The 144,179-nt window shown below is 43.4% G+C and overlaps 4 protein-coding genes across 8 annotated transcripts in view; 1 reads left to right on the top strand and 3 right to left on the bottom strand.

Moving 5' to 3' along the window:
• The window catches only part of LOC121846538 (growth arrest-specific protein 2-like), a 50,594-nt gene extending 44,481 nt beyond the window's left edge, over positions 1-6,113 (bottom strand). The window contains exons 1-2 of one of the 2 annotated variants that reach the window (XM_042322252.1): positions 5,853-6,113; positions 5,391-5,481 (exon numbers count right to left, since the gene is read on the bottom strand). In XM_042322252.1, coding sequence (XP_042178186.1) covers positions 5,391-5,480 — 90 coding nt within the window. In that variant the 5' untranslated portion in view covers position 5,481; positions 5,853-6,113. The remainder of the gene's footprint in view (positions 1-5,390; positions 5,482-5,852) is intronic. The other variant, XM_042322267.1, reaches the window with a different exon arrangement.
• A 237-nt stretch (positions 6,114-6,350) lies between these two features.
• On the top strand, positions 6,351-8,208 carry fancf (FA complementation group F). The gene has a single exon (XM_024440229.2). It carries the CDS (start codon positions 6,565-6,567, stop codon positions 7,630-7,632), a length of 1,068 nt encoding a protein of 355 aa, XP_024295997.1. The 5' UTR covers positions 6,351-6,564; the 3' UTR covers positions 7,633-8,208.
• Positions 8,209-31,569: 23,361 nt separating this feature from the next.
• Positions 31,570-53,440, bottom strand: LOC112263615 (vesicular glutamate transporter 2.1). The gene is made up of 11 exons (XM_024440107.2): positions 52,756-53,440; positions 50,605-50,860; positions 49,855-49,973; positions 48,005-48,119; positions 38,817-38,991; positions 38,340-38,482; positions 38,097-38,246; positions 36,432-36,564; positions 34,351-34,461; positions 33,279-33,406; positions 31,570-32,946 (listed from the first exon to the last, which is right to left on the bottom strand). Exons 1-11 carry the CDS (start codon positions 52,851-52,853, stop codon positions 32,620-32,622), a joined length of 1,755 nt encoding a protein of 584 aa, XP_024295875.1. The 5' UTR covers positions 52,854-53,440; the 3' UTR covers positions 31,570-32,619.
• A 12,490-nt stretch (positions 53,441-65,930) lies between these two features.
• ano5a (anoctamin 5a) lies at positions 65,931-139,231 on the bottom strand. Of its 4 annotated transcripts, XM_042322105.1 has the most exons (24): positions 138,986-139,230; positions 125,343-125,401; positions 124,295-124,615; positions 121,239-121,280; positions 109,804-109,911; positions 105,706-105,774; positions 102,511-102,633; positions 101,380-101,541; positions 100,165-100,284; positions 93,156-93,271; positions 90,614-90,748; positions 89,843-89,948; positions 89,241-89,301; positions 88,602-88,753; positions 84,426-84,500; positions 82,783-83,011; positions 81,564-81,739; positions 78,905-79,002; positions 78,161-78,291; positions 74,343-74,548; positions 72,183-72,385; positions 69,306-69,411; positions 66,850-66,969; positions 65,931-66,444 (listed from the first exon to the last, which is right to left on the bottom strand). In XM_042322105.1, exons 1-24 carry the CDS (start codon positions 139,062-139,064, stop codon positions 66,337-66,339), a joined length of 3,105 nt encoding a protein of 1,034 aa, XP_042178039.1. In that variant the 5' UTR covers positions 139,065-139,230; the 3' UTR covers positions 65,931-66,336. The 4 variants fall into 4 exon arrangements, with proteins under 4 accessions (XP_042178039.1, XP_042178058.1, XP_042178123.1 ...); XM_042322124.1 differs by lacking the exon at positions 121,239-121,280; XM_042322189.1 differs by lacking the exons at positions 121,239-121,280; positions 124,295-124,615 and having other exon boundaries at positions 138,986-139,228.
• Positions 139,232-144,179: the final 4,948 nt, after the last annotated feature.

Below are 144,179 nucleotides of genomic sequence, written 5' to 3'. Positions count from 1 at the left end.
TCCTCCTCTACTGGTCCCTTTCCATCCTCCTCTACTGGTCCCTTTCCATCCTCCTCTACTGGTCCCTTTCCATCCTCCTCTACCGGTCCCTTTCCATCCTCCTCTACCGGTCCTTTTCCATCCTCCTCTACCGGTCCCTTTCCATCCTCCTCTACCGGTCCTTTTCCGTCCTCCTCTACCGGTCCTTTCTGTCCTCCTCTACCGGTCCCTTTTCTGTCCTCCTCTACCGGTCCTTTCCATCCTCCCTACCCTCTACCGGTCCCTTTCCATCCTCCTCTACCGGTCCCTTTCCATCCTCCTCTACCCTCTACCGGTCCCTTTCCATCCTCCTCTACCCTCTACCGGTCCCTTTCCATCCTCCTCTACCGGTCCCTTTCCATCCTCCTCTACCCTCTACCGGTCCCTTTCCATCCTCCTCTACCGGTCCCTTTCCATCCTCCTCTACCGGTCCCTTTCCATCCTCTCTCTCTACCGGTCCCTTTCCATCCTCCTCTACCGGTCCCTTTCCATCCTCCTCTACCGGTCCCTTTCCATCCTCCTCTACCGGTCCCTTTCCATCCTCCTCTACCGGTCCCTTTCCATCCTCCTCTACCGGTCCCTTTCCATCCTCTTCTACCGGTCCCTTTCCATCCTCCTCTACCGGTCCCTTTCCATCCTCCTCTACCGGTCCCTTTCTATCCTCCTCTACCGGTCCCTTTCCATCCTCCTCTACCGGTCCCTTTCCATCCTCCTCTACCGGTCCCTTTCCATCCTCCTCTACCCTCAACCAGGTCTCCTTCCGTCCTCCTCTACTGGTCCCTTTCCGTCCTCCTCTACTGGTCGTTCCCACGGAGGCCTGTAGATGACCCTGGATAGTGCAGCCATAACACATAACCCAGTTTGGGGAATAGTAGAATGCTGCTGAGTCACTCAATTAGGAAAACTATACATGCCAGTCTGTCTCGGTTGGCCCCTCACTGCGCCCTGGCCCAAATAACAGGTTCACCAGGGTCATCGCCAAACAACGTTTTCACACAAAAACAGAGCTGGAATAAAGCTTGAATCCTTAGTTGAAACAATAAAACGTCACCCCACTTCTGTTTTGGTAAAAAGCTGAGGGATGGAGGCCTGGAGAAATGCAACCACTCTCAAATTAATTGACAGAGCTATGGATGCAAGGACTGAACATTTACAATGTTTACAAACATTAGAGTAAAACAAGCTTATATTTTGTTTCTGATGAGGTGATACCAATGAACTAAGCTCATGAGGCATTTATAAAAGTAATATTTCTAAGTAATATTATCACTTAGAAATGTCCTTGTTTTTGAAAGGAAAGCAAACATTTTTGTCCATTAAAATGACATCAAATAGATCAGAAACACAGTGTGGACGTTGTTAATGTTGTAAATGACTATTGTAGCTGGAAACAAATATTATTTTCTATGTAATATCTACATAGACGTACAGAGGCCCATTAAATCACCTCAGGACCTCAGGAGGCTGAAGAAATTCGGCTTGTCACCAAAAGCACTCACAAACTTCTACAGATGCACAATCGAGAGCATCCTGGCGGGCTGTATCACCGCCTGGTATGGCAACTGCACCGCCCTCAACCGTAAGGCTCTCCAGAGGGTAGTGAGGTCTGCACAACGCATCACCGGGGCAAACTACCTGCCCTCCAGGACACCTACACCACCCGATGCTACAGGAAGGCCACAAAGATCATCAAGGACATCAACCACCCGAGCCACTGCCTGTTCACCCCGCTGCCATCCAGAAGGCGAGGTCAGTACAGGTGCATCAAAGCTGGGACCGAGAGACTGAAAAACAGCTTCTATCTCAAGGCCATCAGACTGTTAAACAGCCACCACTAACATTGAGTGGCTACTGCCAACACACTGTCAATGACACTGACTCTACTCCAGCCACTTTAATCATGGGAATCGATGGGAAATGATGTAAATATATCACTAGCCACTTTAAACAATGCTACCTTATATAATGTTACTTACCCTACATTGTTCATCTCATATGCATACGTTGATACTGTACTCTATATCATCGACTGCATCCTTATGTAATACATGTATCACTAGCCACTTTAACTATGCCACTTGGTTTACATACTTATCTCATATGTATATACTGTACTCGATATCATCTACTGTATCTTGCCTATGCTGCTCTGTACCATCACTCATTCATATATCCTTATGTACATATTCTTTATCCCCTTACACTGTGTATGACAGTAGTTTTTTTGGAATTGTTAGTTAGATTACTTGCTCGTTATTACTGCATTGTCGGAACTAGAAGCACAAGCATTTCGCTACACTCGCATTAACATCTGCTAACCATGTGTATGTGACAAATAAAATGTGATTTGATGTGATTTGATTTGATGATTTATCAGAAACATATTTTCTATGGAATATCTACATAGACGTACAGAGGCCCATTATCAGAAACATATTTTCTATGGAATATCTACATAGACGTACAGAGGCCCATTATCAGCAGCCATCACTCCTGTGTTCCAATGGCACGTTGTGTTAGCTAATCCAAGTTTATCATTTTAAAAAGGCTAATTGATCATTAGAAAACACTTTTGCAATTTTGCTAGCACAGCTGAAAACTGGTGTACTGATTAAAGAAGCAATAAAACTGGCCTTCTTTCATTTTTTATTTTTGAAATTTTACCCCTTTTTCTCCCCAATTTCGTGGTATCCAATTGTTTTAGTAGCTACTATCTTGTGTCATCGCTACAACTCCCGTACGGGCTCGGGAGAGATGAAGGTTGAAGGTCATGCGTCCTCCGATACACAACCCAACCAAGCCGCACTGCTTCTTAACACAGCGCGCATCCAACCCGGAAGCCAGCCGCACCAATGTGTCGGAGGAAACACCGTGCACCTGGCAACCTTGGTTAACGCGCACTGCGCCCGACTGGCCTTTTTTAGACTAGTTGAGTCTCTGGAGCATCAGCCTTTGTGGGTTCGATTACAGGCTCAAAATGGCCAGAAACAATTAACTTTCTTCTGAAACTTGTCAGTCTGTTCTTGTTCTGAGAAATTAAGGCTATTCCATGAGAGAAATTGCCAAGAAACTGAAGATCTTATACAACGCTGTGTACTACTCTCTTCACAGAACAGTGCAAACTGGCTCTAACCAGGAAAAAAAGAGTGGAAGGCCCCGGTGCACAACTGAGCAAGAGGACAAGTACATTAGAGTGTCTAGTTTGAGAATCAAACGACTCACAAGTCCTCAACTGGCAGCTTAATTAAATAGTACCTGCAAAACACCAATCTCAATGTCAACAGTGAAGAGGCGACTCTGGGATGCTGGCCTTCTAGGCAGAGTTCCTCTGTCCAGTCTCAACGTCAACAGTGAAGAGGTGACTCTGGGATGCTGGCCTTCTAGGCAGAGTGGCAAAGAAAAAGCCACATCTCAGACTGGCCAATAAACAGAAAAGATTAAGACGGCAAAATAACACAGAAACTGGATAGAGGAACTCTGCCTAGAAGGCCAGCATCCCGGAGTCACCTCTTCACTGTTGACGTTGAGACTGGACAGAGGAACTCTGCCTAGAAGGCCAGCATCCCGGAGTCACCTCTTCACTGTTGATGTTGAGACTGGACAGAGGAACTCTGCCTAGAAGGCCAGCATCCCGGAGTCACCTCTTCACTGTTGACGTTGAGACTGGACAGAGGAACTCTGCCTAGAAGGCCAGCATCCCGGAGTCTCCTCTTCACTGTTGACGTTGAGACTGGACAGAGGAACTCTGCCTAGAAGGCCAGCATCCCGGAGTCACCTCTTCACTGTTGACGTTGAGACTGGACAGAGAAACTCTGCCTAGAAGGCCAGCATCCCGGAGTCACCTCTTCACTGTTGACGTTGAGACTGGACAGAGGAACTCTGCCTAGAAGGCCAGCATCCCGGAGTCACCTCTTCACTGTTGACGTTGAGACTGGACAGAGGAACTCTGCCTAGAAGGCCAGCATCCCTGAGTCGCCTCTTCACTGTTGACATTGAGACTAGTGTTTTGCGGGTACTATTTAATGAAGCTGCCAGTTGAGGACTTGTGAGGCAAAAAAAAAATATATGTAGCAACTAAGGATTCTAGTTTTAATAATAGAAATTGTTTACAACCTGATAAAATATTTGGTTTCAATGTGTCCAAAATTGATAAATACATTAGGCATATATAAATAAATCAATTACAAGTTCAAATATATTTTCCTTCTGTTAACCTCCAGGGCCTGTATTACTGAGGTATGCCCAGTTAGTTCACAGTAGCATAAAAGGTAGGTTTGTGATTTGTGAGCTTATGTAAATGCATTTTAAGGGGTGTTTTGTCTCTTTTATGCCAGTGCATGTGTTCATGTCATTACCCACTGGGTACACACTGGTTGTATCAATGTTGTTTCCACGTCGTTTCAATGAAATGACGTTGAACCAACGTGGAATAGACGTTGAATTGACATCTGTGCCCAGTGGGTATGCATTTTCATTATTACAACTGATTAAAAATTTTTTTTAAAAACGGTTTCTATTCTTGTCAATCATAAAATGAACCCGACCACAACAGTTTACACGTCCATGTTCAGCCAATTTAAAATGACATTAAAACACACACACAAAAATAAGAAATGTCTGAAAACAGTTAGATGGAAATATGACCACCCACGATAAACCAATGAAATGAAACAGCTATTCAGCATAATAAAATACAACTTTTGAAGTTATTCATATGAACTTTATTAAAAAGGTTTGGCTGCAGTTAAAGAATAGATTATCCTCTAAAACAAGTCAACTGACTAACTGACTAACTAACTGACTGACTGACTGACTAACTAACTAACTAACTAACTGACTGACTAACTGACTGACTAACTAACTGACCAACTAACTAACTGACTAACTAATTAACTAACTAACTGACTGACTGACTGACTGACTGACTGACTAACTGACTAACTAACTAACTGACGAACTAACTAACTGACCAACTAACTAACTAACTAACTGACTAACAGACTGACTAACTGACTAACAGACTGACTAACTGACTAACTGACTGACTAACTAACTAACTAACTGACTAACTGACTAACTAACTGACTAACTAACTAACTAACTGACTAACTGACTGACTAACTAACTAACTGACTGACTAACTAACTGACTGACTGACTAACTGACTAACTAACTGACTGACTAACTGACTGACTGACTAACTGACTGACTGACTGACTGACTAACTAACTAACTAACTGACTCCACACAGGCAGCTTTGTTTGGTAGATGCATTTTATTCGATCAACAGTTAATTTATCCAAACATTTGATATTGAGTATATTGTTTGAGTTTTACTTTAAGCTATACAGAAGAATATCTCTCATACCAACCATGGAAATAAGACGACAGTTGTGTATAGCCGTCTGCCCAGGGCTACAGGCCAGGGATGGACAACTCCTTGGGGCACTGGAGTGTTGCATTCTAAACAGAATATCATGATTAGTTGATTATTGGAGTCAGGTGTGTTAACTTCGGCTGGGGGAGAAGTGTGACCTCACCAATCAGGTCCCTGAGGACTGGAGTTGCCCATCCCTGCTATAATCAAGCTTTTTCCCTAAAACTCTGTTTAATTTTTTTTTTAATCTACAGAAATAACAATAGAAGTATTGTTGAATAAGTGACTGAAATCTTATCATTTGATTCTGATTTATTCTAAATATGTAACAACTTCACAACAAATGCAATAATATATTTGCGGATAAAGCATAAAGTATAAATCCTACAAAAAACAAACAAACTACTAGACCAATCAGAGGCATGCAATCAACAGTCCCGGTGCATCTTCCACTCACCCTCTGCAAAGCAACTCTTCTAACCGGATAGATTCGGGCAATGCATAGCATATCTCTGTCTCTCAACCTGTCGATGATCTTTTTGTGGAGCCGAGTGCTGCACTGCCGATAGGAGGGGAGTTTTTGATCAGTCACACTGGACTGACTGACTGGGAATGTTATGCCGCGTTCCCTCCTCCTCTCATTCTCTCTCTCTAATCTGACATTTGAGAAACTCGTCCGTGCTCACGATTGTAATTAGAAAAATGCTGAAGCAGAAGTGCATTAATTGGCCCAGCCACTGTGCAATTTTATGTATTGCAATTGTTCGATTATAAATGACTACAAAATTCGATGGACTTGCTTGTTATTCTTCTACAATCAATCTACACATATTCGCCAATTCAGAAAAAAAAAGAATGTGAAACTCAAACGGGAGAAATATTTTCTCGGAGGACAATACATTTGTTCTATTCGCCAGATTTGATGATTTATACAACTTTTATCTTGAGAACTTTTATTTTGAAGTGACTGGGACGCGCTCGCATACCCGGAAGTTCACTTCACAACATCAACTGGCGGGGGGGGAAAGAGGAGAGGACACGGAGAAAAGAAGTAGCTTTAATTAAAACACCAAAGTGACTTTTCCAAACAACCTTTTGGAGTAATTTCAGGCGTCCTTTTAACATTTTCAAACTCACTTGCAAATGTTCTGAGAGCAGATAGTGTCAACATGGAGGCTATTGTAAAGAACGTGGAGCGGACCACGGAGCTACTCGCTGTGTCGCAGACAGAGACGGTGCAGCGGTGGGACAAACAGACCCTGGACAGAGCCTTCCAATGGACTCAGTACTGCCAACACGTCTACACAAGGTTCCATGCAAATCCAACCGTCAGGGACATCTTGGAAAAACAACTACAGGTGACAAACGAAAGTTTACGAACAACTTTTCATGGGTATACGGACATCACGTTTTCTGACCTGTCGCAGTGTCAACACTTGCTGCTTGTGGGTTTACTAAACAACGCCGCTGTACCGAGCTCAGTCGTCAAACTCCTTTTCGACACTATAACTGTTGGAGGTAAATATAAAGACGCCACCGGTCATTGCACTGAACTCATAGAAGTGAAATCAGCATGTAAAGTCTTAAGCGCCATTCATTTGAAACGCAGTACGTCCTTTCCCGGTTCTGATGCTGACGTGTTAGGCATGACACTGATGGAGATGTTGGATATCCTGCTCTCTCCAGCTACTGGCGCGTCCAAGGTGGGCCTAGCAGAGAAGTTATTGGACAACCTCTTACAAACCTGTGGTGAAAATGAAAACTTCTCAGGAGTCGTTGCTGCTGCTCTTCTGTCAAGGAAAAACAACAACACGGCAGCAGCAACAACAACAACAAAAATGGCTTCAGAAGGAGTTTCATTCCACTTTATCCTGGATTGGCTGCAGCAACACCACAGTTTACTCCATAATATGTGTTCCACGTTGCCTATTGGTCTTTTGATGGACCTCCACCAGCAGTCGTTGAGGTTTAGAGTGACCTACGGTGACATGTTGAAGCAATGGGGGTCACAGTTGGAGTATGACGTGGGAGAAGGAGAGTGGGTTCAAATGTATACCACCGACGGGGTGTCGTTCAAGACACTGTCTGACCATTATAGGTCGTTGCTAGGGGCTTGTCCGTCAACAAAGGAGGACGTTGAGAGAGAGCTGACAGAACTGAAGGTTGCAGATGGGGACTTTGATGTTAGAGGTCTGAGTATTTGGGGTGACCTCCTCTCTGAGCTGAACACGGTCTGAGTGTTTGGGATGGTCTTTTTTAAATTTATTTAAATTTATTTATGTATTTTTTTTTACCTGAAACGTTAATTATCTAAAAACGTGTAAAACATCATCAGTTGCCATCAGTTGAGACACAACATAAAAATAAACTATAAACAGTTTGACAACTCTGTTTGTAAGCTTCTAAATTAAATCAAACTCCAACCTTTTATATTTTCCAGTAATGAAGACATTACTGGAAAAGTAATGGGGTATGCAGAATAGGTCAACTTTGATCACTTTTTATCTCCTGAATGTTTTGGTAACTTTATGACCACTTCCCTCCATGTATGGTAAGTTTAAAAAAAACTTTTTTATGAAAGCTGTCAAAAAGTGAATTGAAATGGATTTACCCCCTCTCTTGAGCAGAACAAAGCCATGTGTAGCCTCATCAGTATCCTGTCATTGGGCAGTCAGTGTTCGTTGGACCAAATGTGGACGTTTGGCCTCGTTAGATACAATTTATTTAAATTTATTTGTTAAAGGATACATGTTTTTGTGCTAATACATTCATATATGTTTGTATCAATAACAGAATAAAGAGGACTTTCATTAAGCAAATGTTTGTTTTTATTTTCAAGTGTGCAATAATACTGTCACCCCCCTTTTTGTTTTCTTTGTGCACACCGAGCTACTGAAACGTTTGTATTTATTATGGATCCACATTAGTTCCTGCCAAGGCAGCAGCTACTCTTCCTGGGGTTTATTATGGATCCCCATTAGTTCCTGCCAAGGCAGCAGCTACTCTTCCTGGGCCCCAAACACATTAAGATGCTTAAATTACATATTAAACAAAAGATAAAACAGTACGCAATATAACATTATTACACAACTACTTATCAACAATACAAAATGTATAATACCACCGAACAACAATATTACAATGTACGTGTGTGCTAGCGTCTGTGTGCTAGCGTCTGTGTGCTAGCGTCTGTGTGCTAGCGTCTGTGTGCTAGCGTCTGTGTGCTAGCGTCTGTGTGCTAGCGTCTGTGTGCATATGTGTGTCTCTTCACAGTCCCCGCTCTTCCATAAGGTGTATTTTAATCTGATTCTACTGCTTGGCAATATGTCCGACATCAGAATGAGCCAGTTAATGAAATCCAAATCTCAATGAGCAGGAGTGACAGATGGTAGCGTCACACGTTGCCCAGGCAACCACTGCTTGAACTCTGAAAGCCAGGGAGAGGATGTTGTGCGCCTTCCAAATGAGTCCCCAGGGACACAAGGACCCGTGCCTCTCATTCACTATCAGAGCAGTTTGGAGAGGAAGAGAGCTAAGATGAGGTTCTAAGGTCGTCCTGTCTTTTATGATTCTAGAGGTTCTGATGTGCGAAAATATACTGCGCAAAAATATAAACGCAACATGCAAAGTGTTGGTCCCATGTTTCATGAGCTGAAATTAAAGATCCCAGAAATGTTCCATACGCACAAAAAGCTTATTTCTCTCAAATTTTGTGCAGAAATTTGTTTATATCCCTGTTAGTGAGCATTTCTCCTTTGCCAAGATAATCCATCCACCTGACTGGTGTGGCATATCAATAAACTGATTAAATAGCATGATCATTACACAGGTGCACCTTGTGCTGGGGACAATAAAGGGCCATGCTAAAATGTGCAGTTTTGTCACATAACACAATGCCACTGATGTCTCAAGTTTTGTGGGAGTGTGCAATTGACATGCTGACTGGCAGGAATGTCCACCAGAGATGTTGCCAGCTAATTGAATGTTAATTTATCGACCATAAACCACAAACAACATTGTTTTAGAGAATTTGGCAGTATGTCCAACCGGCCTCACAACCGCAGACTATGTGTGGAGAAGAGATGAATCCCAGTTTCAACTCTACCGGGCAGACAGTGTGCCTACCATCGTGTAGATGTGGTTTGTTGATGTCAATGTTGTGCCCCATGGTGGTGGTGGGGTTATGGTATGGACAGGCGTAAGCTATGGACAATGAACACAATTGCATTTTATTGATGGTAATTTGACTGCACAGAGATATTGTGACGAGATCCTGAGGCCCGTTGTCGTGCCATTCATTCGCCGCCATCACCTCATGTTTCAGCGTGATAATGTATGGCCCCATGTCGCAAGGACCTGTACACAATTCCTGGAAGCTGAAAATGTGCCAGTTCTTCCATGGCCTGCATACACACCAGACATGTCACGACCCATTGAGCATGTTTGGGATGCTCTGGATCGACGTGTACGACACCGTGTTCCAGTTCCCGACAATATCTCGCAACTTCGCACAGCCATTAAAGAAGAGTGTGACAACATTCCACAGGCCACAATCAACAGCCTGATCAACTCTATGCAAAGGAGATGTGTCTCGCTGCATGAGACAAATTGTGGCCACAGCAGATACTGACTGGTTTTCTGATCCACACCCCGTATCTGTGACCAACAGATGCACATCTGTATTCCCAGTCATGTGAAATCCATAGATTAGGTCCTAATTTATTTATTTCAATAGACTGATTTCCTTATATGAACTGTAACTCAGTAAAATATTTTTAATTGTTGCAATGTGGCGTTTATATTTTTGTTCAGTGAACATCTGTTTTATAGCCTGAGTTCCCGACTAGTAAACTCCTTTTGAAAATCTAATTACGAACCCTTAACATTTTGTGGGAATCTAAAATCTAAATTTATTGTGCAATATTTATTTATATATATGTATGTTTCTGTTGTTATATTTGGTCTTGTAGCTGAATCAATACGGGAAAAAAACACAATATAAAGGAAATTGTCGGTGAATTTAGGATTATGTATTTCCATAACTGATAGTACGAGTAGAAAGACAGGTTTGTCCACTCGAGTGACACTGAATAACAATTAGACTGTCTCACAGGCTGGCCCTCATAGGTCCTCATAGCCACCGGTGGAGGCTCCTCAGAGGAGGCAGGGCAGGACCATCCTACTTAGTGAATTTCATAAAAATAAACATTGTGAAACATAAATATGTTTAGTATAAAACTATACTACATGTGTTCACGTCACCAAAAAAACACACTGTTTTGCAATGAAGGTCTACAGTAGCCTCAACAGCACTCTGTAGGGTAGCACCATGGTGTAGCCGGAAGACAGCTGGTTTCTGTCCTCCTCTGGGCACATTCAATACAAAACCTAGGAGGCTCATGGTTCTCACCCCCTTCCATAGACTTACATAGTAATCATGACAACTTCCAGAGGACATCCTCCAACCTATCAGAGCTCTTGCAGCATGCACTGACATGTTGTCCACCCAATCAAAGGATCAGAGAATTAATCTAGTACTGAAAGCATAAGCTACCGCTATTTAGCACTGCAGCATAAAATGTGGGAAGTAGTTGACTCAAAGAGAAAGACAATATTTGAAAAGTTTTGAACAAATTCATTTGTTCAAAAATGAAGGAGAAGCTAGAGACCGAGAGAAAGCAAATTATATTCCATTGTATTTTTTTAAAATTACACATTCACTTACTTAGCTAATGAATGCAACTAGCTAGTTTAGCCTACTCAAACACCCTGCTCAAACAGAGAGAGATGCTTTGTGGCTACGGCTATCCAAAACTGGAACTCTAACAAGCTTTTGGTTTTATTAATTCATTGCCACAGGTGTAACTGCTAAACTGCTTGCTGACTGTACTGCATGATTGTATCAGGTTTACTAACGCGTTCGCTGTGTTGACTATGGCGTTAGCTAATATCGTGACAACGATGTAGGCTGTGTGTAGCCGTTAGTGGTTATGGTATGAAGGTTTGGCTTGGAAAGGTTTTTTCGCCTGATGTGTCCACAAGGGAACGGAAAAGGTGCGAGGAAGAGGAGGAGAGTGCATAGATACGAGAAGGAATTATACAATGATCAAAGTGATAGTGCTTTTTTTGTATGTGGCAGCTATGAAAGTGAAGTGTTTACACGTGATCATGGGTGTATTCATTCTGCTGATTCTGTTGAAAAATGTTTCTTAAACGGAAGCAAATGGAACAAAACGAGGATAAACGTACCTGGATTAATCCAATAGAAACTCTTGTACTCCCTGACGAAGGCCATGCAGCCGAAACGCGTCAGATTTTTAAAACCTTGTTTCTATTGAACATGCCATACAAATAAAGGCATTTTAATTAATTTTATGAAGAGTGCCTTGGTCCTCCTTTCTTTTTGATTACCAATTCCCCCCTTTTACCAAAGAGCACCTTCTGTCTACCAAAATGTACTATTGTGTACCTTAGTAGCTCTTCCCTTCCTCCTCTTTCTACTAGAAACTCTTGTTTAATTAATTAACTCATTGTATTGTTTATTTAACCTTTATTTAACAAGGCAAGTCAGTTAAGAAATTCTTATTTACAATGACGTCCTACCCCGGCAAAACCTGGACGACGCAGGGCCAATTGTGTGCCGCCTTATGGGACTCCCAATCACGTCCGGATGTGATACAGCCTGGATTCAAACCCGGGACTGTAGTGACGCCTATTGGACTGAGATGCAATGCCTTTAGACCACTGCGCCACTCGGGAGCCAAACTGTTGTTTGCAACTTTTGGACTAGTGATTCCACCCCAGATCAGCTAGATGCAGGCAAGAGGAGCGTGCAAAAGCGATATTGAATGTGTCAATGTCTGTCACATTGATTACTCAAATTTCTCTCGACCTGTGTGCACCTACATTGTAAACTTTCATTCACAGGCTAGGTTGTAGCAACTTCATGATGAAGGGAAAATTATAGTATCAACTAGTATCCTTAACCTATTGATGTTACATTGAGCTGGGTGAATGGAATATGAATGACAGTCATCCAATATGGGGTGGCAGGGTAGCCTAGTGGTTAGAGCGTTGGACTAGTAACCGGAAGGTTGCAAGTTCAATCTCCCAAGCTGACAAGGTACAAATCTGTCGTTCTGCCCCTGAACAGGAAGTTAACCCACTGTTCCTAGGCTGTCATTGAAAATAAGAATTTGTTCTTAACTGACTTGCCTAGTTAAATAAAGGTAAAAAAAATAAAAAATTGCTGTAATAAAAATAAGGCCATGTTCATAAAATGATTTTTTTTTTAAATGTCCTCCCTCATCTTAAACGGCACCAACCGTCACTGGCCAGGTTTATAGCGCCGAACAAGATCACATAGGCTTGTGATGTCAATATGCAGTCATGCCTTGTTTCATATTTATTCATGTAGTTTATTACACATGTTGTCTAAGTTTAGTGTATATATCTGTCCGTCTTGTTTCCCGGATCGTAACACTGGTTTTGTCTCCATGGAAACCATGTACAGTATATCAGTCTGTTTCACGAGACACTGAGAAAGACAGAAACAGAAAGGTCCAACATTCTTCTGATATGTGCCTTTAATTATGTAGAAAATGTGAAATCCGCATATTAGCAAATTCTTTATGGAAAATAATCTTCAAATAATCTCACTGTCTCTCTCCCCCTTGGCCTGCCTTCTCTCTCTCCCTCCCTCTTACACACACACACACACACACACACACACACACACACACACACACACACACACACACACACACACACGATATGTCAACAGTGTACCTTCTCTTCCTCACCAGTAGGCTAAACTGGGCCCCCACCCTCGATTCTACACAGCTGGTTGGCTGGCCTTCGTGACACCCCCCCCTCCCCTCACACACACAAACCCCACCTCCCATGTGTGTGCCAGATCACCCCTGCTGCTCTGGGATCAATTAGTCAAATCAGGCCTCTTCAATCAAACCCAGAACAATGTCTGGTGTGGGACATAACAGCCAGCGGATTACTGACGGGCACGGACGGGGTGTGGAGGGGAACGCCAACATGGCCATGGCTCGTTGAACACGCCACTGGAAAAGCAAGAGACGAGACGGAAGAGACAAGGGTCAGCGAGTCTGGAGCAGCGGCTACACAAGCTATTTATTAACACCTTTATGAGGAACATATGTACGGAGCTGGTCACAGAAACCCATTGTGTTTCCTACAGCGTTTTCACCTGCTCCTCACTTTACAGGTCATTTATGAGCAATCAATTGGACAGGCTTATCATTTATGAACAATCAATTGGACAGGCTTATCATTTATGAACAATCAATTGGACAGGCTTATCATTTATGAACAATCAATTGGACAGGCTTATCATTTATGAGCAATCAATAGGACAGGCTTATCATTTATGAGCAATCAATTGGACAGGCTGATTTTTTTCAATCTCAATGTTATGTTGGGAATATCCGTATATTTCGTCTTTGAGTTCAGTGCAATATTTTGTTACGTTCCCCAGCAAGAAAGCCAAAACAAATGTCACTCAAACTGAAGGGGGTAACTAACAAAGAGTCACTGGCAACAATCAAAATGAAACAGGTGGGTTTTTAGGAAAGGTTCCCAAAAGCCACTCAATGGGTGTCCATTGCAACAACAACTGGGACCTGAAAGACACCTAGCATGAGCGCCCACTAAATTTGCCCACTAAGACGCAAACAAAAGAAAAACCCACACCAAACTTAAAGACAGGAAGCAAACCAAAAAGGTGACGTAAAATTAAATCAGATAAAGGATTGTTTGTCTCGAAATCAAAATAAGGAGATGTGTTAACAAGCTGCATCTATCACGACAACCGGAGCACTGGGCCAGCACAGGTGAAACACCTTCCCACTAACGAGACGGCAACCAGCACAGGTGAAACACCTTCCCACTGACGAGACGGCAACCAGCACAGGTGTAACACACACTGACTAATGAGGTGCCACCAACCCCTTAAGACAACAAATTTATCCTATATTTTTGTTGGACAAGTTTGCTCACCACTAACAGAAAACAACTTCCATCTTACAACATAATTAACTTAAATGCATCGCTACTTAAATGCGTCACTTTCTCCATTATAAAATGGTTGTCAATCATAAATCACCAGACAAAGACATCCACTTATCTTTTGTATATATATATATATATATATATATATATATATATATATATATATATACAGGCTTATCATTCCTTTTTGTAAATATATATATCCCTTTTTTTTGTAAATATACAGTATATATCCCTTTTTTGTAAATATATATCCCTTTTTTGTAAATATATATCAATTTTTTGTAAATATATATCCATTTTTTGGAAATATATATATCTATTTTTTGTAAATATATATCCCTTTTTTTGTAAATATATATCCCTTTTTGTAAATATATATCCATTTTTTGTAAATATATATATCCCTTTTTTTGTAAATATACAGTATATATCCCTTTTTTGTAAATATATATCCATTTTTTGTAAATATATATATCCCTTTTTTGTAAATATACAGTATATATCCCTTTTTTTGTAAATATATATCCCTTTTTGTAAATATATATCCATTTTTTGTAAATATATATCCATTTTTTTGGAAATATATATATCTATTTTTTTGTAAATATATATCCCTTTTTTTGTAAATATATATCCCTTTTTTTGTAAATATATATCTCTTTTTTTGTAAATATATATCCCTTTTTTTGTTAATATATATCTCTTTTTGTAAATATATATCCCTTTTTTGTAAATATATATCTCTTTTTTTGTAAATATATATCCATTTTTTGTAAATATATATCTCTTTTTTTGTAAATATATATCCATTTTTTTGTAAATATATATATTGCTTTTTTTTCTTTTTTCTTTTTTTATATAGCTGCCGAAAACTCGGACATTTTGAAAAACAGGGGTAAAATAATGTACGTTTCTAAAACTGGAACGAGCGCAACCAAAACAATACTCATCTCCAACACAGAAAAATGTGCTGTCAAAATAAATTGAGCCAGGCTGGCTCAATTTACACACTGGCTGAAACTTATTGACTACCAACCCTTGTTATACACATGAATGTTAATGGCTGTGTTTACATAGACAGACACATTTTGATATTGTGCCCAATAATTGGCAAAAGAGCTGAACTGATCAGTCATAAGACCAATTAGTGGGGGAAAAAACAGAATTGAGCTGCCTGTATAAGTGCAGCCAATGTGTGGCAGTGACTCTGTGATGTTTGGCCTTGGCTTACACACTTTCATTGGTGTGTGTCCTGGTGTGAATCAGAGAGAGACAGCTCCTCTTCAACACACTAATCATCACCATGGCTTCTACCTTGTTCTGTCAGCTATGTGCTATACTGAAGAGATGGAGAGAGAGAGGGAGAGAGAGAGAGAGAGAGAGAGAGAGAGAGAGAGAGAGAGAGAGAGAGAGAGAGAGAGAGAGGGAGAGAGAGATGAGAGAGGGGAGAGATATGAGAGAGAGAGAGAGAGAGAGAGAGAGAGAGAGAGAGAGAGAGAGAGAGAGAGAGAGAGAGAGAGAGAGAGAGAGAGAGAGAGAGAGAGAGAGAGAGGGGGAGATGAGAGGGAGAGAGAAAGATAGAGATGGGGAGAGAGGGAGGGAGAGAGATGGGAAGAAACAGAGAGAGGAAGAGAGAGGGATAGAGAAAGAGACAGATGGGGAGAGAGGGAGAGAGAGATGGGAAGAAAGAGAGAGAGGAGAGAGGGATAGAGAAAGAGACAGATGGGGAGAGAGGGAGAGGGAGAGATATGAGAGAGAGAGAGAGAGAGAGAGAGAGAGAGAGAGAGGGGGGAGGGTGAGAGAGGGAGCAAGATAGGGAGAGAGAGAGAAATAGAGAGATGGGGAGAGAGGGAGATAGAGAGAGAGAGATGGGAAGAAAGAGAGAGAGGAGAGGGATAGAGAAAGAGACAGATGGGGAGAGAGGGAGAGGGAGAGAGAGAGAGAGAGAGAGAGAGAGAGAGAGAGAGAGAGAGAGAGAGAGAGAGAGATGAATACTGTGAAGAAAAGAAAAAGAGAGGTGAGAAGGAGAACCTGCAAGCGTCAGCCCCTTACATAGCTGTGGTGATAATGAAGTTGTGGCCACATGGCATTCTGAGGTAGAGTGAGTCATATTATACTGTAGTTCTACTTTAATAGAGGCTGGCATTACTTCTTCTGGGAGTGACAATAATCTCACGTTAAACATAATCTGTTATCTCCATTCCTGGTGTGCAATTGTGATGCGTTAGGCTAGCCCTCCTTTCTCCCTCAATTCCTGAGTTTCAACACAAAGGTATTATTGTGAGTAATATGTGCTATTATGCTGTGAACACAATCACTGTGTTAACCATGATGCCGACTGTCAAGTATTTTCAATAGACAGGAGAAGTTTGACGATGATGTCATTGTTTTCTCACACCAATCCGATTTAAACAGTTGATTCCTCCTCACAGAGAGATGGGACCACGCCTGGTGGAGATTGTTGTTGTTCTAACCCTGATACCTGCGGTGTATAAAATACACAGAGGTTGCAGATGCATTCTGGGGAGTCAGTGTAGACTTAGTGTATCTATTTTATATATCAGCCCTTAGAGTCTATCATGTTTTCATATATTCTATTCTTATGTATTATCAATGAAGGCAATGTTTCTCTCGGTCAGATTTCAATTTGGAAAACAAATTGCTGCGAGAGATGCTTTGGGGCGTCTGTGAGGAGGGGTGGGGGTTGAGGGGTGTGAGAGGGGTGTACGGTGGGGGTTGAAGTATAGTATTCATTAAAACTAAACCCCAGTCCCCATCTGGTGGTTTGAATAGAGAGCAGGGTGTAGGGACGTCCCTGGGCCCCTTGACAGGCACGTGCCTAAGCTGCTCCAGACGGTCCTCTCTTTGTGTGTGTATGTGTGTGCTCAGTGTTAGATTGGACGGGCATAGAGGACCCACAACACACCTGTGTCCCTCCATAGTCTCAACCAATCTGCAGACTGAACTTAAGACATGGTCTAGCATGAATACAGAGGTGTATCATCCCAAATGGCACCCTATTCCCTATTTAGTGGACTACTTTTAACCAAGGCCCATAGGGTGCAGTGTTGTACGCAGCCATATAAATGAGGAGGTAGTAGTCTATCTAATAATGTATAATATCCACTGCAGCGTTATGTTCTACACCAGAGTCAGACTTGGTGAGCTGCTGCTGCCTGTAGTTGCAGAAATACTATTTTGGGAAATCGTGAAGATGAACAGGGGGACTGAGGACTGTAAATCCTTGGATAAAATGATTATTTCGGAAGTGTGTGAATAATTTACGCCCGATCTGTGGATTGGTTTCTGTGGTAACTGAAAATCAAACAGATCAAACAGCCTCTCCCCTTTCTGTCTGCTGAAAAACAAGCCTATTGTGATGTCATAAGGCCTTACTGCATCGGTGATGCATGGAATGCATCATGATATTATGACGTCATAAATATATGACTTTGTAACGCTCGTCTGAAGAAGTGGACCAAGGTGCAGCGCGGCAAGTGTTCATGATTCTTTAATTACTCAGAACACCAAACAAAAGCAACAAAAATAATAACGAACGTCACGTTCTGCCGGCTTCACAGAGATAACAAAAAAAAACAAGATCCCACAACTTAGGTGGGAAAAAAGGCTACCTAAGTATGATTCCCAATCAGAGACAACGATAGACAGCTGCCTCTGATTGGGAACCTCACTCGGCCAAACATAAAGAAATACAAAACATAGAATGCCAACCCCACATCACACCCTGACCTAACTAAATAGAGAAATAAAACGTCTCTCTAAGGTCAGGGCGTGACAGACTTGTACTCCATCACTGGTTTCTATGGAGACCTAATGAATAATATTGCTTGCATCCTTATATTTGGCAAAACCTTTCAATGCTTCGCTCACATTGCTTTCAGAGTGTAAGAATGAGTTTTTGTCTATAGCTTTATCCTTGTACAAAATCTCAAGACAGAGACAAATCTGCTCAGATGGGTCAAAGCTCAGAGCCCAATTTCCCCTAAAGAACAACGTGAGCATATAAAAGAAGAAGAAGAAGAAGATGCATCCAATAGTGGCTGTCTTCCGGTTTGCTCTCATGTTGTCAGCTGCTCTCATGTTGTCAGCTGATCTCATGTTGTCAGCTACTCTCATATTGTCAGCTGCTCTCATGTTGTCAGCTGCTCTCATGTTGTCAGCTGATCTCATATTGTCAGCTGCTCTCATGTTGTCAGCTGCTCTCATGTTGTCAGCTGATCTCATGTTGTCAGCTGATCTCATGTTGTCAGCTACTCTCATGTTGTCAGCTGATCTCATGTTGTCAGCTACTCTCTTGTTGTCAGCTGCTCTCATGTTGTCAGCTACTCTCATGTTGTCAGCTGATCTCATATTGTCAGCTGCTCTCATGTTGTCAGCTGATCTCATGTTGTCAGCTGATCTCATGTTGTCAGCTACTCTCATGTTGTCAGCTGATCTCATGTTGTCAGCTACTCTCATGTTGTCAGCTACTCTCATGTTGTCAGCTGCTCTCATGTTGTCAGCTGCTCTCATGTTGTCAGCTGATCTCATATTGTCAGCTACTCTCATATTGTCAGCTACTCTCATGTTGTCAGCTACTCTCATATTGTCAGCTGATCTCATACTGTGAGCTACTCTCATGTTGTCAGCTACTCTCATATTGTCAGCTGAACTCATACTGTGAGCAACTCTCATGTTGTCAGCTACTCTCATATTGTCAGCTACTCTCATGTTGTCAGCTGATCTCTTATTGTCAGCTACTCTCATGTTGTCAGCTGCTCTCATGTTGTCAGCTGATCTCATGTTGTCAGCTGATCTCATGTTGTCAGCTACTCTCATATTGTCAGCTACTCTCATGTTGTCAGCTGCTCTCATACTGTGAGCTACTCTCATATTGTCAGCTACTCTCATGTTGTCAGCTGCTCTCATACTGTGAGCTACTCTCATATTGTCAGCTGCTCTCATGTTGTCAGCTGATCTCATGTTGTCAGCTGATCTCATGTTGTCAGCTGATCTCATGTTGTCAGCTGATCTCATGTTGTCAGCTGATCTCATGTTGTCAGCTGATCTCATATTGTCAGCTGCTCTCATGTTGTCAGCTGATCTCATGTTGTCAGCTACTCTCATGTTGTCAGCTACTCTCATGTTGTCAGCTGCTCTCATGTTGTCAGCTGCTCTCATGTTGTCAGCTGATCTCATATTGTCAGCTACTCTCATATTGTCAGCTGCTCTCATGTTGTCAGCTACTCTCATATTGTCAGCTACTCTCATATTGTCAGCTACTCTCATGTTGTCAGCTGCTCTCATGTTGTCAGCTACTCTCTTATTGTCAGCTACTCTCATATTGTCAGCTACTCTCATGTTGTCAGCTACTCTCATATTGTCAGCTACTCTCATATTGTCAGCTACTCTCATGTTGTCAGCTGCTCTCATGTTGTCAGCTACTCTCTTATTGTCAGCTACTCTCATATTGTCAGCTACTCTCATATTGTCAGCTACTCTCATATTGTCAGCTGCTCTCATGTTGTCAGCTACTCTCATGTTGTCAGCTGATCTCATATTGTCAGCTGCTCTCATGTTGTCAGCTGATCTCATGTTGTCAGCTGATCTCATGTTGTCAGCTACTCTCATGTTGTCAGCTGATCTCATGTTGTCAGCTACTCTCATGTTGTCAGCTACTCTCATGTTGTCAGCTGCTCTCATGTTGTCAGCTGCTCTCATGTTGTCAGCTGATCTCATATTGTCAGCTACTCTCATATTGTCAGCTACTCTCATCATGTTGTCAGCTACTCTCATATTGTCAGCTGATCTCATACTGTGAGCTACTCTCATGTTGTCAGCTACTCTCATATTGTCAGCTGAACTCATACTGTGAGCAACTCTCATGTTGTCAGCTACTCTCATATTGTCAGCTACTCTCATGTTGTCAGCTGATCTCTTATTGTCAGCTACTCTCATGTTGTCAGCTGCTCTCATGTTGTCAGCTGATCTCATGTTGTCAGCTGATCTCATGTTGTCAGCTACTCTCATATTGTCAGCTACTCTCATGTTGTCAGCTGCTCTCATACTGTGAGCTACTCTCATATTGTCAGCTACTCTCATGTTGTCAGCTGCTCTCATACTGTGAGCTACTCTCATATTGTCAGCTGCTCTCATGTTGTCAGCTGATCTCATGTTGTCAGCTGATCTCATGTTGTCAGCTGATCTCATGTTGTCAGCTGATCTCATGTTGTCAGCTGATCTCATATTGTCAGCTGCTCTCATGTTGTCAGCTGATCTCATGTTGTCAGCTGATCTCATGTTGTCAGCTACTCTCATGTTGTCAGCTGCTCTCATGTTGTCAGCTGCTCTCATGTTGTCAGCTGCTCTCATGTTGTCAGCTGATCTCATGTTGTCAGCTACTCTCATATTGTCAGCTGCTCTCATGTTGTCAGCTACTCTCATATTGTCAGCTACTCTCATATTGTCAGCTACTCTCATGTTGTCAGCTGCTCTCATGTTGTCAGCTACTCTCTTATTGTCAGCTACTCTCATATTGTCAGCTACTCTCATGTTGTCAGCTACTCTCATATTGTCAGCTACTCTCATATTGTCAGCTACTCTCATGTTGTCAGCTGCTCTCATGTTGTCAGCTACTCTCTTATTGTCAGCTACTCTCATATTGTCAGCTACTCTCATATTGTCAGCTACTCTCATATTGTCAGCTGCTCTCATGTTGTCAGCTGCTCTCATATTGTCAGCTGCTCTCATGTCGTCAGCTACTCTCTTATTGTCAGCTACTCTCATATTGTTAGCTACTCTCATACTTTGAGCTGCTCTCATATTGTCAGCTGATCTCATGTTGTCAGCTGCTCTCATGTTGTCGTGCTGTGGGGTCTGCTTTCAGTGGGGTCGGCTACTCAGGCAGGAAGGAAACACCACCAGGTCCAAACCCCTCTCAACATGACAATCGCAACAACAGCAGACCGACCTTGTCTGTTTCAACCGGTTGGCCTAGATCTGCATCAGGCAGATGAAACAGAAAAATGCCACCAGACCACCAAATTCTGCCTGCTCAGAACATAACTACATTGGTTCAGTTTAGGACAGAGTGTGCAGTGCTTCTGTGTGCAAGCGGGTGGGAGCCTAGATCCAAGATGGAGATTGATTATTGGAGGTTGGGAGCCTAGATCCAAGATGGAGATAGATCCAAGATGGAGATTGATTATTGGAGGTTGGGAGCCTAGATCCAAGATGGAGATCGATTATTGGAGGTTGGGAGCCTAGATCCAAGATGGAGATCGATTATTGGAGGTTGGGAGCCTAGATCCAAGATGGAGATCGATTATTGGAGGTTGGGAGCCTAGATCCAAGATGGAGATCGATTATTGGAGGTAAGGGAAATGGTTATTAAGCATTTGTTCAAATCTTAGCCCATCTGAAAAAAAACATACCCCACTCAGTGATTGTTAACAAACCTAATACAACAACAACAACAAAAATAATTTATTTCAAATTATAAAATGATTTGATTTCAATTTGAGGCGCTCTCAACTATAGTAAAGGGGTGGATGAGATATGTGACAGACAGACTGATGTTACAAATCTCTTGTTAACAAGACAATGACTGTGGGAGTGGTAGGGGGTAGGGGGTAGGGTGTAGGGGGTAGGGGACATTGTGCAACTCTAATACGCCTGAGGTGGTGTAATAACATAATAATTACAGCATTAGTTTCTCTGAAGGCCTGGGTCGTCATTAAAAACCACTGGCTGGATCTTTACAAATGGATTTTAATTTACGGGAAGGCATGAAACCATGACAAACATAAAATATGCACTAAAATGAATTAGAAGTATTTTGTTGTATGATGTGACAGATAAACATACCAACAAAATAAGCAACCAATTCATTCAATTGACTGTATTTATAATGTTCCAAAAAGAAAGTATGGTTTCATTATGGTTTGGACCTATTCTGCCGTGCTTCCACTCCTAGCTTATGGTCTGAAGACATCCGTGTGTTTCGCAACAAATATTATGATAGATTTTTTTTCATATGTTGGGAGAAGTATATGGTTCGTGTTAGGACCAAAAACCATTCTACAGTTTTGCCAGTCCAAACCTATGTTATGTATGAGTTCTGATCTGGAGAGTTTTGTGTGCGTGTGTGTGTGTGTGTGTGTGTGTGTGTGTGTGTGTGTGAGATCAGGATGACAGGAGGATAATTACAGTCAGGCAGGGTCCCAGGGGTGTAGTGGAGACCCCTTGGCATCAAATAGTCACTCTAGACCTTCTCCCTTTGGCGTCCCAGAGGACCCAAACTAGCACCTGCTGTCCACATAGATGTACACAGGCTGTTGTCTGTCCAAACAGACAGTCACTGGCTGTACTCAGCTCATTTCTAGTGATACACACACACCCCACCACACACACAGTACTAGACGTATGAGTTAAAGAATAAACACGTTTCCTCACATACTTTGACCATATTTAAAGTATTCAAACCCATAGACACACACACAATACTGAACATCTAATCAAATGGCTTCCCAGACTATATGCATTGCCCCCCCACCCCCCCCAGCCTCCCCCTTTTTACACCGCTGCTACTCTGATGTTATCATCTCTGCGTTGTCACTTGATAACTCTACCTACATGTACATATTACCTCAACTAACCGGTGCCCCCGCACATTGACTCTGTACCGGTACCCCCTGTATATAGCCTCCACATTGACTCTGTACCAGTACCCCCTGTATATAGCCTCCACATTGACTCTGTACCGGTACCCCCCTGTATATAGCCTCCACATTGACTCTGTACCGGTACCCCCTGTATATAGCCTCCACATTGACTCTGTACCCTGTATATAGCCTCCACATTGACTCTGTACTGGTACCCCCTGTATATAGCCTCCACATTGACTCTGTACCGTAATACCCTGTATATAGCCTCCACATTGACTCTGTACCCTGTATATAGCCTCCACATTGACTCTGTACCGGTACCCCCTGTATATAGCCTCCACATTGACTCAGTACCTGTACCCCCTGTATATACCCTCCACATTGACTCTGTACTGGTACCCCCTGTATATAGCCTCCACATTGACTCTGTACCGGTACCCCCTGTATATAGTCTCCACATTGACTCTGTACCGGTACCCCCTGTATATAGCCTCCACATTGACTCTGTACCGGTACCCCCTGTATATAGCCTCCACATTGACTCTGTACCGGTACCCCCTGTATATAGCCTCCACATTGACTCTGTACCGGTACCCTCTGTATATAGCCTCCACATTGACTCTGTACCAGTACCCCCTGTATATAGCCTCCACATGGACTCTGTACCAGTACCCCCTGTATATAGCCTCCACATTGACTCTGTACCAGTACCCCTGTATATAGCCTCCACATTGACTCTGTACCAGTACCCCCTGTATATAGCCTCCACATTGACTCTGTACCAGTACCCCCTGTATATAGCCTCCACATGGACTCTGTACCGGTACCCCCTGTATATAGCCTCCACATTGACTCTGTACCAGTACCCCTGTATATAGCCTCCACATTGACTCTGTACCGGTACCCCCTGTATATAGCCTCCACATTGACTCTGTACTGGTACCCCCTGTATATAGCCTCCACATTGACTCTGTACCGGTACCCCCTGTATATAGCCTCCACATTGACTCTGTACCGGTACCCCCTGTATATAGCCTCCACATTGACTCTGTACAGGTACCCCCTGTATATATCCTCCACATTGACTCTGTACCGGTACCCCCTGTATATAGCCTCCACATTGACTCTGTATCGGTACCCCCTGTATATAGCCTCCACATTGACTCTGTACCGGTACCCCCTGTATATAGCCTCCACATTGACTCTGTACCGGTACCCCCTGTATATAGCCTCCACATTGACTCTGTACCGGTACCCCCTGTATATAGCCTCCACATTGACTCTGTACCGGTACCCCCTGTATATAGCCTCCACATTGACTCTGTATCGGTACCCCCTGTATATAGCCTCCACATTGACTCTGTACCGGTACCCCTGTATATAGCCTCCACATTGACTCTGTACCGGTACCCCCTGTATATAGCCTCCACATTGACTCTGTACAGGTACCTCCTGTATATAGCCTCCACATTGACTCTGTACCGGTACCCCCGTTATATAGCCTCCACATTGACTCTGTATCGGTACCCCCTGTATATAGCCTCCACATTGACTCTGTACCGGTACCCCCCTGAATATAGCCTCCACATTGACTCTGTACCAGTACCCCTGTATATATACTCACTATTGTTATTTTACTGCTAATCTTTAAATATTTGTTACTTTCATTTCTTTATTTTTTGAGGTATTTTTCCTAAAACTGCATTGTTGGTTAAGGGCTTGTAAGTAAGCATTTCACTGTAAGGTCTACTACACCTGTTGTATTCAGCATTTCACTGTAAGGTCTACTACACCTGTTGTGTTCAGCATTTCACTGTAAGGTCTACTACACCTGTTGTATTCAGCATTTCACTGTAAGGTCTACTACACCTGTTGTATTCAGCATTTCACTGTAAGGTCTACTACACCTGTTGTATTCAGCATTTCACTGTAAGGTCTACTACACCTGTTGTATTCAACATTTCACTCTAAGGTCTACTACACCTGTTGTATTCAGCATTTCACTGTGAGGTCTACTACACCTGTTGTATTCAGCATTTCACTGTGAGGTCTACTACACCTGTTGTATTCAGCATTTCACTGTGAGGTCTACTACACCTGTTGTATTCAGCATTTCACTGTAAGGTCTACTACACCTGTTGTATTCAGCATTTCACTGTAAGGTCTACTACACCTGTTGTATTCAGCATTTCACTGTAAGGTCTACTACACCTGTTGTATTCAGCATTTCACTGTAAGGTCTACTACACCTGTTGTATTTGGCGCATGTGACAAATAAAATGTGACTTGATTTGATACTACATGTATGAGTTATACAATAAACACTATGCTAACACTCGTATTCAAACCCATAGCCACACAGATGTCCAATACATGTGTATTGTCCAATTACAGCCTTAACAGGCATTGTCTCCAGGGTAACAGCCATGACCCCGGGCTGGTTAGCCGTGAGAGAAAACATGTGTTTCCTGTCAAACGAACAAACCCAGTGAGAAGCAGACTGTGCTCAGTGTCTGGTAGATAGGTGGAAAGGTTTCACAGTGTCAGGTGGATAGGTGGAAAGGTTTCACAGTGTCAGGTGGAAAGGTTTCACAGTGTCAGGTGGATAGGTGGAAAGGTTTCACAGTGTCAGGTGGATAGGTGGAAAGGTTTCACAGTGTCAGGTGGATAGGTTTCACAGTGTCAGGTGGATAGGTGGAAAGGTTTCACAGTGTCAGGTGGATAGGTTTCACAGTGTCAGGTGGATAGGTGGAAAGGTTTCACAGTGTCAGGTGGACAGGTTTCACAGTGTCAGGTGGATAGGTTTCACAGTGTCAGGTAGACAGGTTTCACAGTGTCAGGTGGATAGGTTTCACAGTGTCAGGTAGACAGGTTTCACAGTGTCAGGTGGATAGGTTTCACAGTGTCAGGTAGACAGGTTTCACAGTGTCAGGTGGATAGGTTTCACAGTGTCAGGTGGATAGGTGGATAGGTTTCACAGTGTCAGGTAGACAGGTTTCACAGTGTCAGGTGGATAGGTTTCACAGTGTCAGGTAGACAGGTTTCACAGTGTCAGGTAGACAGGTTTCACAGTATCAGGTAGACAGGTTTCACAGTGTCAGGTAGACAGGTTTCACAGTGTCAGGTAGACAGGTTTCACAGTGTCAGGTAGACAGGTTTCACAGTGTCAGGTAGACAGGTTTCACAGTGTCAGGTAGACAGGTTTCACAGCGTGTATTGTGGTGGGATTTATCTCTTCTCCTTATTGGAAAAAGGTTTGTGTCTTGTCGCATAGTCCTAGGCCAAATCATTCTGTGCAGAGATATGGTCCATGAGACATGGTCCATTGTCATTGAAACGTTTCGATGATATCTAAGCGATATACAAATTGAGAACCCCAGAGTTATCTTTACGTATATCATACAATCTATGCCTTACAGTCTCACAGAGCCGGGCAACCATGTAGACATTGTTGTTGAGTAGCAATCAATCCGACCTTATGTTGTTACAGGTGAATAGAGGAGAAAAAACTCAACGTTTGAAAAAAAAAGATCTATTGATCTGTAATTAATTTAGATTTGATTAGCACGAGGTCTTTTGTTCAGGTCAAACGGTTCAGTCTGTTACAGAGGTGTTACATGATAGATTTATCGACCTCTGGCCAGTCTCAGAAATGCTGTTTGAGGTCGGAGACATTAAGCATTATTTTGTACCTCTAGCATTATTTATTCATTGTTTTCATGCAGCAGTCTAAGGTACATGACAGGTTTGTAATCTCCTGATAGCTATCAGATTGCTGTCCAGTGTCCACCACTCCCTGAGTCAATAGTCTCCCCTGTCCACTCTACACTCTGAAGAATCCCCCATTGGTGCCAGCTCCAGCAGTCAATAGTCTCCCCTGTCCACTCTACACTCTGAAGAATCCCCCATTGGTGCCAGCTCCAGCAGTCAATAGTCTCCCTGTCCACTCTACACTCTGAAGAATCCCCCATTGGTGCCAGCTCCAGCAGTCAATAGTCTCCCCTGTCCACTCTACACTCTGAAGAATCCCCCATTGGTGCCAGCTCCAGCAGTCAATAGTCTCCCCTGTCCACTCTACACTCTGAAGAATCCCCCATTGATATACTAACAAGCAACAAGAGGAACTGGAGAAGGAGGAGACCGATTTATTAAATAAAATACAATCCAATTGTATTCGTCTCATGCTTTGTAAACAACAGGTGTAGACTAACAGTGAAATGCTTACTCACGGGCCCTTCCCAACAATGCAGAGAGAAAGAAAATAGAGAAATAATAGAAAAGTAAAAACAAGTAATAATAAAAGTAATAATTGATACACAATGAGTAAAGATAACTTGGCTATATACAAGGGGATCCAGTACGGAGTCGATTTGCAGGGGTACGAGGTCATTGAGGTAGATATGTATATATAACTAAGAATAAAGTGCCAGATAAAGAATAGCAGCAGTGTGATGAGTTAAAGAAAATTTTGTGCGAAAAGGGCCAATGCAGATATTCCAGGTATCTATTTGGTTAACTATTTAGCTAATTATTGAGCAGTCTTATGGCTTGGGGTAGAAGCTGTTCAGTGCCCTGTTGGTTCCAGACTGCATCGGTACTGCTTGCAGTGCATTAGCAGAGAGAACAGTCTATGACTTGGGAGTCTGGAGTCTTTGACAGGGACCTAGGCTTTCTTGGGCACAGAGACTATGGTGGTCTGCTGGAAACATGTAGGCATTACAGACTGAGTCAGAGAGAGGTTGAAAATATCAGCAAAGATACTTGCCAGCTGGTCAGCGCATGCTCTGAGTGCGTGTCCTGGTAATCCGTCTGGCCCTCCGGCCTTGTGAATGTTAACCTGTTTAAAGGTCTTACTCACATCGGCTTTGAAAAGCGTGTTCCCACAGTCGTCTGTAACAGCTGGTGCTCTCATGCATGGTTCAGTGTTGCTTGCCTCGAAGCGAGCGCAGAAGGCATTTAGCTTGTCTGTCAGGCTCACGTCACTGGGCAGCTCCTGGTTGGGTATCTCTATGTAATCTGTGATATTTTACAAGCCCTGCCACATCCGACAAGCGTCAGAGCCGGTGTAGTAGGATTCAATCTTAGTCTTGTATTCACTGTTTAATGGTTCATCGAAGGGCATAGTGGGATTTCTTATAAGCGTCAGGATTAGTGTCCCACTCCTTGAAAGTAGGAGCTCTAGCCTTTAGCTCGGTGCAGATGTTGCCTGTAATTTATGGCTTCTGGTTGGGATATGTACGTACGGTCACTATGGGGATGACGTCATCGATGCACTAACTAATGAAGCCGGTGACTGATGTGGTAAACTCCTCAATGCCATCGGATGAATCCCGGAACATATTCCAGTCTGCGCTAGCGAAATATTCCTGTAGCTTAGTAACATCCGCTTCATCTGACCGATTCCGTATTGACCTATTCCGTATTGTCACTGGTACTTCCTGTTTGAGTTTTTGCTTGTCAGGAGGAATCAGGAGGATAGAGTTATGATCAGATTTTCCAAATGGAGGGCGACAGAGAGCTTTGTACGCATCTCTGTGTGTGGAGTTAAGGCAATCTAAAGCTTTTTCAGCTGTCGTTGCACACTGGTAGAAATGTGGTAAGACAGATTTCAGTTTTCCTGCATTAAAATCCCCGGCCATTAGGAAAGCCACCTCTACATGAGCGTTTCTTGTTTGCTTATACAGCTTGTTGAGTGTGGTCTTAGTGCCAGAATTGGTTTGTGGTGAAGATTAGAAAACATTTTTTTTAAAGATTATAACAGGTGGTTAACCAGAAACAGTTCAGCTTTTCCTCAGACTAATGTGTCTTTCCGTCAGACTAATGTGTCTTTCCTCAGACTAATGTGTCTTAACGTCAGACTAATGTGTCTTAACGTCAGACTAATGTGTCTTTCCCTCAGACTAATGTGTCTTAACGTCAGACTAATATGTATTTCCCTCAGACGAATGTGTCTTTCCCTCAGACTAATGTGTCTTTCCCTCAGACTAATGTGTCTTGCCTCAGACTAATGTGTTTTGCCTCAGACTAATGTGTCTTAACGTCAGACTAATGTGTCTTTCCCTCAGACTAATGTGTCTTGCCTCAGACTAATGTGTCTTTCCCTCAGACTAATGTGTTTTTCCCTCAGACTAATGTGTCTTAACATCAGACTAATGTGTCTTAACGTCAGACTAATGTGTCTTTCCCTCAGACTAATGTGTCTTTCCCTCAGACTAATGTGTCTTAACGTCAGACTAATGTGTCTTAACGTCAGACTAATGTGTCTTTCCGTCAGACTAATGTGTCTTTCCTCAGACTAATGTGTCTTAACGTCAGACTAATGTGTCTTAACGTCAGACTAATGTGTCTTAACGTCAGACTAATGTGTCTTTCCCTCAGACTAATGTGTCTTAACGTCAGACTAATATGTCTTTCCCTCAGACGAATGTGTCTTTCCCTCAGACTAATGTGTCTTTCCCTCAGACTAATGTGTCTTGCCTCAGACTAATGTGTCTTTCCCTCAGACTAATGTGTTTTTCCCTCAGACTAATGTGTCTTAACATCAGACTAATGTGTCTTAACGTCAGACTAATGTGTCTTTCCCTCAGACTAATGTGTCTTTCCCTCAGACTAATGTGTCTTAACGTCAGACTAATGTGTCTTTCCCTCAGACTAATGTGTCTTAACGTCAGACTAATGTGTCTTTCCCTCAGACTAATGTGTCTTTCCCTCAGACTAATGTGTTTTTCCCTCAGACTAATGTGTCTTAACATCAGACTAATGTGTCTTAACGTCAGACTAATGTGTCTTTCCCTCAGACTAATGTGTCTTTCCCTCAGACTAATGTGTCTTAACGTCAGACTAATGTGTCTTTCCTCAGACTAATGTGTCTTAACGTCAGACTAATGTGTCTTTCCCTCAGACTAATGTGTCTTTCCCTCAGACTAATGTGTCTTAACGTCAGACTAATGTGTCTTTCCCTCAGACTAATGTGTCTTAACGTCAGACTAATGTGTCTTAACGTCAGACTAATGTGTCTTGCCTCAGACTAATATGTCTTAGACAGTCAGCGGCTCTGTGGGATGAGCTATTGAGAAGGTTCCGAAGCTTCATTCAGTGCTTTAACCCAGTTGTGCAAAGCTGGTTGAAGTGATGTCATTACATCCAGTTTAAAACCATTTCAACCAATTAAGATTCATCTGATTATAATGATGTAATTTCAAACAGTTTTTTGCCCCGCGCTGGGAAAAATACAGGAAGTAATGGACGGAAAGAAAAATAAAGGATAAAGCCACTGTTTAGGTAGTTATTTCTTTATAAAATGATTTCAGCATTTATATATATATAACACTTTTTTGACATCAGCAAACCTCTCCAATAAACACCATATTATTAGAAGCCATACAAACACATTTATAATTTATACATAAAACGTCGGACTCAAAGCCCAAATATAGCAACATTCGTCAGTACTTTTTCAGTATTTGTATATATTTTTCTAAACACCTTTGCAGAGAATTCATTATTATTACTTTTTTTTAGCAAACAATAAGAAAAGAAAGGACATCCCATCGATGAAGATTCATTCAAGCCAATGAACATTCATGATAATTCAGTGGGTTATTACACAAATACCATATACATTAAAAATGGACCACTACTGTAGGTTGGCAACGAAAGAAATGAAGACACATCTAGATCAACACGAACATTCAATTGTTTCCGATTTTTAGATCTTCTCGTCTGGCAAAAATGTCATAATCATTCTCTGTATTATAAAGCAGTGTTGTAATTTGTATTTTTTTTTTTCTCCCTAAGAACAGCAGCGATTTATTTCATATAAACATACACTTTATATTCTCTTTTAATCTTTATGACAACTCCCCCACAAAAAATAACTAGTTTGATACAGCAAGCCAGTGTTACACTAGTTTATAGAACAGAAACTGGATGGATAGTAGCAACCGTTACAATGGGGGAATTATTGCAATGCACATCAAACACAGTTGCTCAATCAATGATGCCCTTGAGAGAAAAATTATCCTTCACACGTAGAAATACAATAGCAGTCAAAGATGGCCACCCTGTTGTCATGATGCCAGGGTGCCAATGTTCATTCTAGTGTAATTCTGTGCTTATAGTGCAATCATTATATGTATATATATTTTTTTAAATCTCTCATGAATACCATATATGAACATATATATGAACATATGAACATAAAAGTCCATGTTATCACTGGTATGGTACTAGACACATTATTTCAAAATATAGCAGTGAAAGGGATGAGGACTTCCAGTGGCTATGAAAAAGCTGTATCAGAAACATCTATTTGAGCAAATTCATGCAACAACGCACATATAAATATTACACTGAGTCTTACACACACACGCACGCATGCACACACACACACACACACACACACACACACACACACACACACACACACACGCTCACACGCACACACGCACACACGCACACACGCACACACACACGCACACACACACACACACACACACACACACACACACACACACACACACACACACACTAGTTTAAGTCTTTTCCTTAGTTGTTTAGGCCTTGCTCAAGAACAAGACTTTGTTTTGTAAGCGGATCATACAACTCCCTGAAAAGATTATGTCCGTGAAAAATATGGCCTTTTTACATCAATTTGTCACACAGATCGACGACCCAAATCCACAATAGTCTCACAGAAACAGTATATCTATAAAGTACATAAAACGCCATTGATAAGAAATATAATAATATCTATTTTTTTTTTTTTTTTAAGTTTTTTTTTTTTTAATACTTACAGTATCAGTGCAATCAGAAAGTGATATTTCAGACAAGGGTTTTATAGACCTATGAAGTTCACAATATCTGGCTCGTTTGTTGTTTCAAGTACATTTTTTATGAGGTTAGGGAGCCTTGAAGGTATAATAACTAGGCCTACCGTTGCCCTTAAACTGCTAGGATCGAAGGCTCTAGATGTGCGACATGGGGATTATATAACTGGAAATATATTTTACACTGATATTTTAACCTGCTTGTGTGGAACCAACGCGTGATTTTATTATTTTACATTTTCTTTCTCAATATACGTAAATATTTTACATACAGTATCTAATTTTTTTATGCTAATTTGTGCAAACCACAATGGCATTTCTCTCTCTCTCTCTCTCTCTCTCTCTCTCTCTCTCTCTCTCTCTCTCTCTCTCTTTTAGTGGGTGAACTACCCTAGCCTGGTCCCAGATCTGTTTGTGCCGTGGTCATTGTAGCAGTGGTCTATGGTCATTGTAGGCGTTGGCAAGACAGCACAAACAGATCAGAAACCAGGCTAGAACACCCCCACCGCTGCCATAACATGATTATATCTGGGGCCATATGTATCAAGCATCTCAGAGTAGGATAGCTGATCTAGGATCAGCCACCTAATATTATTTATTATGATATAAAAGGCAAAACACGATCCAAAATCTGCACTTCTGCGCTGATACACTCGATACATACGGCCCTGTTCTATGAGTAGTCTCAATCTGCCCAGGTCTGCCCAGCTGGTTCCTCCTCTACATTCTCCCAGCTGTCTGGTGCCACCCAGCCCCCGTTGAGCCCAGTTGTAGTGGCCCCGTAACTCTTCCCTGCGCCTACTGCCGCCATGCCACCACTATAGCCCTGTGTGATGTCACCCGTCTCCTCTGCCAGCTCGTCCTCGTCGATGAAGCCACACTTCTCGTCGCTGGTCAGCTCCGGGTCGGCCCATGGCTGCTTCTCGCCCGACGCAAAGATCCCGTAGAAGATGACCCCTCCGTAGTGAACCAGGGCAGCGATGAGGAACACCCATTGCCACTCCTCTCGAGTCTAGAGACAGGAAGTGATGCCAGAACACAGGAAATGGGAGCTCTGGTGAGTAAGATTTCAAAAGTGTTTATAACACTTCTGTTGGCGTGAAGGAACATACTTTGTCTATATATGGTAAACCATAACAATTATAGTGGTATATTGTAGTTAACTAGTTAACTTGGAACTAGTAGAACATTTAACCGTTAACCACATACACCCCCTCCCCCAGCCCCCAAAAATAGCTTCCTGAAACAGAATGTGTACCTAGTTATTATCCTTGGTGACCTACAGTCTAGTTATTATCCTTTATTATCTACAGTCTAGTTATTATCCTGAAACAGAATGTGTACCTTGTTTTTGGTCATGGCCCCCACGATGAGTGGGCACACCATCCCTGACAGGGTTCCCACACCGTTAGATATACCCATCAGGATACTGGCATAGCGAGGGGCGATATCCAGGTGGTTCACATTGAAACCTACAAAATACATCATTTTATGAAAATGGTCAAGAAGATCAACAGTCAGTATATGTGTGATTTAAAAATCTGAATTTTAGGTTGAGTCAACACACCATTCAACCAGATAATATATTCGACCTTATTTGCATATTTCCCAGTGTGCCTTTAGAGCAAATTGTAGTTACTACAGGTTGAATGTGTTTGTTAAGTGACAGAGACATGGTTGTTGTATTCAGTGCCTTTCAGTCCTGTAGCGTTCACCAAGCGAGCGTCCAAGTGAATATGTAACATTGTTATCTTTCCATTTAAAACGTTTATGACACAACATTATATACCGTACAGTATATCAGAAGACCTTTATTTGAGGGTTCAGTTACACCCTAACACAGTGGTCTGAAACTCCTGGTTTACAGGCCATATCATACCGGCATGAAACATTATGCTGGCTTGCAAAGTTGTGTGTAATTCCAACAATTTAAACTTTTAATCATCCGCAACCTGCATTGAGAATGACTGCTGGAGTAGGGAAGATTGACTATTGAGACTACCTAAATCATATAAACTGGAAAAGCTATTTACTGAAACAAGCAATTATGAAAATGAACCTGCAATAGACCATGCTGGGAAATAGAATAATGAAGTGAGTTGTTTGGAGCAAACATGAATTTGTAATTCTACTCAACAAGCTTGTTCAAATTTAGCTCACTTCGAGCAGAGTTTGTTGAGTAAACAAACTAACCACATTAATGCAAATTCTTGTCCACTCAACTCACAGAATAACACTGATTAGGCAATTGTTTAAGTTGGCTTTTGTTTATTTAGTACAGTGAACGCCGAAATATTAGCTTTAAGAGGTGCACAGCCGACAAAAGCTCGGAACAGAATTAAATCCCGGGCCTAAAAGAGAGTGTTTAACTTTAATTTAATTGTTTACAAAATCTTTAAAATGTTCGACTACTCACCTGATATAGCGAAGCCACTGAAGCCCACAGCCATAACCAGGAAAGAGATGGCCACACCCTTGGTGTGAGAGAAACCAACCACGAGAAGCAGAGTGGCCTCCATTCCAAACCCTACACACCAGGCAACAACAATACATTGTAATCATTTAGCAGATACTCTTTTATCCAAAGTGACTTTCAATCAGTGCATTTAACTACAATAGGTGTAGTAAAACAACCTCATATCACAACCTTTGCAAGTGAAAAAGCCTCTTAAAAACAAGTCACTATCTGCCAACTCAGTGCAAGCAAGAGTAAAGGAAAACCCTATTATAGTTAGTATGCATCTTGGTGACCTACAGCCTAGTTATTATCCTTGATGACCTACAGCCTAGTTATTATCCTTGGTGACCTACAGTGTAGTTATTATCCTTTATTACCTACAGCCTAGTTATTATCCTTTATTATCTACAGTCTAGTTATTATCCTTGGTGACCTACAGTCTAGTTATTATCCTTGGTGACCTACAGTCTAGTTATTATCCTTGGTGACCTACATTCTAGTTATTATCCTTGGTTACCTACAGCCTAGTTATTATCCTTGGTGACCTACAGTCTAGTTATTATCCTTTATTATCTACAGTCTAGTTATTATCCTTGGTGACCTACAGCCTAGTTATTATCCTTGGTGACCTACAGTCTAGTTATTATCCCAGGTGACCTACAGTCTAGTTATTATCCTTTATTATCTACAGTCTAGTTATTACCCTTGGTGACCTACAGTCTAGTTATTATCCTTGGTGACCTACAGTCTAGTTATTATCCTTTATTATCTACAGTCTAGTTATTACCCTTGGTGACCTACAGTCTAGTTATTATCCTTGGTGACCTACAGCCTAGATATTATCCTTTATTATCTACAGTCTAGATATTATCCGTTATTATCTACAGTCTAGTTATCATCCTTGGTGACCTACAGTCTAGTTATTATCCCAGGTGACCTACAGTCTAGTTATTATCCTTGGTGACCTACAGTCTAGTTATTATCCTTTATTATCTACAGTCTAGTTATCATCCTTGGTGACCTACAGTCTAGTTATTATCCCAGGTGACCTACAGTCTAGTTATTATCCTTGGTGACCTACAGTCTAGTTATTATCCTTGGTGACCTACAGCCTAGTTATTATCCTTGGTGACCTACAGCCTAGATATTATCCTTTATTATCTACAGTCTAGTTATTATCCTTTATTATCTACAGTCTAGTTATTATCCTTTATTATCTACAGTCTAGTTATTATCCTTGGTGACCTACAGTCTAGTTATGATCCTTTACTATCTACAGTCTAGTTATTATCCTTGGTGACCTACAGTCTAGTTATTATCCTTTATTATCTACAGTCTAGTTATTATCCTTGGTGACCTACAGTCTAGTTATTATCCTTTATTATCTACAGTCTAGTTATTATACTTTATTATCTACAGTCTAGTTATTATCCTTGGTGACCTACAGTCTAGTTATTATCCTTTACTATCTACAGTCTAGTTATTATCCTTGGTGACCTACAGTCTAGTTAATATCATTTATTATCTACAGTCTAGTTATCATCCTTTATTATCTACCGTCTAGTTATTATCCTTGGTGACCTACAGTCTAGTTATTATCCTTCATTATCTACAGTCTAGTTATTATCCTTGGTGACCTACCGTCTAGTTATTATCCTTGGTGACCTACAGCCTAGATATTATCCTTTATTATCTACAGTCTAGTTATTATCCTTTATTATCTACAGTCTAGTTATTATCCTTGGTGACCTACAGTCTAGTTATTATCCTTGGTGACCTACAGTCTAGTTATTATCCTTGGTGACATACAGTCTACAATGTGATATGAACAGGTTAGGAATGTGTTATGTATAGGTTATGCATGTGTTATAAAGTCCTTATGTAGCTAATCTTTATCTCCGCAGTTCATGATCTTCCAGACCATGACGATGGAAGTTGACAGGATGAACTGTATAGATTATGAATGTGTTACACAGTTTTCTATGTAGCCCTTATGAAATCTCTATGTAGCCCTTATGAAGTCCTTATGTAGCCCTCACCTCCACAGTTCATGATCTTCCTGACGGTGGTAGTAGACAGGATGTTTCTGGTGCGTAGCCAGTCAGCCAGCTGTCCTCCGATGGGTACGATGATGGTCATCACCAAGTGAGGCAGGGCCGACACCATGCCCACCTGACAACGTAAACATCAACATCAACATTGAATATACACAATAACAATAAAGGGCTTTATGATGGTCCTCAGTAAGTGTGGAGGTGCCTACAGCATTAACACCTGACAACACATACAGTGAACCATAAACATTTCAACTTTCAAGTTGCCTGCAATTAAACATCAACATGGCAGTCAATGCCAAAACTGACAACCCATTGAAATGGTCTATCCAGATACATATTTATTATGTGTCAAAGTTCATTTCAGAAGTCTGTTTCCAACATGTGCGCAAATTCTCCTTGTATGTTGTTCTGTGTTGAGATCTTTCAAACGCAGATTAGTTTGTCATTCATGGCCTTGACGTGTTCCCATGTATCATGATGTCACGATGTCATGATGTCATGATGTCATGATGTATCATAATGTCATGATGTATCATAATGTCATGATGTATCATGATGTCACGATGCCATGCTGTCATGATGTCATTAGGTGTCATGATGTCATGCTGTCATGATGTATCATGATGTCACGATGCCATACTGTCATGATGTCATGATGTATCATGATGTCATGCTGTCATTATGTGTCATGATGTCATGATGTATCATGATGTCACGATGCCATACTGTCATGATATCATGATGTCACGATGTCATGATGTCATGATGTATCATAATGTCATGATGTATCATGTTGTCACAATGCCATACTGTCATGATATCATGATGTCACGATGTCATGATGTCATGATGTCATGATGTATCATAATGTCATGATGTATCATGATGTCACGATGCCATGCTGTCATGATGTCATTAGGTGTCATGATGTCATGATGTCATGCTGTCATGATGTATCATGATGTCACGATGCCATACTGTCATGATATCATGATGTCACGATGTCATGCTGTCATGATGTCACGATGTATCATGGTGTCATGACGTATCATGTTGTCATGACGTATCAGGATAACAGTAATGGTGCAGGGTGCAGAGGGAGTAGAAAAGAGAGATATCATCTTTCAAGCTACACCTCTTAAATCAAAACAGTGATTGTCCCAGAACACGTCTTCCTACTCCCCTTTAACCACCACTGACTCCAAATATCACACCGAGGCTATAATTCACACCCTGATCCACAAGAGAGCCAGAGATCCACCCAGCATCTGAATTATTACACTTGTCAGACCAGCCTGAGTTATATCGCTTGCGTCCCAAAATGAAATGCTATTTACTACGTAGTGCACTACTTTTGATCAGAGCCCTGGTTAAATGTAGCCGGGCCAATAGGATACCATTTAGGACGCGGACCAGGATGTGTCTGTGTTTGGTGTCTAGAGGACATTTTACCCTCAACGTTACGAAACGGAAATGAAATCCAACACTGGTACTCAGTAAAGCAATTGATATGCCCCGTACAAGTGATGTACATATGACACAACGGATATGTCTGATGAGTTTTGTCTGCCCCGGTTACGTCTATCACAAATCAAGCCAACTATTCACACCTGGCTGGTATTGTGAGTGAACGGCTCATCCTTTTACCTTGCTGATCTCAAAGCCGAACACCTCCTCGAAGTAGGCCGGCTGGCTGATGAGGAGCAGGTAGAAAGTCCAGCTCCTGCAGAAGTTGGCCACGATGATAGCATAGACGGGCATTGAGGTGAAGAACTTCCTCCATGGAGTCTTGTATTTCTGCAGAGCCATAGTTGTGTATAGCAGAACACGTGTCAGTTAGTTGGATAGGTGGAGAAGTGGAGGAGAAGGAGGAGAAGGAGGAGAACTCACGCTAGCAGGACCGAATAGTTCTTGACCCTCTCCGATGCTCTCCTCGATGTAACGTCTCTCCTCGGCGGTGATGGTGGGGTGAACCTCTGGGCTCTCATAGGACACCAGGATCCAGAACATGTACCAGAACATCCCAAAGCAGCCTAGAGCGAGAGACCGAGACAGAGACAGAGAGACAGAGCGAGAGAGAGAGAGCGAGAGAGAGAGAGAGAGAGAGAGAGAGAGAGAGAGAGAGAATGATAGAGAGAGTTATATTACTGTTAATCTGATTCATAAAATATGAGGTATATGGATATTTCTGGTTTATTCCTGATTTTTTTAGTCAATAGACACAAATAAAGTCAAATAGACAATCTTGTCTCAAAAAGCATCCCCCTAGGACAGATGTAGCTACTCTAAGAATAACTATGGACAGTGATTTAGCCAGGATAGTCCACTCAGTAACAAGTGCCACTGTTTTCCAGGTGATGAACCTACCGTACAGATAGAAGACGGAGGACCAGCCAGAGTACTGGACCAAGATCCCAGCCAGAGGCATGGCTATCACGGCACCAGCATAGGATCCACAGAATGAGGTGGTGGCCAGACGGCTCCTCTCCAGTGGTGGGGCCCACTTACTCCAGATGCCATGACAGGCAGGGTAGGTCACTCCCTACGGAGGAACACAGAGTATATGATATATTATACATATATACATTATAGTGTGGTATGACAGGCTGGGTAGGTCACTCCCTATGGAGGAACACAGAGTATATGATATATTATATTGTACATATATACATTATAGTGTGGTATGACAGGCAGGGTAGGTCACTCCCTATGGAGGAACAGAGTATATGATATATTATACATATATACATTAGAGTGTGGTATGACAGGCTGGGTAGGTCATTCCCTATGGAGGAACACAGAGTATAGGATATATTATATTATACATACACTACCATTCCAAAGTTTGGGGTCACTTAGAAATTTCCTTGTTTTTGAAAGAAAAGCACATTTTTTTGTCCATTGAAATAACATCAAATTGATCAGAAATACAGTGTAGACATTGTTAATGTTGTAATTTACTATTGTAGCTGGAAACAGATGATTTTTAAAATGGAATATCTACATAGGAGTACAGAGGCCCATTATCAGCAACCATCACTCCTGTGTTCCAATGGCACGTTGTGTTAGCTAATCCAAGTTTATAATTTTTAAAGGCTAATTGATCATTAGAAAACCCTTTTGCAATTATGTTAGCACAGCTGAAAACTGTTGTGCTTATTAAAGAAGCATTAAAACTGGCCTTGAGAATCTGGAGCATCAGCATTTGTGGGTTCGATTACAGGCTCAGAATGGCCTGTAATCTTGTTCTGAAACTCGTCAGTCTATTCTTGTTCTGAGAAATGAAGGCTATTCCATGCAAGAAATTGTCAAGAAACTGAAGATCTGGTACAACGCTTTGCACTACTCCCTTTACAGAACAGCACAAACTGGCCCTAACCAGAATAGAAAGAGGAGTGGGAGTTCCTGGTGCACAACTGAGCAAGAGGACAAGTACATTAGAGTGTCTAGTTTGAGAAACAGACGCCTCACAAGTCCTCAACTGGCAGCTTCATTATATAGTACCTGCAAAACACCAGTCTCAATGTCAACGGTGAAGAGGTGACTCTGGGATGCTGGCCTTCTAGGCAGAGTTCCTCGTTCCAGTGTCTGTGTTATTTTGCCGACGAGGATAATTTCCAAATGACTTAACCAAATAGGATTTAATATCATCAAACAAATATTCAGTAATAAATCCGATTGGGATGAGTCGGTGTTTGTAAACGGCACTGACAACTGAGCGGACAGTTTTTCTCATTAGTCAAATACAAGGAAGATTATCATGTCTTATCTTAAAATAAACTGACACGACACATCTGAGCTGAACATTCCTATTCTGGATAAACGGGTTGAGGTGGGACTGCGGCTGTGTTAAATGGCAGCCTATTCGACCCTGGTCAAAAGTAGTGCACTGCTTAGGGAATAATATATATATGGAATCGGGTGCCATTTGAGACTATATATGGAAAAGTCGCCATTTGAGACTATATATGGAATAGAATGCTATTTGAGACTATATATGGAATAGAATGCTATTTGAGACTATATATGGAACAAAGTGCCATTTGAGACGATATATGGAATAGAGTACCATTTGAGACTACATATGGAATAGGGTGCCATTTGAGTCTATATATGGAATAGAGTACAATTTGAGACTATATATGGAATAGAGTACCATTTGAGACTATATATGGAATAGAGTGCCATTTCAGACGCGACCTGAGACTGAGGCAGCCAGGGCAGATTCAAGCTAACGATCCTACTTCAACACAAAAAGAGAATTGCTCCCATAAATTTTCAATTACTCACTAAGTGGCACACAATCAACTATTGATAGACACAAATTGCTTGGGCCTGCTGTGGGAGTCACCCTGAAATGCTAATGTTTAATTTGCAGTAAGAAGTCGATGCACAAGGGAGGACTGAGCACAGACACAGACTGCTTCTGTTTCTCCATTGAGGAATGGAGGGATGGAGGGATGGAAGGATGGAGGGATGGAGAGATGGAGGGATGGAAGGATGGAGGGATGGAGGGATGGAAGGATGGGGGATGGAGAGATGGAAGGGTGGAGGGATGGATGGAGGGATGGATAGATGGAGGGATAGAGGGATAGAGAGCTGGAGGGATGGAGGGATGGAGGGATAAAGGGATGGAGGGATGGAGAACTGGAGGGATGGATGGATGGAAGGATGGAGGGATAGAGAGATGGAGAGATAGGGGGATAGAGAGATGGAGGGATGGAAGGATAGAGGGATAGAGAGATGGAGGGATAGATAGATGGAGGGGTGGAGGGATGGAGGGATAGAGAGCTGGAGGGATAGAGAGCTGGAGGGATAGAGAGCTGGAGGGATGGAGGGATAGAGAGATGGAGGGATGGCGGGATGGAAGGATGGAGGGATAGAGGGATGGGGGATGGAGAGATGGATAGATAGATAGATGGAGCGATGGAGAGATGGAGGGATAGAGAGATGGAGGGATGGATAGATGGAGGGATGGATAGATGGAGGGATGGAGGGATGGATACCTGGATGGATGGAGAGATGGAGGGATGGGTAGATGGAGGGATGGTGAGCTGGATGGATGGAGAGATGGAGGGATGGAGAGCTGGATGGATGGAGAGATGGAGGGATGGTGAGCTGGATGGATGGAGAGATGGAGGGATGGAGAGCTGGAGGGATGGATGGATGGAAGGATGGAGGGATAGAGAGCTGGAGGGATGGAGGGATGGAGGGATAAAGGGATGGAGGGATGGAGAACTGGAGGGATGGATGGATGGAAGGATGGAGGGATAGAGAGATGGAGAGATAGGGGGATAGAGAGATGGAGGGATGGAAGGATAGAGGGATAGAGAGATGGAGGGATAGATAGATGGAGGGGTGGAGGGATGGAGGGATAGAGAGCTGGAGGGATAGAGAGCTGGAGGGATAGAGAGCTGGATGGATGGAGAGCTGGAGGGATGGAGAGATGGAGGATTCCATTCATAGGACAGGAAGATTTAAAAATGAACAAAAATAATAAAGGAAGGATGTTCTTCAGTCTGATAGTGGTCCTTCAGTCTGACAGTGGTCCTTCAGTCTGACAGTGGTCCTTCAGTCTGATAGTGGGGTTTCAGTCTGATAGTGGTCCTTCAGTCTGACAGTGGTCTTTCAGTCTGACAGTGGTCAGTCTGATAGTGGTCCTTCAGTCTGACAGTGGTCCTTCAGTCTGATAGTGGGGTTTCAGTCTGATAGTAGTCCTTCAGTCTGACAGTGGTCTTTCAGTCTGACAGTGGTCAGTCTGATAGTGGTCCTTCAGTCTGACAGTGGTCCTTCAGTCTGATAGTGGGGTTTCAGTCTGATAGTGGTCCTTCAGTCTGATAGTGGTCCTTCAGTCTGATAGTGGTCCTTCAGTCTGATAGTGGTCCTTCAGTCTGACAGTGGTCCTTCAGTCTGACAGTGGTCCTTCAGTCTGATAGTGGTCCTTCAGTCTGACAGTGGTCCTTCAGTCTGACAGTGGTCAGTCTGATAGTGGTATTTCAGTCTGACAGTGGTCCTTCAGTCTGATAGTGGTCCTTCAGTCTGATAGTGGTCCTTCAGTCTGATAGTGGTCCTTCAGTCTGATAGTGGTCAGTCTGATAGTGGTCCTTCAGTCTGACAGTGGTCCTTCAGTCTGATAGTGGTCCTTCAGTCTGATAGTGGTCCTTCAGTCTGATAGTGGTCAGTCTGATAGTGGTCCTTCAGTCTGACAGTGGTCCTTCAGTCTGATAGTGGTCAGTCTGATAGTGGTCCTTCAGTCTGACAGTGGTCCTTCAGTCTGACAGTGGTCCTTCAGTCTGATAGTGGTCCTTCAGTCTGATAGTGGTCCTTCAGTCTGATAGTGGTCCTTCAGTCTGATAGTGGTCCTTCAGTCTGATAGTGGTATTTCAGTCTGATAGTGGTATTTCAGTCTGATAGTGGTCCTTCAGTCTGATAGTGGTATTTCAGTCTGATAGTGGTCAGTCTGATAGTGGTCCTTCAGTCTGACAGTGGTCCTTCAGTCTGATAGTGGTATTTCAGTCTGATAGTGATATTTCAGTCTGATAGTGGTCCTTCAGTCTGATAGTGGTCCTTCAGTCTGATAGTGGTCCTTCAGTCTGATAGTGGTCCTTCAGTCTGATAGTGGTCCTTCAGACTGATAGTGGTATTTCAGTCTGATAGTGGTATTTCAGTCTGATAGTGGTCAGTCTGATAGTGGTCCTTCAGTCTGATAGTGGTCCTTCAGTCTGATAGTGGTCCTTCAGTCTGATAGTGGTCCTTCAGTCTGATAGTGGTCCTTCAGTCTGATAGTGGTCCTTCAGTCTGATAGTGGTCCTTCAGTCTGATAGTGGTCCTTCAGTCTGATAGTGGTATTTCAGTCTGATAGTGGTCAGTCTGATAGTGGTCCTTCAGTCTGATAGTGGTATTTCAGTCTGATAGTGGGGTTTCAGACTGATAGTGGTCCTTCAGTCTGATAGTGGTATATTTCATGCATGTATATTTCAGTCTGATAGTGGTCAGTCTGATACTGGTCCTTCAGTCTGATAGTGGTTCTTCAGTCTGACAGTGGTCAGTCTGATAGTGGTATATTTCATGCATGTATATTTCAGTCTGATAGTGGTCAGTCTGATAGTGGTCCTTCAGTCTGATAGTGGTCCTTCAGTCTGACAGTGGTCCTTCAGTCTGATAGTGGTCCTTCAGTCTGATAGTGGTCCTTCAGTCTGACAGTGGTCAGTCTGATAGTGGTATATTTCATGCATGTATATTTCAGTCTGATAGTGGTCAGTCTGACAGTGGTCCTTCAGTCTGACAGTGGTCCTTCAGTCTGATAGTGGTACTTCAGTCTGATAGTGGTCAGTCTGATAGTGGTCCTTCAGTCTGATAGTGGTCCTTCAGTCTGATAGTGGTATTTCAGTCTGATAGTGGTCCTTCAGTCTGATAGTGGTCCTTCAGTCTGACAGTGGTCCTTCAGTCTGATAGTGGTATTTCAGTCTGATAGTGGTCCTTCAGTCTGATAGTGGTCAGTCTGATAGTGGTCCTTCAGTCTGACAGTGGTCCTTCAGTCTGATAGTGGTATTTCAGTCTGATAGTGGTCAGTCTGATAGTGGTCCTTCAGTCTGACAGTGGTCCTTCAGTCTGACAGTGGTCCTTCAGTCTGACAGTGGTCCTTCAGTCTGACAGTGGTCCTTCAGTCTGATAGTGGTCCTTCAGTCTGATAGTGGTCCTTCAGTCTGACAGTGGTCCTTCAGTCTGATAGTGGTCCTTCAGTCTGATAGTGGTCCTTCAGTCTGATAGTGGTCCTTCAGTCTAATAGTGGTCCTTCAGTCTGATAGTGGTCCTTCAGTCTGATAGTGGTATTTCAGTCTGATAGTGGTCCTTCAGTCTGATAGTGGTATTTCAGTCTGATAGTGGTCAGTCTGATAGTGGTCCTTCAGTCTGACAGTGGTCCTTCAGTCTGATAGTGGTATTTCAGTCTGATAGTGATATTTCAGTCTGATAGTGGTCCTTCAGTCTGATAGTGGTCCTTCAGTCTGATAGTGGTCCTTCAGTCTGATAGTGGTCCTTCAGTCTGATAGTGGTCCTTCAGTCTGATAGTGGTATTTCAGTCTGATAGTGGTATTTCAGTCTGATAGTGGTCAGTCTGATAGTGGTCCTTCAGTCTGATAGTGGTCCTTCAGTCTGATAGTGGTCCTTCAGTCTGATAGTGGTCCTTCAGTCTGATAGTGGTCCTTCAGTCTGATAGTGGTCCTTCAGTCTGATAGTGGTATTTCAGTCTGATAGTGGTCAGTCTGATAGTGGTCCTTCAGTCTGATAGTGGTATTTCAGTCTGATAGTGGGGTTTCAGACTGATAGTGGTCCTTCAGTCTGATAGTGGTATATTTCATGCATGTATATTTCAGTCTGATAGTGGTCAGTCTGATAGTGGTCCTTCAGTCTGATAGTGGTCCTTCAGTCTGATAGTGGTATTTCAGTCTGATAGTGGTCCTTCAGTCTGATAGTGGTCCTTCAGTCTGACAGTGGTCCTTCAGTCTGATAGTGGTATTTCAGTCTGATAGTGGTCCTTCAGTCTGATAGTGGTCAGTCTGATAGTGGTCCTTCAGTCTGACAGTGGTCCTTCAGTCTGATAGTGGTATTTCAGTCTGATAGTGGTCAGTCTGATAGTGGTCCTTCAGTCTGACAGTGGTCCTTCAGTCTGACAGTGGTCCTTCAGTCTGATAGTGGTCCTTCAGTCTGATAGTGGTCCTTCAGTCTGACAGTGGTCCTTCAGTCTGATAGTGGTCCTTCAGTCTGATAGTGGGCCTTCAGTCTGATAGTGGTCAGTCTGATAGTGGTCCTTCAGTCTGATAGTGGTCCTTCAGTCTGACAGTGGTCCTTCAGTCTGATAGTGGTCCTTCAGTCTGACAGTGGTCCTTCAGTCTGATAGTGGTCCTTCAGTCTGATAGTGGTCAGTCTGACAGTGGTCCTTCAGTCTGATAGTGGTATTTCAGTCTGATAGTGGTCCTTCAGTCTGATAGTGGTCAGTCTGATAGTGGTCCTTCAGTCTGACAGTGGTCCTTCAGTCTGATAGTGGTATTTCAGTCTGATAGTGGTCAGTCTGATAGTGGCATTTCAGTCTGATAGTGGCATTTCAGTCTGATAGTGGTCAGTCTGACAGTGGTCCTTCAGTCTGATAGTGGTATTTCAGTCTGATAGTGGTCAGTCTGATAGTGGTCCTTCAGTCTGATAGTGGTCCTTCAGTCTGACAGTGGTCCTTCAGTCCTTCCTTCAGTCTGACAGTGGTCCTTCAGTCTGATAGTGGTCCTTCAGTCTGATAGTGGTCCTTCAGTCTGATAGTGGTCCTTCAGTCTGACAGTGGTCCTTCAGTCTGACAGTGGTCCTTCAGTCTGACAGTGGTCCTTCAGTCTGATAGTGGTCCTTCAGTCTGATAGTGGTCAGTCGGATAGTGGTCAGTCTGACAGTGGTCCTTCAGTCTGATAGTGGTATTTCAGTCTGATAATGGTCAGTCTGATAGTGGTCCTTCAGTCTGATAGTGGTCAGTCTGATAGTGGTCAGTCTGATAGTGGTCCTTCAGTCTGATAGTGGTATTTCAGTCTGATAGTGGTCAGTCTGATAGTGGTCAGTCTGATAGTGGTCCTTCAGTCTGACAGTGGTCCTTCAGTCTGACAGTGGTCCTTCAGTCTGATAGTGGTCCTTCAGTCTGATAGTGGTCCTTCAGTCTGATAGTGGTCCTTCAGTCTGACAGTGGTCCTTCAGTCTGACAGTGGTCCTTCAGTCTGACAGTGGTCCTTCAGTCTGATAGTGGTCCTTCAGTCTGATAGTGGTCCTTCAGTCTGATAGTGGGCCTTCAGTCTGACAGTGGGCCTTCAGTCTGACAGTGGTTATTCAGTCTGATAGTGGTCCTTCAGTCTGACAGTGGTTCTTCAGTCTGACAGTGGTCCTTCAGTCTGACAGTGGTTCTTCAGTCTGATAGTGGTCCTTCAGTCTGACAGTGGTCCTTCAGTCTGATAGTGGTCCTTCAGTCTGACAGTGGTCCTTCAGTCTGACAGTGGTCCTTCAGTCTGACAGTGGTCCTTCAGTCCAACAGTGGTCCTTCAGTCTGACAGTGGTCCTTCAGTCTGACAGTGGCCCTTCAGTCTGATATAGTGGTCCTTCAGTCTGACAGTGGTCCTTCAGTCTGACAGTGGTCCTTCAGTCTGACAGTGGTCCTTCAGTCTGATAGTGGTCCTTCAGTCTGACAGTGGTCCTTCAGTCTGACAGTGGTCCTTCAGTCTGACATTGGTCCTTCAGTCTGATAGTGGTCCTTCAGTCTGACAGTGGTCCTTCAGTCTGACAGTGGTTCTTCAGTCTGATAGTGGTCCTTCAGTCTGACAGTGGTTCTTCAGTCTGACAGTGGTCCTTCAGTCTGACAGTGGTTCTTCAGTCTGATAGTGGTCCTTCAGTCTGACAGTGGTCCTTCAGTCTGACAGTGGTCCTTCAGTCTGATAGTGGTCCTTCAGTCTGACAGTGGTCCTTCAGTCTGATAGTGGTCCTTCAGTCTGACAGTGGTCCTTCAGTCTGACAGTGGTCCTTCAGTCTGACAGTGGTCCTTCAGTCTGATAGTGGTATTTCAGTCTGATAGTGGTCAGTCTGACAGTGGTCCTTCAGTCTGACAGTGGTCCTTCAGTCTGACAGTGGTCCTTCAGTCTGACAGTGGTCCTTCAGTCTGATAGTGGTCCTTCAGTCTGACAGTGGTCCTTCAGTCTGACAGTGGTCCTTCAGTCTGACAGTGGTCCTTCAGTCTGACAGTGGTTCTTCACCGCTGCTACATCCTCCTTTTCCTTCTCTATTTGGTGTGATTTGATGATGGCATCACGTGAGTTTCCTTTCTTCTGTTATTTGTCTTTATATGTGAACAACCCTACATCTCTCCCCCCACATTTATATTTCTTGTTTGCTCTAAAGCTCAGGGTCAGGTATGACAGAGTCTAAGAGCTTCCTCCCCCAAAACAGCATACAGCATTGAATGAAGGTACACAGATAGAATTGTGCATGATCTGTGTAACTGTGTACACAGATATTTATTTATTTATTTAATTTATTTAACCTTTATTTAACCAGGCAAGTCAGTTAAGAACACATTCTTATTTTCAATGACAGTCTAGGAACAGTGGGTTAACTGCCTGTTCAGGGGCAGAATGACAGATTTGTACCTTGTCAGCTCGGGGGTTTGAACTCGCAACCTTCCGGTTACTAGTCCAACGCTCTAACCACTAGGCTATGTGATATGGTATACCAATCATGTGACCTCTGTGATGATCTTGAATGAACATCAAAAGTCTAGAAATAAACACTCCCCATAATACTGATGCACAACAGGAAGCAGAAAAGGCAACTTTGTTAGCAGTGGAGATGTGTCTTGTGGACCTTTCTCCTGTTATTGATGTGTATACACCTATTGGTTTATTTTAATGCTGATATGCATAATTAATGACAAGGTCTCCCTCGGGAAAGAAGTGTTCTGACCTCAATGGAAGGTTAAACAAACGTGTGTGATATAGGACCAAACCAACCAATCAGCAGGCAGCAGCCCACAGTCTTACCTCCACCAGACCTTGTAGTATGCGGACACAGATGACGCAGCGATAGTCCACGCGGGCAGCGGAGGGGATGAGCATGTTGAGGGTGGACGTGAGGAAGATGGCCAACCCGAACACTCTGCGAACAAAGAGAAACAACGGAAATACTATTTGTAAATCAGCCAATCCCAATCCCATACATTAGCTGGCCCTAGCATATCAATTGAATGAATACTGTGCTGTAAACCAAAGTGGACATAAAATACTGTACATGGACCGACATGGAATTATGTTCAACAAAATGGTTTCGTTATTATCATATTTCATGTACAGCTAAAATAATAATATTTTCTCTCTATGTGTTCTAACTATCATGCTGGACATTTAAAACATAAAATAATCAAGATATGAGAAAAGAAAGAACAAAAAAACCTGTCGCATACGCAAAATAAAATGTGTTAATTTCAGCTGAAGCTTCGTTTTAGGGGTGAAATGACAAGGTGAGGACAGTCTGTCACAGCAGAAGGTGCTCAGATGGGACAGACTAGAGACGGTCCCTGCTGAATTACACTAAACCAGTAGAATATTTATCATCTCAATCCTGTCTCAATGTATGATAGGAATATCATAAAATGCATGTATATTTTAGTCATTTAGCAGACGCTCTTATCCAGGGCGATTTATAGAACAGAATATCGCCTATTTCCACATACATTATTTTGCATGGTTGTGTATATAGCCTATACTATTGTCTAATGAAACGTGCACATTTTATTTTAAAGCAACAATTGGGAAATAAAACTGATAGGCCTATTTGTTCATTTTTATCTCGTCCTATCTGTGAACACTTGAGCGCACATAACATGTCTGGCATTACTACTGCCCGTTGCCATGCCTCCCACCGAGTAAAAAAAAAAAAAAGATTCGACACGGTAGTCCCGCGGGAGCTCATTATCACGAGGAGGCACGAGGAGGCACGCCTCGCAGCCGGTAATAGAATCCCCAATATCTGACGCGAGGTCAGAGTCCTCCTCCGTGATACCAGCTAAATCCACCCGTCTGACACACATCTGGCTTTAACAAGTGTCTGCTTTAAACTGAAACGGTGTTACTCTGGTTATACATCTCACAGGTAGATGTCAACGGAAAAAGTACTAGAACAGAACAGAACAAAACTGTGGTGAAGTTTCACCGCAGTTAGAATAGAACAGAACGTATATAGAATAGAATAGAACGTATATAGAATAGAACATAACGTATATAGAATAGAACAGAACGTATATAGAATAGAACGTATATAGAATAGAACAGAACGTGTATAGAATAGAACAGAAAGAATATAGAATAGAATAGAACGCATATAGAATAGAACAGAACGTATATAGAATAGAACGTATATAGAATAGAACAGAACGTATATAGAATAGAACGTATATAGAATAGAACATAACGTATATAGAATAGAACAGAACGTATATAGAATAGAACGTATATAGAATAGAACAGAACGTGTATAGAATAGAACAGAAAGAATATAGAATAGAATAGAACGCATATAGAATAGAGCAGAACGTATATAGACTAGAACAGAAAGAATATAGAATAGAATAGAACGCATATAGAATAGAACAGAACGTGTATAGAATAGAACAGAACGTATATAGACTAGAACAGAAAGAATATAGAATAGAATAGAACGCATATAGAATAGAACAGAACGTATATAGAACAGAACAGAAAGAATATAGAATAGAACAGAAAGGAATATAATATAATATATTAACTGTATTAGGCCTAATTGATTTTTTTCCCAAAAGAAACTTCAGTATAGATACATGTTATACTATTTAATATGTTTTTCTGATGACATTTACCTGTTTGCTGCTAGTCGTGAGCATATCCACCCTCCGGGTATTTGTGTGACGATGTAACCCCAGAAGAATGAACCGTGGATCATCCCCACCGTCTCTGGATCCCAGTTGAACTTCGCTTTCTTCCCAAAACGAAACAATAACACACAGAAACACCAGATGAGGATTTGAACTTGCAACAGTTACTAGCCCAACGCTCTAACCACTAGGCTACCATGCAACCCCAAAATGTGCATAACAATGTCCTGATTGTTCTCTATTTTTTTCATAAACATTATCAAGTAAAATTGTGTGAACGGTATAGAGTAATACTGTTATACAGGCTTTGGATTCTTAAAGGGGCATTCCAACAAGAAATTTTGCTTAGGCCAACATCAAGGAATGTGGAAAAGGATCCAAGTTGGAATTCCAACTCTATTAATTCGCTCATTTAAGTTTGCAGACTTTATGCCTATGATAAAAGTCGTGATGACTGCAGGGTTTATGTGGGCTATGGTGTCTGTTTGTTGGATGACTCATTCAATTGAAATCGTGCCTTTGCTATCTCAGATGCAGAAGAAGAGGGGGCGGGGACTGGGTCATATCGTTCCCATTCCTATTGGCAACCAATTCACTGCCTATATAGTGCACTGCTTTTGACCAAGTCCCATAGGGAGTAGTGCTCCATTTGAGGGTCCCTAGGGTTCTGGTAAAAACCAGTTCACTGTGTATGGAATAGGGTGTCATTTGGGACGTTAAAAATATGACAGGCACCTCTGTGATGATGATCTTGCCATCCTTGTGTATGGTACTGTTATTGACCATGCCCACGATAGCCACGCCCAGGTTACACCGGATGCCGAAGGAGATGCAGAATCCGAGGCCGCTCATGATGGCGATGATGTAACGGCGCGGGAGGCCGAAGCACGTGCAGTCACATAAAGGCGGTTTCTTCTCCTGCTGCTCCGAGGGCCGGCCGTCCTCCGTTAACTCGATCACCTCACCTGTCTTCTGACGTTTCTCCACCACCCTTTTAGACCAAACAGGAACCCGTAGGACTATTAATAACATCCTGTATTTCCTTTAAAAAAAATATCTGGCTATTCTTGTAATTATCAGGCTTATTTAAAAGTTATATGGCAAACACATTGACTTTTAAATTGAATAGGCCTTTAAGCTAAGCTAATTAACACCAGATAGATGGCTACGGCGAGAAAGTGGAGACATTTCGTTGTATTATAAGGTAAAGAATAATGATATATCCACTTATTTTTGAATGTTTTGAAGGACATTTTTGAAGATCATTCGGATTGGTGTGAAAAAAAGTGTTTATTCTCTAAATTAGACTGAATCACCATCTGTTTGTCTATTTTATTATTATTATTATTATTTTTTAAATATATATTTTTTACTCGTTCTTCAAATATTGAAACATAATTTAAAATTGCATGGAAATTTGTAGTAATTTTATTCTGAAGGGCAAATCGAGAGGAAGAGTGCTGATGTTATTTGTGAAACTATGACATTTTACCGTTCCATGTTCCGTTCAGTGTTTTAAATTCCACCTGTTCTAAAAAACGACAGCTTGGCTAAATGAATGCAATAAAAGGACCTTCGTACCGCATTGCAGCAGTACACAGACAGCACGGCACTTACATGTATGCTACATATAGACTGTCTGTGTCGGTATACTGAGAGCTCAATAAGATAACCAATTAAATGTATTAAGATCGAGTTTAGCATTTTATTAGATTAAAATGTAAGATGTATGGTAACAAATGATGGGCTACTAAATTCGATAGATGTGATAAGATAAGATTGCATAGGAAAACCAAGAGTCTTCTGCCAACATTGTGTTGTGTGATGTATCACGCCACTACTATTCAGTGGAATGGTTAACACCTCCAACCACAGGGAATAGAAACACTATAATGAATAAACCATGTAAGAATTTTTTTTTGCTGTTTCAAAAATAGATTGCTAATAAAACGCAATGTAAAACATTTTTATTAGCTCTTACCATTGAATATGTGTTTTACAATTTTTGTTTCAATCAATCATCAATCTTTATAGTGAAAAGCACATTATTTTCAGTCACGAAAAACGAAATTAATTAGCCTAAATAATGCTTTTGGAAAGTCACGTGTTTCAATCCTGACGATTTAGAATGATCGTTTTTTTCTATAATTTTAAAATTATTCGATCAAAAACCTGAATTTAGAAAAAACAAGAAATGTGATCACCATGGTAGCCTATATATATCGAGTATTTTCCTTTAAAAATCCATTCCTTGATTTTCCAATGCAGTGTCGCATTTTACACGACCACAAAGAAAGACAGTTAATATTTAACAGATCGATCTTGGTTAATACTGATGAATATATCATGTAACAGATATCCCCGACCCCTTGTGTCACGACGCGTTCTGATGCATCAATTATTTAAAACACAACCCTCACTCTCCCGGGAAATAACTGATCCTTAAATATTCGACCACTCTGATATTATTGTGCATTTCCACTTCCTGTCTTGTTGATAATTAATCTAAAAATATGTGGGGGGTTTTCTCTTTTGAATTTAGTCCAGAATCACAGCAACCAATTTGCAAGTGAGATTTATTTTCTCGTGGGGTTTTGGTGCAAGTGAGATTTTATTTCTCATGGGGTTTGGGTGTTAGTGAGATTTTATTTCTCGTGGGGTTTTGGTGCAAGTGAGATTTTATTTCTCATGGGGTTTGGGTGTTAGTGAGATTTTTTCTTCTCATTGCCTGGATGAGACAGGAAGCAATTCACACCTGCATTACATATGGATATACATTTAACATTTAAATTCCCTATTTACGCTTTTAATTTGTTAAAAAAAAACGTAATCGGAGGTGAAAAGCAGACAGAGGGAAGGGGGAAGGGTTCGAGCTACTTATTTTACCTGTACAGATGGCCGAAGGTCTTTCCAGCCAATTTCTTCAGCCCTTCTTTACTGGGCGGGAAAGCCCGATGCTTAACGGGTTCGGGATCGGATTCCATGATTCCAAATTCTTCTTGATTTCTGCTCGATTTCTTTTATATTACGATAAATAATTCAAATATGGAATATTGCTAAACATATTCGGTAAAATCTGAATCCGAATTTATGTGCCTCGAGGTTTAGACATCCAATGCCAGGTGTATAGAATGAGCTGAGAAAAAAACGATTATATTGCAGAATTAGGCGACCAATCTGATATGGTATGGGTTCACAGTCACAAAACAGTCTGATAAATCTTCCTTTGCCTTATGCAATGTACATCCATTCAGTGCCATCTTGTAGGCTACAGATCCCAGTCAATTGCTAAAATAAAAAATATAAAAATCACCCTCTTGATAACGTTTGAAATGTGTCCACGATATGATAAGATTATGAGAGAAACAACGTCAATGATTATGCGGAAAAGTCTAAATTGTATGGCTATTTTCCAGTGGAAGAAGCTCCACTCTCCCTTATCTTTCGTGACGACCTACAGTGAGGCAGGTAGCGGTTAGGAGAACGTTCAGCACCACGGAGAGCGAACGGCTGCGCGCGCCCAGTCAGCTGTGTCGTGTACCTGTCGACAGCTCCGCTCCGTGGCGCGCGATACACAACACATGCGCACACTCTTCTCTCTTTACCAGGGGTGTGTTCATATTGGCAAGGTTGATTTACATTCAGTGTACACACTTCGTGACTAAAACATGATAATTGTTGACTGACTGGTTGCATCACTGCCTGGTATGGCAACTGCTCAGCCCCGACCTCAAGGCACTACAGATGGTAGTGCGTACGACCCAGTACATCACTTGGGGTCAAGCTTCCTGCCGTCCAGGAACTCTATACCAGGCGGTGTCAGAGGAAGGCCCTGAAAATTGTCAAAGACTCCAGGAGCCACCCTAGTCATAGACTGTACATCAAGCAGTACCGGAGCGCCAAGTCTAGATCCAAGAGGCTTCTAAAGCAGCTTCTAACCCCAAGCCATAAGACTCTTGAACAGCTATTCAAATGGCTACCCAGATTATTTGCATTGACCCCCCCCCATTTAGTTGATGCTACTCTCTGTTATTATCTATGCATAGTCACTTTAATATCTCTACCTACATGTACATATTACCTCAATTACCTCGACACCGGTGCCCCCCAGCGCATTGACTCTCTACCGGTACCACCTGCATATAGCTCTGCCATTATTATGCTACTGCTGCTCTTTAATTATTTGTTATTGTTATCTCTTAATTATTTAAAAATAATTATCTCTTATTTTCTTAAAACTGCATTGTTGGTTAAGGGCTTGTAAGTAAGCATTGTTCTATTCTGCGCATGTGACAAATACAATTACATTTGATTTGAAATCAAAAACGTTTGTCCTCAGTTTAGAGCCTCTGTCGACCCGAGTCAACTTTTTTTATGCCTTTCTTTCTCTCCATCTCTGGCGGTTAACAGTTATATTTCAATGGGCCCTTCCAGGGCTCTAGGGGCCTATAGTGGCCTCTAGGGGGTACTATGGTAACCAGATTACGATATGAATCAAGTCCTATCGGGTAGAGATCATCAACTAGATTCAGCCGCGGGACGATTTTTCCTTGAGCGGATGGTCAGGTGGCCAGAACACTGTACAAATAATAATGCAAATTGACCACAAGAAGCCCAAACAGATATCATATTTCACTAAAACACAAACATTTCAAACCCTGCTTACATTTGCATACGATCACATAAACTCAGCAAAAAAAGAAGAAACATCCTCTCGGTGTCCACTGCGTTAATTTTCAGCAAACTTAACATGTGTAAATATTTGCATGAACATAACAAGATTCAACAACTGAGACATAAACTGAACAAGTTCCACAGACATGTGACTAACAGAAATTGAATAATGTGTCCCTGATCAAAGGGTGGTGGTGGTGGGTAACAGTCAGTATCTTGTGTGGCCACCAGCTGCATTAAGTACTGCAGTGCATCTCCTCCTCATGGACTGCACCAGATTTGCCAGTTATTATTGTGAGATGTTACCCCACTCTTCCACCAAGGGACCTGCAGGTTCCCAGACATTTCTGGGGTGAATGCCCTAGCCCTCACCCTCCGATCCAACAGGTCCCAGACATGCTCAATGGGATTGAGATCCGGGCTCTTCGCTGGCCATGGCAGAACACTGACATTGCTGTCTTGCAGGAAATCACACACAGAACGAGCAGTATGGCTGGTGGCATTGTCATGCTGGAGGGTCACATCAGGATGAGCCTGCAGGAAGGGTACCACATGAAGGAGGAGAATGTCTCCCTGTAACGCACAGCGTTGAGATTGCATGCAATGACAACAAGCTCAGTCCACCGACCCTCCACCTGCAAATTGATCCCGCTCCAGAGTACAGGCCTCGGTGTAACGCTCATTCCTTCAACGATAAACGCAAATCCAACCATCACCCCTGGTGAGACAAAACCGTGACTCGTCAGCGAAGAGCACTTTTTGCCAGTCCTGTCTGGTCCAGTGACGGTGGGTTTGTGCCCATAGGCAACGTTGTTGCCGGTGATGTCTGGTGTGGACCTGCCTTACAACAGGCCTACAAGCCCTCAGTCCAGCCTCTCTCAGCCTATTGCAGACAGTCTGAGCACTGATGGTGGGTTTGTGCCCATAGGGAATGTTGTTGCTGGTGATGTCTGATGTGGACCTGCCTTACAACAGGCCTACAAGCCCTCAGTCCAGCCTCTCTCAGCCTATTGCGGACAGTCTGAGCACTGATTGTGCGTTCCTGGTGTAACTCAGGCAGTTGTTGTTGCCATCCTGAACCTGTCCCGCAGGTGTGATGTTCGGATGTACCGATCCTGTGCATGTTTTTTTTTACATGTGGTCTGCCACTGCGAGGACGATCAGCTGTCCGTCCTGTCTCCCTGTATTGCTGTCTTAGGCGTCTCACAGTATGGACATTGCAATTTATTGCCCTGGACACATCTGCAGTCCTCATGACTCCTTGCAGCATGCCCAAGGCACGTTCACGCAAATTAGCAGGGACCCTGGGCATCTTTATTTTGGTGTTTTTCAGAGTCAGTAGGAAGGCCTCTTTAGTGTTCTAAGTTTTCATAACTGTGACCTTAATTGCCTACTGTCTGTAAGCTGTTCGTGTCTTAACGACCGTTCCACAGGTGCATGTTCATTAATTGTTTATGGTTCATTGAACAAACATGGGAAACAGTGTTTAAACCCTTCACAATGAAGATCTGTGAAGTTATTTTGATTTTTACGAATGATCTTTGAAAGACAGGGTCCTGAAAAAGGGACGTTTCTTTTTTTGCTGAGTTTATATATCCAGTACTCTATATCCAGTACTCTATATCCAGTACTATATATCCAGCACTACTATATCCTGTACTACTATATCCAGTACTATATATCCAGTACTATATAACCATTACTATATCCAGTACTATCTATCCAGTACTATATATCCAGTACTATATCCAGTACTACTATATATCCAGTACTATATATCCAGTACTATATCCAGTACTATATATCCAGTACTATATATCCACTACTATATCCAGTACTACTATATATCCAGTACTATATATCCAGTACTATATATCCAGTACTATATCCAGTACTACTATATATCCAGTACTATATATCCAGTACTATATCCAGTACTACTATATATCCAGTACTATATATCCAGTACTATATCCAGTACTACTATATATCCAGTACTACTATATATCCAGTACTATATATCCAGTACTATATATCCAGTACTATATCCAGTACTACTATATGTCCAGTACTATATATCCAGTACTATATCCAGTACTATATATCCAGTACTATATATCCAGTACTATATCCAGTACTACTATCTATCCAGTACTATATATCCAGTACTATCTATCCAGTACTATATATCCAGTACTATATCCAGTACTACTATATGTCCAGTACTATATATCCAGTACTATATCCAGTACTATCTATCCAGTACTATATATCCAGTACTATATCCAGTACTACTATCTATCCAGTACTATATATCCAGTACTATCTATCCAGTACTATATATCCAGTACTATATCCAGTACTACTATATGTCCAGTACTATATATCCAGTACTATATCCAGTACTATCTATCCAGTACTATATATCCAGTACTATATATCCAGTACTACTATCTATCCAGTACTATATATCCAGTACTATATCCAGTACTATATATCCAGTACTATATATCCAGTACTATATCCAGTACTACTATCTATCCAGTACTATATATCCAGTACTATCTATCCAGTACTATATATCCAGTACTATATCCAGTACTACTATATGTCCAGTACTATATATCCAGTACTATATCCAGTACTATCTATCCAGTACTATATATCCAGTACTATATATCCAGTACTACTATCTATCCAGTACTATATATCCAGTACTATCTATCCAGTACTATATATCCAGTACTATATCCTGTACTACTATATCCAGTACTATATATCCAGTACTATATAACCATTACTATATCCAGTACTATCTATCCAGTACTATATATCCAGTACTATATAACCATTACTATATCCAGTACTATCTATCCAGTACTATATATCCAGTACTATATCCAGTACTACTATATGTCCAGTACTATATCCAGTACTACTATATATCCAGTACTATATATCCAGTACTATATATTCATATCATGCCTGATCATATTTTGGAACAGATTTCCAAAATTAAAATCACTTGGAGCTTATTTGCTGCTGTTTTTACAGTATTTTATGATTTATATTTTCTTAGCTCAAAATGCAAATTTAAATATTGCCTTTGGAAATCACATGGATGATGAACTAGCTACCTACTATTCTACTGTCGGAGTTAGAAGCAGAAGTACAAGCATTTCGCTACACCCGCAATGACATCTGCTAACCACGTGTATGTGACCAATAACATTTTATTTTTGATTTGATTTGATTTTACTAGGGAAATGTAATCACTGGTAATGCAAATAAAAGTGTAATACTTATAGTAGCCATACAGTGGCAGTGTTGTGTTGGAAAGCATACAGCTGCTTTTTAATGTATTTATTTGATTTTTATTTAAACTTTATTTAACTTGGCAAGTCAGTTAAGAACAAATTCTTATTTACAATGACGTTCTACCAAAAGGCCTCCTGCGGGGACGGGGGCTGGGATTAAAAATAAATAAATAAATAAATATAGGACCAAACACACATCACGATAAGAGAGACAACACTACATAAAGAGAGACCTAAGACAACAACAAAGCAAATCAGCAACACATGACAACAAAGCAAATCAGCAACACATGACAACAAAGCAAGTCAGCAACACATGACAACACAGCATGGTAGCAACACAACATGACAACAACATGGTAGCAACACAACATGGTAGCATAGGATGAGGGCTGCAGTGGATATCTCAGATATGGGGGAGTGAGGCCTAAGAGGGTTTTATAAATAAGCATCAACCAGTAGGTGACGGGTATACAGAGACAACCAGTTTACAGAGGAGTATAGAGTGCAGTGATGTGTCCTATAAGAAGCATTGGTGACAAATCTGATGGCCGAATTGTAAAGAACATCTAGCCGCTCGAGAGCACCATTACCGCCAATCTATAAATTACGTCTCCATAATCTATCATGGGTAGGATGGTCATCTGAATCAGGGTTAGTTTGGCAGCTGGGGTGAAAGAGGAACAATCATGATAGAGGAAACCAAGTCTAGATTTAACTTTAGCCTGCAGCTTTGATATGTGCTGAGAGAAAGACAGTGTACCGTCTAGCCATACTTCCAAGTACTTGTGTGAGGTGACAACCTCAAGCTCTCCCCAGAAAGGAGAGACAGGTTAAAAATGTTGGAGAGGCTTGGCGATGATAGGGGCTGCAACCTTAAAGAAGAAAGGGTCTAAACCATCTGACCCAGATGTTTTTTGGGGGTCAAGTTTAAGGAGCTCCTTTAGCACCTCGGACTCAGTGACTGCCTGCAGGGAGAAACTTTGTAGTGGGGTGAAAAGAGGGAGAAGCATCGGGGATAGCCACATTAGAAGGGGTGGGAGACGAGGAAATGTTGGACGGGCAAGGAGGCATGGCTGAGTCAAATATGAATCCTGACTTAATGTGGTGATTAAAGAGCTCAGCCATGTGCTTCTTGTCAGTAACAACCACATCATCAACATTAAGGGACATGGGCAGCTGTGAGGAGGAGGGTTTATTCTCCAGGTTTTTAAACTGTTTTCCAGAACTTCATGAGGTTAGACCCACAGAGAGAGAACTGCTCCTTAAAGTAACTAATGTTGGCCTTCTGGATAGCTTGAGTGCACTTATTTCTCATTTGCCTGAACGAGAGCCAGTCAACCTTAGTATGCGTGAGAGCCTTTCGCCAAATGCAATTCTTGAGGTGGAGTAACTCTGCCAGATCACGGTCGAACCAGGGGCTGAACTTGTTTTTAACTCTCATTTTCTTCATGGGGGCGTTTTTGTTAACAATACCACTGAAAACATATACAGTACCAGTCAAAAGTTTGGACACACCTCGTCATTGAAGTTTCTTTTCTTTATTTGTACTATTTTCTACATTGTAGAATAATAGTGAAGACATCAAAACTATGAAACAACACATATGGAATCATGTAGTAACCAAAAAAAAGTGTTAAACAAATCAAAATATATTTTATATATTTGCCTTGATGATATCTTTGCACAGTCTTGACATTCTCTCAACCAGCTTCACCTGGAATGCTTTTCCAACAGTCTTGAAGGAGTTCCCACATATGATGAGCACTTGTTGGCTGCTTTTCCTTCACTCTGCGGTCCAACTCATCCCAAACCATCTGAATTTGGTTGAGGTCAGGTGATTGTGGAGGCCAGGTCATCTGATGCAGCACTCTCCTTTTTGGTCAAATAGCCCTTACACAGCCTGGAGGTGTGTTTTGCATCATTGTCGTGTTGAAAAACAAATGATAGTCCCACTAAGTGCAAACCAGATGGGACAGCGTATTGCTGCAGAATGCTGTGGTAGCCATGCTGGTTAAGTGTGCCTCGAATTCTAAATAAATCACAGACAGTGTCACCAGCAATTCACCCCCACACCTTCACTTGTCCTCCTCCATGCTTCACTTGGGAGCCACACGTGGAGATCATCAGTTCACCTACTCTACGTCTCACAAAGACATCACACCTCCTCCTCCATGCTTCACGTGGGAGCCACACATGTGGAGATCCTCTGTTCACCTACTCTACGTCTCACAAAGACATCACACCTCCTCCTCCATGCTTCACGTGGGAGCCACACATGTGGAGATCCTCTGTTCACCTACTCTACGTCTCACAAAGACATCACACCTCCTCCTCCATGCTTCACGTGGGAGCCACACATGTGGAGATCATCTGTTCATCTACTCTACGTCTCACAAAGACACTGTGATTGCAAACAAAAATCTTACATTTGGACTCATCAGACCAAAGGACAAATTCCCAACGGTCTAATGTCCATTGCTCGTGTTTCTTGGCCCGAGCAAGTCTCTTCTTATTATTGGTGTCCTTTAGTAGTGGTTTCTTTGCAGCAATTTGACCATGAAGGCCTGATTCATGCAGTCTCCTCTGAACAGTTGATATTGAGATGTGTCTGTTACTTGAACTCTGTGAAGCATTTATTTGGGCTGCAATTTCTGAGGCTGGTAACTCTAATGAACTTATCCTCTGCAGCAGAGGTAACTCTGGGTCATCATTTCCTGTGGCGGTCCTCATGAAAGCCAGGTAACTCTAATGAACTACCTCGGCAGCAGAGGTAACTCTGGGTCTTCCTTTCCTGTGACGGTCCTCATGAGAGACAGGTAACTCTAATGAACTACCTCTGCAGCAGAGGTAACTCTGGGTCTTCCTTTCCTGTGGCGGTCCTCATGAGAGCCAGGTACCTCTAATGAACTTATCTTCTGCAGCAGAGGTAACTCTGGGCCTTCCTTTCCTGTGGCGGTCCTCATGAGAGACAGTTTCATCATATGGTTTTTGCATTTGAAGAAACTTTCAAAGTTCTTGAAATGTTCCCTATTGACTGACCTTCATGTCTTAAAGTAATGGTGGACTGTCGTTTCTCTTTGCTTATTTGAGCTGTTCTTGCCATAATATGGACTTGGTCTTTTACCAAGTTATCTTCTTTATACCACCCCTACCTTGTCACAACACAACTGATTGGCTCAAACGCATTAAGGAAAGAAATTCCACAAATTAACTTATAACAAGGTACACCTGTTAACTTGAAATACATTCCAGGTGACTACCTCATGAAGCTGGTTGAGAGAATGCCAAGAGTGTGCAAAGCTGTCATCAAGGCAAAAGGTGGCTACTTTGAAGAATCTCAAATATAAAATATATTTTGATTTGTTTAACACTTTTTTGGGTTACTACATGATTCCATATGTGTTATTTCAGAGTTCTGGTGTCTTCACAACTATTATTCTGGAATGAGTAAGTGTGTCCAAACTCTGACTGGTAATGTACATATTTTACAATATGTGAGTACAGATCAAAGCCAGACAACTGTAGTGAAAATGTCTGGAAAAATATGTACATCAGAAACAAAGTTTACACAAATATACTGCTTGTATTCAACTATACTGAGGGTCCTGAAAAGCAGAGGGAGCTTATGCACAGTCCTATGAGCTGAGGAGTAAGACAACTAAAGCACAGACATGATCTCGCTCCAGGTCGTCTTTATTGCAGTCACGCTGTTCATCTCTAGAAAGACTTCTCCAGGCATTGTGACAGAGATCTGATAGTCTGTGCAGTCCAGCTGCAATAAAGACAACCTAGACCACACTTCTCCAGGCATTGTGACAGAGATCTGATAGTCTGTGCAGTCCAGCTGCAATAAAGACAACCTAGACCACACTTCTCCAGGCATTGTGACAGAGATCTGATAGTCTGTGCAGTCCAGCTGCAATAAAGACAACCTAGACCACACTTCTCCAGGCATTGTGACAGAGATCTGATAGTCTGTGCAGTCCAGCTGCAATAAAGACAACCTAGACCACACCCACCTGCCAAGTATTTTCCAATCAAGGGGGGCCATTTGGAGAGGATGGATTTTTAAACAGTTGGATGGTAATTTACCATGTTCTCTTCTGTCAACATTCACTGTGGACTGACAGCAGTCAAGTCCAGGCCACGCCCAATGGTCCTGTTTCCTTTCCTAGCTAACAATCATTGAAAGTGATGGTATTAGAAAAACTGAATCATGGATTACAGATGTTCCTCTGGAGCTCAGTTGGTTGAGCGTATCGCTTAGCAACACCAGGAAAATGGTTTCAATACCTAGGACCACCTGTACGCATTGACTAAGTTACATATACAGTTTCTCCTGAACCCCATAAAACGACTTTCCCGGGTGAGGAACCACCTAACATCAAGTTGTACAGTCCCGTTTTAATGATTAAGGCCTTTTCTGCACAATGATTCTAAGACTCAAATCTATTGGTAGTTGTTTGGCAATTTATTCACTTTACAATTCAGGCATAATACAGTCCAACAGTGAAAACTATTGAGCATACATGAGCAGTGTATCACAATTAAAATGATAGAAAAAGCCAAACAAATGAAAAACACCCAATTTTTCGAAATCAAGATCCAACATCAATATTATTATATATATATATATATATATTTTTTTATACAGATTTATGCAATAAAATACATTACCAATAAAACATACAGAAAAGGACAAAAACAGATATTCAAGAGGGAAAAACATAAGAAATTAATAAAAGAGATACTTTTAGGACACACAAAAAAAGAGTCTATAGGGGATATTTTGAGGCACGAACAAGCATTAGTTTCATAGAGCCCACAGCATTGGAAAGCACATTGGATCAGTCAAATGTAGGCTATTGGTGTTTTACATGTCACTTGATATTGTAAAAACATTTGGGTATTCTTTTTCGTACCAAACATTCTATATTAGGATGTTCAGCCTGAGATTGAGGTATAGCCAGCTATCATAAAGAAAACAAGTACTTATTAAGCTGATATTACCTTACATAGGTAGTACATTTATACCTTTGGAAACATATCCTTCATTCAATAAAAAAACTTTAAAAAATACTAAAAGACAAAAGCTTATACATTTCACAATTTATTCACTGATTGTACATGCTTCAACCAGTTTTCTTATTCTCCTTCTTTTTAGACTCTAGATTCAAGTCCAAACATATATGTGCGATTAAAAAGGGTGGGATCCATTTGAAATATATTTCATTGAATTATATCTCTTCAACATCTACAGTACAATAGGTTGTTCCGTGGAGATAAACATTAAAGGGCTCGATGATTCAATCTGTAGCACTGGAGATCTGTGGTATATAGTGCAACTGAAATGTAAAAGTAATTTGAGCCGAACATACAGTATGCAGCGTTCACCGGGAATAATCTGTTTGTACTGTCTCGTCAACTGCATTCGAGTCACACAGCAGAAACAGATCAGCAATCAGATAGTGTCATTTATTTAAGTGCTTTGTGCAACAACAACAAAAAAACTATAAAATAATGTTCATCTTTCTTTTTCATCACAAACATAAAACCAGAAAATATAACCAGTCATGATGAAAGGCTAAATGCTGTGTTTTGGATGGATGGATAGAGTGAGAGAGACAGACAGAGAGAGTGAGAGAGACAGAGAGTGATGTGTTTTGGATGGATAGAGTGAGAGAGACAGAGAGACAGACAGAGAGAGTGAGAGAGACAGAGAGTGATGTGTTTTGGATGGAAGGAGAAAGAGAGAGAGACAGACAGAGAGAGTGAGAGAGACAGAGAGAGACAGAGAGTGATGTGTTTTGGATGGATAGGAGAAAGTGAGAGAGACAGACAGAGAGAGTGAGAGAGACAGAGAGAGACAGAGAGTGATGTGTTTTGGATGGATAGAGTGAGAGAGACAGACAGAGTGAGAGCGATGTGTTTTGGATGGAAGGAGAAAGAGAGAGAGACAGACAGAGAGAGCGAGAGAGACAGAGAGCAATGTGTTTTGGATGGAAGGAGAGAGAGAGCAATGTGTTTTGGATGGAAGGAGAGAGAGAGAGCGAGAGAGGTATGGTGGTATGAGGGACATGACTAGCCCCAGTAGGTGAGGACAAGCTAAGCTTTCATTAGTGATAATGAGTGGGTAAACAAAGGCACATTAAAAAGGGATTGATCTCCTCTCTTTCATCTATCTATCTATCTATCTATCTATCTATCTATCTATCTATCTATCTATCTATCTATCTATCTATCTCTCTCTCTCTCTCTCTCTCTCTCTCTCTCTCTCTCTCTCTCTCTCTCTCTCTCTCTCTCTCTATCTATCTATCTATCTATCTATCTATCTCTCTCTCTCTCTCTCTCTCTCTCTCTCTATCTATCTATCTATCTATCTATCTATCTATCTATCTATCTAAAGAACAGAACACACACAGTTAACAGTAAACACCAGCTGCTACTGCCCACTCTCCTCTCCTGCCCAAATCCTGACTTCTGAAATAAGGAAATGATTGCTGAGGCCAAGTATCAGATGATATGTGAAACTTGGACCTTGGACAGACGCTAAGTTGGCTAGTTGCAGAAGATTAGTAAATACGTTTAAAAGTTCAACTGATATTACTTCAAAATTTAACAAACTGTAGCCTCTTTACTCATTTAACAATGAATTTGTAAAAAATTATTAAGGCATTTTGTCTTTGTCTTATAGTATCAAAATGAACACAGTGATTGCATTTGGTGTGATAGGCTGAGAGCTAGCTAAAGTTGCCTGGCGTTAACACAATGTTTGTACAGCATTGTGATTGTGAATGACCAGCAAAGTCTCATCACTTCTTCAGAGTACAATCATTTAATAGATAGTAAACTTATAAGGGAGAGGAGATATGAATATGAAATGGACATAACGATTTACAGGGAATGTTACATTTTTAAAGAAATGAGTTACGTTATAACGTTACTTGCATTAAAAGAACGGAAAGTAACTTTTGCGTTTCCAAAAACAACCCTCTGAAGAGAACGAGTACGTGTTGGTCATTCCTTCTTATGCCCAGTAGAGGGCGCACACCACCTTTGAATGGCTTGCATAGCCTAATGTCCGTAGCCCAACAAGTAATATTGACAAGACGCAATATCTCATTTACAATTACACATCAGTAAATACCTATATAAAACCAACTGGTCTCAGTAAAAGGTCAGCTCAGGCTACCAATCTGTTATTACACACAGAAACGAACTGGATTTTTATTAAACTATACGATCCCATTGTGTAATTCTAGTGCCATTTCCTGTATAATTAAGGGTGAATACGGAGCAGGATAAATGTCCACTCTTATCTACTGAGCCTAACTTGGTCACCTTGCTACGCGGTTTGTTTTTATTTACAAGACAATAAATGAGAAATATCCTGGAGGCGTGTGAATCCCGCAAAGCGCCTTCAGTCAAGATTCGAGGGGTAACATCTGTCATTTTCTTCTACCAGTTCAAACGAATGTAAATACTTTCACAATAAAGGCTGTTGTCTTTGCCATCTCGCTAGCTAACTACCAGCTAACAAAGAAAAGGAGAAATAATATTGTAAAATTACTTATTTGAAAAAGTAACTAAGTAACGGACTACTTACGTTTAAAAAACACAAGAAAATGATTCTGAGTACTCTAGCGCATTATTTTGTAACGCTTTACCGCCCCAACACCGTTGCCATGCAAGCAGTCATGTTTCCCAGCTCCCTGCTTCCCTCTTGTTGTCAGTCAGAAGGACTCTTATTGCTGTAGTCTGCATCTAGTAGGCTGCATTTACACAGGCAACACAATTCTGATCTTTTTTTTTTCTCTCTTCCAATAATTGGTCTTCTGACCAATTAGATCAGTTCTGAAAAAAAATCTTATGTGATAAGATCTGATGTGATTGGTCAAAACACCAATTAGTGTAAAAAAGAAAAAAGAAGAAGATCAGAATTGAGCTCCCTGTGTAAACGCAGCCTTAGTATGTTAGTGTGGATGGAAGTGAATGGTTGTTGATTGGAGATGAGATCTGAATTCCCATAGACCACACATGGACAGATCTGGCACTGCTTTAAACATGTCACACTAAATGTAGTATCGTCTTGTATTTAATGATGATGAATGTGATTTATACAGCACCTTTCTACCAACAGAGGTAATCAAAGCGCTATTTCTGTGAGGTTTTCCCTCTATACCCCACCAGCAGACAGAGCCCTGACAGATCTCCCACCGTTCAGGGTAGTTTATAGAGAATCTCCTTAAGACCAGCCCAGGCCCCAGCCCAATCTGAACAGGGTCTTGTTCATGAGGCACCAAACGGAACAAAACAGACTCAAAACTGGGAAATGTCCTATCTCGGACATGTCCAATAACAAAAACGCTAATTATAAATTTCCCGTTGAAAAACGTTTGAAAAAGTTTTCCGTCGTGTGCCCTAATGAACACGAGCCAAAATCAAACGAGTGGGCGGAGGGCGAGGACGGGTGCTAGAGACACTCGGATAGCACTTCGCGCCGGGGTATGTCGGGGTAGTCCACGGGATTGGAGGAGCAGTCATCGTTCCTGTGGCTTAGCTGGATCTTCAGGTTCTCCACCTGAGGTTAAAGAAACAAAGACCCAGATAAACACTGGATGAATGAATCCGTTTTAAATGATGTGTTTTGAATGATGTGTTTTGAATGATGTGTTTTAAATGATGTGTTTTGAATGATGTGTTTTGAATGATGTGTTTTAAATGATGTGTTTTGAATGATGTGTTTTGAATGATGTGTTTTGAATGATGTTCTTTAAATGATGTGTTTTGAATGATGTGTTTTGAATGATGTGTTTTGAATGATGTTCTTTAAATGATGTGTTTTGAATGATGTGTTTGGAATGATGTGTTTTAAATGTGTGTGTTCTGAATGTGTGTGTTTGTATTATATCGGCTACCTGGTTAAATAAATGAAATGAAATAAATACACGTGTTATTAAGTGCATGTTTTCATGAGGATAAATACCTCGTAGTTATGCAGGTACTCCTGGATGAGGTAGCGTTCCCGCTTGACCCTGGCCTTCACCTCCGCGGGAACGTCAGGAATCATCCATGCCACAAAGAACTTCACCATGAACACCACGTGCTGAGAGACGAGAGAAGACCCATCAACCAATCAAATAACTAGGAAGTGAAGAGATGGAACCCAAACGTAACCTCTGACCTCACATTGGAAATACAGTAACGACCCAAACGTAACCTCTGACCTCACACTGGAAATACAGTAACGACCCAAACGTAACCTCAGACCTCACACTGTAAATACAGTAACAAGCCAAACGTAACCCCTGACCTCACACTGGAAATACAGTAACGACCCAAACGTAACCCCTGACCTCACATTGGAAATACAGTAACAAGCCAAATGTAACCTCTGACCTCACACTGGAAATACAGTAGCAACCCAAACGTAACCTCTGATCTCACACTGTAAATACAGTAACAAGCCAAACGTAACCTCTGTCCTCACACTGGAAATAGAGTAACAACCCAAACGTAACCTCTGACCTCACTGGAAATACAGTAACAAGCCAAACGTAACCTCTGACCTCACACTGGAAATACAGTAACAAGCCAAACGTAACCTCTGACCTCACACTGTAAATACAGTAACAAGCCAAACGTAACCTCTGACCTCACACTGGAAACACAGTAACAACCCAAACGTAACCTCTGATCTCACACTGGAAATACAGTAGCAACCCAAACGTAACTTATGCACCTAGAATATCGCTTTTTTGGGGGGGATAGATATATGTGGAGTCTCTATGGATTTAAATGCTGTAGGGAATCTTAACTGTTCTTATTTAGTGACGGACTACTAAGTCAAAATAAAGATTTGTTTTCTATTCACAGATGTAATATATTAGCACAGATACTGCAGACAGCTGGTCATGATTTGGGGACAGATACTGCAGACAGCTGGTCATGATTTGTGGACAGATACTGCAGACAGCTGGTCATGATTTGGGGACAGATACTGCAGACAGCTGGTCATGATTTGGGGACAGATACTGTAGACAGCTGGTCATGATTTGGGGACAGATACTGCAGACAGCTGGTCATGATTTGGGGACAGATACTGTAGACAGCTGGTCATGATTTGGGCTTGGATACTGCAGACAGCTGGTCATGATTTGGGGACAGATACTGTAGACAGCTGGTCATGATTTGGGGACAGATACTGTAGACAGCTGGTCATGATTTGGGGACAGATACTGTAGACAGCTGGTCGTGATTTGGGGACAGATACTGTAGACAGCTGGTCATGAGTTGGGGACAGATACTGCAGACAGCTGGTCATGATTTGGGGACAGATACTGTAGACAGCTGGTCATGTTTGGGGACAGATACTGTAGACAGCTGGTCGTGATTTGGGGACAGATACTGTAGACAGCTGGTCATGATTTGGGGACAGATACTGTAGACAGCTGGTCATGATTTGGGGACAGATACTGTAGACAGCTGGTCATGATTTGGGGACAGATACTGTAGACAGCTGGTCATGATTTGGGGACAGATACTCTAGACAGCTGGTCATGATTTGGGGACAGATACTGTAGACAGCTGGTCATGATTTGGGGACAGATACTGTAGACAGCTGGTTATGATTTGGGGACAGATACTGTAGACAGCTGGTCATGATTTGGGGACAGATACTGTAGACAGCTGGTCATGATTTGGGGACAGATACTGTAGACAGCTGGTCATGATTTGGGGACAGATACTGTAGACAGCTGGTCATGTTTGGGGACAGATACTGTAGACAGCTGGTCATGTTTGGTGACAGATACTGTAGACCACAGAAGGAATCTAAGCATTCCTATTTAGTGACTGACTACTAAGTGAAAAGTATGAGCAGAGCTGGTTGAAATGACCGGTGGTTCTCCCGATTGACGCAGTGGTCTAAGGCACTGCATCCCAGTGTTGCGGCGGCACAACAGCCTGTGGTTCGATCCCAGGCTGTGTCACAACCGGCCGTGACCGGAAGTCCCATATGGAGGGAGGGCACACAATTGGCCCAGTGTCATCCGGATTAGGCGCGGGTTTGGCTGGGGGGACTTTACTTGGCTCATCGCACTCTAGCGCCGCCTTGTGGCGGGCCGGGCGCCTGTAGGCTGACTTCAATCGTCAGTTGAATGGTGTTTCCTCCGACACATTGGTGCGGCTGACTTCCGGGTTAAGCACTCCGGGTTATGTCTCTCCCGAGCCCGTTGGGGAGTTGCAGCGATGAGACAAGATCATAATCACGAAATTAAAAATAAATCAATATATAATCTATTATAGATTGGGCCTCCCCATTCAAGTACGGTACTCATGAGTTTAAGAGTCAAATTTCCCGGGTTAGAGTTTCCACGCCCATTCTATAGGTTCTGTTTCTATGGCTGGTTCCAGTAGGGTAGCTAGAGGAGTCCGTCCTACCTCCATGATAATGATGAAGGCCAGCTTGGCAGCCAGGATGTGCCAGAACTGCATGGTGTGAGTGTACTGCTTCTCATGGCCTGGAGGGTAGCGGTAGTCACGGTACCTAGAGGACAGGGAGACAGGAGTTGTTATAAACACACACATAGCGCTTCTCATGGGCCGGTGGTTAGCGGTAGTCACGGTACCTAGAGGACAGGGAGACAGGAGTTGTTATAAACACACACATAGCGCTTCTCATGGCCTGGAGGGTAGCGGTAGTTACGGTACCTAGAGGACAGGGAGACAGGAGTTGTTATAAACACACACATAGCGCTTCTCATGGGCCGGTGGTTAGCGGTAGTCACGGTACCTAGAGGACAGGGAGACAGGAGTTGTTATAAACACACACATAGCGCTTCTCATGGGCCGGTGGTTAGCGGTAGTTACGGTACCTAGAGGACAGGAAGACAGGAGTTGTTATAAACACACACATAGCGCTTCTCATGGGCCGGTGGTTAGCGGTAGTTACGGTACCTAGAGGACAGGGAGACAGGAGTTGTTATAAACACACACATAGCGCTTCTCATGGGCCGGTGGTTAGCGGTAGTTACGGTACCTAGAGGACAGGGAGACAGGAGTTGTTATAAACACACACATAGCGCTTCTCATGGGCCGGTGGTTAGCGGTAGTTACGGTACCTAGAGGACAGGAAGACAGGAGTTGTTATAAACACACACATAGCGCTTCTCATGGGCCGGTGGTTAGCGGTAGTTACGGTACCTAGAGGACAGGGAGACAGGAGTTGTTATAAACACACACATAGCGCTTCTCATGGGCCGGTGGTTAGCGGTAGTTACGGTACCTAGAGGACAGGGAGACAGGAGTTGTTATAAACACACACATAGCACTTCTCATGGGCCGGTGGTTAGCGGTAGTTACGGTACCTAGAGGACAGGGAGACAGGAGTTGTTATAAACACACACATAGCGCTTCTCATGGGCCGGTGGTTAGCGGTAGTTACGGTACCTAGAGGACAGGGAGACAGGAGTTGTTATAAACACACACATAGCACTTCTCATGGGCCGGTGGTTAGCGGTAGTCACGGTACCTAGAGGACAGGGAGACAGGAGTTGTTATAAACACACACATAGCGCTTCTCATGGGCCGGTGGTTAGCGGTAGTCACGGTACCTAGAGGACAGGGAGACAGGAGTTGTTATAAACACACACATAGCGCTTCTCATGGGCCGGTGTTTAGTGGTAGTTACGGTACCTAGAGGACAGGGAGACAGGAGTTGTTATAAACACACACATAGCACTTCTCATGGGCCGGTGGTTAGCGGTAGTTACGGTACCTAGAGGACAGGGAGACAGGAGTTGTTATAAACACACACATAGCGCTTCTCATGGGCCGGTGGTTAGCGGTAGTTACGGTACCTATACAGAAAATACATACACATTAAAGATAGTCTCCCCGCTCCCCCAATACAATACTATTACTACTACTGCTACTACTACTGCTGCTAGTACTGCTACTACTACTGCTACTAGTACTATTACTACTACTGCTACTACTACTACTACTGCTACTACTACTATTACTACTACTGCTACTACTACTACTACTGCTACTAGTACTGCTACTACTACTATTACTACTACTGCTACTACTACTATTACTACTACTGCTACTACTACTGCTGCTAGTACTGCTACTAGTACTGCTACTAGTACTGCTACTAGTACTGCTACTACTACTATTACTACTACTGCTACTAGTACTGCTACTACTACTATTACTACTACTGCTACTAGTACTGCTACTACTACTATTACTACTACTGCTACTACTACTGCTGCTAGTACTGCTACTACTACTATTACTACTACTGCTACTAGTACTGCTACTACTACTATTACTACTACTGCTACTAGTACTGCTACTACTACTATTACTACTACTGCTACTAGTACTGCTACTACTACTATTACTACTACTACTATTACTACTGCTACTATTACTACTACTGCTACTACTACTACTGCTACTACTATTACTACTACTACTATTACTACTGCTACTAGTACTACAAATATTACTATGACTGCAACTACTACTATTACTAATACTACTACTATTACTGCTACTAGTACTGCTACTACAATTACTGCTACTACTACTACAAATATTACTACGACTGCAACTACTACTATTACTACTACTGCTACTGTTACTACTACCATTACTACTACTGCTACTACTCCTACTGCTGCTACTACTATTACTAATACTACTACTGCTACTGCTACTGCTACTAGTACTGCTACTACTACTGCTACTACTACTATTACTACTACTGCTACTACTAATACTACTACTACTACTGCTACTATTACTACTACTACTACTACTATTACTACTACTACTATTACAAATACTATCATTACTACCACTACTACTACTACTACCACCACTACTACTACTACTACTACTACTACTACTACTACTACTACTACTACTACCACTGCTACTACTATTACTAATACTATCGCTACTACTACTACTACTACTACTGCTACTACTACTACTACTACCACTACTACTACCACTACTACTACTCCTGCTACTACTACTACTACTACTACTACTACTACTACCACCACTACTACTATTACTGCTACTACTACTATTACTAATACTATCGCTAATACTACCACTACTACTACTACTACTACTACTACCACTGCTACTACTATTACTAATACTATCGCTACTACTACTGCTACTACTACTACTACTACTACCACTACTACTACTACTGCTACTACTACTGCTACTACTACTGCTACCACCACACACACACACACACACACACACACCTACACCTACACCTACCTGCAGGTGGTGATGACAGAGCTGTTGAACCATTCAGGGCTCTCTCCGTCATCAGGACGGTTGTCCTCAGAGAACCCAGAGATGTTGAACACTGACAGACTATTGTTGATGTAGCCCTTCATAGAGAGATCGTTGTCAGGGCTGTAGGCATACATGTACACCAGCCGGGGAATCATGTCTGATGTGAAGGCTACGATGAACGCCTGAGGGGTAGAAAAAGCAGGTTTAGATATTAAAATAACGTTACAAAAAAAAAATATATAACTTTATAGATGTATTATAAGCACTGAGTATAAGGAGAGTCCCATAGGTTGATGGGGTGGCAGGTAGCCTAGTGGTTAGGGTGGCAGGTAGCCTAGTGGTTAGAGCAGCAGGTAGCCTAGTGGTTAGGGCGGCAGGTAGCCTAGTGGTTAGAGCAGCAGGTAGCCTAGTGGTTAGGGTGGCAGGTAGCCTAGTGGTTAGAGCCGCAGGTAGCCTAGTGGTTAGAGCAGCAGGTAGCCTAGTGGTTAGAGCAGCAGGTAGCCTAGTGGTTAGAGCAGCAGGTAGCCTAGTGGTTAGAGCAGCAGGTAGCCTAGTGGTTAGAGCAGCAGGTAGCCTAGTGGTTAGAGCGGCAGGTAGCCTAGTGGTTAGGGCGGCAGGTAGCCTAGTGGTTAGGGCGGCAGGTAGCCTAGTGGTTAGAGCGGCAGGTAGCCTAGTGGTTAGAGCAGCAGGTAGCCTAGTGGTTAGAGCGGCAGGTAGCCTAGTGGCTAGAGCGGCAGGTAGCCTAGTGGGCAGGTAGCCTAGTGGTCAGGGCGGCAGGTAGCCTAGTGGTTAGGGCGGCAGGTAGCCTAGTGGTTAGAGGAGGCAGGTAGCCTAGTGGTTAGAGGAGGCAGATAGCCTAGTGGTTAGAGCGGCAGGTAGCCTAGTGGTTAGAGCGGCAGGTAGCCTAGTGGTCAGGTAGCCTAGTGGTCAGGGCGGCAGGTAGCCTAGTGGTTAGGGCGGCAGGTAGCCTAGTGGTTAGAGGAGGCAGGTAGCCTAGTGGTTAGAGGAGGCAGATAGCCTAGCGGTTAGGGCGGCAGGTAGCCTAGTGGTTAGAGCGGCAGGTAGCCTAGTGGTTAGGAAGCCTAGTGGTTAGAGCAGCAGGTAGCCTAGTGGGCAGGTAGCCTAGTGGTTAGGGCGGCAGGTAGCCTAGTGGTTAGAGCGGCAGGTAGCCTAGTGGTTAGAGCGGCAGGTAGCCTAGTGGTTAGAGCGGCAGGTAGCCTAGTGGTTAGAGCGGCAGGTAGCCTAGTGGTTAGAGCAGCAGGTAGCCTAGTGGTCAGTGCGGCAGGTAGCCTAGGGCAGCAGGTAGCCTAGTGGTCAGGGCGGCAGGTAGCCTAGTGGTTAGAGCGGCAGGTAGCCTAGTGGGCAGGTAGCCTAGTGGTTAGAGCGGCAGGTAGCCTAGTGGTTAGAGCAGCAGGCAGCCTAGTGGTTAGAGCGGCAGGTAGCCTAGTGGTTAGAGCAGCAGGTAGCCTAGTGGTTAGAGCAGCAGGTAGCCTAGTGGTTAGAGCAGCAGGTAGTCTAGTGGTTAGAGCAGCAGGTAGCCTAGTGGTTAGAGCAGCAGGTAGCCTAGTGGTTAGAGCGGCAGGTAGCCTAGTGGTTAGGGCGGCAGGTAGCCTAGTGGTTAGGAAGCCTAGTGGTTAGAGCGGCAGGTAGCCTAGTGGTTAGGAAGCCTAGTGGTTAGAGGAGGTAGGTAGCCTAGTGGTTAGAGCGGCAGGTAGCCTAGTGGATAGAGAGTCAGGTAGCCTAGTGGTTAGAGGGTGGCAGGTAGCCTAGTGGTTAGAGCGGCAGGTAACCTAGTGGTTAGAGAGGCAGGTAGCCTAGTGGTTAGAGCGGCAGGTAGTCTAGTGCTCTCTACTGTACTCAACTCCACCTACTGTACTCTACCTACTCTACTCTCTACTGTACTCTACTCTACTGTACTCTACTCTACAGTACTCTACTTTCTACTGTACTCTACTGTACTGTACTCTACCTACTCTACTCTCTACTGTACTCTACTCTACTGTACTCTACTCTTCTGTACTCTACTGTACTCGAGTGTACTCTCCTGCACTCTACTCTACACTCTATTTTACTCTACTCTACACTCTACTGTACTCTACTCTTCTGTACTCTACTGTATTTTAGGACAGCCATACTCACGTTGGTGACGACTGAGAAAACGGCAACTCCGTTCAGTATTTCCTGCCAGGCTCCGATGCTGTGGGCTTTGGCCGCCACGGGCCGGCGGAACTGGGTGGTGAACTTCCAGGCGTCCACTCTAACTTCTATAATGTTGTTCAACAGCGCCAGCAGGGGGGCCAGAGGGAAGGAGGCCACGAACAGAGTGATGAAACCAAACTGGATCACTGTGTTGGACAGGGGAGGAGATATGATGGTGAGATGCAGGGACACGGGTGTCTTCTGAAGGAGAGCGGGATATCTTGCAATGAGTATTAGATTTCTTTAGAAGGTATGGCTGTTTCTCAATTCATGTTTCTATATTTTATTAGAGGGTAAGGCTGTTTCTCAATTCATTTCTCCTCAATTTCTTGCACCCCCTACAGTTTTCAAAACGCAAAGGGAGAAGATACAACGTCCCTCCCTCAGATCTCCTCCTCCAAAACATTTTAATAAGGAGGTGAAGAGAGAAGATACGAGGAATCAATGAAAGACTAATTGAGAAAGCGCCTACAGTGCATTCGGAAAGTATTCAGACCCCTTGACTTTTTCCACATTTTGTTATGTTACAGCCTTGTTCTAAAATGGATTCAATAGTTTTTTCCCCTCCTCATTGTCTTGGCTGTGTGCTTAAGGTTGGTGTCCTGTTGGAAGGTTAAACTTCACCCAAGTCTGAGGTCCTGAGCAAGTTTTCATCAAGGATCTCTCTGTACTTTGCTCCATTCATCTTTACTTTGACCCCCACAGCATGATGCTGCTGCCACCGTAGGGATTGTACCAGCTTTCCTCCAGACGTGACGCTTGGACTGGAGATGGGGCCGGAGGGGACGGCTGCCGTCTTAACGGCTCTTAACCAATCATGCTATTTTGTTTGTTTTTTCGCGTTGTTCGTAACTTGTTTTGTACATAATGTTGCTGTTACCGTCTCTTATGACCGAAAAGAGTTTCTGGACATCAGAACAGGGATTATTCACCTCAAATTGGACGAGGAGTTCTTCTTCAATGAGTCGGACGCGAGGGATATACTACAGACACCCGAACAGGCCCAGATCCCTGTGATTCGCTGGAAAAGGAAACGTAGGTTTCGCTGAAAGAGATCAGGATGCCTTGTGAGGATCAGGAGACGAGTGGCTAATCTGCCCTTGCCTTCCTTTTTTTGCTAACGTTCAATCGCTGGAAAATAAATGGGACGAACTGAAAGCACGTATATCCTACCAACGGGACATTAAAATCTGTAATATCTTATGTTTCACCGAGTCGTGTGAAACTACGACATTAAGAACACACATCTGGCCGGTTATACACTCTATCGGCAGGACAGAACAGCAGCCTCTGGTAAGACACGGGGGCGGGGCCTATTGCATGTATGTAAACAACAGCTGGTGCACGATATCTAAAGAAGTCTCAAGGTTTTGCTCGCCCGAGGTAGAGTATCTCATGATAAGCTGTAGACCACACTATCTACCTAGGGAGTTGTCATCTGTATTTTTCGTAACCGTCTACATACCACCACAGACCGAGGTTGGCACTAAAACCGCACTCAATGAACTGTATACACCATAAGCAAACAGGAAAACACTCTCCCTGACTGAGTCTGTAATACCAACATGTTTCAAACTAGACCACCATAGTCCCTGTGCCCAAGAACACGAAGGTAACCAGCCTAAATTACTATCGACCCGTAACACTCACTTCTGTAGCCATGAAATGTTTTGAAAGGCTGGTCATGGCTCACATAAACACCATTATCCCAGAAACCCTTAGACCCACTCCAATTTGCACACCGCACCAACAGATCCACAGATGATGCAATCTCTATTGCACTCCACACTGCCCTTTCCCTCCTGGACAAAAGGAAGCATTATGTGAGAATGCTATTCGTTGACTACAGCTCAGCGTTCAACACCATAGTACCCTCAAAGCTCATCACTAAGCTAAGGATCCTGGGACTAAACACCTCCCTCTGCAACTGGATCCTGGACTTCCTGACGGGCCGCCCCCAGGTGGTGAGGTAACCAGCCTAAATTACTATCGACCCGTAACACTCACTTCTGTAGCCATGAAGTGCTTTGAAAATAAACACCATTACCCCAGAAACCCTTAGACCCACTCCAATTTGCATACCGTACCAACAGATTCACAGATGATGCAATCTCTATTGCACTCCACACTGTTCTTTCTGGACAGAAGAAACACCAACACCACCGTTCAAACGTTTGATGTCACTTAGAAGTTTCCTTGTTTTTGAAAGAAAAGCACATATCTTTTTGTCCATTAAAATTAACATCAAATGGATCAGAAATACAGTGTAAACATTGTAAATGTTGTAAATTACTATTGTAGCTGGTAACGGCTGATTTTTTAATGGAATATCTACATAGGCGTACAGAGGTCCATTATCAGCAACCATCACTCCTGTGTTCCAATGGCACGCTGTGTTAGCTAATCCAAGTTTATCATTTTAAAAAGGCTAATTGATCATTAGAAAACCCTTTTGGAATTATGTTAGCACAGCTGAAAACTGTCATTCTGATTAAAGAAGCAATAAAACTGGCCTTCTTTAGAGTAGTTGAGCATCTGGAGCATCAGTATTTGTGGGTTCGATTACAGGCTCAAAATGGCCAGAAACAATTAACTTTCTTTTGAAACTCGTCAGTCTATTCTTATTCAATATGATGTTATTTTAATGGACAAAAAAGTTGCTTTTCTTTCAAAAACAAGGACATTTATAAGTGATCCCAAACGGTAATGTATGTGAGAATGCTATTCATTGACTACAGCTCAGCGTTCAACACCATAGTGCCCTCAAACCTCATCACTACGCTAAGGACCCTGGGACTAAACACCTCCCTCTGCAACTGGATCCTGGACTTCCTGACAGGCCGCCCCCAGGTGGTAAGGGTGGGTAACAACACATCCGCCACGCTGATCCTCAACACGGGGGCCCCTCAGGGATGTGTGCTCAGTCCCCTCCTGTACTCCCTGTTCCCTCATGACTGCACGGCAAGGCACGACTCCAACACCATCATTAAGATTGCTGATGACACAACAGTGGTAGGCCTGATCACGGGAGCAGGTCAGAGACCTCACCGTGTGGCACAAGGACAACAACCCCTGACAGAGATGGTTGTCCTTCTGGAAGGTTCCCCAATCTCCACAGAGGAACTCTGGAGTTCTGTCAGAGTGACCATTGGGTTCTTTGTCACCTCCCTGACCAAGGCCCTTCTACCCCGATTGTTTAGTTTGGCCGGGCGGCCAGCTCTAGGAAGAGTCTTGGTGGTTCCAAACATCTTCCATTTATGATGGAGGCCACTGTGTTCTTGGGGACCTTCAATGCTGCAGACATTTTTTTGGTACCCTTCCCCAGATCTGTGCCTCGACACAATCCTGTCTCAGCGCTCTACGGACGATTCCTGCCTTGCCTTGGTTTTTGCTCTGACATGCACTGTCAATTGTGGGACCTTATATATATAGACAGGTGTGTGCCTTTCCAAATCATGTCCAATCAATTGAGTTTATCACAGGTGGACACCAATCAAGCAGTAGAATCATCTCAAGGATGATCAATGGAAACAGGATGGACCCGAGCTCAATTTCGAGTCTCATAGCAAAGGGTCTCAATACTTATGAAATAAGATATTTCTTTAAAAAGAAGTTTTAAAAATGTGTAAAGGAGAAGAAAAAAAATACTTTTATCAATTTTAGAATAAGGCTGTAAAGTAACAAAATGTTGAAAAAGTCAAAGGTTCTGAATGCCCTGTATGTGTATTGGTCTGTGTGTCCCTGGCTGCATTACTCACCCATCTCCAGGTACTCATAGAAAAGACCCAGATGGCTAAAGTTCTGCAGGTCATGATCCTGCTCCCAGCGGCTGTACAGGCTCTCAGGGTGGCTACGGGCTTTGCGGCTCCCCCACCAGTTCAGCAGCCACCTGGAAGTACCAACACAGTGGTCAGAGGTACTGCTCTTCACATTTGTGGCTAGAATGTATAGAAAACAAAAAAAAAGGGGCAGAATCCTAAATTGACATCTGCATGCTCAAGTTTTACTGCAAATCTTTTATTATTATTATTATTATTATTTTATTTGACCCCTTTTTGTGTTTTCCAATTGTTAGTAGCTACTATCTTGTCTCATTGCTACAACTACCGTACGGGCTCGGGAGAGACGAAGGTTGTAATTCATGCGCAACCCAACAAAGCCGCACTGCTTCTTAACACAGACAAGGATATCCCTACCGGCCAAACCCTCCCTAACCCGGACGACGCTAGGCCAATTGTGTGTCGCCCCACGGACCTCCCGGTCGCGGCCGGTTACGACAGAGCCTGGGCGCGAACCCAGAGTCTCTGGTGGCACAGCTGGCGCTGCAGTACAGCACCCTTAACCACTGCGTCACCCGGGAGGCCAAATTAACATCAATATGTGATTTACCCTAAAGTCCAAAGTTAAGTCAGAGTAAAAACACAGCTTAAGTTAGGTATTGGCCCCAAGACGACATGTTTACAGACCTTAGGAACGGTGACAATGTCAGAATGAATACTTACGGAACCAGAGCTTCCTGGATGTTACCCCACACCTGTTTGCCTGCCATCACTATGACCAGCTGAGTGGTCAGCTCAATGAGACAGCCACCAGGGTCACACTGAGGAAGGACAGACGTGTGGTCAAGTCCAGGTTTTCATCTTCCTCACAGCGGGCAATACTGGTTGCATGGTCAAGTTGTACTGGTTGTATAAGAACATCTTTAGCTAACGTTTTTTTTATGCAATCAGGAACAATATGTCTATCTGGTTGTAACCAGGACTCGATATCAACCAAAATAAGACCTTTTTAACGTTGTTATGAATTGGGCGTCTTAAACAGGTTGTAATCTCGTTAGTAGACACTAGGTACTCTACACTAGGTGCTCTACACTAGGTACACTACACTAGGTAATCTACACTAGGTACTCTACACTAGGTGCTCTACACTAGGTGCTCTACACTAGGTACTCTACACTAGGTACTCTACACTAGGTACTCTACACTAGGTACCATACACTAGGTACTCTACACTAGGTAATCTACACTAGGTACTCTACACTAGGTACTCTACACTAGGTGCTCTACACTAGGTAATCTACACTAGGTACTCTACACTAGGTACTCTACACTAGGTACCATACACTAGGTACTCTACACTAGGTAATCTACACTAGGTACTCTACACTAGGTACTCTACACTAGGTACTCTACACTAGGTACTCTACACTAGGTACTCTACACTAGGTACCATACACTAGGTACTCTACACTAGGTACTCTACACTAGGTACTCTACACTAGGTGCTCTACACTAGGTGCTCTACACTAGGTACTCTACACTAGGTACTCTACACTAGGTGCTCTACACTAGGTGCTCTACACTAGGTACTCTACACTAGGTACTCTACACTAGGTACTCTATACTAGGTACCCTACACTAGGTACTCTACACTAGGTAATCTACACTAGGTACTCTACACTAGGTACTCTACACTAGGTACTCTACACTAGGTACCATACACTATGTACTCTACACTAGGTAATCTACACTAGGTACTCTACACTAGGTACTCTACACTAGGTACACTACACTAGGTACACTACACTAGGTAATCTACACTAGGTACTCTACACTAGGTAATCTACACTAGGTACCATACACTAGGTACACTACACTAGGTACTCTACACTAGGTACTCTACACTAGGTACCATACACTAGGTACTCTACACTAGGTAATCTACACTAGGTACTCTACACTAGGTACTCTACACTAGGCACTCTACACTAGGTACCCTACACTAGGTACTCTACACTAGGTAATCTACACTAGGTACTCTACACTAGGTAATCTACACTAGGTACTCTACACTAGGTACTCTACACTAGGTACTCTACACTAGGTACCATACACTAGGTACTCTACACTAGGTAATCTACACTAGGTACTCTACACTAGGTACTCTACACTAGGTACTCTACACTAGGTACACTACACTAGGTACACTACACTAGGTACACTACACTAGGTACACTACACTAGGTACTCTACACTAGGTAATCTACACTAGGTACTCTACACTAGGTACACTACACTAGGTACACTACACTAGGTACACTACACTAGGTACTCTACACTAGGTAATCTACACTAGGTACTCTACACTAGGTACACTACACTAGGTACACTACACTAGGTACTCTACACTAGGTACCCTACACTAGGTACTCTACACTAGGTACCCTACACTAGGTACTCTACACTAGGTACACTACACTAGGTACACTACACTAGGTACTCTACACTAGGTACACTACACTAGGTAGTCTACACTAGGTACTCTACACTAGGTACCCTACACTAGGTACCCTACACTAGGTACTCTACACTAGGTACACTACACTAGGTAATCTACACTAGGTACTCTACACTAGGTACTCTACACTAGGTACCATACACTAGGTACTCTACACTAGGTACACTACACTAGGTACTCTACACTAGGTACTCTACACTAGGTAATCTATACTAGGTAATCTACACTAGGTACTCTACACTAGGTACTCTACACTAGGTACTCTACACTAGGTACACTACACTAGGTAATCTATACTAGGTAATCTACACTAGGTACTCTACACTAGGTACTCTACACTAGGTACTCTACACTAGGTACACTACACTAGGTACTCTACACTAGGTACTCTACACTAGGTACACTACACTAGGTACTCTACACTAGGTACACTACACTAGGTACTCTACACTAGGTACTCTACACTAGGTACCCTACACTAGGTACCCTACACTAGGTACTCTACACTAGGTACACTACACTAGGTAATCTACACTAGGTACTCTACACTAGGTGCTCTACACTAGGTACTCTACAATAGGTACCCTACACTAGGTACTCTACACTAGGTACTCTACACTAGGTAATCTCGTTAGTTGACACTAGGTACTCTACACTAGGTACACTACACTAGGTAATCTATACTAGGTAATCTACACTAGGTACTCTACACTAGGTACACTACACTAGGTACTCTACACTAGGTACCATACACTAGGTACTCTACACTAGGTACTCCACACTAGGTACTCTACACTAGGTACTCTACACTAGGTACCCTACACTAGGTACCCTACACTAGGTACCCTACACTAGGTACTCTACCTCCTCGTTCCTCAGCTTGCTCCAGCCGAACATATAGATGTAGTCTCCGGGACGGCCGACGAACTTCCCCTTGAAGAAGGCCACGTAGAAACAGGAAGAGTAGTAGTTGACGAACTGGAACAGAAACATCTTCACTGTCAGCTTGTTCTCGTACTCTAGGTGTGTTTTGGGGATCTCTGAGGGGGGAAAAAAAGCAACATTCACAACGAGGTGAGGCTACAATAAGGAATTGATCCGTCTAACGTAAATCAGCATTCGGCTCACTAAAGCAGGGCTGTGATCGTCTTCTTTTTTTTTACGACGTCGTTCGTATTTTCGTGGTCAGGATACAAACACAATTTTGATATCGTCTTTATTCGTTTGTAAGCTGACTTAAAACAACAATCATTCTCTCTGCCCCTCTTGTTACCCCTCCCCCTCTTGTTACCCCTCCCCTCTTGTTACCCCTCCCCTCTTGTTACCCCTCCCCCTCTTCTTACCTCTCCCCTCTTGTTACCCCTCCCCTCTTGTTACCCCTCCCCTCTTGTTACCCCTCCCCTCTTCTTACCTCTCCCCCTCTTGTTACCCCTCCCCTCTTGTTACCCCTCTCCCTCTTGTTACCCCTCCCCTCTTGTTACCCCTCTCCCTCTTGTTACCCCTCCCCTCTTGTTACCCCACGCCTACATCTTACCAGTGATCCAGATGGCTACTCTCTATCTTACCCATGTCAGTGATCCAGATGGCTACTCTCTATCTTACCCATGTCAGTGATCCAGATGGCTACTCTCTATCTTACCCATGTCAGTGATCCAGACGGCTACTCTCTATCTTACCCATGTCAGTGATCCAGACGGCTACTCTCTATCTTACCCATGTCAGTGATCCAGACGGCTACTCTCTATCTTACCCATGTCAGTGATCCAGATGGCTACTCTCTATCTTACCCATGTCAGTGATCCAGATGGCTACTCTCTATCTTACCCATGTCAGTGATCCAGATGGCTACTCTCTATCTTACCCATGTCAGTGATCCAGATGGCTACTCTCTATCTTACCCATGTCAGTGATCCAGATGGCTACTCTCTATCTTACCCATGTCAGTGATCCAGATGGCTACTCTCTATCTTACCCATGTCAGTGATCCAGATGGCTACTCTCTATCTTACCCATGTCAGTGATCCAGACGGCTTCTCTCTATCTTACCCATGTCAGTGATCCAGATGGCTACTCTCTATCTTACCCATGTCAGTGATCCAGATGGCCACTCTCTCATACATCACGTTGAGGATCATGATGATGACGAAGTTGATGCAGGAAGCGGTGACGGAGGTGGCGAGCTGCGGGGTGATGAGGGAGCCCACCATGTGGATGTTATTGGTGGGGCTGTCCTTCATGATGCTAGCGAACGCAGCGTACACCGCCAAACGGTAGGCTATCACCCCGATGATACACGCTATGATCAGGGAGATCTGAGGCAGAGGAGGGGATTGGTGAAGAGAGGGCATAGGCGTGAGAGTGTACATAAAGGTACAGATACAATTCAGGAAGTTATGTGAAATTGAAATGAAACTGAATTGACTGAATTTGAAAATGAGGCTAAAAACCAGACAGTGCATTTTACACGTACTAGTAGAATTAGAGAAGGTTTCACACACAGACACTGACAAATCACCACCACATCAACAAAGAATGAAATAGTAAAGAGTCAAAACAATGCCATCTAAAAAAAAACCACTAACGTATGGTGCACATGCTTAGAAAGAATCATGCACATTCAGCACACAGTTTCGGATCCACAAATATTGTAAAAGTATCTCTCAATACTATTTCCAAACATTTTCTATAATGTTCTGAGAAATATGGAAGATTTGTTGGTGAAGATAAGGAGTGATGATGATCATATGAAGAAGACACTGATGAAGAGGAATTTGAGGAGAGGAAGAGGAAACAGGAGGAGGGAGAGGAGGAGAGGGAGGGAGGAGGAGGAGACAGAGGAGAGGAAGAGGAGGAGACAGGAGGGAAATAACAAGAAAAGGAGGACAAGAGGGAGGAGAAACTAGAAGAGCAGAGAGAGAAGGGAGCTGAGAACAAGGGAGGAGGAATATGAGGAAGGATGGGGCTAAGAACAAGGGAAAGGATTAGGAAGGAGGGAGATGAGAACAAGGGAGGAGGAAGATGAGAACAAGGGAGGAGAGATGAGAACAAGGGAGGAGGAAGATGAGAACAAGGGAGGAGAGATGAGAACAAGGGAGGAGGAGGAAGATGAGAACAAGGGAGGAGGAAGATGAGAACAAGGGAGGAGGAAGATGAGAACAAGGGAGGAGGGATGAGAACAAGGGAGGAAGAAGATGAGAACAAGGAAGGAGGGAGATGAGAACAAGGGAGGAGGAAGATGAGAACAAGGGAGGAGGAAGATGAGAACAAGGGAGGAGGAAGATGAGAACAAGGGAGAAGGAAGATGAGAAAGATGAGAACAAGGGAGGAGGAAGATGAGAACAATGGAGAAGAAAGATGAGAACAAGGGAGAAGAAAGATGAGAACAAGGGAGGAGGAAGATGAGAAAAAGGAAGGAGGAAGATGAGAAAAAGGGAGGAGGAAGATGAGAACAAGGGAGGAGGAAGATGAGAACAAGGGAGGAGGAAGATGAGAACAAGGGAGGAGGAAGATGAGAACAAGGAAGGAGGAAGATGAGAAAAAGGGAGGAGGAAGATGAGAACAAGGGAGGAGGAAGATGAGAACAAGGGAGGAGGAAGATGAGAACAAGGGAGGAGGAAGATGAGAACAAGGGAGAAGAAAGATGAGAACAAGGGAGGAGGAAGATGAGAACAAGGGAGGAGGAAGATGAGGGAGATACAGAGTAGACTATCATTAATAAATGCTCACCCAGAATATGACGGTGGCTCCAGACAGGAATGTACGAGTACACTGGGATTTTGCGGGAAAGTATGGTTCCATCTCCTACAACACCGTAACCAAGCAAAGCAGGGACAACATGCACAGTCAGTCACCATGGTTACCATTCGGCTACTGGTGAAGACATGTCATACCAGAGTTGGGTTCAATTCCATTTCAATCAGTAAACTGAAATTCAGATTCCAGTTTTTCCTCATATGGGGAAAATTAATTTTTATGGAATGGAACCCCAAACCCTGTATCATACTTCGGACCTGACCCCAGACCAGTTCACTGACCCACTGTAGCCCTTTCCTGGTGAATCCATGCTTTAATTAGCCAGGTCCCAGAGATAGTCAACGTCTATGGTTCTGGTCATTGTTGTGACCATCGCCATGGCATTTGGCTCTTACAGCAGAACCAGATCTGGACCACCAGGCTATTAAACACAACCACAACTCTGTTTTAGCTTTTGAACAGCTAGGTTTCCATGGTTACCAGGTAAAACGCTGCAGTCAGCTTCAGACATCTTCCATCCAGACGTGAGTAAGTCAACACAAGCCAGGCCTGCCAAACCATCTCTCCACATCACAACAAACCACCATTCCTCTTCCCTCTGTGCCAGTCTTACCCACAACACCACGGTGGCCCAACACAGGAGCACTTTGCCCACTAGATCAGCTGCCGTCCTGTCAAGGACCCACTCCTCCTCCTATAGTACATTTACAGACAGGTGGGGTGAGGAGGTGGAGGGTGAGGATAGTGAGGATGTGGAGGGTGAAATGTGGGGGGTGAGGATGTGGAGGGTGAAGATGGTGAAGATGTGGAGGGTGAAAATGTGGAGGGTGATGGAGGGTGATGCTGTGGAGGGTGATGATGTGGAGGGGGATGGAGGGTGAAGATGTGGAGGGTGATGATGTGGAGGGTGAGGATGTGGAGGGTGAGGATGTGGAGGGTGATGATGTGGAGGGTGATGATGTGGAGGGTGAAGGAGGGTGAAGATGTGGAGGGTGAAGATGTGGAGGGTGATGATGTGGAGGGTGATGATGTGGAGGGTGAAGATGTGGATGGTGAAGATGTGGAGGGTGATGATGTGGAGGGTGATGATGGTGAGAATATGGAGGGTGAAGATGTGGATGGTGAAGATGTGGAGGGTGAGGATGTGAAGGATGAAGATGGTGAAGATGTGGAGGGTGAAGATGGTGCAGATGTGGAGGGTGAAAATGGTGCAGATGTGGAGGGTGAAGATGGTGCAGATGTGGAGGGTGAAGATGGTGCAGATGTGGAGGGTGAAGATGTGGAGGGTGAAGATGGTGCAGATGTGGAGGGTGAAGATGGTGAAGATGTGGAGGGTGAAGATGTGGAGGGTGAGGATGTGGATGTGGAGGGTAAAGATGTGGAGGGTGATGATGTGGATGTGGAGGGTAAAGATGTGGAGGGTAAGGATGTGGAGGGTGAAGATGTGGAGGGTGAAGATGTGGATGTGGAGGGTAAAGATGTGGAGGGTGAGGATGTGGAGGGTGAGGATGTGGAGGGGGTTTATGTGGAGGGTGAGTATGTGGAGGGTGAAGATGTGGACGGTGAAAATGTGGAGGAAGAGGATATGGAGGGTGAGAAGTTGAAGAGTGAAAATGTGGATGCTGAAAATGAGGAGGGTGAAAATGAAGTTGTGGAGGATGAAAATGGTGAGGCTGAAAATGGTGAAGATGAGGACGTGGAGGATGAAGATGTGGAGGGTGAGATGTGCAGGATGAGGAGGTGAAGAGTGAAAATGTGGATGGTGAAAATGTAGAGGTTGAGAATGGTGAGGATGTGGAGGTTGAGGACATGGAGGATGAAGATGTGAAGATGTGGAGGGTGAAGATGTAGAGGGTGAAGATGTGGAGGGTGAGGATATGGAGAGTGAGGATATGGAGAGTGAAGATATGGAGGGTGAAGATGTGGAGGGTGAAGATGTGGAGGGTGAGGATATGAGGGTGAAGATGTGGAAGGTGAAGCTGTGGATGGAGGGTGAAGTAACTCCCCTCTTTATCCATGTCCTACTTGTCTTTTATCAGTTTGTCTAAGCCTCTACGTTACTCAATTTGATGAACAACTAAGCTTCATCAGCAATGTTGATTGTAGCCAAATCCAGACATAAACATATGTATCTAGAATATATACTGTAGTGCAATAATCACACTGTGTTATTTGTAAAGCATTCAACAATGTAATGCACAGAAACAATATGGTATCACAAGCCCCTGTGTATGGTAACATGAGCCCCTAACCCCTAAACCCTACACCCTTAACCCCTACACCCTTAACCCCTAACCCCTACACCCTTAACCCCTAACCCACTGTTATGATGCAGGTAAGTGATGGTATCACAAGCCCCTGTGTATGGTAACATGAGCCCCTAACCCCTAAACCCTTAACCCCTACACCCTTAACCCCTACACCCTTAACCCCTACACCCTTAACCCCTACACCCTTAACCCCTACACCCTTAACCCCTACACCCTTAACCCCTAACCCACTGTTATGATGCAGGTAAGTGATGGTAACACAAGCCCCTGTGTATGGTAACATGAGCCCCTAACCCCTAACCCCTACACCCTAACCCCTACACCCTTAACCCCTACACCCTTAACCCCTAACCCACTGTTATGATGCAGGTAAGTGATGGTATCACAAGCCCCTGTGTATGGTAACATGAGCCCCTAACCCCTAAACCCTAACCCCTACACCCTTAACCCCTACACCCTTAACCCCTAACCCACTGTTATGATGCAGGTAAGTGATGGTAACACAAGCCCCTGTGTATGGTAACATGAGCCCCTAACCCCTAAACCCTAACCCCTACACCCTTAACCCCTACACCCTTAACCCCTAACCCACTGTTATGATGCAGGTAAGTGATGGTAACACAAGCCCCTGTGTATGGTAACATGAGCCCCTAACCCCTAAACCCTAACCCCTACACCCTTAACCCCTACACCCTTAACCCCTAACCCACTGTTATGATGCAGGTAAGTGATGGTAACACAAGCCCCTGTGTAACGCGGTTGAGTCTGCGGCTGGTACACTTGGTCTCGTAACCCCAACCCCACGCTAAACCCTAACCCTAACCCCACGCTAAACCCTAACCCCAACCCCACGCTAAACCCTAACCCTAACCCCACGCTAAACCCTAACCCTACGCTAAACCATAACCCCAACCCCACGCTAAACCCTAACCCTAACCACAACCCCACGCTAAACCCTAACCCTACGCTAAACCCTAACCCCAACCCCACGCTAAACCCTAACCCTAACCCCACGCTAAACCCTAACCCTACGCTAAACCCTAACCCCAACCCCACGCTAAACCCTAACCCTAATCCCATGCTAAACCCTAACCCTATCCTAAACCCTAACCCCACGCTAAACCCTAACCCTAACCCCACGCTAAACCCTAACCCTACGCTAAAACCTAACCCCAACCCCACGCTAAACCCTAACCCTAACCCCACGCTAAACCCTAACCCTACGCTAAACCCTAACCCCAACCCCACGCTAAACCCTAACCCTAACCCCAACCCCACGCTAAACCCTAACCCTACGCTAAACCCTAACCCCAACCCCACACTAAACCCTAACGCCAACCCCACGCTAAACCCTATAACCCTAACCCCAACCCCCGCTAAACCGTAACCCCAACCACACACTAAACCCTATAACCCTAACCCCAACCCCGCACTAAACCGTAACCCTAACCCCACGCTAAACCCTAACCCCATGCTAAACCCTATAACCCTAACCAACCCCGCGCTAAACCATAACCCTAACCCCACGCTAAACACTAACCCTTAAACATAACCCCAACCTCACGCTAAACCCTAACCCTTAAACCTAACCCCACGCTAAACCCTAACCAAAACCCCACGCTAAACCCAAACCCCACGCTAAACCCAAACCCCACGCTAAACCCAAACCCCACGCTAAACCCTAACCCTCTGGCCGTAACATTAACCCCAACCTCACGCTAAACCCTAACTCCTAAACCTAACCCTAACCCCACGCTAAATCCTAACCCTTACACCTAACCCTAATGCCTAAACCTAACCCCACGCTAAACCCTAACCCCTAAACCCTTAACCCCTAACCCAGTGTTATGATGCAGGTAAGTGATGGTAACACAAGCACCTGTGTAACGCGGTTGAGTCTGCGGCTGGTACACTTGATCTCGTACTCTGGTCGTAGTTGAAGCTGCTGCTGCTCTTCCTCAAAGTCCACCAGGTCCCACTCGTACTCCAGCCGGGCCTGCCGACGCTTCCAGAACTCCAGGAACAGAGTCACTGCAGAAGGACAGGGTGAGGAGACAGAGTTAGGCCAAAAGGAGACTCTGTGGAAAGGCTTGGTAGAACTTCATTCTTTTTACTAGCAATAGTTTAGCATTATGTTAGATATCACTCATCCCTTCAGTGTCCTCTATATTCAGTAGGAATTCACCAACATGACAGAGCATTCATACAGTTGAGGCTGTAGGCTAGGTACACTCTCCGTGTCGTATGTTTGGCGAAAGGTCGCCGGTTCAAATCCCTTAGCCGAAACGACGGAAAAAATATGCCGATGTTCCCTTGAGCAAGGCACTTAACCCTAATCGCTGCTGTAAGTGACTAAAATGTAAAACATGTAACTGTAAACAGGTCCTGACTTCAGGCTAGAGAGGCTCCGCTGTTATAAAATACAATAGTACTCCAAGAGAATGTCTGTTTTCCAGTTGTAGCTATTGGCAGCTGCCACTAGGGGGCACTCATGCACAGTTACAATACTGTCACTTACCCCAAATCCCCATGAATATGGCAAAGAAAACTGTCCCCACATTGTCAAACATATGCGATTGCTGAAAGAAGAAAAACCAGAGTAAGTTCATAGACAAAATAACGTGTCTTAAAAGAAGAAAACATGAGAGGATCGAAAACTCTTAAACTCTTAGAGATATGTGTCTACAAATTGAACACATTTCCAATTTTTTTACTTTTAACCTTTATTTAACTAGGCCAGTCAGTTAAAAACGAATAATTTTTTACAATGACGGCCTACACCGGTACAAACCCAGATAACGCTGGGCTAATTGTGCGCAGCCCTATGGAACTCCCAATCACGTCCAGTTGTGATATCAATCAATCAATCAATCAATCAATCAATCAATCAATCAATCAATCAAATGTATTTATAAACCAATTTTTACATCAGCTGATGTAGTGCTATACAGAAGTGCTATACAGAAACCCAGCCTAAAACCCCAAACAGAAAGCAATGCAGATGTAGAAGCAGCCAGGATTCGAACCAGAGATGCAATGCCTTAAACCGCTGCGCCACTCGGGAGCCCTAAAACAATGACTATCTTTATATCGTCACAGTGCAAAGCCTTGACTTCTTACCCAGGACGAATTACACGTTGAGTTGAGCTTCCAGTAGCCACACGTCTTATCACACAGTGGACACATGATGATGTTGCCTCCAATCTCCTCACTGCAGATTTCTTTACTGAAACAACGAAGTTTGATGGAGAAGGACATAAGAAAGAGATTTCAAAGCAATCTAAATGATAGCGTCATGATGTCTGGTCAAAAGATGTTACAACACCTACTCGATCAATTTAAAAAAATGTTTTATTATTTTCTACATTGTAGAATAATAGTGAAGACATCACAACTATGAAATAACACAATATGGAATCATGTAGTAACCAAAAAAAGTATATAAAATATATTTTGATTTGTTTAACACTTTTTTTGGTTACCACATGATTCCATATGTGTTATTTCATACAGTTTTTGATGTCTTCACTATTATTCTACACATGTAGAAAATATTAAAAAAGAAAGAAAAACCCTTGAATGAGGTAGGTGTTTAAAAACGTTTGACCGGTAGTGTAGGTCTAACTGTATCAAAACATATGAGCTACATTCTCAGCCACCTTAGCTAGAGTCCCAATCATTGAACGTATCAATCTGACATCCACGGACAACGTACAAATGTATAATAGTTACACTAGATACTGCTTACACCAACAATCCTCTCAGATCAACAAGAGCGCCTAGGGGACAGGAGCTAGGGGCTCACACAAGGGGGATAGGATCTAGGGGTTACACTACACAAATGTAAGGGGCTAGTGGCTAGGGGTTGAATTGTGATTCAGGGGCCCTCACCTCCAGACGTTGTCATCGAAGGTGAACAATCCATAGAGAAAGCAGATCAGGCCGACTACCGCAGCGAAGAACAGCATCTCAGTGTAGAAACCCAGCCAGGCAAAGTAGATCCCAATCTTCTCCCCGTAATACTTCCTGTTATGGGAAATACAACCAATCAAACATCTTCTCCACGTAATACTTACTATTATGAGAAATACAACACAACAAATCAAACATCTTCTCCCCGTAATACTTCCTGTTATGGGAAATACAACCAATCAAACAACAACAAGCAGGTTGTGAACTCCAGGTCAGGTCTAGTGTCTAAAAATAATGTGCAGACACAGTACCAGTTAATGACCTGGGCACTGCAGTTTACTTTTAAAGGTGAATTCAGCTTGCAGAGTTTACAGCAATCAAGATCTCTGGTAATATACTGTAAGGTCTGTCACTGTACGTAGGGGGTTCATGTATGTTGGATTATACAACTGGTGGGTCTAAAATCCCTATTTACTCTGTTCCATCTGACTGCGCAATCCACTGTATCATCAGCCCAGCCAGGCAATTTATAAACTTGATCTCCACTATAAAAAGCATATAGACATTATCTCACATTTCTTTTAGACTAATATTTAGTTTTCAACAGCAGAGATCAACCTTGCTGTCTGTCTCTCCGACATTTGCAACAATGTTTCAATACTCAAATTCGATCTCCCGCTGTCCCATAGTAATGAAAGTGTCGGTAGTCGGGATGGAAAAAAAATTGAATCAAATGTTATTTGTCACATGCGCAGAATACAACAGGTGTAGAACCTTACAGTAAAATGCTTACTAACAAGCCCTTAACCAACAATGCAGTTTTAAGAAAATAATAAGTGATAAGAAAGTATTTACTAAATAAACTGACATAAACAGAAATAAATCAAATGAAAAAAAATAAGAAAATAGAAAAATAACAAATAATTAAGGAGCAACAATAAATTAACAGTAGTGAGGCTGTAGACAGGGGGTACTGGTATAGAGTCAATGTGCGGGGGACAGGTTAGTAGAGGTAATTGAGGTAATATGTACATGTACATATTACATGTTTGAAATGCTTGGAACGTGGAACCTCAACACGAGGAGAAGAAAATAACTCACCTCCCAGACTAGACCAGGACATCGCCAGGCTGCAGCTTCTTGTGTAAAGTGGGTCAAGCCGTGACTATCAACACGAGGTGGAGAGAGGAGAAAACTCCCCTCTCGGACATTCACTGGTATGGCTGATTAGCCGTAAAATGTTGTGTTAGTCCGCTAGGGACCTTTTTGTGTTTATTCTGCAGATCCAAGAAGGTTACGACTATTCAGAATGATGATATGATAAGAGGTAATGATTAATACGTTGACTGTTTTATGGATGGGATATGTAAAGACCCTTAGAGTTTAAAATCGGGAGATGGTAACAATTTAAACAACCGCTCTCGTGGTGCCCCAAATTCGTTATGAGTTAGTTGTTACATGATTAGTTTAATCAGGTAACAATTAAACATATTTAGTTGATTCAATATATAACAGTCATCAGATTAATGAAAGTAAAGTCACGACAAAAGAATCAGCTCTACCATTTAGCTCAGTGCGGCTGTTGCCTGTAATCCATGGCTTCTGGTTGGGGTATGTACAGTACATATTGTCACTGTGGGGTCAAGGTCATCGATGCACTTATTGATAAAGCCAGTGACTGACATGGTGTACTCCTCAATGCCATCGGAAGAATCCTGGAACATGTTCCAGTCTGTGATAGCAACACAGTCCTGTAGTTTAGCATCTGCTTCATCTGACCACTTTTTTATAGACCGGGTCACTGGTGCTTCCTGCTTTAATTTTTGCTTGTAAGCAAGAATCAGGAGGATAGAGTTATGGTCAGATTTGCCAAATGGAGGGCGAGGGAGCGCTTTGTACACTTCTCTGTGTGTGGAGTGTTGTATTGTGTCTTGTCGTGTTGTGTAGTGTCGTGTTGTGTCATGTTGTGCCGTGTTGTGTTGTGTCATGTTGTGCCGTGTTGTGTTGTGTTGTGTCGTGTTATGTTGTGTTGTGTTGTGTCGTGTTATGTCATGTTGTGTTGTGTTGTGTCGTGTTATGTTGTGTTGTGTTGTGTTGTGTTGTGTTGTGTCGTGTTATGTTGTGTTGTGTCGTGTTATGTTGTGTTGTGTTGTGTCGTGTTATGTTGTGTTGTGTTGTGTCGTGTTATGTTGTGTTGTGTTGTGTTGTGTCGTGTTATGTTGTGTTGTGTTGTGTCGTGTCGTGTTATGTTGTGTTGTGTTGTGTCGTGTTATGTTGTGTTGTGTTGTGTTGTGTCGTGTTATGTTGTGTTGTGTTGTGTCGTGTTATGTTGTGTTGTGTCGTGTCGTGTTGTTTCGTGTTGTGTTGTGTTGTGTTGTGTCGTGTAGTGTCGTGTTGTGCCGTGTTGTGTTGTGTGGTGTCGTGTAGTGTCGTGTTGTGTAGTGTTGTGCCGTGTTGTGTTGTGTGGTGTCGTGTAGTGTCGTGTTGTTTCGTGTTGTGTCGTGTTATGTTGTGCTCTCACCGTATCAAATTGAGAGGCTGCTCTTTGAAGAAACTGAAGAACCGGGCCCAGTGTTTGTAGAGGCTGAATCTCTCACTCTCACTGTTGGGGTCTCTGGATGCCTTCCAGTAGCGAGACTGTAGACATACAGAGAGAAAGATGTCATTAGAGTCATGGTCCTGCTGGATACGTGTCATTTATAGAGTCATGGTGCTACTGGATACATGTCATTAGAGTCATGGTGCTACTGGATAGATGTCACTAGAGTCAAGGTGCTACTGGATAGATGTCACTAGAGTCATGGTGCTACTGGATACATGTCATTAGAGTCTTGGTGCTACTGGATACATGTCAATTATAGAGTCATGGTGCTACTGGATAGATGTCATTAGAGTCATGGTGCTACTGGATAGATGTCATTAGAGTCATGGTGCTACTGGATAGATGTCATTAGAGTCATGGTGCTACTGGATACATGTCATTAGAGTCATGGTGCTACTGGATACATGTCATTAGAGTCATGGTGCTACTGGATAGATGTCACTAGAGTCAAGGTGCTACTGGATAGATGTCACTAGAGTCAAGGTGCTACTGGATAGATGTCATTAGAGTCATGGTCCTACTGGATAGATGTAATTTATAGAGTCATGGTCCTACTGGATAGATGTCATTAGAGTCATGGTGCTACTGGATAGATGTCATTAATAGAGTCATGGTCCTACTGGATAGATGTCATTTATAGAGTCATGGTCCTACTGGATAGATGTCATTTATAGAGTCATGGTCTTACTGGATAGATGTAATTTATAGAGTCATGGTGCTACTGACTACATGTCATTAGAGTCATGGTGCTACTGGATAGATGTCATTAGAGTCATGGTCCTGCTGGATACATGTCATTTATAGAGTCATGGTGCTACTGGATACATGTCATTTATAGAGTCATGGTGCTACTGGATAGATGTCATTAGAGTCATGGTGCTACTGGATAGATGTCATTAATAGAGTCATGGTCCTACTGGATAGATGTCATTTATAGAGTCATGGTCCTACTGGATAGATGTCATTTATAGAGTCATGGTCTTACTGGATAGATGTAATTTATAGAGTCATGGTGCTACTGGATACATGTCATTAGAGTCATGGTACTACTGGATAGATGTCATTAGAGTCATGGTCCTACTGGATACATGTCATTTATAGAGTCATGGTGCTACTGGATACATGTCATTTATAGAGTCATGGTGCTACTGGATAGATGTCATTAGAGTCATGGTGCTACTGGATACATGTCATTAGAGTCATGGTGCTACTGGATAGATGTCATTAGAGTCATGGTGCTACTGGATACATGTCATTTATAGAGTCATGGTGCTACTGGATACATGTCATTAGAGTCATGGTCCTACTGGATAGATGTCATTAGAGTCATGGTGCTACTGGATGCATGTCATTTATAGAGTCATGGTGCTACTGGATACATGTCATTTATAGAGTCCTGGTGCTACTGGATACATGTCATTAGAGTCATGGTCCTACTGGATGCATGTCATTTATAGAGTCATGGTGCTACTGTTCATCCATAACATGCGTGTCTCACATCCAAAGGTGATGTCAGTTGTGTTACAGAGAAAATGCTTGGATCAGTTCAATTACAAATGAGCTTCAGTCGCAGTAGCCACATACCCAACTGTCCTCTAAACAGGGAATTATTGTATGAAACACAAAGAGAGCACATTGTGCAGAAACCCCCCAGTCATGGTGCTACTGGATAGATGTCATTAGAGTCATGGTGCTACTGGATACATGTCATTAGAGTCATGGTGCTACTGGATAGATGTCATTAGAGTCATGGTGCTACTGGATAGATGTCACTAGAGTCAAGGTGCTACTGGATAGATGTCATTAGAGTCATGGTGCTACTGGATAGATGTCATTAGAGTCATGGTGCTACTGGATACATGTCATTTATAGAGTCATGGTGCTACTGGATACATGTCATTAGAGTCTTGGTGCTACTGGATACATGTAATTTATAGAGTCATGGTCCTACTGGATAGATGTCATTAGAGTCATGGTGCTACTGGATAGATGTCATTAATAGAGTCATGGTCCTACTGGATAGATGTCATTTATAGAGTCATGGTCCTACTGGATAGATGTCATTTATAGAGTCATGGTCTTACTGGATAGATGTAATTTATAGAGTCATGGTGCTACTGACTACATGTCATTAGAGTCATGGTGCTACTGGATAGATGTCATTAGAGTCATGGTCCTGCTGGATACATGTCATTTATAGAGTCATGGTGCTACTGGATACATGTCATTTATAGAGTCATGGTGCTACTGGATAGATGTCATTAGAGTCATGGTGCTACTGGATAGATGTCATTAATAGAGTCATGGTCCTACTGGATAGATGTCATTTATAGAGTCATGGTCCTACTGGATAGATGTCATTTATAGAGTCATGGTCTTACTGGATAGATGTAATTTATAGAGTCATGGTGCTACTGGATACATGTCATTAGAGTCATGGTGCTACTGGATAGATGTCATTAGAGTCATGGTGCTACTGGATACATGTCATTTATAGAGTCATGGTGCTACTGGATACATGTCATTTATAGAGTCATGGTGCTACTGGATAGATGTCATTAGAGTCATGGTGCTACTGGATACATGTCATTTATAGAGTCATGGTGCTACTGGATACATGTCATTAGAGTCATGGTGCTACTGGATACATGTCATTTATAGAGTCATGGTGCTACTGGATAGATGTCATTAGAGTCATGGTGCTACTGGATAGATGTCATTAGAGTCATGGTGCTACTGGATGCATGTCATTTATAGAGTCATGGTGCTACTGGATACATGTCATTTATAGAGTCCTGGTGCTACTGGATACATGTCATTAGAGTCATGGTCCTACTGGATGCATGTCATTTATAGAGTCATGGTGCTACTGTTCATCCATAACATGCGTGTCTCACATCCAAAGGTGATGTCAGTTGTGTTACAGAGAAAATGCTTGGATCAGTTCAATTACAAATGAGCTTCAGTCGCAGTAGCCACATACCCAACTGTCCTCTAAACAGGGAATTATTGTATGAAACACAAAGAGAGCACATTGTGCAGAAACCCCCCCCATGTATTTCACTTTCCTTTCCCCTACAACAGTAAAGCGATGGTGCGAAGATCCTGGCAATCAAGCCATTTTTCAACTTCCCCAGTCAGAGTCAGATGAACTCATCTTTATGTCTCTCGCTGAAAACTACCTTTAAAGTCATTGATACTCACACACACTATGCCTTTAACGACTTGGTGCTACTGGATAGATGTCATTAGAGTCATGGTGCTACTGGATAGATGTCATTAGAGTCATGGTGCTACTGGATACATGTCAATTATAGAGTCATGGTGCTACTGGATAGATGTCATTAGAGTCATGGTGCTACTGGATACATGTCATTAGAGTCATGGTGCTACTGGATAGATGTCATTAGTGTCATGGTACTACTGGATACATGTCATTAGAGTCATTGTGCTACTGGATAGATGTCATTAGAGTCATGGTGCTACTGGATAGATGTCATTAGAGTCATGGTGCTACTGGATACATGATATTAGAGTCATGGTGCTACTGGATACATGTCATTAGAGTCATGGTCCTACTGGATAGATGTAATTTATAGAGTCATGGTCCTACTGGATAGATGTCATTAGAGTCATGGTGCTACTGGATAGATGTCATTAATAGAGTCATGGTCCTACTGGATAGATGTCATTTATAGAGTCATGGTCCTACTGGATAGATGTCATTTATAGAGTCATGGTCTTACTGGATAGATGTAATTTATAGAGTCATGGTGCTACTGACTACATGTCATTAGAGTCATGGTGCTACTGGATAGATGTCATTAGAGTCATGGTCCTGCTGGATACATGTCATTTATAGAGTCATGGTGCTACTGGATACATGTCATTTATAGAGTCATGGTGCTACTGGATAGATGTCATTAGAGTCATGGTGCTACTGGATAGATGTCATTAATAGAGTCATGGTCCTACTGGATAGATGTCATTTATAGAGTCATGGTCCTACTGGATAGATGTCATTTATAGAGTCATGGTCTTACTGGATAGATGTAATTTATAGAGTCATGGTGCTACTGGATACATGTCATTAGAGTCATGGTGCTACTGGATAGATGTCATTAGAGTCATGGTCCTGCTGGATACATGTCATTTATAGAGTCATGGTGCTACTGGATACATGTCATTTATAGAGTCATGGTGCTACTGGATAGATGTCATTAGAGTCATGGTCCTGCTGGATACATGTCATTTGTAGAGTCATGGTGCTACTGGATACATGTCATTTATAGAGTCATGGTGCTACTGGATAGATGTCATTAGAGTCATGGTGCTAATGGATACATGTCATTTATAGAGTCATGGTGCTACTGGATACATGTCATTAGAGTCATGGTGCTACTGGATACATGTCATTTATAGAGTCATGGTGCTACTGGATACATGTCATTAGAGTCATGGTCCTACTGGATAGATGTCATTAGAGTCATGGTGCTACTGGATGCATGTCATTTATAGAGTCATGGTGCTACTGGATACATGTCATTTATAGAGTCCTGGTGCTACTGGATACATGTCATTAGAGTCATGGTCCTACTGGATGCATGTCATTTATAGAGTCATGGTGCTACTGTTCATCCATAACATGCGTGTCTCACATCCAAAGGTGATGTCAGTTGTGTTACAGAGAAAATGCTTGGATCAGTTCAATTACAAATGAGCTTCAGTCGCAGTAGCCACATACCCAACTGTCCTCTAAACAGGGAATTATTGTATGAAACACAAAGAGAGCACATTGTGCAGAAACCCCCATGTATTTCACTTTCCTTTCCCCTACAACAGTAAAGCGATGGTGCGAAGATCCTGGCAATCAAGCCATTTTTCAACTTCCCCCAGTCAGAGTCAGATGAACTCATCTTTATGTCTCTCGCTGAAAACTACCTTTAAAGTCATTGATACCTCACACACACTATGCCTTTAACGACTTGGTGCTACTGGATAGATGTCATTAGAGTCATGGTGCTACTGGATAGATGTCATTAGAGTCATGGTGCTACTGGATACATGTCATTTATAGAGTCATGGTGCTACTGGATACATGTCATTAGAGTCTTGGTGCTACTGGATACATGTCAATTATAGAGTCATGGTGCTACTGGATAGATGTCATTAGAGTCATGGTGCTACTGGATACATGTCATTAGAGTCATGGTGCTACTGGATAGATGTCATTAGTGTCATGGTGCTACTGGATACATGTCATTAGAGTCATGGTGCTACTGGATAGATGTCATTAGAGTCATGGTGCTACTGGATAGATGTCATTAGAGTCATGGTCCTGCTGGATACATGTCATTAGAGTCATGGTGCTACTGGATACATGTCATTAGAGTCATGGTCCTACTGGATAGATGTCACTAGAGTCAAGGTGCTACTGGATAGATGTCATTAGAGTCATGGTGCTACTGGATAGATGTCATTAATAGAGTCATGGTCCTACTGGATAGATGTCATTTATAGAGTCATGGTCCTACTGGATAGATGTCATTTATAGAGTCATGGTCTTACTGGATAGATGTAATTTATAGAGTCATGGTGCTACTGACTACATGTCATTAGAGTCATGGTGCTACTGGATAGATGTCATTAGAGTCATGGTCCTGCTGGATACATGTCATTTATAGAGTCATGGTGCTACTGGATACATGTCATTTATAGAGTCATGGTGCTACTGGATAGATGTCATTAGAGTCATGGTGCTACTGGATAGATGTCATTAATAGAGTCATGGTCCTACTGGATAGATGTCATTTATAGAGTCATGGTCCTACTGGATAGATGTCATTTATAGAGTCATGGTCTTACTGGATAGATGTAATTTATAGAGTCATGGTGCTACTGGATACATGTCATTAGAGTCATGGTGCTACTGGATAGATGTCATTAGAGTCATGGTCCTGCTGGATACATGTCATTTATAGAGTCATGGTGCTACTGGATACATGTCATTTATAGAGTCATGGTGCTACTGGATAGATGTCATTAGAGTCATGGTCCTGCTGGATACATGTCATTTGTAGAGTCATGGTGCTACTGGATACATGTCATTTATAGAGTCATGGTGCTACTGGATAGATGTCATTAGAGTCATGGTGCTAATGGATACATGTCATTTATAGAGTCATGGTGCTACTGGATACATGTCATTAGAGTCATGGTGCTAATGGATACATGTCATTTATAGAGTCATGGTGCTACTGGATACATGTCATTAGAGTCATGGTCCTACTGGATAGATGTCATTAGAGTCATGGTGCTACTGGATGCATGTCATTTATAGAGTCATGGTGCTACTGGATACATGTCATTTATAGAGTCCTGGTGCTACTGGATACATGTCATTAGAGTCATGGTCCTACTGGATGCATGTCATTTATAGAGTCATGGTGCTACTGTTCATCCATAACATGCGTGTCTCACATCCAAAGGTGATGTCAGTTGTGTTACAGAGAAAATGCTTGGATCAGTTCAATTACAAATGAGCTTCAGTCGCAGTAGCCACATACCCAACTGTCCTCTAAACAGGGAATTATTGTATGAAACACAAAGAGAGCACATTGTGCAGAAACCCCCACCCCCCCCATGTATTTCACTTTCCTTTCCCCTACAACAGTAAAGCGATGGTGCGAAGATCCTGGCAATCAAGCCATTTTTCAACTTCCCCCAGTCAGAGTCAGATGAACTCATCTTTATGTCTCTCGCTGAAAACTACCTTTAAAGTCATTGATACCTCACACACACTATGCCTTTAACGACTTCACAGATACTCAATGGCACATGTGCATACCATTAGGCCCAACAAGAGCCCAGAGGGCAACGCTGTTTTAGCCGCTAGAAGAAAGGTCACTGTTATACAGTAGCTTCTTACATCATGTAGTGGGAAGGCAGCCCCGTAGGTTCCGTTGTTGAGCAGGCGCTTGATGCCCTTCTTGTTCTTGTCATCACTGTCCTCCTTGTAGTACGCACAGCGGGCCAGGATATAGTACACCTGGAGGAGGAGAGGTGAAAGGTCATTTAGTACACCTGGAGGAGGAGAGGTGAAAGGTAATTTAGAACACCTGGAGGAGGAGAGGTGAAAGGTCATTTAGTACACCTGGAGGAGGAGAGGTGAAAGGTCATTTAGTACACCTGGAGGAGGAGAGGTGAAAGGTCATTTAGAACACCTGGAGGAGGAGAGGTGAAAGGTCATTTAGTACACCTGGAGGAGGAGAGGTGAAAGGTCATTTAGTACACCTGGAGGAGGAGAGGTGAAAGGTCATTTAGAACACCTGGAGGAGGAGAGGTGAAAGTTTAATATTATATTAATTCATTTTAGAAGCCACTATATTTACAGGATTACCTTGAATGGCTACATTTAAAACTCTGATAAGAAATAAGTGTTACGACGATCCACTTGATGCTCCTATAATAAACCCTAATGACGATCCACTTGATGCTCCTATAATAAACCCTAATGACGATCCACTTGATGCTCCTATAATAAACCCTAATGACGATCCACTTGATGCTCCTATAATAAACCCTAATGACGATCCACTTGATGCTCCTATAATAAACCCTAATGACGATCCACTTGATGCTCCTATAATAAACCCTAATGACGATCCACCTGATGCTCCTATAATAAACCCTAATGACGATCCACTTGATGCTCCTATAATAAACCCTAATGACGATCCACTTGATGCTCCTATAATAAACCCTAATGACGATCCACTTGATGCTCCTATAATAAACCCTAATGACGATCCACTTGATGCTCCTATAATAAACCCTAATGACGATCCACTTGATGCTCCTATAATAAACCCTAATGACGATCCACTTGATGCTCCTATAATAAACCCTAATGACGATCCACTTGATGCTCCTATAATAAACCCTAATGACGATCCACTTGATGCTCCTATAATAAACCCTAATGACGATCCACTTGATGCTCCTATAATAAAGCCTAATGACGATCCACCTGATGCTCCTATAATAAACCCTAAAGACGATCCACTTGATGCTCCTATAATAAACCCTAATGAAGGTCCACTTGATGCTCCTATAATAAACCTAATGACGGTGCAGTACTTACTATCCTGTTGCGGACAGAGGGAGGGAAGAAGGTCTCCTTGTCATCGATAAGGAAGAAGTCAATCTTTTCCTTGTTGAAGGGTGAGGTGAAGTAGTCTGGTTCAGGATTCATAATGTGGTTCGGTAGACGGAAGGGAGTGAACAGCCAGTTCATGGGAATGTCCTGGTGGAAGAGGAGACTTTAAGAATGGGAATCTTTATAATTTTATATTCCTATCCTGAGTGCTAGTTTTATATTCCTAACCTGAGTACTAGTTTTACATTCCTATCCTGAGTGCTAGTTTTATATTCCTGAGTACTAGTTTTATATTCCTAACCTGAGTACTAGTTTTATATTCCTAAACTGGGTACTAGTTTTATATTCCCGAGGACTAGTTTTACATTCCTAGCCTGAGTACTAGTTTTACATTCCTAGCCTGAGTACTAGTTTTACATTCCTAGCCTGAGTACTAGTTTTACATTCCTAGCCTGAGGACTAGTTTTACATTCCTAGCCTGAGGACTAGTTTTACATTCCTAGCCTGAGTACTAGTTTTACATTCCTAAACTGAGTACTAGTTTTACATTCCTAGCCTGAGTACTAGTTTTACATTCCTAGCCTGAGGGCTAGTTTTACATTCCTATCCTGAGTACTAGTCTTACATTCCTATCCTGAGGGCTAGTTTTACATTCCTATCCTGAGTACTAGTCTTACATTCCTATCCTGAGTACTAGTTTTATATTCCTATCCTGAGTACTAGTTTTACATTCTTAGCCTGAGTACTAGTTTTACATTCCTATCCTGAGTACTAGTCTTACATTCCTATCCTGAGTACTAGTTTTATATTCCTATCCTGAGTACTAGTTTTACATTCTTAGCCTGAGTACTAGTTTTACATTCCTAGCCTGAGGGCTAGTTTTACATTCCTAGCCTGAGGGCTAGTTTTACATTCCTACTGAAGTGTGACAGCCAATTGTGTTTGGCTCGACAATGAAAGCAATGGAGTTAGCAAGAGCACAAACAGATCTTCCCTACAGTCTACGGAAATTTGTCCTGACGAGATTTTTCCTTTCAGTTTTGCGATTAGAACCGGGAACCCTCTGGTTGCTGGCTCGCCTCTCTAACCACTAGGATACCCGGCTGCCTACTGTACCTTGTGGGCGGGGATGTCGTTGGCCTTGAAGGGAACCTTGATCTTGAGGACATCGGCATAGGTGGCTAGCACATCCCATGGAGTGTGGATCTTCACATAGTATGTCTTACCATCATCTGACTCCTGATTGGAGGAGAGAAATGGAGAGATGTGGAGATGGTGAAATGGAGAGATGGTGAGATGGTGAGATGTGAGATGGAGAGATATGGAGATTTGGAGAGATTTGGAGAGATGGTAGGATGGTGACATGGTGAGATGTGGAGATGGAGAGATGGAGAGATGGTGAGATGGAGACATGGCGAGATGGAGAGATTTGGAGAGATTGTAGGATGGAGAGATGGAGAGATCAAGAGATGTTGAAGGTGTTGGGATGGAGAGATGGGGTGATGTGGAGATGGAGAGATGTCGAGATGGGGTGATGTGGAATGTGGAGATTTGGAGAGATGGTGGGATGGAGAGATGGAGAGATAGTGAGATGGAGAGATAGTGAGATGGAGAGATGTGAGATGGAGAGATGGTGAGATGGTGGGATGGAGAGATGGAGAGATGGTGGGATGGAGAGATGGAGAGATGGTGAGATGGAGAGATGGTGGGATGGAGAGATGGTGGGACGGAGAGATGGTGGGACGGAGAGATGTGGAGATGGAGAGATGGGGAGATGGTGAGATGGTGGGACGGAGAGATGTGGAGATGGAGAGATGGTGAGATGGAGAGATGGGGAGATGGAGAGATGTGGAGATGGGTAGTTGTGGAGATGGAGAGATGTGGAGATGGGGAGTTGGAGAGATGGTGAGATGGGGAGTTGTGGAGATGTGGAGATGGAGAGATGTGGAGATGGAGAGATGTGGAGATGGAGAGATGTGGAGATGGAAAAATTGACCGGCAGAGAAACAGACAGAGAAGGTAGGCTTGATTACCAACAACGACGAGACGGCCTACAGGGAGGAGGTGAGGGCCCTCGGAGTGTGGTGTCAGGAAAATAACCTCACACTCAACGTCAACAAAACTAAGGAGATGATTGTGGACTTCAGGAAACAGCAGAGGGAACACCCCCCTTTCCACATCGATGGAACAGTAGTGGAGAGGGTAGCAAGTTTTAAGTTCCTCGGCATACACATCACAGACAAACTGAATTGGTCCACTCACACAGACAGCATTGTGAAGAAGGCGCAGCAGCGCCTCTTCAACCTCAGGAGGCTGAAGAAATTTGGCTTGTCACCAAAAGCACTCACAAACTTCTACAGATGCACAATCGAGAGCATCCTGGCGGGCTGTATCACCGCCTGGTACGGCAACTGCTCCGCCCTCAACCGTAAGGCTCTCCAGAGGGTAGTGAGGTCTGCACAACGCATCACCGGGGCAAACTACCTGCCCTCCAGGACACCTACACCACCCGATGTTACAGGAAGGCCATAAAGATCATCAAGGACATCAACCACCCGAGCCACTGCCTGTTCACCCCGCTATCATCCAGAAGGCGAGGTCAGTACAGGTGCATCAAAGCTGGGACCGAGAGACTGAAAAACAGCTTCTATCTCAAGGCCATCAGACTGTTAAACAGCCACCACTAACATTGAGTGGCTGCTGCCAACACACTGACACTGACACTGACTCAACTCCAGCCACTTTAATAATGGGAATTGATGTAAATATATCACTAGCCACTTTAAACAATGCTACCTTATATAATGTTACTTACCCTACATTATTAATCTCATATGCATACGTATATACTGTACTCTATATCATCGACTGCATCCTTATGTAATACATGTATCACTAGCCACTTTAACTATGCCACTTTGTTTACATACTCATCTCATATGTATATACTGTACTCGATACCATCTACTGTATCTTGCCTATGCTGCTCCGTACCATCACTCATTCATATATCCTTATGTACATATTCTTTATCCCCTTACACTGTGTATAAGACAGTAGTTTTGGAATTGTTAGTTAGATTACTTGTTGGTTATTACTGCACTGTCGGAACTAGAAGCACAAGCATTTCGCTACACTCGCATTAACATCTGCTAACCATGTGTATGTGACAAATAAAATTTGATTTGATTTGAATTGAGAAATAGACCAGAGAAACAGGCAGAGAAATAGGTAGATAATTAGACCAGAGAAACAGGCAGAGAAATAGACCAGAGAAACAGGCAGAGAAATAGGTAGATAATTAGACCAGAGAAACAGGCAGAGAAATAGACCAGAGAAACAGGCAGAGAAATAGGTAGATAATTAGACCAGAGAAACAGGCAGAGAAATAGACCAGAGAAACAGGCAGAGAAATAGACCAGAGAAACAGGCAGAGAAACAAAGACAGACAAAGTCATATCAGTTCCACCCCCAGGTGGTGAGAAAGAGTAATGGTATCCCCCAATACAAAAACAGAACAGTCTGTCCCTGTAAGGACCAACGGTGTTATTCACTAACCTGGTCCCAGATCAGTTCATGCTGAGTTACTAACTTCTATGGTCCAATGGTGTTATTAACTAACCTGGTCCCAGATCAGTTTATGCTGCATTACTAACTTCTATGGTCCAATGGTGTTATTCACTAACCTGGTCCCAGATCAGTTCATGCTGACCATAACTTGGTTTATCTAACTGAATGAACCTTCAGAGCAGGAATCTCACCATAACTTGGTAATATCTAACTGAATGAATCTTCAGAGCAGGAATCTCACCATAACTTGGTAATATCTAACTGAATGAACCTTCAGAGCAGGAATCTCACCATAACTTGGTAATATCTAACTGAATGAATCTTCAGAGCAGGAATCTCACCATAACTTGGTAATATCTAACTGAATGAATCTTCAGAGCAGGAATCTCACCATAACTTGGTAATATCTAACTGAATGAATCTTCAGAGCAGGAATCTCACCATAACTTGGTAATATCTAACTGAATGAATCTTCAGAGCAGGAATCTCACCATAACTTGGTAATATCTAACTGAATGAATCTTCAGAGCAGGAATCTCACCATAACTTGGTAATATCTAACTGAATGAATCTTCAGAGCAGGAATCTCACCATAACTTGGTAATATCTAACTGAATGAATCTTCAGAGCAGGAATCTCACCATAACTTGGTAATATCTAACTGAATGAATCTTCAGAGCAGGAATCTCACCATAACTTGGTAATATCTAACCGAATGAATCTTCAGAGCAGGAATCTCACCGATTGATCCTCTGTCTCCAGCTCCAGCCCTGCCTTCTGTAGGTTCGCTTCGTACTCCTTCCGCCTCTCCTGTTGAGAAACACAACAATAAAGGAGAGAAACTGAACTAGCAACGGTCATCGAAATTGTTAAAAGGTTTTTAAAACAACTCTAATAAATGTAATAGTTAGAAGACACCTATCCAAAAAAATATTTATATTGTTTCCAAGATCAGACATAATGTCACTATAATCCCAGTGTTCATTTTCATACATTTTCTTTCATTTCAGCGCATCTAAGTTGAACTGTATTCAATTATAACTTTTTTTTTTCTTTCTTCAATCCCACAAAAAAAAAATGTACACTCATCAAAAATAAAAGTCATCTTTCGACTCTTTCTTGTGATGTAAGTGTGGAGAAGGTGCGTTAAATCCCTGACTAAGCTTTAGCGTTCATACAGACTGAAAGACAATGTATCCCATTGAGCCCATGTCAGCCATTACCGGGGTGTGTGTGACGGGTTGTTGCGAACATCTCCGTGGTGGTAACGTTAACGGGGGGGAAACATCAGGCACAAGGAAGCGTATAAAAGAGTCGGGAAGAGTCAAAGGAAAGCAATCAATCCCAGCCAGATTTAAAGTGATACGTGGATTTTGCATCCCTCAAACACAGCAAATACTGCTGAAAAAGACAGACCCTCAGGTGGGCGGGGCATGCGCGTTGCTATAGAAACACACGGTAATGGGGAGTTTATCTGTTTTGGCACTAGAAATACAACTTCCTCCATCAATTTCACTGCTTCGTCATCTGCATTTATCATACAGGAAGAGGGCCTCAATTTTCCTGTTACCACACAGCCAACTATAACATTCTAGGAAGAGTGACTGTGTCTGTGTCTGTGTGACAGTTCCTGTCCAGGCCTAGGGTCAGTATGGTGGGCAGTGAGTGTGGTGACTGAGTGTGAGGTTCAGAACAGACAGACACAGCAGAGCTCTGCGTTATATTGGCATCGAACATGTCACCCTCCCTAGGAGAGGGGGTGACCTTGATCATTTATTGTTAAAATGAGAGGCTGCATGGATCTTTAACTTAAAGATCCTTGCTCCCTTCGGTCTCAACATAGACTTTGATCTGAAGCCATTCTTGTGATTATTGTGACTTTGCCATTGTAATTGTTTGTAAGCTTGTGTAGTCTAAAATGAATCTATGATCGAATGCTATCCATTTGTTGTTTGTATGCTGCTCTTTCTATGCCATTTTAATATTTGAGAAATTAACCAATGATATTAGGCCACTCTTGGCCATGATTACAGACACCTGTGTGTCTTGACACTATATAAATGAGTCATCCCGCAGTGTATGTACCCTGAAGAAGACAGCTTGGCTGTCGAAACGTTGGTAAATTAAAATTTTTGCATCTGAGCTCCTGGAGTGTGCGGCTCTCTTTTATTTCCAAGTGTTCTACTCCGTTAGCCAGCATCTCGCCTAAATAGGTGTGCGTTTCTTTCTTTTTTTTCTTCTAGACACAGCAGAGCTGACAGGCCTCCCAGCCATGAAGTGACAGTAACAACAAGGTGTTAGAGCTAACACTCCTGTACCAGACACACTGGACCATTCACTCTGTAGCTACTAGTCCCTGGGTTAGCTGCATCCAAACACACAGTCTGTAGCTACTAGTCTCTGGGTTAGCTGCATCCAAACACACAGTCTGTAGCTACTAGTCCCTGGGTTAGCTGCATCCAAACACACAGTCTGTAGCTACTAGTCTCTGGGTTAGCTGCATCCAAACACACAGTCTGTAGCTACTAGTCTCTGGGCTAGCTGCATCCAAACACACAGTCTGTAGCTACTAGTCTCTGGGCTAGCTGCATCCAAACACACAGTCTGTAGCTACTAGTCCCTGGGCTAACTGCATCCAAACACACAGTATGTAGCTACTAGTCCCTGGGCTAGCTGCATCCAAACACACAGTCTGTAGCTACTAGTCCCTGGGCTAGCTGCATCCAAACACACAGTCTGTAGCTACTAGTCCCTGGGCTAGCTGCATCCAAACACACAGTCTGTAGCTACTAGTCCCTGGGCTAGCTGCATCCACCATACAGTCTGTAGCTACTAGTCTCTGGGCTAGCTGCATCCAAACACACAGTCTGTAGCTACTAGTCCCTGGGCTAGCTGCATCCAAACACACAGTCTGTAGCTACTAGTCCCTGGGCTAGCTGCATCCAAACACACAGTCTGTAGCTACTAGTCCCTGGGCTAGCTGCATCCAAACACACAGTCTGTAGCTACTAGTCCCTGGGCTAGCTGCATCCAAACACACAGTCTGTAGCTACTAGTCCCTGGGCTAGCTGCATCCAAACACACAGTCTGTAGCTACTAGTCCCTGGGCTAGCTGCATCCAAACACACAGTCTGTAGCTACTAGTCCCTGGGCTAGCTGCATCCAAACACACAGTCTACAGCTACTAGTCTCTGGGCTAGCTGCATCCACCATACAGTCTGTAGCTACTAGTCCCTGGGCTAGCTGCATCCACCATACAGTCTGTAGCTACTAGTCTCTGGGCTAGCTGCATCCACCATACAGTCTGTAGCTACTAGTCCCTGGGCTAGCTGCATCCAAACACATAGTCTGAAGCTACTGACCAGGCCAGTCTAGTAGCCTAACATAAGGCTTGAAGCTACTGACCAGGCCAGCACAGTAGCCAAACATACAGTCTGAAGCTACTGACCAGGCCAGCCCAGTAGCCTAACATACGGCCTGAAGCTACTGACCAGGCCAGTCCAGTAGCCAAACATACATTCTGAAGCTACTTACCAGGCCAGCACAGTAGCCAAACATACAGTCTGAAGCTACTGACTAGGCCAGCCCAGTAGCCAAACATACAGCTTGAAGCTACTGACCAGGCCAGTCCAGTAGCCTAACATAAGGCTTGAAGCTACTGACCAGGCCAGCACAGTAGCCAAACATACAGTCTGAAGCTACTGACCAGGCCAGCCCAGTAGCCTAACATACGGCCTGAAGCTACTGACCAGGCCAGTCCAGTAGCCAAACATACATTCTGAAGCTACTTACCAGGCCAGCCCAGTAGCCAAACATACAGTCTGAAGCTACTGACCAGGCCAGCCCAGTAGCCAAACATACAGCTTGAAGCTACTGACCAGGCCAGTCCAGTAGCCTAACATACAGCTTGAAGCTACTGACCAGGCCAGCACAGTAGCCAAACATAAGGCTTGAAGCTACTGACCAGGCCAGCACAGTAGCCAAACATAAGGCTTGAAGCTACTGACCAGGCCAGCACAGTAGCCAAACATACAGTCTGAAGCTACTGACCAGGCCAGCCCAGTAGCCTATCATATGGGGACAAGGGAGGGCCGTTCAAACTGTGTCACAGTTCACACAGCATGTAAATACTACTCAAACATACTTAGCACTCAAAATACACTAAAAATAACTATTTAACCAAGGAAACTAAGTGTCAATTCAAGGCTAACGCAAAAGCAAGGCTGATGATAAGGACACTCCATTCCATGGGGCTGGCTAGGAATCAGGAATCATAGCTACTGCAGCTTATCTCTAGAATATTCAAGGAAAAATCCACTGAAAAACTATATTTTGGTAGTTTTTTTTCATTAGTCCATACAGTTCATAATGTTTTTCATGTCGGCAGTCAAGTTTTCAAGATATTGGACTTTGAAGGAGCAAAGTGTCACCGGCCATTTCCCCTTTAACACTATCAACAAAGTCAGTGATATTATGAACAGCTTGGCAAGAGAAAACTAGCTGCTACTGACAACTGACTATGTAGTACAGTATTCTTCTATTACTGACTCACACTGTTTAACTGTAGTATTGCCAAATACTAGTCACGTAGCCTGGTTAAACCAAACTGAAGGCTAAACTCACAATGGAGAGGAACATTCAGTCTGGTTTACCCCAGGCTAAGTAGTACAGTGCTCAGAAACCAGCACCTAGTCTCACTTTGAATTACAGTACAATTACAGATTACAGTACATTGAAAAACTTGTGATAACTAGTAGATTGTGTTTAACAACTAGTTGACCTTATAGAAAAGGTAATAGCTACAGTAAGAGTGACAGGTGTGTTTCTGAAGTATTGTACCTGCTTCCTCTCTCCGTCTCGGTCATCCACATAGGACAGGATGAAGTCAATCCTCCTCTTTCCATCACGGAAGAACACCGAGTCTTTACTTTGTTGATGCTTGTCAACCTGAGAAGAGACCGACAACACACAGACACGCACACGCACACACAGACACGCACACACACACATAGACACGCACACACACACACAGACATGCACGCATGCACACACACAGACACGCACACACGCACGCACGCACGCACGCACGCACGCACGCACACACACACACACACACACACACACACACACACACACACACACACACACACACACACACACACACACACACACACACACACACACACACACACACACACACACACACACACACACGTGGTCAGTTGAAATACACAGACGAAGCCCCTTATTCCCAGACACACATTTAAGTCCTTGACTGAAAAGCTTTATATCAATAGAGATGATGTGTCTGTCTGGGAAGCCGGCGGCCCATAAGGTGCATCAGAACAAAGGACAGCCTTAGATGCATTCAGTAAGGTAGACAGTCTTCAGTTCACTCCTACTAGTAAACGTTTTCAAACAGTAGACGAGTACATTATTGAACACAGTCAAGGCTCTGAGCCACTCATCCAAAGCACAGCAACGCCACTGCAAATCAATCCATATACTGTCACTGTAATTCGAAACATCGATGCCACGATGGAGAATCACACACAGCAACACAGTATTACCTCTCTGCTGTAGAGGTCGGACGACATGCAAGGAGCAAAGAGCAACGCAATTCAATTTCAACCATGGCTTAAAGTGGAACTGACAGCGTTTGAACTACTTTGCAGATATGAAGAAAAAAAAAACAGACAATCATAATATCAAGTAAAAAAAAATATATATCAAATTTATTTTATGATTTTATTACATTTCAGTTTATGCTACAAAACTAACTTTATAAAGAGTTTTTAAAAATAGGGTAAATTCGACTTTAACATTCCATGAAGTACACTAAAGGCATTGTTGGCAGAATAGATGGATGCAGTTCAATGCATGATTAATATAATTGACCAATACATTTCTTGGTAATCCCAAAACATATTACTATTAGGTTGTAAATTGGGCCAGTAACCAACCAAAAGGTTGCTGGATCAAATCCCCGAGCTGACAAGGTAAATATCTGTCATTCTGCCCCTGAACAAGGCAGTTAACCCACTGTTCCCCGGTAGGATGTCATTGTAAATAAGAATTTGTTCTTAACTGGCTTGCCTAGTTAAATAAAGGTTAAAAATAAATAAATCATTTCAATCCCAGCTGGCCTGGTACATTGTTTGCTGCCTGCATTCGGGATGTACTGTGTCAGTTTTAATGACTCAATCTTTTGGACAAAATCAGATGAATGTAAGTAACAGCTGAGAATGTTATTACAATCAAACTAGCGAGGGTAATGATCACAACTCAGTCATAACGTCGCTAATAGGCTAGCGCATCTATTTATGCAGAAAGATAAAAACACGTAGCTAGCTAGGAGGATCTCACGTGTGTGTGAGTGATTGACTTTCTCCCCTCATATCGTTTTTCGTTGGTCATACACAGTTAGAGATGCAGGTGTCATTTGGTTAGTATTTTGGTTTAGCATATCTCCTGCGTTCGTGAATTCACTCTGGCTATCATGTCACGCCCTGGCCTTAGTATTCTGTGTATTCTTTATTATTCTGGTCAGGCCAGGGTGTGACACGGGTTATTATGTGTTTGTCTTGTCTAGGGGTTTTGTAGATTGATGGGGTTGTGTTCAGTGTAGTATTCTAGGTAAAGTCTATGGTTGCCTGGAGTGGTTCTCAATCAGGTGTTTATCTTGACATGCTGCACAGATAGACGAGTAGGCTACAATTCACCATCGTTTATCAATTTAAGCAATTTTTGACAGACAACTCGCTGAAAACGTTTGAGAGAGTTTATCTAAGGTTTCTTTGTTATATTTTAGCTCATCTTGCTCTGGCTAACATTAGTTGATCTTGTTGTTGATGTGTATAACTGAGGGAGAGAGAGCCTAGCTTTTCATGGTTGTTTATCGTTGTCTCTGATTGGGAACCATATTTAGGCAGCCATATTCTTTGGGTATTTTGTGGGTGATTGTTTCCTGTCTCTGTGTTTTGCACCAGTTAGGACTGTTTCAGTTTTCCACAGTTTCTTATTTTGTATATGTATATTGTTCACGTTATCATCTTTATTAAAGATGTTCAACCATAACCACGCTGCATTTTGGTCCTCCTCTCCTTCCAAGGAAGAAAACCGTAACATATCTACTCCGATTTCAGAACACTCTCGTCTGAGTGTGCCAGAGTGCAGAATTACGGATGAATTTACCAAAGTGCAACACCCACTGAATATGACCGGTGTCAGTAGACAAAGAAAGTACTAGTTAGTCACCAACGCTCTCAGTAACATGTAAGCAGCCCAGCCAGCTCTGCTACGGCAAGTAAAATGGTCGGAGTGAGGAGTTCTCTCATTTGTGTCTGGAAGTAACTAATTAGCAAGCAAGACAACTTTAGCCAGTTAGATTGGGTGCTTGGTTGGGACAAGCATGCATCATTGGCAGACATGCTGCACAGATAGACGAGTAGGCTACAATGCACCATCGTTTATCAATTTAAGCAATTTTGACAGACAACTCGCTGAAAAAGTTTGAGAGAGTTTATCTAAGGTTTCTTTGTTATATTTTAGCTCATCTTGCTCTGGCTAGCATTAGTTGATCTTGTTGTTGATGTGTATAACTGAGGGAGAGAGAGCCTACCTTTTCATGGTTGTTTGATCTGTAAAAGTTTACACATGTAAGGGGACTACCGTGTTATTTACATATTTACAGAAGTCCATTCAGGCATATTTTGTGGCTTTCGATGAATGTGTTCTAACGATCTAAAGTTGTGCTGTTGCTACTTCCTGTAAACACGCACAGTCCAGTTCAAAATGAATGAGGTCAGGGCCTACTTCCTGTAAACACACACAGTCCAGTTCAAAGTGAATGAGGTCAGGGCCTACTTCCTGTAAACACACACAGTCCAGTTCAAAGTGAATGAGGTCAGGGTCTACTTCCTGTAAACACACACAGTCCAGTTCAAAGTGAACGAGGTCAGGGCCTACATCCTGTAAACACACACAGTCCAGTTCAAAGTGAATGAGGTCAGGGTCTACTTCCTGTAAACACACACAGTCCAGTTCAAAGTGAACGAGGTCAGGGCCTACATCCTGTAAACACACACAGTCCAGTTCAAAGTGAATGAGGTCAGGGCCTACATCCTGTAAACACACAGTCCAGTTCAGTGAATGATGGAAGGTCTGTGTGGCAAATGGCTTGTTTATATACTGGGAAAAGTACATGTAAGGAAATCAGCCGATTAAATACAATTCATTAGGCCCTAAACTACGGATTTCACACGACCGGGTAGGGTTTCAGCCATGGGTGGGCCTTGGAGGGCATAGGCCCACCGACTTGGCAGCCAGGCCCATCCACTGGGGAGCCAGGCCCAGCCAATCAGAATGAGTTTGGTTTCCCCCTCGGTCTTGGACAAGACAGATATTTTGATGAGGTTTTATTTACTGAAGTGTCTATTAGTTGTCTATTAAACGCACTGCCGGCTTTCACACTCTATATTGATATAGAATTTTCACATTGCCTTAGTATACCCTTCCAGCCATTACAACGAGCCTGTCCTCCTGTACCTCCGCCCACCAGCCTCCTCTGATATCCCGGTGCATCCAGCCTGGCCCTAGCCTGATCCCAGATCTGTTTGTGCTGTCTTGCCAGATAGACTGCAATAGATAGATCTAGGTTCAGGCTAATATGGTCTCGACCTTTGAACTCTAAACGTACTTCCATTGTATTTTCTTATTTAGAGCACCTTTTTTGAAACTCTGAATGACCACTCCCACCCCCCCAGAGGAGATGTCGGCCATGTTGCCCAAGCACTGCAGCCTCGGCAGCGGTAGGCTACAGCCTGCAGAGAAAGAAATAGCCTGCTCTGACTCACACACAGGAAGGAGTGCCCTATTGAGAAAGAGGAGACCTGTTCCCTGTCATTGCTGGTACATCTGTTCACATGAACCTATAAATAACTAAGCAACTGAACCACATAATGCTAGAGTTGGCCGTACTAACACAGCTACAGTCTGGATCACATGCTAATAGAATTGGCACAACAAACACACTGGACACAGACGCCCAGCCAACACACTGGACACAAACGACCAGCCAACACACTGGACACTGACACACTGGACACAGACACACTGGACACAGACACACTGGACACAGACACACTGGACACAAACGACCAGCCAACACACTGGACACTGACACACTGGACACAGACACACTGGACACAGACACACTGGACACAGACACACTGGACACAGACACACTGGACACAAACGACCAGCCAACACACTGGACACTGACACACTGGACACAGACAGACTGGACACAGACACACTGGACACAGACACACTGGACATAAACACACTGGACACAGACAGACTGGACACAGACACACTGGACACAGACACACTGGACACAGACACACTGAACACAGACACACTGAACACAGACACACTGGACACAGACACACTGGACACAGACACACTGAACATAGGCGTCCTCTTTAGTCTACCCTCACAAACACAGTGATTCTGCCCTGCCCCAATAGATATGAATAGCATCCTCCTCATAGAGCCATAAACCTACTAGTCCCAGTCAACACATGTTGAAAACATCCTCTAGTACTCCTCACTCACACAAGAGTCCTCCTTGTCTGCTCCTTACAGTAGCTAGCCCTCTGGACAGGACAATCCTCACTGCTCATAGATTTACAGTAGCACAACAACAACCACTGGGCCAGGTAGTCCCCAGTCTCCCAGTCCCCCGTCCCCCAGTCTTCCAGTCCCCCAGTCTTCCAGTCCCCCAGTCTTCCAGTCCCCCAATACCTCGTCCCCCAGTCTTCCAGTTCCCCCAGTACCCAGTCCCCCAGTACCCCAGTTCCCAGTCCCCCAGTCTTCCAGTCCCCCAGTACCCAGTTCCCCCAGTACCCAGTCCCCCAGTACCCCATCTCCCAGTCCCCCAGTACCCCATCTCCCAGTCCCCCAGTACCCCATCTCCCAGTTCCCCCAGTACCCAGTCCCCCAGTCTTCCAGTCCCCCAATACCCCGTCCCCCAGTCTTCCAGTCCCCCAGTCTTCCAGTCCCCCAGTACCCAGTCCCCCAGTACCCCAGTTCCCAGTCCCCCAGTACCCCAGTTCCCCCAGTACCCAGTCCCCCAGTCTTCCAGTCCCCCAGTACCCAGTTCCCCCAGTACCCAGTCCCCCAGTACCCCATCTCCCAGTCCCCCAGTACCCCATCTCCCAGTCCCCCAGTACCCCATCTCCCAGTTCCCCCAGTACCCAGTCCCCTAGTACCCCGTCCCCCAGTACCCCATCTCCCAGTTCCCCCAGTACCCAGTTCCCCCAGTACCCAGTTCCCCCAGTACCCAGTTCCCCCAGTACCCAGTCCCCCAGTACCCCATCTCCCAGTCCCCCAGTACCCCATCTCCCAGTCCCCCAGTCTTCCAGTCCCCCAATACCCCATCCCCCAGTCTTCCAGTCCCCCAGTACCCCAGTTCCCCCAGTACCCAGTCCCCCAGTACCCCATCTCCCAGTTCCCCCAGTACCCAGTCCCCCAGTACCCAGTCCCCCAGTACCCAGTCCCCCAGTACCCAGTCCCCCATTACCCAGTCCCCCAGTACCCAGTTCCCCCAGTACCCAGTCCCCCATCTCCCAGTCTTCCAGTCCCCCAGTCCCCCAGTACCCCCAGTACCCAGTTCCCCCAGTACCCAGTTCCCCCAGTACCCAGTCCCCCAGTACCCAGTCCCCCAGTACCCAGTTCCCCCAGTCTTCCAGTCCCCCAGTACCCCATCTCCCAGTACCCAGTCCCCCAGTACCCCATCTCCCAGTACCCCAGTCCCCCAGTACCCAGTACCCAGTCCCCCAGTACCCAGTCCCCGAGTACCCAGTCCCCCAGTACCCAGTTCCCCCAGTACCCAGTCCCCCAGTACCCAGTCCCCCAGTACCCAGTTCCCCCAGTACCCCAGTACCCAGTCCCCCAGTACCCCGTCCCCCAGTCTTCCAGTCCCCCAATACCTCGTCCCCCAGTCTTCCAGTTCCCCCAGTCCCCCAATACCTCGTCCCCTCAGTCTTCCAGTCCCCCAGTTCCCCCAGTACCCAGTCCCCCAGTACCCCATCTCCCAGTCTCCACACCCTCTACCTCTCACAAACACATTGATTGATTGTTACCGTAGCTACAGTAAGAGGGGGAGGAGAGGAGAAGAAGAAGAGCACTTGACCTTCTAGGCCCGGGTTTGTTTTAGAATTCTTTGTGGATCTGTGTAATCTGAGGGAAATGTGTGTTTATCAAAATATGGCCATACATTTGGCAGGAGGTTAAGAAGTGCAGCTCAGTTTCCACCTCATTTTGTGGGCAGTGTACACATAGCCTGTCTTCTCTTGAGAGCCATCAGCTGTGACATCCACTATGTCTGCATCAGCTGTGAATTCCACTATGTCTGCATCAGCTGTGACTTCCACTATGTCTGCATCAGCTGTGACTTCCACTATGTCTGCATCAGCTGTGACTTCCACTATGTCTGCATCAGCTGTGACTTCCACTATGTCTGCATCAGCTGTGACTTCCACTATGTCTGCATCAGCTGTGACATTCACTATGTCTGCATCAGCTGTGACTTCCACTATGTCTGCATCAGCTGTGACTTCCACTATGTCTGCATCAGCTGTGACTTCCACTATGTCTGCATCAGCTGTGACTTCCACTATGTCTGCATCAGCTGTGACTTCCACTATGTCTGCATCAGCTAAAAGGCAGCTGGGTCTTTTACACAGCCAGAGTGCTTTCTTCTGGGTGCAACACGGACGACGAGCCCTTAACCCACTAATTTACTACCCCTCTCCTTTACTACCTCACCAGTCCAGTCACATCCTGGGACAAGCCCACACTCACTCAGACATCCAGAGGAGGAAGGAGAGAGAGAGGAGAGAGGAGAGAGGAGAGAGAGGAGGGAGGGGAGAGAGAGGAGGGAGGGGAGAGAGAGGGGTGGCACAGAGTGAGCAGCAGACATACAGAGCCAGCAACAGGAGAGAGAGAGAGAGAGAGAGAGAGAGAGAGAGAGAGAGAGAGAGGGATATGTTTCCCATGTCAACAAAAGGGAAAATTAACATAAACATGGGTTGTATTTACAATGGTGTGTGTTCTTCACTGGTTGCCCTTTTCTCGTGGCAACAGTTCACAAATCTTGCTGCTGTGATGTCACACTGTGGAATTTCACAGTAGATATGGGAGTTTATCAAAATTGGGTTTGTTTACGAATTCTTTGTGGATCTGTGTAATCTGAGGGAAATATGTCTCTCTAATATGGTCATACATTGGGCAGGAGGTTAGGAAGTGCAGCTCAGTTTCCACCTCATTTTGTGGGCAGTGAGCACATAGCCTGTCTTCTCTTGAGAGCCAGGTCTGCCTACAGCCTACATAGGTAAAGCTTTCCTTAAGTTTGGGTCAATCACAGTGGTCGGGTATTCTGTGGGCAGTGTGCACATATCTCTGTCTAACAATAAGCTATTCATGGAGTCTGTAACTGATACTATTTTACACAATACAAACAACCTTAAGACCTGAAAATAACACTGGACAACAACGTACAGACAGCAGGCAGGTGGAGAACACTGGACACCTGTTCGCCAGGGGGAAAGATAACACCAGACCGGACACATATTACTGTATTTGACTGGTTCATGTGTCATTTCATTCACAGGAGAAGCCAGAGGATTGTCAACAAACCATCAACTTGTGGAAAAAAATATATACTATTCACTTGTCCCTTGGTCTTTAACCTTAACTTAACCCTTCAGCTTATCTATATCTATCTATCTTATCTATGTTATCTATATCTATCTTATCTATATCTATCTATCTTATCTAAGGTGGGAATCAATATGGTAGAAGCTCCACCCAGACATTTCAGTTCTGGGGACAGGGAAGGGTTAGGGCCGTGGGGACAGGTTAGGGCCGTGGGGAAGGGTTAGGGCCGAGGGGACAGGTTAGGGCCGAGGGGACGGGTTAGGGCCGAGGGGAAGGGTTAGGGCCGCGGGGACGGGTTAGGGCCGAGGGGAAGGGTTAGGGCCGAGGGGAAGGGTTAGGGCCGAGGGGAAGGGTTAGGGCCGTGGGGAAGGGTTAGGGCCGAGGGGAAGGGTTAGGGCCGAGGGGAAGGGTTAGGGCCGAGGGGACGGGTTAGGGCCGAGAGGAAGGGTTAGGGCAGAGGGGAAGGGTTAGGGCCGAGGGGAAGGGTTAGGGCCGTGAGGAAGGGGTTAGGGCCGTGAGGAAGGGGTTAGGGCCGAGGGGAAGGGTTAGGATCGAGGGGAAGGGGTTAGGGCCGTGAGGAAGGGTTAGGGCCGAGGGGAAGGGGTTAGGGCCGAGGGGAAGGTTTAGGGCCGTGAGGAAGGGGTTAGGGCCGAGGGGAAGGGTTAGGGCCGAGGGGAAGGGTTAGGGCCGTGAGGATGGGTTAGGGCCGAGGGGAAGGGTTAGGGCCGAGGGGAAGGGTTAGGCCCGAGGGGACAGGTTAGGAACGTGGGGAAGGGTTAGGGCCGAGGGGAAGGGTTAGGGCAGAGGGGAAGGGTTAGGGCCGAGGGGAAGGGTTCGGGCCGAGGGGAAGGGTTAGGGCCGAGGGGAAGGGTTAGGGCCGAGGGGAAGGGTTAGGGCCGAGGGGATGGGTTAGGGCATTTTCTCCATTGTTTTTGAAGGTAGGCCACTCTGGTTGACCTATATTATGATCAAATAGCCACTGTAGCCTTCTTGGCCACTGTTAAAACTGTAACCTAAAGCGCCTACAGCATCAGTGTTCACAGTAAAACTGTAACCTAAAGCGGGTACAGCCTCAGTGTTGACAGTAAAACTATGACCGAAAGCAGGTACAGCATCAGTATTGACAGTAAAACTGTAACTTATAGCAGGTACAGCCTCAGTGTTGACAGTGAAACTGTAACTTAAAGCAGGTACAGCCTCAGTGTTGACAGTAAAACTGTAACTTAAAGCAGGTACAGCATGAGTGTTGACAGTAAAACTGTAACTTATAGCAGGTACAGCATCAGTGTTGGCAGTAAAACTGTAACTTAAAGCAGGTACAGCATCAGTGTTGACAGTAAAACTGTAAATTAAAGCAGGTACAGCCTCAGTGTTGACAGTAAATCTGTAACTTAAAGCAGGTACAGCATCAGTGTTGACAGTAAAACTGTAAATTAAAGCAGGTACAGCCTCAGTGTTGACAGTAAATCTGTAACTTAAAGCAGGTACAGCATCAGTGTTGACAGTAAAACGGTCATTTAAAGCAGGTACAGCATCAGTGTTGACAGTAAAACTGTAACTTAAAGCAGGTACAGCATCAGTGTTGACAGTAAAACTGTAACTTAAAGCAGGTACAGCATCAGCGTTGACAGTAAAACTGTAACTTAAATTAGGTACAGCCTCAGTGTTGACAGTAAAACTGTAATTTAAAGCAGGTACAGCCTCAGTGTTGACAGTAAAACTGTAACTTAAAGCAGGTACAGCATCAGCGTTGACAGTAAAACTGCAACTTAAATTAGGTACAGCCTCAGTGTTGACAGTAAAACTGTAATTTAAAACAGGTACAGCCTCAGTGTTGACAGTAAAACTGTAACTTAAAGCAGGTACAGCATCAGTGTTGACAGTAAAACTGTAACTTAAAGCAGGTACAGCATCAGTGTTGACAGTAAAACTGTAACTTAAAGCAGGTACAGCCTCAGTGTTGACAGTAAAACTGTAACTTAAAGCAGGTACAGCATGAGTGTTGACAGTAAAACTGTAACTTAAAGCAGGTACAGCCTCAGTGTTGACAGTAAATCTGTAACTTAAAGCAGGTACAGCATCAGTGTTGACAGTAAAACGGTCATTTAAAGCAGGTACAGCATCAGTGTTGACAGTAAAACTGTAACTTAAAGCAGGTACAGCATCAGTGTTGACAGTAAACCCACTGGAAGTTGTCAGTGACGAAAACATGAGAGGGAACATTGCCAGGCACAACCCATCACATACTGCAATCTACCATAACGTAATATTTCTACAGCAGACACATTGCCATGAGGCGGTAGCGTAGCCTAGTGGTTAGAGTGTCGGACTAGTAAACTAAAGGTTTCAAGGTAGAAAATCTGTCTTTCTGCCCCTGTACAAAGTAGTTAACCCACTGTTCCTAGGCCATCATTGAAAATAAGAATTTGTTCTTAAATGAAGGTTTTAAAAAATCAGATTCACGTGACTCTTGGCGGTAGTAAGAAAGTCATCATAAATCTGCGTCATCATTCAACAGCCTGAGATTTATGTTATTACTTCTAAACAAAATCACTTTTTTTTGGTTCCTCATACTCTTACGTTATGTTTTGTGTTTATGTGTTTATGTTGTGTTTATGTGTCTTATGTTTTGATTCTTGCTCGGACAGTCGCTAAGATTATATTTGGTTGTGATCTTTGCAAAATACCTATTTTGGATGCAGCAGCAGTTAGCTAGAATGCTAACGCTCATTGATATAGGCTGTAGCAAAAACTAGCCAAAGAGCCGTTTTACTGGTTGAAGTTGAAGTGTTTTTTTAAGTGTAATGCAGTTGATTTGCAATGATGATGACACAAACATTATATTACACAGGACATGCTTACAACCCTGTTCGTGAGGACCCAAAGGGGCTTGAGTGTTTTCCCTAGCACGCACACACACGCCATTCAAATAATCAACTCATCGTCATTAGTGGAATCAGGTGTGTTAATACGAGGGCAAAAACTACAATGTCCACCCACTTCGGGTTACCAGGACCAGGATGAAGAAACACTGCCGTATGGTATAGTGTCACACCAAGCCTGTTTACCATACGTTATATAACGTAACATCACACCAAGTCTGTGGTTTACCATACAGTATATAACGTAACATCACACCAAGCCCGTGGTTTACCATACAGTATATAACGTAACATCACACCAAGTCTGTGGTTTACCATACAGTATATAACGTAACATCACACCAAGCCCGTGGTTTACCATACAGTATATAACGTAACATCACACCAAGCCCGTGGTTTACCATACGTTATATAACGTAACATCACACCAAGCCCGTGGTTTACCATACAGTATATAACGTAACATCACACCAAGCCCGTGGTTTACCATACAGTATATAACGTAACATCACACCAAGCCCGTGGTTTACCATACAGTATATAACGTAACATCACACCAAGCCCGTGGTTTACCATACAGTATATAACGTAACATCACACCAAGTCTGTGGTTTACCATACAGTATATAACGTAACATCACACCAAGCCCGTGGTTTACCATGCCATACCCTGGAGCGATGCTTCAGGAACAGAGCTCTTTTTCTCCACATCTGTGGAGGAAGGAACCAACCGGGCAGTGAGAGAGGGAGAGAGGGAGAGAGGAACCAACCGGCCAGTGAGAGAGGGAGAGAGGGACCAACCAGGCAGTGAGAGAGGGAGAGAGGGAGAGAAAGAGAGAGGGAGAGGTACTAGGTAAAGTTGGAGGATCTTAATTTGATCCAGTTTTTTACAACAGGAGAATAATCCTGCAGCAACAGGGCAAATCAGGTCAGTGGAGATGACAAACTTTAGAAGCCTTATTAAAAGTAAAAAATACACTACAAGTTTGCATGAATGAATGAATTAAGATCCTACATCTGTACAGTAGCTGAGGGACTAACAACATACAAACCAGGGTCGTGTTCATTAGGACAAACCGTAGCAAAATGTTTTGCAACTAAAAACAAAAATTTGCATTTCAAATAGTATCTATGTGTTTAATTTTGTGCCTACTGAACACAATCCTGTACCAGATGAATACTGGGACTGGCATGTCTCTATAACACACCCCCGGGCAACCCCAGTACATACTGCCAACAACTCAGACACCATGGCAACCCCATACATACTGCCAACAACTCAGACACCATGGCAACCCCAGTACATACTGCCAACAACTCAGACACCATGGCAACCCCATACATACTGCCAACAACTCAGACACCATGGCAACCCTAGTACATACTGCCAACAACTCAGACACCATGGCAACCCCAGTACATACTGCCAACAACTCAGACACCATGGCAACCCCAGTACATACTGCCAACAACTCAGACACCATGGCAACCCCATTCATACTGCCAACAACTCAGACACCATGGCAACCCTAGTACATACTGCCAACAACTCAGACACCATGGCAACCCCAGTACATACTGCCAACAACTCAGACACCATGGCAACCCCAGTACATACTGCCAAAAACTCAGACACCATGGCAACCCCATACATGCTGCCAACAACTCAGACACCATGGCATCTCCAGTACATCCTGCCAACAACTCAGACACCATGGCAACCCCAGTACATACTGCCAACAACTCAGACAACCTAGCAACACCTGAACCAGAATCTGTGTTTACAGGAGACGTTGAATATAGTGATTCTCCTTCGAGACCAGGAAGAAGCCATTCCAATTGCTATTCGCCAGCTTTTCAAGCTTAAAGCTGCAAAATTGTACTTTTTGGGTGACCTGACCAAGTACACATAGAAATATGAGTTATAGATCTGTCATTCTCATCAAGTTTATGAAGCGGTAGATCTGTTTTATGTGCGCTATTTCTATACTCCACCATTAAGTTTAATATCTTCATCTTTTACTTTTCTGTTTTGTACAGCAGCTTCAAACCGCTGAAAATACAATCTTTTTTAAAATTTGTTATTGATCAATGATTCACCTCATCTGCACTTCCAGTAAAATCTCTCATGACTGACATGCACAGGTCTGCTGATCCCCGCGGCAGGAAAGGTCATTGATTTTTACAACCGTGTATGAACGTCATATCAGTCTGTTTCACAGTGCTACATGGAATGCAATAATATTTTGTTAGTAGATTAAGTAGACAATATAGGGTCCGTTTTTAGTGAGTGTATATTTCTAGGATGGGCTTTATTTAGTGTACACTACCGGTCAAAGGTTTTAGAACACCTATTCTTTCAAGAGCTTTTCTTTATTTTTTACTATTTTCTACATTGTAGAATAATAGTGAAGACATCAAAACTATGAAATAACACATATGGAATCATGTAGTAACCAAAAATAGTGTTAAACTAATCAAAAGAGATTTTATATTCGAGATTCTTCAAATAGCCACCCTTTGCCTTGATGACAGCTTTGCACACTATTGGCATTCTCGCAACCACCTTCAATACTTAAGATGATAAAAAAGATGATAAAAAACACAAAATTCCAGACAAGGTATTCATTTTTTGGGGGGGACCTTTTTTAGAAGTACATATCGGCCGCGACGGCAGTAATGAAGATAGTTGCTCAGCGAAACGCCATTCTTTGGTAAGTACCGAACGTATTTTAACATTAAGGAAGCAGCCATTCACCAGCTTTTCAAGCTTAAAGGAGAATAAGTGTATTCAAACGTCTCCTGTAAACACAGATTCTGGTTCAGGCAACGCCATACTCCCAAGTCCGGAAACTAAACATAGATAGGTAAGAAGCAGCAACACAAGCCATGAGAGGATAAAAGGACTGATCAAGGTAAAACAAGCACTTAGCATTAGGGCTACCGAGTGGTGCAGTGGTCTAAGGCACTGCATCTCAGTACAGACCCTGGTTCAATTCCAGGCTGTATCACAACCGGCCGTGATTTCAGAGTCCAATACGGAGATGCACAACTGGCCCAGTGTCGTCCGGGTTTGGCCCGGGGGGTAGGCCGTCATTGTAAATAAGAATTTGTTCTTAACTGACTTGCCAAGTTTTTAAAAAAAATTATACAAATTAAATTATTCAGAGTTTCTCAATGCTTAGTGCTTGACTCCTGACAGACATCTGGACAGACAAGTCCCATAGTAGTAGTACACTGGTAGAATACTTTATTATCCCAAAAAGGGTACGACCCAGATCCTGTTCATTGACGGATGGTTAGGTTATTACATTTAGGCACATGTTATTGCACACTCCCAATATATGGCTAACACACAATAACCCCTAGACACTCCGGAAACACACAGACAACAATTAGAAGCAAGCAGGGAGTGTGTCAATACACACTCATGACACAGAGATGATTAGGTAGTTAACCAACAGCTGCAGGGTTTGACTAAAGACTGTAAAATGACACTAAACAAACAACACAAACTTTATCAACGGGGAATCAAACACACACACACACACACACACACACACACACACACACACACACACACACACACACACACACACACACATACACACACACACACACACACACACACACACACACACACACACACATACACACACACACACACACACACACACACACACACAGGAGCATGCAACGAGCAATGTCTCTCTGTTTCCTCTTACCCCAGTCAGCCCAGTCACGGTGGACAAACGTCTAAGGATCTGTCCACGTTCAGGGCTGCTGTCACTGTGGTCAGAGCCTGAGTGGTGAGAGTGGATGGAGGGCAAACTGGAGCGGAGGGAATCACAGGAACCATGACCCTGGACCCCAGGACCCAGAGAATCACAGGTACTATGACCCTGGACCCCAGGACCCAGAGAATCACAGGTACCATGACCCTGGACCCCAGGACCCAGAGAATCACAGGTACCATGACCCTGGACCCCAGGACCCAGAGACTCACAGGAGCCATGATCAGGAGGGTTGATGTAAGGAGTGGGAGACTTAAAATAGGAGGAGGAGAGGAGGAGATAGAAAAGGAAAGTAAGAAGAATTCTGGATTCCAAATGAACCCCTATCCCCTATACTCACTAGCCATCTCTGTAGACCTGAGAGGATTTGGATTGGTGGAAGTAATTGGTGGAAGTAATAATTATGATGACATTTCAAGCCAATCAGAAGGAAAGACAATGTTGCCATAATGCTTATTCCAATCTTCTGAGATCTACAGCAGTGCCAAGGGTGTAGGTGCTACGGATTGGACAGCAGCGATAGAGTTCTCCAATCTGAAGACTACTCACACCCCCAGCCTTACAGACCAATCTGAAGACAACTCACACCCCCAGCCTTACAGACCAATCTGAAGAATACTCACCCCCAGCCTCACAGACCAATCTGAAGACTACTCACACCCCCAGCCTCACAGACCAATCTGAAGACTACTCAGACCCCCAGCCTCACAGACCAATCTGAAGACTACTCAGACCCCCAGCCTTACAGACCAATCTGAAGACTACTCAGACCCCCAGCATCACAGACCAATCTGAAGAATACTCAGATTGGTGTGTGTGTGTGTGTGTGTGTGTGTGTGTGTGTGTGCGTGTCATATTGAGAATGTAGTGTGTGTGTGTGTGTGTGTGTGTCATATTGAAAATGTAGTGTGTGTGCGTGTGCGTGTGTGTGTGTGTGTGTTCGTGCGTATCATATTGAGAATGTAGTGTGTGTGTTTACCTCTGAAGGGTCAGGCTGGGGATAGTCGTCAGTATCGTGGGGGAAGCCGTTGTTGTCCCCTGAAACACAAAGAGTATAATCAATCAATTAACCAATCAATCAATCCCCTTATTGTCCTAATTGGGGAAATTGTAGCGGAGATCCATTGACACAACCTACTTGATCATACTTGAGATCATTCAAGTAAAGTACAGACTTTAAAAATATGTTTTTATTTTATTTTATTTAACCTTTAGTTAACTATGCATGACAGTTAAGAACACATTTTTATTTACAATGACGGCCTAACAAAAGGCAAAAAACCCCACAAAAAAACACAAGTGTGTGTGTGTGTGTGTGTGTGTGTCTGCATCTCTCTGTGTGTGTGTGTGTGTGTCTATCTGTGTGTGTGTGTGTCTATCTGTGTGTGTGTGTGTGCATCTCTGTGTGTGTGTGTCTATCTGTGTGTGTGTGTGTCTATCTGTGTGTGTGTGTGTCTATCTGTGTGTGTGTGTGTGTGTCTATCTGTGTGTGTGTGTGTGCATCTCTGTGTGTGTGTGTCTATCTGTGTGTGTGTGTGTGTCTATCTGTGTGTGTGTGTGTGTGCATCTCTGTGTGTGTGTGTCTATCTGTGTGTGTGTGCATCTCTCTGTGTGTGTGTGTCTATCTATCTGTGTGTGTGTCTATCTATCTGTGTGTGTGTCTATCTGTGTGTGTGTGTGTCTATCTGTGTGTGTGTGTGTGTGTGTGTGTTTGGTATTTTACATTTCTTGACTCAAGAATCTAAATAGAGATGAAATAATTGCTGGTCTCTTTAAGGTTGTATTTAGTCTGTCCTTCTGCCACACACACACACACACACACACACACACACACACACACACAGACAAACAAGCGCACACACAGACACACATCCACACACGCACACAGACAAACACACACACAGACACACACACGCACACACAAACAAACACCCACAGACAGACACACACTTCTAACGTTGTTACAATGATGAAATGAGGAGTGTTTCTACGGCAACAGTGATGTAACAATAGGATCCAGTCAGTCTTCCTAGTTCTTAGTTCATGCTGAGAGTAACCTGCCAAATAACCACTTCCTCTTTCCAAAATGCCCCAGAAAACAGACTTGCTTGAAAACCTTTTAAAGCAGGATTTCTCAGTAGTCTTAAAAAGTGTTTCTCGGAAGTCTTAAAAAATCTACTTTAAAAACAAAAAGTATCCACCTCACACACATGGTTATGGGCTTAAACAAAGAAGTACCATGTCAGATATGTAATGCAACAGTTGAAATGTATTACATTTTTGAGTTTGCATCGCAATAAACAAAACCATTTGACATTGAAACATCAGATTTTCAGCTGTTGAAAAAAAAGAAAAGAATGTTGATTAAAAGTTATGAAGTTATGAAAAATATGAATAACATTCCACCCATGAGGCCAGTAGGTCATCTGACTGCAGGAAAGAGCTACTAGGTAACTAATGGGCCTATATTGTGCCAGCGGTGGGAGCTTTACCCTGCTGGAGTCTCAGGGAGGCTGGGGGCAAGGACACCCACTGACCAGAACACCAACTGACCAGAGCACCAACTGACCAGAGCACCCACTGACCAGAGCACCCACTGACCAGAGAACCCACTGACCAGAGCACCCACTGACCAGAGCACCCACTGACCAGAGCACCCACTGACCAGAGCACCCACTGACCAGAACACCAACTGACCAGAGAACCCACTGACAAGAACACCAACTGACCAGAGCACCCACTGACCAGAACACCAACTGACCAGAGAACCCACTGACAAGAGCACCCACTGACCAGAGAACCCACTGACCAGAGAACCCACTGACCAGAGCACCCACTGACCAGAGAACCCACTGACCAGAGCACCCACTGACCAGAGCACCCACTGACCAGAGCACCCACTGACCAGAGAACCCACTGACCAGAGCACCCACTGACCAGAGCACCCACTGACCAGAGCACCCACTGACAAGAGCACCCACTGACCAGAGCACCCACTGACCAGAACACCAACTGACCAGAGCACCCACTGACCAGAGCACCCACTGACCAGAGAACCCACTGACCAGAGCACCAACTGACTAGAGAACCCACTGACCAGAGCACCCACTGACCAGAGCACCCACTGACCAGAGCACCCACTGACCAGAGAACCCACTGACCAGAGAACCCACTGACCAGAGAACCCACTGACCAGAGCACCCACTGACCAGAGAACCCACTGACCAGAGCACCAACTGACCAGAGAACCCACTGACCAGAGAACCCACTGACCAGAGCACCCACTGACCAGAGCACCCACTGACCAGAGCACCCACTGACCAGAGAACCCACTGACAAGAGCACCAACTGACCAGAGCACCCACTGACCAGAGCATCCACTGACCAGAGAACCCACTGACCAGAGCACCAACTGACCAGAGAACCCACTGACCAGAACACCAACTGACCAGAGCACCCACTGACCAGAGCACCCACTGACCAGAGCACCCACTGACCAGAGCATCCACTGACCAGAGCACCCACTGACCAGAGAACCCACTGACCAGAGAACCCACTGACCAGAGAACCCACTGATGGGAGGTGGCCATTCACATCGTCTTTGTTTTGTATTGTTGTTTTAATAAAGTTAATAAACAACAACAACAAAAACATAGGTAACTATAGTAAATTCCTACTAGTGTTTTAGTTAAGTTACAGAATACCTACTTCTACTTTTGTTTTAGCCTAAACTCATGTTACTCTCGTCTCTCTAATCCTGATTTATTCAATCACAGTGGGAACTGAGAGAAGAGAGAAGATTTCTGAAAAGTACAGTTTAGTCAACCAACAAAATAACTGTAGCTGGGCGGTCTGACTTAATACACTGGTTTCCCAGTACACAAAAGAAAGGGAAAGAGAAGGAGATGTCACTACAGAAGACTGACTGTGACCAGCTTTGTGAATTTTTATGAATGACTCTACAGCTGCTGAAAACATGTGGAACAGTGGAACAGTGCAGTACAGTGGAACAGTGGAACAGTGCAGTACAGTGGAACAGTGGAACAGTGCAGTACAGTGGAACAGTGGAACTGTGCAGTACAGTGGAACAGTGGAACAGTGCAGTACAGTGGAACAGTGGAACAGTGCAGTACAGTGGAACAGTGGAACAGTGCAGTACAGTCGAACAGTGGAACAGTGCAGTACAGTGGAACAGTGGAACAGTGCAGTACAGTGGAACAGTGGAATAGTGCAGTACAGTGGAACAGTCTAACAGTGCAGTACAGTGGAACAGTGGAACAGTGCAGTACAGTACAGTGGAACAGTGCAGTACAGTGGGACAGTGCAGTATAGTGGAACAGTGGAACAGTGCAGTACAGTGGAACAGTGCAGTACTGTGGATTACAGTGGAACAGCGCAGAACAGTGGAAGAGTGGAAGAGTGGAACAGTGCAGTACTGTGGGTTACAGTGGAACAGCGGATAACAGTGCAGTATAGTGGAACAGTGCAGTACTGTGGGTTACAGTGGAACAGCAGATAACAGTGCAGTATAGTGGAACAGTGCAGTACTGTGGGTTACAGTGGAACAGCGGATAACAGTGCAGTATAGTGGAACAGTGCAGTACAGTGGCACAGTGGAACAGTGCAGTACAGTGGAAGAGTGGAACAGTGCAGTACAGTGGAACAGTGCAGTACAGTGGAAGAGTGGAACAGTGCAGTACAGTGGAACAGTGGAACAGTGCAGTACAATGGAACAGTGCATTACAGTGGAACAGTGGAACAGTGCAGTACAGTGGAACAGTGGAACAGTGCACTACAATGGAACAGTGCATTACAGTGGAACAGTGGAACAGCGCAGTACAGTGGAACAGTGCAGTAAAGTGGAACAGTGGAACAGTGCAGTACAGTGGAACAGCGCAGTAAAGTGGAACAGTGCACTACAATGGAACAGTGCAGTACATTGGAACAGTGCAGTACAGTGGAACAGTGCAGTAAAGTGGAACAGTGGAGTACATTGGAACAGTGCACTACAGTGGAAAAGTGCAGAACAGTGGAACAGTGCAGTACAGTGGAACAGTGCAGTACATTGGAACAGTGCAGTGCAGTGGCACAGTGCAGTACATTGGAACAGTGGACAGTGCAGTGCAGTACAGAGGAACAGTGAAGTACAGTGGAACAGTAGATAACAGTGGAACAGTGGATTACAGTGGAAGAGTGCAGTGCACTACAGTGGAACAGTGCACTACAGTGGAACAGTGCAGTACAGTGGAACAGTGCACTACAGTGGAAGAGTGCAGTACAGTGGAACAGTGCACTACAGTGGAACAGTGGAACAGTGCAGGAAAGTGGAACAGTGCAGTATGGTGGAACAGTGGATTACAGTGGAACTGTGCACTACAGTGGAACAATGCACTGCAGTGGAACAGTGGATTACAGTGGAACAGTGGATTACAGTGGAACAGTGGAATACCGTGGAACAGTGGATTACAGTGGAACCGTGGAATACAGTGGAACAGTGGATTACAGTGGAACAGTGGATTACAGTGGAACAGTGCACTACAGTGGAACAGTGAATTACAGTGGAACAGTGGATTACAGTGGAACAGTGCACTACAGTGGAACAGTGCACTACAGTGGAACAGTGGATTACAGTGGAACAGTGCAGTACAGTGGAACAGTGGAACGGTGCAGTATAGTGGAACCGTGGATTACAGTGGAACAGTGCAGTACAGTGGAACAGTGCAGTAAAGTGGAACAGTGGAACAGTGCAGTACAGTGGAACAGTGCAGTACAGTGGAACAGTGCAGTGGAACAGTACAGTGGAACAGTGCAGTACAGTGGAACAGTGAAACCCGACCCTTAAATCTGATTACTTTTCCAGAAATCCTGGTAGCAAGATTCTCGGATTCAACAGGACATAAGCAGGAAATTCCACCCTTGATTAATCCATGCAAGACTAGAACAATTCAACTGCTGTTGGCATACAGAGGACAGCTGATTACTGGGGGGAAATACCACAAGGACACAGGCCTCTCGGGACTCTCTGATCAACATCGAGGATAGGAGAGGGGAATGTATAGGGACCGGCGTGACTTTGTCAACAGACATAACTCTCTGTTCAGAAAATACCACACAGCCAAGGAGGAGAGGAGAGTTGTGGGCTATAGGCTCAGATAGTGAAGGAGATAAGAGGTGTGGGCTATAGGCTCAGATAGTGAAGGAGATGAGAGGTGTGGGTTATAGGCTCAGATAGTGAAGGAGCTGAGAGATGTGGGCTGTAGGCTCAGATAGTGAAGGAGATGAGAGGTGTGGGATATAGGCTCAGATAGTGAAGGAGATGAGAGGTGTGGGCTGTAGGCTCAGATAGTGAAGGAGATGACAGGTGTGGGCTGTAGGCTCAGATAGTGAAAGAGATGACAGGTGTGGGCTGTAGGCTCAGATAGTGAAGGAGATGACAGGTGTGGGCTGTAGGCTCAGATAGTGAAGGAGATGACAGGTGTGGGATATAGGCTCAGATAGTGAAGGAGATGAGAGGTGTGGGCTGTAGGCTCAGATAGTGAAGGAGATGACAGGTGTGGGCTGTAGGCTCAGATAGTGAAGGAGATGACAGGTGTGGGCTGTAGGCTCAGATAGTGAAGGAGATGACAGGTGTGGGCTGTAGGCTCAGATAGTGAAGGAGATGACAGGTGTGGGTTATAGGCTCAGATAGTGAAGGAGATGACAGGTGTGGGCTATAGGCTCAGATAGTGAAGGAGATGAGAGGTGTGGGCTGTAGGCTCAGATAGTGAAGGAGATGAGAGGTGTGGGTTATAGGCTCAGATAGTGAAGGAGATGAGAGGTGTGGGTTATAGGCTCAGATAGTGAAGGAGATGAGAGGTGTGGGTTATAGGCTCAGATAGTGAAGGAGATGACAGGTGTGGGCTGTAGGCTCAGATAGTGAAGGAGATGAGAGGTGTGGGTTATAGGCTCAGATAGTGAAGGAGATGTGAGGTGTGGGCTGTAGGCTCAGATAGTGAAGGAGATGACAGGTGTGGGCTGTAGGCTCAGATAGTGAAGGAGATGACAGGTGTGGGCTGTAGGCTCAGATAGTGAAAGGAGATGAGAGGTGTGGGTTATAGGCTCAGATAGTGAAGGAGATGACAGGTGTGGGCTGTAGGCTCAGATAGTGAAGGAGATGAGAGGTGTGGGTTATAGGCTCAGATAGTGAAGGAGATGACAGGTGTGGGCTGTAGGCTCAGATAGTGAAGGAGATGACAGGTGTGGGTTATAGGCTCAGATAGTCAAGGATATGACAGGTGTGGGCTGTAGGCTCAGATAGTGAAGGAGATGACAGGTGTGGGCTGTAGGCTCAGATAGTGAAGGAGATGACAGGTGTGGGTTATAGGCTAACAATGGAAAAAAGCAGTTCTTTAATACACATTATTCCTGCAGAATTATCTACGGGGTAGTTATCCAATAACTCCAAGGTTTTGATAGTATGTCCAATTCCCCTTTAGGTGAGCTAATACACAGGGCTTAAAGGCCTAAATGTGGTGTTTGTCTCCTTGTGGCTATCTCCAGGTTATCTCTAAAGTACCAAGTACAAAATCAGTTACAGACACAATTTCAACTGTAATGAGATATAAAATGATAAATGTATTTTGAAGTGCCCAAGATGTCATGTCATTGACCCCATATCTCCAGGTTGTTAAGGGTGACGACGGTAAACAGTATCCTACTTTTCTATGACTTAGCTAAACCTAATGGCCCTCTATTACCTGTATAGTACACGACCTTTGACCAAAGTAGTGCACTTGTTTTGATACAAGTCACGGTCCTGTCAAATAACTTTGTTCTCTAAGACGTAGCCTTGTTTGCTTTGCTTTCCTGTGACAGGAAACTTCCCCCCGTCCTATTCTACCGACTAGAGCAGCTAACAAGCTGTGGTCACACTACAGATGCAACTTCCTGCTGCCTGTAGGAGGGGCAGATACTTACCGTACACCAGACCCAACGCACGCACGCTAATGATAGGTGGGGCAACTGTTTGTTCACCCGCACCCACCCGCAATTGCTAATAACCCATCCAGAAACGCACGATTATATGTGATAAAGTGACAATGTGAGGCCTGCACACGACCCAAACCCACAAATATAGAACTTGCGCAGAACTATCCTTTATTTATTTGTGTGATTATTGTTTCAACTTTTTACCCCATTTTCTCCCCAATTGGTAGTTACAGTCTTGTCCCATCGTTGCTACTCCCGTACGGACTCGAAGGCGAAGGTCGAGAGCTGTGCGTCCTCCGAAACACGACCCTGCCAAGCCGCACTGCTTCTTGACACACTGCTCGCTTAACCCGGGAGCCAGCCGCACCAATGAAACACCATAGAACTGGCGACCAAAGTCAGCGTGCATATGCGCCCGGCCTGCCACAAGGAGTCGCTAGTGCGCGTTGGGACTAGGCCAAACCTCTTTTGACAGGCCTTTTTAGATAGGCCTATGTTTCTGATTATAATATCCAACATTTTGGTTGGCTTTTTGTTAGTCAACTTGTCTATAATTAGATACATGCAGCTTTTCTTCTGTCATTATCCTACTTGTTGCCCAAGTAGACTAAATAAACCCTTGCTCACCACAATAATGTCATAAATCGGGGCTGCCCAACCCTGTCCCTGGAGAGCTACCCTCCTCTAGTTTTAACTCCAACCCTGTTCCTGGAGAGATACCCTCCTGTAGGTTTTAACTCCAACCCTGTTCCTGGAGAGATACCCTCCTGTAGTTTTAACTCCAACCCTGTTCCTGGAGAGATACCCTCCTGTAGGTTTTAACTCCAACCTTGTTCCTGGAGAGATACCCTCCTGTAGGTTTTAACTCCAACCCCAGTTGGAACTAACCTGATTTAGCTTTTCAACCAGCTAATTATTAGAATCAGATGTAGTTCTCCAGGAACAGGGTTGGAATTAAACCTAGAGGAGGGTAGCTCTCCAGGAACAGGGTTGGAGTTAAACCTAGAGGACGGTATCTCTCCAGGAACAGGGTTGGAGTTAAACCTAGAGGACGGTATCTCTCCAGAAACAGGGTTGGAGTTAAAACCTAGAGGACGGTAATCTCTCCAGAAACAGGGTTGGAGTTAAAACCTAGAGGACGGTAATCTCTCCAGGAACAGGGTTGGAGTTAAAACCTAGAGGACAGTATCTCTCCAGAAACAGGGTTGGAGAGCCCTGTCATAAATGATAGCATGAATGATTCAATCTTAGTCGACATCTGTAAAGTTCTCTTTCATCTCTGCTTCTCTTGCATCGAAATTTAGGGAAGTTTAGAGAAATCATATTTCTCCACTCCTGTTCCCAAGTAAGAATTTATATATAGGGTAGCATTTTACTGCAAGAAATGCTTACTTCTGCAGGAGTTAATATTATATTAGACTATGTCAGAGGCTATAGACCTACAGTCAGTGTCCAGAGTTCAGTCAGGCTACTATTCCATTTAACCCATCCGAACAGTTAGTTCCCTTGATGCTCCATTTTGAAGTCCTGCCTCCCGCCCCGCCTCAAATTTCTATAGCGCCTTCTGGTCCTCTCTTCTAGAACATTAGACTACTGTTCTGGTCCTCTCTTCTAGAACATTAGACTACTGTTCTGGTCCTCTCTTCTAGAACATTAGACTACTGTTCTGGTCCTCTCTTCTAGAACATTAGACTACTGTTCTGGTCCTCTCTTCTAGAACATTAGACCACTGTTCTGGTCCTCTCTTCTAAAACATTAGACTACTGTTCTGATCCTCTCTTCTAGAACATTAGACTACTGTTCTGGTCCTCTCTTCTAAAACATTAGACTACTGTTCTGGTCCTCTCTTCTAAAACATTAGACTACTGTTCTGGTCCTCTCTTCTAGAACATTAGACTACTGTTCTGGTCCTCTCTTCTAAAACATTAGACTACTGTTCTGGTCCTCTCTTCTAGAACATTAGACTACTGTTCTGGTCCTCTCTTCTAAAACATTAGACTACTGTTCTGGTCCTCTCTTCTAGAACATTACACTACTTTTCTGGTCCTCTCTTCTAGAACATTAGACTACTGTTCTGGTCCTCTCTTCTAAAACATTAGACTACTGTTCTGGTCCTCTCTTCTAGAACATTAGACTACTGTTCTGGTCCTCTCTTCTAGAACATTAGACTACTGTTCTGGTCCTCTCTTCTAAAACATTAGACTACTGTTCTGGTCCTCTCTTCTGGAACATTACACTACTGTTCTGGTCCTCTCTTCTAGAACATTAGACTACTGTTCTGGTCCTCTCTTCTAGAACATTACACTACTGTTCTGGTCCTCTCTTCTATTCCATTAGACTACTGTTCTGGTCCTCTCTTCTATAACAGACTACTGTTCTGGTCCTCTCTTCTAGAACATTAGACTACTGTTCTGGTCCTCTCTTCTAAAACATTAGACTACTGTTCTGGTCCTCTCTTCTGGAACATTACACTACTGTTCTGGTCCTCTCTTCTAGAACATTAGACTACTGTTCTGGTCCTCTCTTCTAGAACATTACACTACTGTTCTGGTCCTCTCTTCTATTCCATTAGACTACTGTTCTGGTCCTCTCTTCTATAACAGACTACTGTTCTGGTCCTCTCTTCTAGAACATTAGACTACTGTTCTGGTCCTCTCTTCTAAAACATTAGACTACTGTTCTGGATCTCCCTTCTATATACATTCAACATTTTCTGCCCATGTTCCCAAAAGTATTTTGGCATGTGGTGTATATTTGGCAAGCTTACAGTTAGGCCCTAAAGCTTAGGTTTACAGTAGGTTAGGCACTAACGCCAGATAAAACCTCCATGTAACCTATACTGTAGATACAGTGAGTCAACCCAAACATCACTAACACACACACAAACACACACACACACACACACACACACACACACACACACACACACACACACACACACACACACACACACACACACACACAGAGAGAGAGACCTACTAAACTTTGTACCAAATGTGACCTATGTCTGAAATAAATCGGTTTATGTTTTAAGGCCAGGCACCACACCCTCATTGAGTAATTTTCCCCCTTTAAATTACATCACAATCAACTTTTACCAGTTGAATGTAGACACAAACATCAAACTTTATTGTATTATAATTTTCCTGCAAATGATGCAATATCTAATTAAATATGCACATATTTGCATATTGCGTAAATACATTTTTCTGGACAATGGATGAAGTAGCAGGCAGAGTATTTCTTCCAGCTCAGAGAAAGAGGAGGGGTACTGACTAACAGCATGACCATGTTAAGCCTAAAAAGGAATTCTCGTCAAGTCCGGGTCTGACCATGAGGCAGCCTGCGTAGTGTGTTAAAGGGGAGGTCTGAAAACCGACAGTTTACTCTCCCGGACAAAAAAACAGAGCTAAAATTCATTCAAATGTTAATGATGGTATAGTATGATAAACTGAAGAAAAATATACATTTTCATCAAGTATTTTACATTTTTAATGTTTACTTATTGAAAATACTCAAATTTAATGGACCAAAAGAGCAACAACATATCAAAAGTGTTAGGTAGATGTAAATATTTATTTGCAGCCTGTGGTGCCTGGCCATAAAACTGGCCCTGTTGTGTTGTTGGAAAACAAAGACACCGTGTCAGTGTTATCTGTCCATTTGGAATTTTATGATGGTCTTCTTCTTTAATCTCTTCTTCCCTATCCTAATCTCCATCACCATGGTGATATACCACATAGACTGTAAAAAGAGACACATGAACCTTGTCCAACACCATCAACAACACACTCTTCATTGAGTCATTGGCTCATAGGGAAGTAGTCCAAAGTAATGCACTATATGGGGAATAGGGTATCATGGGCTCTGGTCTAATGTAGTGCACTATATAGGGAATAGGGTGCCATAGTGGTTAGAGCGTTGGACTAGCAACCGAAAGGTTGTAAGATCGAATCCCTGAGCTGACAAGGTAAAAATCTGTTGTTCTGCCCATGAACAAGGCAGTTAACCCACTGTTCCTAGGCTGTTATTAAAAATAAGAATTTGTTCTTAACTGACTTGCCTAGTTAAATAAAAATATAGTCTCTGGTCTGAAGTAGTGCACTATATGGGGAATAGGGTGCCATGGAGCTCTGGTCTAAAGTAGTGCACTATAGGGTGCCATGGGGCTCCGGTCTAAAGTAGTGCACTATAGGGTGCCATGGGGCTCCGGTCTAAAGTAGTGCACTATAGGGTGCCATGGGGCTCTGGTCTAAAGTAGTGCACTATATGGGGAATAGGGTGCCATGGGGCTCCGGTCTAAAGTAGTGCACTATATGGGGAATAGGGTGCCATGGGGCTCTGGTCTAAAGTAGTGCACTATATGGGGAATAGGGTGCCATGGGGCTCTGGTCTAAAGTAGTGCACTATAGGGTGCCATGGGGCTCTGGTCTAAAGTAGTGCACTATATAGGGAATAGGGTGCCATGTGGCTCTGGTCTAAAGTAGTGCACTATATGGTGCCATGGGGCTCTGGTCTAAAGTAGTGCACTATAGGGTGCCATGGGGCTCCGGTCTAAAGTAGTGCACTATAGGGTGCCATGGGGCTCTGGTCTAAAGTAGTGCACTATAGGGTGCCATGGGGCTCTGGTCTAAAGTAGTGCACTATATGGGGAATAGGGTGCCATGTGGCTCTGGTCTAAAGTAGTGCACTATATGGGGAATAGGGTGCCATGGGGCTCCGGTCTAAAGTAGTGCACTATATGGGGAATAGGGTGCCATGGGGCTCCGGTCTAAAGTAGTGCACTATATAGGGAATAGGGTGCCATGGGGCTCCGGTCTAAAGTAGTGCACTATATGGGGAATAGGGTGCCATGGGGCTCCGGTCTAAAGTAGTGCACTATATGGGGAATAGGGTGCCATGGGGCTCCGGTCTAAAGTAGTGCACTATATGGGGAATAGGGTGCCATGGGGCTCCGGTCTAAAGTAGTGCACTATATGGGGAATAGGGTGCCATGGGGCTCTGGTCTAAAGTAGTGCACTATATGGGGAATAGGGTGCCATGGGGCTCCGGTCTAAAGTAGTGCACTATATGGGGAATAGGCTGCCATAGGGCTCTGGTCTAAAGTAGTGCACTATATAGGGAATAGGGTGCGAGCTCTGGTCTAAAGTAGTGCACTATATAGGGAATAGGGTGTGAGCTCTGGTCTAAAGTAGTGCACTATAGGGTGCCATGGGGCTCTGGTCTAAAGTAGTGCACTATAGGGTGAATAGGGTGCTGTTTAGGGTGTAGCCTGAGCCATTCTCACTCACATCTCAGGTTTAAGTACCATAGACGCTTCTCTCTGTTATAACTTCTACATTATAAACTGGGTGGTTTGAGCGCCTGAATGCTGATTGGCTGACAGCTGTGGTATATCAGACCGTATACTACTGTTATGGCAAAACATTTGTTTGTACTCTTTCTACTAATTATGTTGGTAACCAGTTTATAAATGCAATAAGGCACCTCAGGGGTTTGTGGTATATGCCCAATATACCACGGCTAAGGGCTGTATCCATGCACTCCGCATTGCGTCGTGCCTAAGAACAACCCTTAGCTGGGGTATGCTGGCCATATTCCACAAACCCCTGAGGTGCCTTATTGCTTAAGTAACTACTGTACTCGGGTTCGGGTCAGGTTTAAGTATCAAAGACTTCTCTCTGTTATAACTTCTACAGTCAGTACTGAACTAAAGAACATGGTGACAGACAGTCATCTAAAAAAGAATGCTGGGGACTGGGGCACATTCAAAGTAATCCATCTCATCTGATATACAGTATTAACATAGATGGTAAGGCTATAAAACGTTGCTTTGCTGACAAAGTTATGCTCAGCAGGTGTAGGGAACGTTTACTTGTAGCCTGTGTATATGAAATGCTAATCTGTATTCTGAAGCAGGCAGAGAATTTCTTCCATATCAGAGAGAGGGGGGTTCCCTACTAACAACATGACCATGTTAAGCCTAAAAGGAATTCTCGACAAGTCCGGGTCTGACCATGAGGCAGCCTGGGTAGTGTATTAAAGGGGAGGTCTGAAAACCGACAGTTTACTCTCCGGACAAAAAAACTGATTTAACAATGACTATGCTGATAATACACAGTAAAACGGCGACCAGTGGTAAAACACAACGTCCTGGAAAGATTGAATAACACCATTATTATGATACCTTATCGATGTCCATGTTCCTGCATGGTAATGTAATTACTGTATTTTAAGAAATCTTTAAGAGGTTGCTGATATTTTAAACCGTATCAATCTGAGTAGTCTACAGATCTACTGTAAATCAACTTCTTAAATAATGGCTTTATTCAATAAAACGGTAAATTGTTGGGGTCTGAGACATATTAATTTTGTGCATGACAAAGTGTTTATTAGGCCTAACTCGTGTTTACAGTCCCTTCGGTTGAGTTGGTCTGCATATAATACAATTAAATGCGTAACTGTTAGGCCTATAAGCAACAATATGATTGTATAAGCTACAGATCAATCTGCATCTCATACCTAAAGACAAATAACCTACTAATTTGATTATCATAAAGCTGTAAACAAGCAAGCAAGAGCATGGAACATCAACCAGTTCAATGCGGCGCTGTCTGCCTAACTAGTCTGACACAAGTAAGCGGAACAATTTACCATCACATAGGGAGTTCTGGCTCATCTCAATCAAAGTTTCATCTCCAATCTTTCCCGTTAGTCGACTCCTGTCACTCATCTTGCCGAGCCCTTGCGGAACGACGTTCGGCCCGATAAAAACAAGGAGGTATCTTTTGAGTCAGGACTCCAAGCCCACGCCTTAGGCTCCGGACTCACTTTGGGCGGTAAATGTACTGCTACCTTCTCAAGATGAATCTTGAAACTGCGCTCAAGAGACACCACCAAGCCCCAAAGTCCCCTGACAAAAAATATCGTCATTAAAGGGGAGGGGCCTGACTCCATAAACTTTGTCGGCACTGAGCTGGTTACGTTCAACCGTTACAGACGGTATAACACATGATTGGCCTACTTTATAAAATCATCGTACAAAGAGATTCAAAGGACAAGATCATAAAATATTTCTTACTGCTTTAATGTGTCAAAAAAAAGTGACTTTATAGGACAGCTTTTGTCATTTAATCTTAGTGGAACTGAATTGGCATTTAGTTATTCTATTATAATCCCGTTGCATGGTATTCTGCAACAGGGTAAACAACTCTGAAATAGCGGCGCAACGATGGTGACAAAAAGGCAAAAAGGCCATTAAGTGCCTAACGGTTTTATTCAGAAGTGCCGGAGGGCAGGATGTCCAGAATGTAGACATCAGTGAATACAAGGCAAAATCACAACAAATAAATGGGAAAAACCCAACAAATAAATGCACACTAACCGAAAAGGATCAGTGGTGTAAAGTACTTAAGTAAAAAATACTTTAAAGTAGTACTTAAGTCGTTTTTTGGGGGGTATCTGTACTTAACTTTACTATTTATATTTTTTTTTACAACTTTTACTTTTACTTCACTACATTCCTAACAAACAAAAAAAAACGTTTTACTCCATATATTTTCCATGATACCCAAACGTACTGAGTACAAAATGTCTCGTTACATTTTGAATGCTCAACAGGACAGGAAAATGGTCCAATTCACGCACTTATCAAGATAACATCCCTGATCATCTCTACTGCCTCTGATCTGGAGGAATCACTAAACAGAGAACATCCCTGATCATCTCTACTGCCTCTGATCTGGCGGACTCACTAAACAGAGAACATCCCTGATCATCTCTACTGCCTCTGATCTGGCGGACTCACTAAACAGAGAACATCCCTGATCATCCCTACTGCCTCTGATCTGGCAGACTCACTAAACAGAGAACATCCCTGGTCATCTCTACTGCCTCTGATCTGGCGGACTCACTAAACACACATGCTCTGTTTGTAAATTATGTCTTGAGTGTTGGAGTGTGCCCCTGGGATACTCCAACAAGAAAATGGTGCTTATTGTAAGGAATTTTAAATGATTTATACTTTTACTTTTGATACTTAGGTATATTTTACAAATTACATTTACTTTTGATACTTAAGGAAATGTACACCCAAATACTTTTAGACTTTTACTGACTTTCACTTTTACTTGAGTAAATTTCTATTAAGGTACCTTTACTTTTACTAAAGAATGACAATTGAGTACTTTTTTCACCACTGAAAAGGCTTGACATACATATATATTTTTTAATTAAACCTTTATTTAACTAGGCAAGTCAGTTAAAAACAAATTATTATTTACAATGACGACCTACCCCAGCCAAACCTGGTCAACGCTGGGCCAACTGTTCACCACTGTTCCTAGACCAGGGACTGTAGTGATACCTCTTGCACTGAGATGCAGTGCCTTAGACCACTGCGCCACTCGCTAGCCCAACAACTTTTAGCTGGGTAAACTTTTACAAGTAAATACAAATGCCTATGGAACAGCTCACAACAATGTGTGCTCAGAGCTCACCAGTTTGTAGTCCTAAAACCCCAAAATGAGCTACCTCTGGTTTGTTCAGCCATGGGCACAAATGAATGGGGAAAGAACATGGTTTTGTGATAAACGCCTGAAAATAAGGTCTGAGTGTAACACAGGTTTAGAAGATCTTATATGTTTGGGCGGGGGGGCAGGTATCCTAGTGGTTAGAGCATTGGACTAGTAACCATAAAGGTTGCAAGCTCAAATCCCAGAGCTGACAAGGTTTAAAAAATCCCACTGTTCCTAGACCATCATTGAAAATAAGAATTTGTTCTTAACTGCCTTGCCTAGTTAGATACAGGTAAATATAATACATTGTATGAGATAATATTAGTCAGTTAACATGACCTTTATGGATTATCAAACCTTTATGTGCTTTTTTTATTACATCATTTTTTTTAATCACTAAAAGTGACGTTAGCTGATGAAGATTATCTCATAGATTAAACCGTATTATATCTCCTTAACCTGTGTTGACCATGGACCTTATTTTCATGCGTTTATCAATGAACCCTTCAAAAACGCCATTCATTTCCCCATAGGCTTTGTCCAACAAAAGCATGGCGCAGTTAGTGCCTACAACAAGACACCATTACTATTTATATTTATTAGACCTGTTCTCTGTTACAGAACAAGTATGGACACAGATAGAACAATGAGACAGATATTTCACCAGATGTATAAATGTGAAGCACTGCTTGGGCGTTTCCACTCACTACCAAATATGGTAATGAGAGGAAGCCCAGTGGCCGGCAGTGGGAGAAGATGGAAGGAGAGGAATTTTGTCTCACCGTTCTGCACATTTTCTCATTGATGAAACATTTGATCTCAATACAGTTTTCTTTTCTCAAAACTACAATCCGTTATGAACAGAGTTGATAAAGTTTTGTAGACGTTGTCATTTAAATAGAAAGTCGCGCAGTTTAGGAGCGCAAGGTCGTATTGAGTTATTGTACACGTGCACTTCAGAGTAGGCGTTCCCTACTAACTGCAATATGTAAATATATGACAGAACACGCCAATAGGATCTCGCTAGCTTGTGCTTGTTCTGCCCAACTATGATTCATTTTCACCCATTGGAAAGACAAGTTGTGGTCCATCTTGGGTTAGTTATAAAAATCTTCGGTATGTGTAGCTGCGGCCCGTTATGAAGACCAGAGTATGGGCGAGTGGATTTGTCGAAAGAAGTGGGTGTATGGAAAGCGAATAAGCTAATTGGGCAGATTTGTTGTCACTCAATACCATTTTGCGTGGCTGATTGGGCTGCACTACGAGTCGATACTAAGCCACCAGTGCTCTGGTGAAGTGCTTCCTACAGGGAGGGCATCATGATTGTGTCGCCGGCGGTAGCTACGTGGTCATTTTTTAAATGTAGGTAGACGCATCCATCGCTGACTCTGTTAATCGGCGTGTCGCGACAAGTGGGAGGATAAGGAGCACTGATGGGAGGATAATGGGAACATCAGGAGTTGGATGGTTGCTCTGTGATTCGTTGCGGTTTTGATTGAGCGGTGTTGCCGATCGTGTGTCAATTCCGGCCAGCCTGGGGACGCGTGTTATCGTGCGAAACAAGACTGGGATAGTCTAATCTTGATCTTGATATGTCAGTTGAATGTTAACGAAACACAAATTAAAAAAAGACCTAAACTAAAATAAACTAAACTAAAATACAATTTTATGTCACTTTTTTACCAATACAAATTAGGTCTACAACTCATTATGACATCTGTTTGGCTATCATATAATTACAATAAAATAGTTTTTTTGATAAAAAGGCTTTTTATAATTACTGTTGTAGGTTATTATTAGGCACTAAACAAACTATACCGTTTTTTTCATTTACCAGTAAATATATTTCCTTATTATTATCATAGGATTACAATAAAATAGTTTTTTGGGCTCAGATTCTTGTAGAATCTGGCAGAAAAACCAGTTTAGAACGGGAACTGCTGGGCAACGTCTCTGTATTCTATTGTCATTCTATTCAATGACAAGGTCAACAATAAAAATCCATCAATATTACTTCTACCAGAAATCCATCGTAAATCCACTGTAGATAACATAACATAATATGAAAAGACTAACCTAATGACTCCTGCGTTAAAGTGTGACTGAAACTGTGTTAACATGCTCAAAATCAAACTCAGTCATCTCTGACAGTTGGAAGAATAATTGGCCTTAATTGGCCATGTGTACTCTTAAATCTCAACCTGGCACAGACAGAAGAGGAATGGCCACTCCTCTCTAGGTCGTCGTCACCCCCCTAGCCACTATGCTTTGCTTGCTCCTTGGGGGATTTTAGGCTGGGTATCTGTATGTACTTACTGGCAGCTCCTGATAAAATCTGTCAGCAAACCAGTTTAGAATGGGAACTGCTGGACTATTGTTGGATTGTATTGTCAATCTATTCAATGATGAATTCAACAATAAATATCCATCACTGTTACTCCTACCAGCTCCTTATATACACACTAAACAAAAAAATATAAACGCAACACAAAACAATTTCAAAGATTTTACTGAGTTACAGTTAATACAAGGAAATCATTCAATTTAAATACATTCATTAGGTCATATGAAATATGGATTTCACATGACAGGGAATACAGACATGCATCTGTTGGTCACAGATACTGTACCTTAAACAAAAGGTAGGGGGGCGTGGATTAGAAAAACAGTCTGTATCTGGTGTGACCGCCATTTGCCTGATGCAACGCGACACATCTCCTTCGCATAGAGTTAATCAGGCTGTTGATTGCGGCCTGTGGAATGTTGTTCCACTCCTCTTCAATGGCTGTGAGAAGTTGCTGGATTTTGGCGGGAAGTGGAACACACTGTTGTACATTTCTATCCAGAGCATCCCAAACATGCTCAATGGGTGACATGTCTGGTGAGTATGCCGGCCATGGAAGAACTGGGACACTTTCAGCTTCCAGGAATTGTGTACAGATCCTTGCTGAAACATGAGGTGATGGCGGCGGATGAATGGCACAACAATGGGCTTCAGGATCTCTTCACGGCATCTCTGTGCTTTCAAATTGCCATCGATAAAATGCAATTGTGTTCATTGTCCGTAGCTTATGTCTGCCCATACCATAACCCCACCGCCACAATGGGGCACTCTGTTCACAACATTGACATCAACAAACCGCTCATCCTCACAACGTTATACACGTGGTCTGCGGTTGTGAGGCTGGTTAGACGTACTGCCAAATTCTCGAAAATGACATTGGAGGCGGCTTATGGTAGAGAAATGAACATGAAATTCTCTGGCAACAGCTCTGGTGGACATTCCTGCAGTCAGCATTCCAATTGCACGTTCCCTCAAAACTTGAGACAAC

This window comes from Oncorhynchus tshawytscha, linkage group LG01 (genome assembly GCF_018296145.1).
Source record: "Oncorhynchus tshawytscha isolate Ot180627B linkage group LG01, Otsh_v2.0, whole genome shotgun sequence".
NCBI classification, from domain to species: domain Eukaryota; kingdom Metazoa; phylum Chordata; class Actinopteri; order Salmoniformes; family Salmonidae; genus Oncorhynchus; species Oncorhynchus tshawytscha.
Note: the sequence above shows the minus strand (reverse complement) of the source record. Positions and strands in the feature narration are given on the sequence as shown.

Bases quoted from the DNA above. Each gene is read 5' to 3' on its own strand.
- fancf (XM_024440229.2), top strand. From the start codon at position 6,565: ATGGAGGCTATTGTAAAGAACGTGGAGCGGACCACGGAGCTACTCGCT.
- LOC112263615 (XM_024440107.2), bottom strand. From the start codon at position 52,853: ATGGAATCCGATCCCGAACCCGTTAAGCATCGGGCTTTCCCGCCCAGT. The intron at 33,407-34,350 runs GTGAGTAGTCGA...TGTATTTTGTAG, and splicing joins CAGTGGCTTCGCTATATCAG to GTTTCAATGTGAACCACCTG. The intron at 32,947-33,278 runs GTACACATTCTG...TCCTGTCTCTAG, and splicing joins GGGCCATGACCAAAAACAAG to ACTCGAGAGGAGTGGCAATG.
- ano5a (XM_042322105.1), bottom strand. From the start codon at position 139,064: ATGAGTGACAGGAGTCGACTAACGGGAAAGATTGGAGATGAAACTTTG. The intron at 102,634-105,705 runs GTGAGATTCCTG...TCCTCCAATCAG, and splicing joins TGGAGACAGAGGATCAATCG to GAGTCAGATGATGGTAAGAC. The intron at 81,740-82,782 runs GTAAGATAGAGA...TTCCCCCCTCAG, and splicing joins CATCTGGATCACTGACATGG to AGATCCCCAAAACACACCTA.